We start from the raw sequence: 121,896 nt of genomic DNA on the forward strand, positions 1-121,896 counted from the left end.
ATATATGCTGTTGGAAATATGGCTATTAAAGAAAAAACCTACAATATTTGCTACATTTGTTTGCAATGGTAGCACACAAAGTGCAGTTAAAACTGGCCACTTTTTCCAAAGGAGCCGATATTCAGAAAACTCGGCCGCTCTCCTTGGGAGCTGATAGTTGATGAACAGTTATGAAATCCAACCATAATTTACTGTCAATGCTCAAATTAGTTAAAAGGTGGTATTATAAATGGCTCAATGTTTCACCAGTACTTTAGAAAGTGTCCTTATTTGACCCATGAAATGCCCATTGTGTGAAGACTTATATGTTCCAAGATATTGTAAAAAACCTTCCCTTTTGTTGTTGCCAGAATTTTCCTGCATTTGTATTTGCTGTCAGAAAGTATTACTATTTTCCCTTCCAAAAGAGGAAGAGAATGTGCAAAATCTGAAATGAGGCTAATTAGGTGTCAAAGCAAAAATTTTAAGTATCTGTTGAAATTCTAGGGGCTTTACTCAAATTCCCAACAACATTTTCTGAAAACATCAGAATTATTTTTGTATATAACTTCCTTAATTTGTAACTGCTACCTATGTGGCCCTGTATGCGGCTAAAGGAAATTTGCAAACAGTTGTGAGATCAACTACAGTTGTTGGATTTATCTCTCCTGAAGCTGCTTTAAGCACAAAAAGTAACAATACCAACAAAACAGAGTCAAATTTGTGACTTACAGTATCAGAAGTATCTGTTTTGCTAGCCTTTTCCCTTTAAGCATGATGAATTATTATATGTAATGTTTCTCGTTTCCAGTTTCCAACTTGCCAAAGAACATGTTGGCTTTTGGGACATAAACGACACATCCATCTTATGCAGAGGAAAATGCAACCTGCCACTGTGCTGCGGTATTTGGATAGCTGCACATTTTGTTTAAATTTTTAACCAAACTTCACATATTTTCCAGTAAGCAATCACACTAGCTAAAGAAATGCATTCTTTGTGCATCCAATTACTATTTAATTTGCAGGATTTTGCTGGATTGGGATTTGGTCTTTTGTGAGTGGCGTCCTGCCTAATGATTACTGGGTATTAACCATGTATCAGTGATCACTGACATGCCTGAAAGTAAGGCTCAAACACAGGGTTAGAATCATAAACAATTATCAACCTCCTGGGTTTTTGTGTACAGTTCATAATTTACAGTGTTCCTTCCCAAAAGAGAGGGGTGGTTTTGCCATCTGGCTGCAGAAGGGGAGGTGGGAAAAGGAGGACTCGCTAGCAAGGAGTGCCTGCCCAGCAGCACAAGGACAGGTTGTATCCCCAAAAAAGTCACGAATAGTCTCAGAGCAGACCTGAGCACAGTGCTGATGCCCCACCAAGGCTTCTAGGGATGCTCATCAAGGCCAGAAGTCTCTGTTCCCCACAGCCAAACTTTCCTCAAGGAGAGCAGCTCACATCACATTGCATGGCCAACGGGAGCCACGCGCCGTCTGTCTCCGCGGCATCAGGCTGAAGGCATTTGTGGAAATCATGTCCGAGACCCTGAGATCCAGCTCTGAGCTCAGAAACCTGTTATCACTAATGAGGAGGGGAGTCATTTTGCAGTAGCTGTAATAAACATTTGTTCAAACAAAAAGAAAAGTGAGATTAGAAAACACGCAATATGTCCCGGCATTAATGGAAAACCTATTTGTGCCATCTATTTTGGAAAAATTATTGAAGAACAGTTCATCCATGTGAAAATATTAGCACTGTAATTCTGTCAAGGTCAGTGAGACCTAGAGATTTGCTGAGAAATCACCTTCATTTCACCAGGTAAATAAAGAACTCGTTTTTCAAAGGAGCCTATTGAAGAAGGCACTCCATAGCAACAGTTAAATTATGAATACAGCACATATGTTCCATATCATATCATTTACAGCACACTTTAGCATAGACATAATGCTTGGTAACAAACTACAATACCATTCACAAAATGCATTTAAATAGCATAATTTAGTTCATTAAATTCAGTCATTTACAGTAAATCAAAATTATCACAGGAATTGAAGAGAGTACACAGTTGTTTGTTTGAATAGTTAAGCTAGGGAAGTCAATTCCTTTTTGAAGGTCAAGGACACAGTTGTTTCCATTTTCTGTTGTAAAAAAGATACAGCCTGTGTCATAAGATAATTTAGTATCATCTGAATGTGATCAACTCCTTTCCCCTGCTTGTTCTGTGTTATATAACTGGCACACCTAAAATATATCTCAGTCAAGAAAACGCTTTACATATAACGTTATCAAATTAGACTTCTTTTTCTTTTACGGACTGGATGGATGTGATTCTGGCTTTTTAAAAGGATTTAGTCTTGCAAATCTGCAGCCTATTACTTGGGAGCAAAGATGTATGTTTTCCCCTGCTCCAGCCATCAATTGCTTGGCCTGTGGAAATATTATTATAAAAGAAAAGTGGATTTTTTGGAGCCTTTCTAAGAGAGATATTCAGGCTTTTGCCTATGGAAGTGCAGTGTGTGTCTGTGGGTGGTGCAGAAATGGTTTTGCAGTGTAGACTGAGGGTCTGGCCCTGCTGCAGGGATGGAGCTGAGGGCAGGGCCAGCACTTGGCCCTCAAAGCCAGGGAGAGCTGCGAGCATCACACAGTCTCACATCACATGCACAGGCAATCTTGTTCAAACACCAGCACCGCTTTCAGAGAAATTCAAAAACTAATTTTAAAATGGCCAGAAAAAACTCAGGCCACTTATTGAGTTGTTCCCCACACTTAAAAACCATGGATTCTCACTCCACATTTGCCTGGCTGCTTCTTCTCACTGTCGTCTTGCCTGATGTGTACAGATTGAAAAGGCCATGGTGAAATTTCTGTTGTTCTTGATAAAACTTCTGGTTTATCATCAAGTTATCATCAAGAAGCTTGGCTTCTTTTCCCTGAGGATGATGTGCAGGCAGCACCAGTCCCTCTCCATGCCCGAGCTGCCCTCCTGGGCACAGGGCTCTAAGGGAGGCCTGGGGTTCACACCGTAGCAGCCTGCCAGCCCAGCCACCAGCTGTCTTGGAGGCAGGAACTTCTTCATTGCCCACAAGTTTTTGCTTGGAGAAACCAAGTGAGAAACTGGGTTAGCAGTGCAGCAGCTGTTCCCCATTTTATAGATGGGGAAATCGAGGCACGAGGAAAACCTTCGTCCTGGAGAGATGCAGCCCAGGGAGAATCCAGCTTCCACAAACTGGTCTGGAAATTGCACACAATCATTAACTCATCCTTGAAAAATTTTCATGATAGATTGCAACTATTCTGTCTGTCATCTCCAGAGCCTGCCCCTCACAGGAATTATAACTCCGTACCTGTGGGCTGCCACCACAGGACAGCAGGGGGATACATCACGCCTGCTGCCAGGCAAGCCCTGACACAGACATGTGTGATTGCTGGTACTGGGGCTTCTGCTCGTGCTTTAACACGACGACGTTAATTCACAACCAAAGCTGCATTTAAGGCTTACGGGAAAGCAATGAGCTCAAGAGGAAAATTCCAGCCTCGGTTCGAGGTAATTATAAATCTTTTCCATTCAGACACTATATTAAGGCTGCTGCATTGGCCCAGAGTTTTATCTCCGATTTCCCACTTCTCTCCCTTGCATGGGCTCCAGCCAGCCTCCGAGCAGAGGGGTCAGGCTGGGCGCTGACAAAGGACCACATTCACAACCAGCAGCAGCCCCTTTGCTGCATCCCCTGGCACCCCAGAAGCAGCAGGGCAGTGACAGGAGACTCCCGCACGTCAGACAAACTCCAGGCCTCCCCTGCAGCCACCGCTTCCTGAAAACATCACATCTGCACTGCCAGGCATTGTGCGGGCTTCTGCATGGACCTGCAATGCTTCTCTTGCTGTGCTTGGAGACTGCAGGCAAAAGACACCGTGAGCCATCTGCCCTTGCTGAGGTGTTAGGCTCTATGAATGAGGCTGTTCTTCCTTCCAGGGAAGCATCTCAGATGAAGCTAAAGGCGTCTGAGCTACCTCACCATTATTTCTTGGTCTGCACCGTCAGCTCAGGTGGGATGTTGATGTACTTGGGAGGTGAATACAAGAACTGCTTGTGCCTGGCACTCAGGAATATTACAGCACTCTTCAGCTCCTCCTTGGGGTTTCTCAGGTGAATGTCAGCGTGGGGGTGCCTCTGAGCACAGCACCTGACACCAAGGTCAGCAGCAGTACGAGCAGGCTGAGGGCTGGTGCCTGCTGCAAAGGCCGCAGAGTGGTTTATGTTGGAGGGACCATTAAACCACCTGGTCCAACCCTCCTGCCCTGGGCAGGGCATCTTTCACTAGCTTGGATTACCCAAAGCCCAATCCAAGTCAGCTTTGAGCACTTCCAGTGCTGGGGCACCCACAGCTTCTCTGAGCAACCAGTTCTGGCTTCTCTCCACCCTCACCATGAAAAATTTCTCCCTTATCTCCAGATGGTCAAAGCCAGCCCACCAAATTCGAGACACCAAAGTCAGGCTCCCAATACTGATTTCTTCCCGTTGGTGTTCCTCTTTCTCTCCACTGAGCAGACAGAAACCCCAGAGCAGCTGGAGAGGAGCCTGATGATGGGTACATGGGGAACAAGACCAACATTGTCAAGGAGCGTGGCCACCCATGGCAGTGTCCCCACCAAAATCTGGGGACGAGTGTGTCTGCCAGCTCCCCCGAGTCATACCCCATGGCATGGGCCAGCTCGAGACCCACGTGGCATGGCCAGCCCTGCTCTGCCGTCGGCCAGCCAGCCCCAGGGAAATGTTCCAGGTGGCAATAAACCTGTTGAAGGAATAAATTAGCTGCACGGCAAGGTTATGCTTGGGGAACGTCTCCGCTAAGGCATAGGTAGCCGCAGTACCTGGTGATTAGGTTTATATTGCAATGTGGCTTTTAAGGCTCACTGTGCTGAATAAAAATTTAGGCAATTAGCGATCTTATTTCTTAGGAAGAACTGCTTGCTATCGTATATTAATACAGATTTTGCTCAATTAAAATTGTTCGCAGTCAGCAAAAACAATTTCTGCACTGTAATGAAATAATGAAATAATTATATGCAAGGGAGGACTTCTGATCTTTTTAATTATTCTATTCTTCATTTTTAAAAGGGCTATTTGAAAACGCACTCTTATAATTGATTGCTATAAATCAGTCAGAAGCATTCTAAGGATCATAAATATTCTAACTTTTAAAAGACAAAGAAATGCTAAATATTCAATGAAATCCTTCAATATTCAGAAAATTTAATCTAGGGTAAAAGGATAGACTGCTCTTTTGAAAATAAAAAGTAAATTTGTTGTCCTGTGAAAAATGAAATATCTTGAATGTCAGTAACAGAAATGGAATTAACAAGAGATCTTTTTATTGTTTTTTAAGGTCATTAGGCTGTGAATTCTATAATTATGGAAATTGTCAGTCCAGTTCTGTGCAGTGTTTGCTCCCATCCATAAGGTATTGGAATGTTCAATCAGTCTCTCTCGTGGGAAAGTTAGGTCATAACTGTAAGTGTACCAGCAAAATTGAATTAAGCAAAGAGATTTCATTAGTATTTATAGCCAGAAGGCATCTGTAAAAGTACAGGGCAAAGAAGTTATGTGGAAGTCAAAGGAGAAAAAAAAATGGGTTTCTGGTGACAAAGGCGAATCTGAAAGAGATATAAGTGTATAATGAATAAGAGCTATTGAGCGCTGCTCCGAAGAGGGAGTTGCAAAGATGTCAAATATTGATTTTCTTGTGTATGCCTTTGGACTACATATGTAATTGTTTGGATTTGCTGTCTTCATGATACAACAATATTTGTTGTTGAAGGTTAAAAAGCAGAGTGTGAAACAACCCAAAAAGTCTGAAACGTGTTGGAGAATTATAATAATTCTGCAAGGAGGATTTCATGAGCAGCAGTCTGTACTTTCTAGCAAATAAACATTTTTATGACAGGCAAAAGCATTCGGCTATTGAGAGTATTGCTCCTGGTATTGCAGAAGCACACATCGTATGCAATGCCATTGAACCATACTGCATTTATTGACTGAAAATATACAATTTGCTTCTAATGAGTTTCTCCAACTTTTTATCCGTGAATATATTCTGTGATTGAGTATGTATGTGCAAAGTGCTGTGTATGTTGTTGTCTGTGCTCTTTGTATGTACACACTGATAGATAAATATATCCTCATATGTGAGTTATTTATATATGAATGACAGAGCCTCTCAGGGTATTAATGCAGAACAGAGAATATATTTCCTGATGCCAATTAATGTCTTAATGAAGTAAGTGTCTTGAAATATTTTAATTCCATAGAAGCAAGCACACAAACCACCTTAATAATTATTCTCGTCTTTAAGAGTTACATAACGCTGACATGGTAGTTCTTTATTTTTCTACACAAAACACTATGTGAGTCCAGAGTGACACAGCACACATGACATTTCACATGTGGCCCCCACGCTGGCGTGGAGGCAACAAGCCCTTTGCTGACACTGGTGGTGGCTTTGTCCCCGACTGCAGCGGGACGGAGACTTCAGGAGCTCCAGAAGCAAAGGGTGTCCTCGCAAAGCTGTAGATAACTCAGATGTCAGGGCCCGCTGAGGTTATTCAGTCCCTTTCTAGGCAGTCAGGCTGGGAGATGAGGTCTTCATTCTTGGAAGCACTGGACTTGGCAGATCCTAACAGAGCCTGACCATCAGTTCTTGAACGAAGAAATAGCAGCTGTTTGAAGGAAAGAAAAAAAAAAAAAAAAAAAGGAAAGAAAGAAAGAAAAAAAAAATGTAAATAAGAACACAAATGGGATCAAACTCCCCATGAACCCTGGTGCAGCTGAAGGCAGTGTCACAGCTCCTGTTGCGCCTTGCAGGTGTGCGTTCACCCAGCGCCTATGTGAGCTGGGAAGAAGCTTAACACTTGGGGAGCCCGAGAAAAGGCACTGTTACCATTCACTGGCCTCAATGGAAAGATCTCTTGGGGATGAAAAGCGCAGTCCTTATCTGTTCCTAATCCAGGGAGGCTGTTTGCTGGTCACTTCCTTGCTTCTGTCTTGTAAATGGCACCGCAGTGCTTCACCCCGCAGCCGCAGTGGTAGCAGCAGCAGCCACGCTGCGTGCTGGCAGTGCGGGAGGTCGGGCACCCAGCCTGCACGCCCTCCCGTGCAGCAAGGAAGCACTATTATTCCTGCTCAGCGGAGAAAAAGGAGGTGTTTTGCCCTGACTCCTCTCTGTCCAGAGCAGTTTTGCTCTGCCGTTCACACAGGTGCAGCTCTGTGCACACGTGGCTGTTGGTGAAATGGGATTAAAGCACCAGCAGATGAAATGATTTACCCAGGGCTGTAAGACAGGAAAGCCAAGGACTAGAAGTCAGTAACTAATATCCAAATCTATATAGTTTTTTTTTGTTGTTTGTTTGTTTGTTTGTTTTCTAGGTTAAGCTAAAGTACTTTTCCCTAAATTCAACGAATTCTTCATAAGAACACATCTTCACAACATTCATATCCTCCCTGGTATAACACCCATCACAAATGAAGTGTGCATTTGCTGATCTTCACTAAAAATACTTAGTAATAAGGCACGTTTAACACCAACGGCTGTGGAAATAGGGCTGCCAAGCCTGTTACACTGGAAAGCTGCCTGATTTTGCTCAGAGCCCCTGCAAGTGCCTGGCTGCGTTTCCCCAGCCCTGCAGCCCGCTGAAGGGGCTGGGAGTTTTTGGAGCCCTGCTGTCAGAGTACAATGTTGCCTAAGCAAGCATTAAGAGATTATGGTAATAATAGGCATGCTTACTCCAAATAAAAGGTTTCATTAATCAAGCCATATTGAGATAAACCTGTCAGTGGACAGAGGAAACTAGAAATCAAACGCTGTGAAAGTTCTGACAGATTGTTAAATAGAAACCCTTTAAAACTGAATTTAATTTACTGTGATATTACAGATATTTATGCATCAATAGGCAAGTGCAGATTGAGTTCGGAGGTCAGCTGTGGTGCTTGAAAAATAAACGCGCAGAATGAAACAAAAGGTGACAGTTACCTTTGTCGGAAATTATGGTTTATTAAACTAAATATGAAGCTCTCACCTGACTTGTGTTTAGCAGAGAGGCGTGGGGCTGGGGCATAATTTCATGCAGTAGATTGGGGAACAGCTAATTACAGAAGAGCTGCCCCTGTTTTTAAAGTTGTGTCTGTAAGATGTACCAGAAGAAGCCAGGAGCAAACGCAGCACCAGGTAAACCGGCACTACGTTAGCACTGGACAGTGAGTGCAGAGACCTTTCGGCAGGATTGGTTGCTAATTATGCCATTAAAGCCCTGCTCTCCATCGGACAGTGTGTGTTTGACTTCTATACCTCACATTTATTTATTTAATTTCTCCTCGGGAGTTTTTCTAAACCTCTCCATTTTCAAAGGAAACACAGACTGGTTGCTGAGGTGTCCTGGGTGGAAGACAAAACTTTGCTCCTCCTTCAGAGGCTTGTCTAGTCTTATGTTTTTCTTCCAAAGGAGTGGCTGCAATGCAAAGGGAAGATTTGGACCTAGTTGTGTTCCAGCTCTGCCAATGCCAAGGGTCCTGCTGGCTCCACCAGGCACAGAAGAAGTCCTTGAATACCAGCAGTCCTGAGTGAAAAATACGCCCGTGCTATATGATATGAGCATATTTATCTGCCAAACTTATATGAGATCATATCTAAATACATGACTCCAAAACATATAGTATATTACATTTCACACGCAGAAGAAACACGTAAAACATTCAGGACATGTTAGCTACAGCTATGCTGGACATATGTCCTTCCCAGAACGACAGCCCACAAAATCCTGCTGGACTCGAGCGGATGCGTGCGAAGAATGACTGCAATGGAAGCAAGCTCATGAGCAAAGCCCTTCAGGATCAGGCCCAGCTTTCTGAGAAAATTTCCCTTTTTTGAGCACACAGGGGATGCAGGAGTGGGCTATTAGTTAATGGTAGAAGCCAAAATGTCAGGATACTGTGACAAAGTCCCGGCCGTGTGCCTGCTCTGGCGAGCCACATGTTGACTGACACCAAGGGGCCCTGCAGAAACCTTCTCACTGCTGCTTAGGATACTCAGGAGCTGCCCTCACCGCAGCTTCAATGCAGGAATGACCATTGCTCTGGGCTGAGGCTCCCTGGGAAATGGAAATAAAACAGTAAAAACTGTCAAGAGAAAACTGGGGAGGAAGGACGATCGTGTTTCATCTACACAAAGATGAGAATTTACCTTACAAATTTTAACAAGGCTTAGCTTGGAAAATGAAGCTTTAGTTCAGGTTTAGAATACAGTTAACTCGGAGCATATATTTAAGTCCCATTAATTTACAAGGTTTAAATGCTAAGGTGAGTATTTCTGGAAGCACGGGCTCTGGGGCAGGGAGAGCATTGAGAAGGCCTCCTCATTTATCCCTGGGATTCCAGGAGGGCCCTGGCAGACCCCAGAGCTGCAGGCACATACGTGGAAATGGATCTCAATGGGTGACTCCTCTTGGGTTTCCAGGAGGAAGGATATTTAGCCATTATTCCAGAGAAGTAAAAGCCAGGGATGGATGAGGGGGACATGGCACAGCCCCCAGGAGGGTGAATCCTGCAGGATTCCTTTCTCACCTGGGCAAAGGCAGGAAACACAGCACAAAAACAATGTTGATGTGGTTTAAGGAGTGTTGCCCACGTGTGCTCTCATCATGCAAGCACTGGAAATGCTCAGCCAGGCCCCCCGCGCTATCTGCAACTCCTCAAAGATGCTTTGAAACCAGCGGGGATTAATGGCGTTCCTGGGAAGGCATTAAAATACTTTAATAAAATGTTTAATAAAGATTCTTCTAATAAGGTGAAGGATCTAAATTGAATTTAGTGAGTACTGTAATGGTCACACCGACGGGCTTTGTGGAGGGATGGCAGGAAGCAGTCCGACTGGAAATGGTCTGAGTGGTGCTCCTTCTGGCCCCTAAAAAGGAAAAAAAAAAAGAAAGAAAGAAAAGGAAAGGAAAGATTTGGGCTCCTCAAAGAGTTTTTTGGCCAAAAACTAGCAGAAATTTCAATTTCTGAAGCTGTCAGTTCTCTTTCCAAGACATTTGTGGAGGGCACCCACTATTTATACGAAGAATTGTGCTGTTTTCTCTCCTCAGGAGGTGGAGGAGGAAACTGCTGGGACAGGCTGTCCATTGGGACAGGCTCTTGGCAACACCACATCAGGACACAGAGGGATTTTGTAGCACGGCTTTTCTTCACCAAAATAAAAGAAAATAATCCCCTAAAATGCCATACAGCGCTCTCCAGATAAGGAGCTACCTGGTTCAGCAGGTGAAGAGCAGCTTGGGGAAGGTTTGGAAGAGATATTATGGACCTGACTGCATAAATACCTAGCATGGGTTTTAACCTGCATTTTGGGTAAAATTCACCGTTCTGCAGAAGGCCCATAAAAGGCCCGCGCACCACTTACGTCCCACCAAGGCACCATTTGCGTGGCGCACGTGGCGCTCCGGTGATGCATTGGCCCTGTGCTGGCCGCCCGCGGAAGGGGTTCAGCCGCCGCCGATCCATGATGCTCAACGTGTTGGGGAAAAATATTAGCAGAGTGGGTTTATTAACAACGGCGCTAATTCACCGCTTGTCTTTCTCTGCTTACTAAAGGGAATCGAGGGTGTTACGCGTGTGCCAGACGAGCGGCTTGCGGAACTATCCAGGAAAGAAAACAAACAAACGAAGCCTCCTCCCACCCGGGGAAGCACGAGAGTCCTGGCTGTGCTGGTTAATAAAAATAAATCCTGAGTAAGCTCAGGGATCCCAGGGGTCTCTCATGATACGCAAAATCTCAGAGGAGTATCTCGGAGTTTCGTAGGCATTGGCTTCGTGCTGGGAGAGGATGGGGCCAGCGCATGGAGGGCTCCCAGCGATGCTGCAGCAAGCAAAGGGATTTCCTCACAGCCCTGGGAATCCTCTTAGCTCCTTCTGCACAATTTGCATCTTGCTGGCAGGGGGAACAACTGAGCAAAACACAACTGTGCCTTCCTTGCACCTTCTCCCTACCTGCAGAGTCAGTACCAAATCACCAGGGGCTTAGACTGAGCTTCCCCAGCAGCCTCTTGCAGCCCCTCACTTTGGGTTGCATCCCCTCTTTTTGGGTTGCATCCCCATGTTTTCCACCAAATATTTGGTGCCCGCACCATCCCTTTGGGCTGCAGTTTCTGCATAGATGAATGGAAAAAGATTATGTCAGGTTGATTTACTCCCCTTCCTCTGACAAATAAAGGTGTCTTCAGATAAAATATAACTTCCTTCCCGAGCCCGTTGAGCCTCCCCACTCCCTCTGTGCACGGAGAAGCAAACCCCGGGTCTGGAAGGAGGAACGATGGCTGGAGCATGTCCCCAAGCCCAGCCTGTGGGTGAGGATGTCACACCTGGTCATGGCCCTGTATATGGGGCTTGGCCAGGAACCCCCCTTCCCAGCTGGTCCTTTCCTTTGCAAGGTTGGATAAAACGCGCTTCAAGGCATTTTTGAGACTTGCCTCTTTTTGTTCCTGTGTATTTATTATGCCTCGTGGTACAGGAGCCTCCTGCAGGGACGGTGATGTGACAGGGTGCTTAGAGGATGAGTTTCAGGTGTTTTGTTCAAGAGGGACATGAGCAGGAGACTTCCAAGAAATGCTGCCGGTGGATGCATGGGGCACCCACGGGCTGCAAGCTGGGGACACCTATTGATCTGCTTAGAGGGTGGGGCTGCAAGATGAAAATCTGAAGAATAAATGAATCTTGGCTGAACGTCTGCCAACTGTCTTTTTTTTTTTTTTTTTTTTTTTTTTTTCCCAACCAATTCACAGCTAACTTTGCAGCCATCTTCCACAAAAGGCAGCAGAGTTCCTCTGCTCACAAACACTAGTTTGCCCAGTAGCGCTTTGGTGCTTTGACTTATTCAACGATTTTTGCTCTGTCCTTGCTTGTGAAGCATCCAAATCTTTAAGCAGTATTTGGCTCCGCTCTTCCTTCTGATGATTTTGGCTTTATTTTGTGAATCCCTGGAGGCTGTCTCCTGGGAACCTGAGCCTACATCCTGGTGGGGACACCTGAGCACTGCCACCTGCTTGTGCCAGGTCATGGGGACGTCCCTGTCTGAGACCAACACCCAAGTTCTGGGTGCACGGACCAGCGGGGTGCCCCCTGTGAGCTCAGCAGGGCCAGCACCACCGGGACCCCCTGCCAGCACCCACCCACCTGTGGCATTCAGCTCCCAGGGCATGGGAAGGCAGAGAGGAGGCGAAGAGCCGATGGGACTAAGCACCCCAAGGAAAACGAGTGCTAGATTCATGATTTTACACATATACCACTGTTGGCTGACACTTAGATCCTGCCAGCACTTGCGGGGTGGGAGCAGGCAGAGGCTTGGTGTGAGAGCAGTGTTGTGGGAGGAGGGACACGGTGCCTGGCCCTGATGGGGGGCACATCCATACCCATCTGTACACATCCATGCCCATCCATACTCACCAATACCCATCTGTACCCACCTATAACCACCTACACCCATCCATAGCCACCTACACCCATCCATACCCCAAAATACCCATCCGTACCCACCCACACCCATCCATACCCACCCATACCCATCCATTCCCACCCGTACCCCCCTGTCCACTTGCCCACAAGCCCCACGCACCTCTCTCCATGTCCATGCCCACCATCCAAACCCCATCCCAGAGGCTGGGTCTCCCCCTCCCTGGGGACAGGGCTGCCCGCACCCACCGAGTCCCGCAGCGCCCCGGCTGGGGGCAGCCCCGCACAGTCCCGCGGGGCTCCGGCCTCCCCCCAGCTTGGGTTTCCCTGAAGGCGAACTGGGGCTAAATAATGAATCGATCTAAAATTAACCGGAGGAATGGAAATGCTCTAAAAATAAGCGAGCAGCTGCCGCGGCCGCAGCCCCCCGGTCCCGCGGGGCTGTGCGGGGCAGCTCCGCACCCGGGCACGGATGGGGCCCCCCCAGAACTTCGCCTCCTGCCTCGCCGCCGCCTGCTCCCACCCCGGCTTTTGGTGATGTTGCTGTTTTCCTTTTTTATTTATGTATTTATTATTATTTTTTTTTTGGCTTGGGGAGCCGCTGGGTCGCCTCCCCGGGGGGAGCTGCGGGGGCTGCGGTGCGGGGCCGGGAGCAGGGGCGCGCTCCTGGGCGCAGCGCCGGGCTCCGAGCGGCCCCGCACCGCACAGCCCCGCACCGCACCCGCACCCAGCCCCGCTCCCACCTCCTCCTCGTTCCCTCGCCGACCCCCGCAGCCCTCCGGCATCCTCCCTCCTCGTCCCTTTTTCTCCTTTTGTACTCAGGCGCCTTGCCCTGGCCGCCAGGGCGAGCGGGGGCTTTTGTAAAACGGGACGGATAAAAACGAGCGACATCATATTGTTTGACAGAGGGATCCGAAATGATAAAGTGCCTTCTCCGGAGGGGGGCGAAAATGGTGAATTCCTAAAAAACAAGCGAGCCGCTTCTCGCCTCTGCCTCCCTGCGCTGCTCGCCGTAGCCTAAAGGGATCCGCCGCCTGCACCAGCCCGCAGCACGTCCAGCCGCTCTTTTCAGGGGAAGTCCTCCTTTTAAAAGCCTCCATTTATTTATTTTTAAAGAAATGAAGAAGTGTCGGGAGGGGGGAGAGAGGGCGGCTTGGGCTCGGGACCCCCCGTTCTGCTGGCGGCGAATGCGAAGCACAATTTTCGAGAGAAAGGCTCGTTTTGATTAAATCTGACATGCCGCTGATAACTCCATGCTAATGTGAAATAATTAACATAATAGCCATAATTAAAAGCACGCTAACAATGCCATAAATTTATCACACAATTTTACTAGCTTTCTGCCCCTAACTGCTCTCTCATCGTTAATTAAACGTGTTGCCTTTCCCGGAATGGATGTTTGTACATTTCCAATCCAAATAAATCCGAAAGCGCTTTGGAAACGCGACCGATTTCGTTTTAACACCGAGCTCCGCCGCTTTTCCAGGCGATTTATTGCGATTAAAAAAAAAAAAAAAAAAAAAAGGAAAGCGAACACGTGCGGATAGAGGCCTTGAAGAAAAAAATTAAAAAAAATAAAAAAAAAAAAAAAAGGGAAAAAAAAGAAAAAGGGGTTGGGGGGGACATGGAAAAGGGTCACCAAACGCGCATCTTCGGCGAGACCCCCGTGCCGGGGTGCGCTTGCCCCAGCCGGCGGGGCCGGTGTGAGCCGGGTCAGGTCAACGATTTATAGAAGTCCTTAGTGAAAGTAAGAGGCTTAAGGAGCTGAAAGGGGACACCTTTGGTTTCTCCTTCCTTTAAAACGATTACAGAAGCAGAAATTGCCCCGGCGCTGCCGTTCCCCCTCGATCCCCCCCACCCTCCGGCTTTATTTTTAACTCGCCCCGCAGCCAGGCTCTCGCTTGGCCATATTAGAACCCAATTGAGCTGTAATTAATTTCTCCCTCTCTACCATAACTTATTCCATCCTCCCTCGCCCTGGCGCTTGCCGTGTCTCTATTTGACTCGCTATCGATCCGGACCATACAGTTTGTTTTTCTCCCGTCGCTAAATCTATCTGTCTATATGGGCGCCCACTTTCCAGCTCTGCCGTTGTCATTATCGGGGTCGCCACCTCCGCTCCCGCAGCCCGAATTATTTCTTTGCTTCGCAGGGCACTGGCCCTGCCGGTAATAAGCTCCGAAATGTGCCTGCTGGGGGGCTCCGAGCCCCCTCCCCGGGTTTATGTGAGGGATTTGCTCCTGGATGATGCCCGGCGTGACAGTTTCGCCCCTGCTCTGGGTGCGGGTTTGGCTGCCTGGGCTCCCAAAAACTTTTCCCCAAAACTTTTCCCCAAAACTTTTCCCCAAAACCTTTCCCCAAAACCTTTCCCAAAAACCTTTTCCCAAAACTTTTCCCCAAAACTTTTTTCCCAAACTTCTCGCCCCAAGCCCTGCAGGGCGCCGGGGAGGGGGGGGGTGTGGAGGGGGAGCGCCCCGTCGGGCCGGACTTGGCACAACGCAGCCCTAAGGGAGGAGAAGAGTTTCTCTTCGCCGTAATTAACGGCACCGATTAATTACTGAGACTTTTCTCGTGCCGAGGAAATGCTCAACAAATGAAGAGGGGCCCAGGGGTAGGGGTGTGGGGGGGCGGCACTCCCCTGCCCCCGAAGGGCCCCGGGGGCTGCGCCGCCAAACGCCTGAAAAGGGCACCGGGGAAGCCCCGAGGGGATCTGGGGGGGTCCCGGCCCCGCTGCCCCCCCCCGCCCCCCGCTGGGACCCCCCAACTCCTCCGGGCTGTGCTGCCGGGGGGGGCCGGGGCACGGCGGAGCCTTCCGTGCGCTTTCCTGGGGGGGGAGAGGGCTGCCTGGGGGGTGCCGGTGGTGCTTGGCTTGTCGGGGCTGTTCTTTTTTATTTTTCCTTGAAAATAAATAAATAAAAAAGATCGGAAAACGGTCTGTCCTGAAGCTCTGTGCTAAGTTCCTTGCATTTATTAGGATCCCCAAAGCCGTCCGGGAGAGACAAGGGGGGGAAAGGCCGGGCCGGGGGGGGGGCTGGGGGGGCTGTGCCGGGCGCCGCTCCCCGGGCCGGGGCTTACCTGGGGCCGCGGCACCGCGCTCCTCGCATTCACCCGCACTGCCTCATTTCCTACGTGTTCTTATGCTAACGCCCGCAACCGTTAAGTCGTTAACACCTCGGGAAAAGAGGAAAAAAAAAGAAAAAGAAAAAAAAAAAAAAAAGGAAAACAAAAAGAAAGAGAAAAGGAAAAAAAAAGAAAAAAAGAAAGAGAAAAGGAAAAAAAGAAAAAAAAGAAAAAGAAAAAAAAAAGGAAAAAGAAAAAAAAAAAGGAAAAAGAAAAAAAAAGAAAAGAAAAATAAAAAAGAAAAAAGGAAAAAAGAAAAGAAGGGGAAAAAAAGAAAGAAAAGACAGAAAAAAGGGGGAAAAAAGGAAAAAAAAGGTGGGGGAAAAAAAAGAAGAAGAAAAAGGAGCCGGCTAAAAACCTCTTTATTTATAGTTTCCCTTTTTTATTTTACGTCTTTTTTATTTCTCCCTGCACCTAATGGGATGGATCAATCAATAGCCGCGCTCTGATCTTCCGCTCCCAGCTGGTGCTGCCGGTGGGAAAAAAAAAATGGGAAAAAATAAAAAAAATAAAAAGGAAGGAAAAAGGGAAAGGAAAGCGCCCGGGGGGGGCTCCCGGAGCTCGGGCTCGCCGGGTCCCCGCGCTCCGGGCCGGGATCGGCGGCCGCGGAGGGCGAGGAGGAGCCGGGGGCTGCCGGGGGCTGCCGGGGCCCGACGGGGCGGGCGGCGGCGGTGTGAGCTCAGCGGGCTGCGGCGTGACGTCACGGCGGGGGAGCGTGACGTCACGCGGTCACGTGGCGCCGCCTCCGAGTATATCTTTAACGGGAAAGTAATCGATCAGGCAGTCCGGCCCGCCGCGCCGCCACGCTGCCCGGCGAGGGCCCCGCGACGCCCTCCGCGGCCTCCCTCCGGCCTCCCTGAGCTGCCTCCCGCCCCCCCGGTCCCCTCCCTCCCTCCCTCCGCCCTCCGAAAAAAAAAAAAAAAAAAAAAAAAGGAGAAAGGAAAAAAAAAAAAAAAAAAAAAACAAGAAGAAGAAGAGAGAAAGGGGGGAGAGGAAGGGCAAAAGCAGCCCCGCGGACGAGCGGTGCGGAGCGGGGAGAGGAGCGGTGGAGCGGAGGGCGCCCGGCGAGCCCCGGCGGCCCCCATGCCCGGCGGGCACCCGGCGCGGAGGGCGGCTGGGAGCAGCGGAGCCGCCTGAGCCCCGATGCCCGGCGGCGGGAGCAGCCGGAGGTGACCGGGCCGCAGCCGCCGGAGCCCCGAGGGCGGCCCCGAGCCGCCGCCGCCGCCGCCGCCGCCGGGAGAGGAGGAGCGGGCGCGGCCCCCCCATGCCCCGCGGGGGCGGCGCGGCGGGCGGCAGCCGGGCCGCTCGGGTGTAGCGGCGGGCGGCGGCGCTCGGAGGAGCCGCGGAGGGGAGGCGAGGGGGAGGCCCGCCGCCGGGGCCGCCCCGGGGCCGCCGCCGCCGCCGCCGGGAGCGGGCGGGGGGCCCCGTCGGAGGCGCGGGGATGACCCTGTCGGGAGGCGGCAGCGCCATGGCCGGGCAGAGCGCGCTGGCGGCGGAGGACGTGGACATCGACGTGGTGGGCGAGGGAGACGACGGGCTGGGCAAGGAGAGCGACGGCGAGGCCCGCAGCCCCGGGGCGCCGCCGCTGGACGGGGCGGCGGAGCCGGCGCTGCCCGCCGAGGTGGGAGCCGAGAGCGGCAGCAGCGGCAGCGGCAGCCCGGCCCCGGCGGGCCCCGGCGGAGCGGCCGAGGGCGGCAAGGGGGGCGGCGGCGGCGGCGGCGGCGGCGAGGACGGGGCGAGCGGCGCGGCGGCGGCGGCGGCGGGGCAGAGCAAGCCCAAGAGCAGCTTGGTGAAGCCGCCCTACTCGTACATCGCGCTGATCACCATGGCCATCCTGCAGAGCCCGCAGAAGAAGCTGACGCTGAGCGGCATCTGCGAGTTCATCAGCAACCGCTTCCCCTACTACCGGGAGAAGTTCCCCGCCTGGCAGAACAGCATCCGCCACAACCTCTCGCTCAACGACTGCTTCGTCAAAATCCCCCGGGAGCCCGGCAACCCGGGCAAGGGCAACTACTGGACGCTGGACCCGCAGTCCGAGGACATGTTCGACAACGGCAGCTTCCTCCGCCGGAGGAAGCGCTTCAAGCGGCACCAGCAGGAGCACCTGCGGGACCAGACGGCGCTCATGATGCAGGGTTTCGGTGCCTACGGCCTGGCCGGGCCCTACGGCCGCCCCTACGGGCTGCACCCCGGCGCCTACCCGCACCCTGCGGCCGCCGCCGCCGCGCTGCAGTACCCCTACATCCCCCCCGTCGGGCCCATGCTGCCGCCCGCCGTGCCGCTGCTGCCGTCCAGCGAGCTGAGCCGCAAAGCCTTCAACTCGCAGCTCGGCCCCAGCCTGCAGCTGCAGCTCGGCAGCCTGGGAGCCGCCGGCTCCATCGTCAAGTCGGAGCCCAGCAGCCGCCCGTCGTTCAGCATCGAGAACATCATCGGCGGCCCCGCCGCCAGCTCGGCGGCCGGAGCCCAGACTTTCCTGCGGCCGCCCGTCACCGTGCAGTCGGCCCTAGTGGCCCACCAGCCGCTGGCACTCGCCCGGACCACCGCGGCCATCGCCCCCATCCTCAGCGTGCCTACCAACATCATCGCCGGCCAGTTCCTGCAGCCCGCTGCCCCGGCCACCGCCGTGCAGGCCAAGTGGCCGGCGCAGTAGCCCAAGTGGCCGGCCCGGTAGCCAGGGTGGCCGGCCAGGTAGCCCAAGTGGCCGGCCCGGTAGCCCCCGGGTGGCCGGCTCGGTAGCCAGGGTGGCCGGCCCGGTAGCCCCAAGGTGGCCGGCCCAGTAGCCTAAGCGGCCGGCCCGGTAGCCCCGCCGTGCCCCTCGGATGGATGGATGGACGGACGGACAGACGGCCGGCCGGCCGGACAGACAGACAGACCGCTGCCGGCAGCGCCTGCCGCTGCTTTTCGGGCTTTTTATTTTTCTAAAGAGGCGAAAGGACGGTCGCGACCAGCAGCCGCGGGCTTTCACTTTTTTTGAAGGTTCCGGCGCTCCGAGCGGTTTTATCCGAAATAAGCGAGAGAACGAAAAAAAAAAAAAAAAAAAAAAAAAAAAAAGAACGGGAAAAAAAATGTATAAAGAAATAAGCGGGGGAAATTTTAAATATTAAACGAACGAACAGCAGCAACAGCGAGAAAAAAAAAATTGGAGACGAAAAGGAAAAAAAAAGGAGGAAAACGCTGTCATTCTATTATAGAAGTCTGTTTATATATGAATGAATATATGTATTCTAAATGTTATCCCTTCGTGTTGTACACAACTTTGTAAATAAATTTTTAAAACGCTCTGCCCGGCTTTGTCTGACAGGCGCGGCGACGGCGGCTGCGGGGCCGAGCGGAACCGAGCCGGGCTGAGCCGTTCCGAGCCGGGTTGAGCCGTGCCGGGTTGGGCTGAGCCGAGCTGTGCTGTACCGAGCCGGGTTGAGCCGAGCTGTGCCGTGCTAAGCCGGGCTGAGCTGTTCCGAGCCGTGCCGAGCCGAGCCGGCTCCGGGTCCCACCGCTCGCTGCGGGACCGGCATCGCCGCGGCTCCCCCGTGCTTTAACTCCCGGCCTCGCCGTGTTTTCCCCCAAAATTTCTTGAATTTTTTCGTGCCCGACCCGGCTCCGCGCGGCGGTGCGGCGGGATGCTGGCCGTTCCCGGCCGGCACAGGCACGCTTCGGGGAGGCTTTCGCGGCTGTTTGGGGGGGAATTGGTTTTAAATAAAACGCCGGGGCCATCCGAGAGCCAAATAAATCTAGGATTTATTTGGGGGAGAATAAAAAACGAAGAGCTGTGCCCGTGCGGGGTCCGAGCGCGGCTCTTTCGTTGGAGGGAGAAGTGCTGGGGAAGCGGCTCGGCGTGGCGGCGGCAGGGAACGGCCTTTCTCACCTAAATCCCGGCAACTAAGTTTGGAGGGCGGCTGCGAAAAATGTACATTTCTGGGCGTTTTCGTGGCTAAAATACAGCGACCGCCGAGAGGAGAAAATAACCGCAGCGTTGCAGGATTTAAAGCCCGGCTGCGGAGGGGCTCGGGCTGGCGAAGGGAAGGCGAGACCTCGGCGCTCGGCACTGCCCGGGCTCGCTGCTTTATTCTCTCCCTGGCGAAACGTTTGGGTTTCGTCGGTGCTGGAAGCCTCGGTGGATTTTGTTCGGGCCCTAGAAAGCGGCTGCGGCTGCGGGGAGAACGGGCGGCGGGCGCTGCGAGAGGAGCCGAGAGCGCAGCTTGGGGAAAAAGGGGGAAAAAAGGCAAAAAAACGGCAAAAAAAAAAAAAAAAAAAAAAAAGTCCTTGCTTTCCTGGTGAGGAGTAAATATTATTTTTTTCCTAAGTCAATATTTACACCTCCGCGTATATGCTCCCAGATAAAGGAGGGGCTGGAAGTTTGCAGGCAGGGAGCCGCCGGACCGGGCACGGAGCGGGCACCGGGGGGGGCCCCCCTGGTCCGGGAGAGCCCCGCGGGCCGTCGGCGTGCTGCGGCCATAAAAGTCGCGGGGAGTTTCACAGTTGTGTCTGGCTAATCGGTTTTACACAAACAGCAAATGGTACGTGATGTGGGCAACACGCGCGGGGGTTATTGCTATATTTAGCGGATCCCCCTGGGAAAAGAGGAAGGAGCCTCTGCTTGAATTCGCTTCTCGGCTCAAGAAGCTGCTGATCCAGGGCTTCCAAGTGACACTGGATAACAGGGGCTCATTCCATTCCCGAGCCTTTGTTGCTCAGAAAATCGCTCGCTCATATTTCCGCGCATAGCAGCAATACCTCGGGCTCGGCATCTGCGCTCCGGGCCCGGCGGTGGGAGCTGCTCGGCGCTGCCGGCGGCGGCAGAACCGGCACCTTGTGTGTCCCCCCCCTTCCCCGGCTGCCCTTCGTCCCCCGGCACCTCCGTCCCCTCTTCCTCGCCTTCCCGACAGCGGCCGGCAGCACCCCCGGTGCCGCAGCATCGCGGGGAAGGGGCGGCGGCGGCTGCCGGGGCCGGGGCCCCGCGGGCAGGTGAGGGCTCCCCGGGGGGGTGCAGTGCCGGCACGGGGCCTGCAGGGGGCGCGGGGACCGGGAGCCCCCCTCGTAACCTCCCCCGGGGGTCGGGACCCCCCCTCCGGGGAGCTGGGAGCATCCCCGCGGTGCGGGGCCGGGCTGGGCATCCCCCGGGCACAGAGCGGGCGGCGGGGCGCGGGGGGCAGCAGAAAGCCTTTTTCTTTCTTTTTTTTCTTTTTTTTATTATTTTTTATTTATTTATTTCTCTTCCTTTTCCTTTCCCAGCCCCGTGTGGCCAAACTGGACGCGGCCGCTGACCGCTGACGGATGCTCTGGGGCGCACGGGGGGGGAAAGGGGGGCCGCCCTCCGCACAGCTCAGCCCCGGCCCCGACCCCCGTGGCTTTTTGCTGGGGTGGCCGAGACCCCGCTCACACCTCCCGTGGGAGCTCGTGGGCCGGAGGGACCCGGTGCGACCCCCCCGAGCCGCCCCAGGAGGGCGCGGAAGATGCGCGGGAGATGCGCGGAAGATGCGCGCCCGCGGCTCCGGCCGCCGCAGCGTCCTCGGAGCCGGGAGGGAGCAGGGCGGCGTTCCGGGGGACTCGCGGTGAATTTACGTCGTGGCAGTCCTAAAACATAAAGCGTTATGTACTTAAAAGACACAGAGCATAGGTATTACACCCACCGAAAGTATTTTAAGTCAGTGAATGTTCAATGTAGCAGGTAGAGATGAACTTAGCACGTCTCCCCGACTGAGCTGGGAACAGACTCCTCAGCCATAAAATGCACTTAACAGTCTATTTAATAGTGGCGAGGTCCTTGAAAATGCAATATCCATGCTAATCTCGCTTTTTTTTTTTTTTTCCTAAATCAGAAATGAAAAATAGGTCAGCAAGGCAGAACCTTCCCCTCCCGTTTAAAACGTGACATTTCGTCTGTTGGAAGAGCTGAGCAAACTTCAGGAATTCGGGCTCGGGGAGCGGGCGCCGCGCAACTCGATTCGGATCGGGGAACGGGAGGGAGCTCTGCTCCGGCCGCAGATCCGGAGTGCCGGGGGGGGCTTTGCCTCGCCTCTACTCGGCTTTCCATCACCCCAGGAGCCGGGGGAAGGCAAAGAGGCGGCTGAGCTGCCTGCAAAGGGTTAAGGAAAGGCGTTTGTCCGCTCCTTATCGGCTTCTCTCTGCTGCCGGGAGCCGAACGGCAGCCGCTTGCCGGCTCTGCCCCGCTGCTCGATGCGCCCGCGCTGCCTTTCCCAGCCATTGATCCGCTCAAAGTCACCGCAGAAATGCTGGTGACAGGGACTCGATTCCAGGCGACGCGACCCGGTGCAAGTATTTCGGGGGCGTTCGATAAAAAAGCTTTTTTTTTTTTTTTTTTTTTTTTTTTTTTTTTTTTTCCCGGGAAGGGAACGATCGCACCTCGAGACCAGGCGGGCTGCGATAACTGGGAGGATGGGGGTGCGGGACGGGGACGGGACGGGGACAGGGATGGGGACAGGATGGGGACAGCTGAGGACAGTAACGGGGCATTTCTAACAGATTTGGGGCTCCCAGCATCTGGAGAGGGAGGTCAGCTCAGGGGGATTTGGGTTTGCTGCCCACACAACCCCCTGAACTCCCCGTCTCTTCATCCCTCCCTGCTGAGGTGACGCTGGAAGGAAATTTCCCCAAATGCTGAGGTGACTGCAGGTGCAGAGACACCGACATCTCCAAAAATTTGCTCTCAGTTGGCAAACAGCTGGGGTTATGGAAATCTGCGACCTCGTTGCGTTGGAAAAACCTGAAGGGACAAAAGCGATCTCCGGTGGCACACAGTACTCAACCCGATTTCATAATAATCCCACTGTCCGATGTTCGAATATTATAAAATAACCCGTAAATGTTAAAAAAATCTACGGAGAATTTTGTTTTCCTACAACCTCTTAATTTTAAACCCTAATATTTCAAGTGATCAGGTGCTTCTTGACCACACTTCCATTCTGCAGCGCTTGGTTTTAAACAGGTTGGGTTTACGCTTTATTTTTTGGTTAGCCCTGAACTGGTCGGGCAGTCGGACTCTCTGTGGGTGCCCTCCAACTGAACTAATAGTATTTTATTTATTTATTTATTTATTTATTTATTTACTCTAAATCCCTTAAAAGCTTCCGTCCTGGGATTCCAGCCCAAGGAGAGCACGGGCACCGGTTGTTGTGGAAAGTCACGAAAGTCTGAGTATGTGGTGTTGGTTTAAATATGTATATGTATGTATATATGTATATATATATATATATATATATATATAAGTTTTCTACTAAATTGGATATCCTGATCTCAGTTAGACGTGGAAACTGAGGAAAAACATCAATCTAAAGAACAGAGACCGCACTTTTTGGTGTCGGTACGGGCTGTGTGAGGCTGCTGTGGGCTCGTTCACTTTATTTTACGCACTTTGTCAGGACCTGAAGGGGCACCACAGAAATACAGCCGATAAAGGCCGTCAGGCAGCAGCCCCGGTGCCTCAAGTCCGGCTCCTGGACGTTGTCACCCACACTCAACGTCTGAGGAGCACCTCCCCAAGTCGCTGCTGAAGCACAGATCCTGCAGCAGCCGCTTCCCTCTTGTTAAAACAAACAAATAAAGCAGCGAGCCGGGCTCTCTCCTGAGGCGAGCACCGGCCCCCGCGCAGCGCTCCCCCCTCACGCTCTCCCCGCGCCCCGCCGCTGACAGGACGCGGGCCCCGCCCCCCTGCCCGGCTCCGGGCCCAGCTGCGCATGCGCGGGCCTGGGCGCATGCGCGCTGCGGCGCCCCTCTCCTTTTCCCCGCCTCGCGCGCCCGGCGGCCTCGTCGAACACGGAAGCGCGCGCGCGCGCGGTGCGGCCGTTGGGTCCTGTGAGGGGGCGCGCGCCGGGGAGGGGCGGGGCACGGTGTATGGGGGGTAGAGAGGCGCGGGCGCTGCCCGCTGCCTCAGGGCGGGCGGGGGGCGCTGAGGGGAGGGTGTCGCTGTGGTGTGCTCCGTGTGGTGTGCCCCTCGTGTGCCCGGTGTGCCCGGTGTGCCCGGTGTGCCCCGTGGGGTGTTCCTGGTGTGCCCCATGTGCCCCCTGGGTCCTGCCAGCGGTTACCTGAGGGAAATAAGGTCCCCCCCCGGTCCCCTCAGGCACAGGTGTAGCGCAGGGCGGTGCGCCCCTGCGCTCTGCTGCCGAGCCTGGAGCTGTTTCTTCGTCTTTTTCTTCTTTTCTAACCCAGAGCGAAATAGTTTTGGTGTTCTGGGTCGAGTTTTTGCGTTTTCTGTTCTTAGTGGCTTTGGCATGGGGTAACATCGGCGTTTTCCTGTTACTTTGTCCCACGGTTGCATGTGGCAGATGTAGCAACATTTATGTAACTTTTTGCATAACTTTAAACCAGAAGGGAATCCCATCTACGCTTTCCGTAACTCAGCTGTGCTGTGTTTAGTCCAAAAATTAAGTGATGTTGACCAAATACCAGGGCATTCATTCACTACTATAAACTGCATGCACCTCAACATTTCTTTGAAAACATTTTTCTTTCCAAATACTTTTTTTTTTTTTCCAAATACAAGTTCACGAGCTACTAAAGATACTTAACAACTTCATGTTGAAAAGTGCTGTTTGCGTAACAAATTTGGTGGCGCTCATTAGGATGAAGCCTATGTATGTTTCTAGAAACTTTGTCAGATGCTTGGTCAGTTTATAGCTCAGAACCGGGAGAAATCATTGCTACTGCCATTAAATGCCTAAGAAACAAACCCAGACAGTGTCATAGCAATGTTTCTGGTATTTTTTTTTTTTCAGGTACCTTTGGGCTTCTTACAAAGACCAGCAATGGAGAAGTGGAGCTTAATGACAGTTACTGTTTTACTGGCCCTTACCATACGCTGGACTGTATCACTTAGTTCTTACTCAGGTAATACTTGTTTGTGGCCTGTAAAATAACCACACAAAAGTGAACTGTGGAGCTTGTGTTAAATTAAAGTAAACTTGCATGTAAAATCATGCAAGTAGGAAGTGGTATGTTACTTCAAGTGTTGTTGTGCTTTAGGGCCTATTTCCCTAAGGTTTGTATAGTACCTTGTTCTTATTTTTCTTGAGCATTCAATGTTAAATTTCACAGCCATTTGGTACAAAATGCTGAAAAAAAATACGACTTAGGGGTGGAGGCAGGGTCAGTAATGTTTTAAGAGTAGCAAGAGAACAGCTGGCTGTAGCTGCAGTGTTACCACAGTCCTGTCATATATTTGTTTAATCTTATCCTTAAGTTCTGTAGCAGATTTAACCTTAAATTATTTTTAGATAAGACTGTACTGTTGGTAATGAAGATGGCACAACGGTGACATGGAGTGAGTGATTATGTTGTGCCCCGTAGCTGGACTTGCTTCAGATTGTTTACAGCACGAACGGGAGCTATATTCTTTTAATAGATGAGTATTTCTCCTCCCCATCTCCTAATACTTGCAAAGAACTACCAAATTTTTTTTCAAACCTCTCAGTGGTAGTGCTACACTTAGCACAGACTTGCACAAAGCTTGCTCTCTGTGGATTTTTTTTTTCTAATGCACTGTTACATTCAATCTCCATCAGCTAAAAGAATCATAAGCTCAGTCAAATTCAGCTTTTTTTTTTTTTTTTTTTTTTTTTTTAAAGGCAATTGGGATCTTCATCCCCTGTGCAGCTGGAGCAGTTCAGTACTGTTCTAAGGATTTTTAAAGTGGTAACTCCTGGGTTTTATTTACATGAAGTAGTTTGCTTGAAGATAAATTGCACGCGTACCTTCTTAAATAGTTATTTTTAGTTCGCTTCCTGAAAATGCCATCATAAAAGATCCGTTCTACCAATAGCTGAGGCTCTCTTCTACCCACCCACATACAGAAAAACAGCCTCTCTTTTGCCAAAAGAGAGTAAATTTTTGCGCTGCACGTATTTACATTTACATTGCGAACTATTTTTTTTAAGCTGATAAACTTCAAACCAGTCCAGATTCTGAAAGAGTCTTAAAATAAAGCCTGAACTAAAATGTTTTTTTTTTTTTTTTCGTGTGCACGCACACTTCTTTCACACGCTTGTTTCATACAGAACAACCATATAACTTCTTTTGGAACAGGGAGAACAAAGTCTGATCCAATTGAACAAATTATTAAGGCTTTCAGCTCTAGCTGTCTGGAGAAAAAAAAAAAAAAGACAAATCTGAATGTTAGAGTTGTCAAATGCAGAAGTACATCAGAACCTTCCCCCTGCCCGATTTGATTTCCTTCAGATGTAATAAATCTTTAATTACAGGGACAAGAAAAAAATTGGTCAGGCAGCGTTTAAACGGACACGGTCCCTTTTTGCTTTCACGGCTGTTCAGCGCAGTATAATTGAGCAAAGGATCAGAAGTAGTCATCGCTCTCCGACGCAGGCTCTGGTAGAAATGCTGATTCAGCATACTCTGAAACCATGTGTGGCATGGATGGCCAGATGTGAGGACGTTAATTCTGCCCTAATTTACTGTATAGGGTTGGATTCCTGTATCATTTCCCTTCTGTTGTTGCTTGCCATCTAGCATGTTTTAGGATCTGTCTCTAGAATTAACGTCACGACGGGGATAACCAAAAATTCTATGGTTCTATTCTATGATTCTAAAACAGAACACGAATACCTGGCTTTGCAAGGTTACTAATTGTGATGACCTTAGACTAGTTGGTCTTGCCTCATTATTGAGGAAAAACTAGGCTTCGTAGATCTGAGTTTTTTATTACGCGTTACAAAGCTCCTGCTAAATGAGTAGAAGCTAAATACCTGTGTTGAAAGGCAGCTTCAGACCTTTAAAAATTTGTTTCCTGTTAATACTGAAACTGATTGAGACAACTGTAAATTTAGAGCATTTGTGACACCTTTAAAAAAAATCAATTTTTTATTAATTCTGAATTATTTTGTCTACATACTTGATGCATGCTGCAGAAGGGAGCAAAATACCAGTTCTCAAACTAACTGAAGTGTGTCAATCTCTGTATTTGGCTTCTAGAAATGGAACTTTTGGATTAAGATTTCACTTTATCATTCAGAAGTCAATTTCTTTTGTTCTTCTATTTTATTTTATTTTTTTTTGAGAAGGGATAAAGCTGAAATAAAATCTCTGTGTGTGTATGGTACCCCTGGATAACGCCTTCTTGTATTTCAGCAGTGCTATGACAGGTTTCTTTGTTCCACTTGATTTTTAGCTATAGAATGGACCCTGATAAAACTCCTATTCTCCAGTGACCTCAGTTATTTGGGAAACTTTTAGTTAAATGTTGTATGCTGTGAAGATAATCCGTTCTTCCACCTAGCCAGGAATAAATTAGTGGAGGTAATCTACTCTCTCTACTACTCAGGAATAAATAGTAGATATTGGAGCTTGTGTGTCTCCCGCAAACATAGATCACAGGGAAAAAATTATAGATGGCTTCCCTGTATTTTAAGGAAACTCTTAAATCTCTGTCTCTTTAGCGTCAATATTTTACTGGAAGCACTATCAGTCCAGTTTCTGTTCTCAATAAGCACAGGTTAATAGAAGTAAATAAACTCTGTGATGAAGATGCTTAACAAACTGCCTCTATCGGAGTTCGGTTTATGTTAAGGAATTGTTTTTGAGTAGACATCCGAAGTATTTGTATTGATAAAGCTTTTTTCCATTGAGAAAAGAAAAAAAAAATTTAGTTTTCTGAGAGACTTGTGTATGCATGTGTGGAAAAGTGTCCTTTAAGATAATTCCCTTTGCAAACTGCTACATAACAATCACTCAGTTTAAAAAAAAAAAAAAAAAAGTGAGAGAGAATTCCTGTAAACTCAAATGGAGCAGTTATTATTTAGAAGGTTTTGTAGATCACAAGATTTTTTTTTCTTCTTCTGAACCTATTCTGTGTACCAGACAGCCTGTTTTAGGAAATGGCTTGTGCTAACTCTATTAAGAGTCACGGGGAGAGGGACAGAATATGCCGTGTTCTTGCTAGAGTGGCAGAGCAGGCAGCAGAGGAAAGGGAGAGGAGCTGGGGGCTTGTGGCAGGTGCTAGTTCTAAGCAAATTTAAAAATAAGCCTGGTTGTTAATTACAATAGCGAGGTACCACATGACACGGCTGCAGTGCAAGTGGAAATATTGTCAATTATTGTTTACTGAAAGAGCAGAGTTTGTTCAAAATCAGCGTGAGATGCCTATTATGTATGTTTTCTTATTTCAGAGAATGTGCCACATTTTTCATCTTTACTTGGTAATGATTTTTTTTTTTTTTGTCAGATGAGGAAGCCATTCTTCACAGTGGAATATCTTGATAAATGCTTATCACAGAAATATCCAGAAAGCCAAAAGAATGTCTAACACTTTTTAACTGTTAGACAGCATAGCAGATGAGGTCTCTGTTTCATTCCCAAACATAATAGAAGAATGGAGAATAAAATTAGTGTTATGTAATTATGCAAATAAATATCTTGAGGAAAAGCAACTTGTTTAAACAGAATACATTAATGAATATCGTAACCTCTTTTTTAGGTGCAGGAAAACCACCTATGTATGGGGACTATGAAGCCCAGAGACACTGGCAAGAAGTTACTTACAATTTACCCATCAGACAGTGGTAAGTAGTGCTGTTGTGGTTCAGGTTACAAAGGGGTAAATGTAATGAAACTTTGTGTCATGCCTTACTTAAATATACATTTGTCTGAGATCTCTGCAACATCTTTTACTGTTCCCAGAACTATTCTAAAAATCCTTTTGTGGTGATACAATATCATCCTGTACTTAGAGTGAAATACTTTTTTCTTCACAAAATAAACGTGCTAAAATTTGGAATTTGACTTGCTAGGTATTAGCTAGTACAATGGGACGTTCTGGCTGGTAGGTAACTGTGTTGTTGTGAAGTTCCAACTTTGTTTGGAATTGACTGGAAAGATCAAGAAGCAATTTTTAAGCAAGCTTATGTGAGAGAAGGTTTGTTACTCAGTTTCAGAAGAAATCAGTTTGTCTTCCCGAGTGTCAACCAGTTCTCTGCTGCACAGAAGCTCTCATGATTATCGGCACTGACGAAACCACAGCTCTGCTCATCTCACTGAAGCTGAAAGGCAGGGGCCTGCCAGTAAGCGTAGAGGCTTGAATTCTTGTGCTGGAGGCACAGTTTGTTTTTTACACCCATGAATTCTTTGTTCACACCTGTGTTCTTTATATAGATTTTAAACTGGGGGTGCTTGGAATATAGATGTAAGGATAATGAAAGTATTTCTACAGATCACTTAGAACAGTAGGAAAATTATTCCCAATATCTTTACTTTTATATTACTTGTAATGTTCCTTAGAACTTGCATGGAACAGTAAAATTTTAGTCGTATATATGCTACAATGCAACCCAGAACAAATTGAAACTCTGGCTAATCCTTCAGCAGGTATAGTTATGTTCTGTTTGTGGAGTCTTTTTTTTTTTTTTTTTTTCCCCTCAGTTCTCTGTAGGGGAACAGATGTACTTTAGAGTAGAAGAAAATATTAATTCAACTATTTCTGTAAATATGTGGGGCCAATCCTGAAAGTTTGGCACTGTGTGGAACTTTGCAGATGACTCTACGGGATGATCTGAAGTCACAATATAGTGTCTGTATTACCATTTTGTTTCACTCTTTCTGGGATGTCTAAACCTCTCGTTGTGCCAGAGGTGGGATAATGGAGAGCTGACGTAATAATAGAGTTGGCAGCTTCGATCCCCTCTGCTACGCAGAACTGTATGTACCTAAAATTAAGAGTTATAGCAGTCATTATTTCTAGGAATTCCCAGGGGTCAGATGAAACTGTACTGCAGGCTGTGCTTAGCCTATGGGCTGCCAGTTGGGCTTCTCGGTCTTGTTGTATTAGCTCTTCGTTTTATTTATAACAGGAGTTCTTCAGATTGGGTCTGCTTTGGGAATTGAATCTCCGCTGAGGTCGTACTTGGTTTGGGGAGTTTGGAAAGAAACATTTCAGCTGACATAGGAGGGATTACTTGGTAGAGTGCTGAGATCTCTTTCGCCTCCTGTGTTATACAGATTTGCAATATCAAAAGATGTTATACTCTGGTACTTAGAGACAGCGTTCAGGTCTGAAGCTGAGATTCTAACTGCTTCCAGTGTTATTTGTTTAGTGCTTAGAAAAGCTGCCTAGGCAGCAAGCACATGTTCTGTGGATTTGTCGAGGTAAATGTAGAGAGCAGTTTTCTTGTGAGGACGTAGTCCTGGAAGATCTCTGGATCTCCTGATCTTTTTCACAGACTTTTTGTTGTTAAACAGCTCTGTGTAGGTAATACAGCTGCACATCCCATGCATGGTTTCATTGACCTGAAAAAAAGACTTTTTTTTTTTTTTTTAAATGCTGGAGTAAACAACAATATGGTTGGTACTTAGTTTCTTTATGTGAGTTTTCTCTGAACTAGAGGCCAGAATTTAAGTAGTTCTAGTATATTTTTTTAGTCTTGTAGAGGATGTATCAAAAGACATCCTTTCTTCTTATACTGCTAATTAGAACTGTGAAGGCTTTTTTGTTAAGTATTACTGGTTTTCTTGGAGCTACAAGTATATGGAAGGTAAAATAAAATAATAAACACCCCACAACATAACTGGAAAGCTTTCTACGAAGTTGCAGACTATTAAAATCCATGTGAAAAATCTGAATTGCCTTGGCACGAGCAATGTTGAATGGTAGGATAAGACGCGGAGATGTAGCTCAAAGAACTGTGATTTATCATGAGTTCATAAGGTACTTCAGACAGCTCATAAGGAATTCAAGAAACATCATTTACAATAATAAATGTCAAAAATTCACCACATTTGAAGGGAGAAACTGGAAAAGCCAAGAGTGTGCCCCTTGGCGGTAGAATAGACTAGTCAGTCTTTTTCACTGTGGTGTAACGGATCTGACGCCTTCTTTTTGTAAGTTTTGTTTTCCTTGGATAAAGCCTTCTGTTCCTCCTTTGGAGGTGACTTAATTCTAACTGCTGCCAGCCTTCTGTAGAAATACACACACGATGGAATTACAAATGGGAAAATCCTTCTCCTTTGTCTCTCGCATCCTCCTGAGTTTTCTTCTGAGGTAGAAAAGGTAAAGGGGTTGTGGCTGACATAACTGGTGGAGATTCATGACTTGTGTTGGCAGTTCAGGAGGCATAACTCTGATAACTTGGAGCTTCTAAGAAACTTTTTTAGCCCCCTACATTGCTTTTTATTTGTCTGTGTAATACCTTTACATCACCTTTTTTTCGCTTCTGTTTAGTTGCTTTTCAGCAGCATAACTTCCATTGATATTTTTTCAAAACTTTTGTGTTAGGATCTTTTGAACAGCAGCAGTCCACAGCTTGGTAAACTACAGTGTAAAAGAGTGACAGGTAAATTTTAACTATACAGGAATCATTGTTGCTTATTAAATATACCTTCCAAGTCCAGAAAAAAAGGAGTCTAGGATGATTATAAGGAAAATAACTAGTGAATCCCCATTCTTTTGAAATTTCAATTTAACTACTTTATTTCTATTTCCTTATTGGCAAATTGAGTGCTGTCTTCTGGGGTAATTGACAGACATTAAAAATGTAGGTTTTGTTTGTAGATGGAGGTGAGGACTTCTGAAGCTTTCCGCATAAATATCTAGAGTTATTGTAGATACTGGTTTTGTGCAGGCTCTGTATTAATCTCTGGATTTTTATCAAATGTGGTTCTCATGAAGTATTTTTTCCCCTTTCAGGTAAGTTCTAACAGTTGTTGTTTTTTTTTTTTTTTTTTTAAATCATCTATTCTGCAAATACAAGTGAGTATATTCTGAATACCTTTTGCTTTTGTTATGTTGCTTGAGGTTTTTTTTTTGTGTGTGTGTGTAAAGTAAAATAAGGCAGGTAAAGAAGTCGCAAACTTCCTTTTGAATTTTGAGTACATTGGTAAAAATATTTGGTTTACTGTTCAGCCTTTTCCTTGGGCCAAAACAAAGCTGGAAAGGTAGATTCTTCAATATATTTATGCATGTATATGTATTTTTTTCTCAGGTACTTCAATACGAGTGATAACAACCTCCTGTACTGGGGCCTTGATTATCCACCTCTTACTGCCTACCACAGCTTTTTGTGTGCTTACATGTAAGTTCATTGTTTGAAGTATTTACTACTGGGAGGAACAGAAAACACCAAATTGACATATTTTTTTCCTGCCTGAGGAGAGAAACTAAGAGCTAAAAATCACTGATCTGATGAAATTGAAAGTATTGTTTGCTACTTTAAAGCTAGGGAAATAAATTTTGAGTATCCCTGTCACTTAAAACTAATACTACTATTTTTCTGCTTCATATTTACTGTAAGGGGGACTGAAGGGTTAAATTATTCTGCTAGGTCCTTAAATTTTAGCAGATTTATCTGTGACTTAGCTTTTAGTTTTTCACGTAAGTCACTGCTGGATCAGCGAAAAAAAAAAAAGTGTCGTAGGAATTGAGTGCGCTGCATGGGAAACTTCTCTTGTATTGGGAGCCTGAGTGACATTTGATGACTGGATATCATGTAAATAGAATTCTGTTATTGGAATACTTTTTCCACAAGAGCTTTACTGCTATTGGAATGAGACTTATGGAATAAGAATGTAGGTTAAAGTGCACAGGCACAGTTATGTGGGGCATCTATGTGAACTGTAAATGGTTTATATTTAATACTTAAGCATGAGAAGTATTTACAATTGTTTTTTTAAAAGTCAGTGGAACTGGACTGAAGGTAGTTATCTTGTCCCAATAAATGCTGTGTTCTGTTTTCTCAAACGTTTTTATTAATTGTGAATTAGCAGCTGAATTCTATAGTATAAGCAGGTCTAGAAGTGAGGAAAGCCTTTCATTGATCATTATTGCTCTTTGAAATATTTCTCCTCATTCATCTTAATTCTTGGAATATGCTCCTGTGCATGTCATCTTTATTGCTGAAAGGAGTGTAAAGGGAAATGAGAACTGTCTCACATTTTGATGTGCCTGTACTTTGTTTTACAGTGCAAAGTTAATAAATCCTGATTGGATTGCTCTCCACACTTCTCAGGGGTATGAGAGTCAGCTGCATAAGTTATTTATGCGTACAACAGGTAGGAAAAATATTTCTTAGGAAGATTACACAGATTTGTCTGGTTTACTAATCTAGTATGTTTCATTTCATGCATCTTCTCTGTCTTCACCAATTTCTGATCGGTTGGGTGGCTTGGCCAGGTCCATGTGTTACAGACCAACCTCCTCTGTTCTCTTGCTGTCACTTGTGAAGCTGATAGTGTTAAATGTGCAGAGAAGTTTTCAACCAAGCCAAATCAGTAAAAACTCTAAAACAAGGCTACTTTTTTGGTAGCCTACAACCATTTTTTAAAATTTTCTTTTCCCTTTCACTCCAATGGATATGTTTTTTACTTTCAATTTAGCTTTTTTATTTATGGTAAAAATATTTCACACATAGACTAGCCTTCACTGAAGGATCCTTACTGTGAGCTTTATACCTTACCTGAAAAAGGGACATATTCAATATTTTAAAGATGTCATTTTTTTTAATGGCTGCTACTTTCTGGAAATAAACCTGAGTTAACAAAAAGTAAAAATGTATTTTATTGCTTCTATACTAAGTCTCATTTTCTTGTGGTCACTCTTCCAGCCATTTGATTATTTTGAACTGCCTCTACAAAAGAAAAGGGTAAAAAACAAGTGCTAAAAACATGTAAATAACTTAATTCATTAGCTGTTAAAGTAGGACAACAAACAATGTATCCAGTGAAATTCTGCTCTCTGTGCAATGGCAGATGCCAAGTTATCTTGTTACTGTTTTCTTTCATTTTAAATCTCTCTTTTGCCTCATGTAACAGGATAGAGTTCCACAAATGCTTCCTGATAACAGTGGCAGGATTTGTTGTTCATCAGTAGCTTTTTTTCTATACTTCCCAAACCTCTCTGGTCTCTTATAATTGATTGAAATGAAACAAAAAAATCTCTAGAACTTAATTATCCTTGAAATGGTCTTTATTAATTTTGAAGTCAACTCACTTGACAAGCCACTGATGGATTTGGAGGAATGATAAACACTTTTTAAACAATAACCATTAAAATAACGCATTAAAATAATTCAGAATGTTCAGTGTCAGCTGTTGGTGTTACACCTTTATAAAGCATCAGTGTATTTGTTTTGCTAATGCCTAGGCCATATTTGTTTAATTGTGGCTTAAGCTTACAAAATGATCATTATACTGAATAACTGATTTCTTTAAACATTTTCTTCCAAAGTCCATGACCAAAAAAGCTATGGATATTTATCTTGTGATAACAGCACACTTTCTGAAATCTGTTTATAGAAATAATCTGAGACTTTCCACAAGCTATTAAGGCAATGCTCAAGAAGAATTCACCCGGTGGTTTAAGCGCAAGCAGGATCTGACATAGCTGTAGGCAGGTGAACCTGCTGGCTCTTGTTTTCTCACTGACCCTCTTACGTGTATGTGCTATGGACAGATGATCAAACCCAAATAATTTTAGTCTATTTAACCACATCACTGGTAATTCCCACAAAAATATGTTGGAAATTGATTATAACTTAGAACTTGCTAATTATTTGTGCCTTTGAACTATACATTCTGTTGAAAAGAAAAAAAAAAAATCAAAACCTTGCATGGATCTTCTCATAGCTGATTTCTTTTGAGAATTAAGAATGCCTCTCTCATTTTGGCATGTGAGGAACTAGTGTACGCTCTGTTATTGACTGAGGCTGTGCCAGAAGTCAAAACAGCTGAACACATGGAAGCAGCAGCTTTTGGACATCAGAAATGATAGCGTTAGAAACATTGACGAGATCAAATTCTGTAGACCTATTTCTTTTTGTCCTTTAAAGTGAAACTACCTAGTTTATTCTAACAAAGGACTTTCTGATATTTTTAATGTTTATTTGCCTTTATTTTTCCTTTGTCTGCCCCAGAATTAACTGGGGAAAAAATAGCTTCGTTGTAACTGCTAAACCTGAGCTATCTTTTAAAATAATGGTACCTACGGTAACATAACATAAGACAATGGAAAAGTGTATTCAGCTGAAACTGTGACCACCTGCCTTTTGAACTTTGGTTGCGGTGATTGACTAAAATGAAGATTTCATGTCAAGATACAGCTGCAAAGCCCACGTTCAACAGAGAGGCAAAAAGTTATCCAACACTGTAGTTATCTGAGTTTTTACACAAAGCACAACCAAGATGTGGAGTGTTAGGAGGCTAAAACTGTAAGCAAAAATTTTCAATTCAAATAAAAAAAAAATAATAAATATGCAGCACAAATTGCACTAAGAGGTGTGTGGGAGATTTCTAATATAAAGGTGGTCTTTGTTTTTCAGTGTTTGTTGCTGATTTGCTGATTTATATTCCGGCAGTTATTTTATATTGTTGTTCCTTAAAGGAAACATCTACTAAAAAGCAGGTGAGTATCTGATGTGTGTGCAATTAAAAAGCAAAAGCGATAAAACCCATACTGTTAAAACAGTAGAAATTTAACAGGATATGAGTTAATTAATGTATAGAACATCGTGATGGCTTCAGTTGACGTAAAACTGATGATGATCACTGTATGTTATATGAAAGACTTCTCAGGCAAAAAAAAAAAGCCATTAACTTATTTTACAGCAATTATTTTAATGTCTTCAATAACAGGATGCACTGAAGTTTAGTAGCCATGAACTCCTGAATTGTATTTCTTTCTGAATTTATTACTTGGGTAGTAAAAGCAAGATTTGTGATGTGACATGGGGGAATCTAGGAGCTGCTCTGTCTCATGCACTCCTTATGGTAGAACAAATACTCTTCTGGGGTACTAAGTCTTCTGATTTTTTTGGGGTGTTTTTGAAGTTTAAGATGGGTGTGGGTGATCTTTGAGCTGGTTGGTGAAGGGTAGGCTCATCTTCAGTATTTTCTTATCTATTTTTATTCCTTAAAATGTTACTGACGGAAGATTAATTGGAGAGGATGCATGATGGAGGGGCATTTTTTTCTGTTGGAGAAATAGTATAAGTTCCCATGTCTGATGTTTAATTTACAAATAATTATTTTTCCCTCTCTGTTTTGATCCTTCCAGGTTTCCAGCGCTCTCTGTATACTGCTTTACCCAGGTCTCATTCTGATTGACCATGGACACTTCCAGTATCCTTGTTTTGCTGTGCAATGAAAGGAATTTCCATTTATGAAGTAACACTCTTCCTTGTTACTTGCCTTTAGCTGGGGGAAGGTTACCTTTGTACATGAAGGCATCTGAGGGGCTTCTGCCTACCCCGAAGCAGAAGTGTTAGAGAAAACCGTAAAGTCTAGAATATATGGGAGATAAAGAGCTGCTATTGGGACAAATCAATCCAAACATGAATAGCATTCTTTCTGCGCCTCCAGCTCATATTTCTGTCAGTCACTTTATTGCAGAAGACGTCAACGGTAGTACAATAGTGAAAAGAGTAATGGCTTGTGCTCCTGTGATTTGTGTTTGGAGAAGGAGTCACCTGAGATCTTTTTGAGATGGCAGAGGAGTGTGTCAAGCAGAGTAGTGTAAAATGTTCATTTCTGTAGAATGTGCCGTTCTGTCTTGTCTGTGCAATTACTTGAGATTGGATTCACTTCACTTAATGCCTAGCCAGTTAAAAGTTAGGCATCTAATACAAGCTGTGTCGTTGGAGCTAACTGTAGTCAATGTTGGTGGTAGACACCTTCACAGGTGGGTCTTTTTTTTAATAAAATCTCTGTTCTTACATTTACTCTGCACATCAGCAAGTAAATGCTGTTAGTTGGCTATTCCAGGCAGTGCTGCTCGGTGCCACGTAGCAGGGGGACGTGATCTCGGAGCTGATAAACATGGACACTTAAATATTTCAAGGGGATATTAAATCTCAGCATCTACTAAATCAAGTTTTGATTACCCAATAACTTCCTAATTTGTGTTTTTCTTCCAAGAAAGTGCTTGGTGAACTTTGGAAGTCAACGTGTCTTAGAAAGCAGCTTTGGAAGGGGAAAAAAAAAATCATAATGCTATTGGATATTGGAGTTACAGTGCAGGAATTCTGAAATTCTATTTTTGGCCTCACCCTTTAAAGAGAGAGGTCGGCTGGAGCCATCATTTACAAGAAGAGGGCTGGGACTGAACGTAGTTCATCTTAGATGAGAGAAGCTGGTGAGACAGTAGAAGGCTGAGGGTCAGGCTTTTGATTTGTAAGAGAGATACAAAGAGGAGAGTGATAATCTGTTGGGTTTTTGTGTGTGTGTGTGCGTGTTATGGTGGATAGGACAATAAATGTTCCTAAAGTAACCTAGGGAATATTTGGTTTTCAAATACACAGAAAAATATTTTAAACCTTAATTGCAATGACGTGCTGGCATAGGTTGTCTGTGGAAGTTGTGGAATCTCCCGTGTCAAATTCGTTAAGGCAAGGTTCAGCAAACGTTGTGTAGGTACTGCCCAGGCGCAGCAGACCCTGTTGAAGGGCACAAACGTACTGTGCAGTCTCTGCCAGCCCGGTGACTCCTGTGTGAATAACTTTACTGTCTGTGACCAACTCCCAGAAGTCAAAAGATTTACTTTGCTGCTGCTGCACATCTCTTGAAGATCATAGCCTTGCGGTTTAACAACGCGTTGATGTGAAATTGATGCGATCTCAAGTGTATGTGGTGATCTTGCGTGGGAAATTTGAGTGGGTTGAAAACAACAGTCTGAATGTGTTGTCACAGCTACTTATATTGACAAAAGGAAAACAAAATATTTTGAAATTTCTGAGGATACAAGCGTTCTGTTGTTTCTCTCCTTGTGTAACAACAATAGCAAATGACAAAGCGAATCTTTTGTTGCATTTTAATAGTATCTTTGTCTTTTCAAACTTCACTGAACTAGGGAACCTGTTTTCAAAGTCTGAAGGAAATGATGTTGCTTTCAGTGGCTATTATTTGTTGTGTGTACAGTATTAGCAACTACGGGGTCTGGTCATGGATGTATTGCAAGTGGAATATAATCTCAAAAAAAAAAAAACACAACACAATCTTTGAACTAAAAAATACACAGTTCAAATACTGTCGTTTGAAAAACAAACAAAAAAGGGGTTACTCTGCACCTTACTAGGTTCTCTCACTAGTTTAGATCAAAGCTTGGTTGACTGACCATATGTTACATGTATAATTAACACAAATGCAGTATCTGTTCTCATTTTTTGTCTATGCAAGCTTTCAAGCCTGAAAAATCGGCTTTAAATAGAAGTAAAATTATTTATCCGAAGAAAATAGTCACAACTATCAATGTATTTTTAAAACAAACTTGGAAATACTTACTTTGCATGCTCCTTTACACTTGTACCTCAGGGCGTTTGTTACTAATTCCAGTACTAAGCTGTATCTCTTGTCCTTAACATTAAAAAAACATATACAACTCAGTGAGCCTCGGCTTTGCCTTGTGGGGTGTACTTTGGTTGTCTTATGACTGGGACCTTTTAGGGTCAGTGGCGTTTTGCTTGGCCTTAAATTATAAGCAAATGGAACTCTACCATTCTCTGCCCTTCTTTTGCTATTTACTTGGAAAATGCTTCAAGAAGGGACTGAAAGGAAAGGGGTAAGTGGCTTTAAATCATTTTATCTTGTTCAAGAACACACCCACACAGCCTGGCATTGAGTGTGATTCTCCTTATTTGCATGTTCTCATTTCTGAATTAATTTCTAGTGCAAGATACTTGCTTTGTCACAGTGCACTCCTCTCTTGTAGAAAGAGCATTTCTTGTTGAGATCTACATTAAGTGTTTCCACTGCAAAGATAGCAAAATCTATTACGGTGTCTTTTTCTCAGCACTATTCATTCTGTCCACTAAATTAAATGTGGGCTGTGACGGGCAGTTAGGTTAGATGGGCAGCAGTAGCTCTGTGTTGTTCTCACTAATCAGGGAATGATGAACTTTTTCTGTGGTACTGGTAGCCCTTTTCGTTCAGACTTCTTACCTTCAGTTCTTTTTTTTTTTTTAAAAAAAAAAAGATTTAGGTTCGCTGTGATTTGTTAAGAGTAGCTGGATTTATCTTCTCTGATGGAAGCTGTTCTCTTTATTGCAGGTTGGTATTGTTAACTAAAATAGCAGGGACAGTGGTGGCCTCCTTTGCTGTGTGCTGGCTCCCGTTCTGTACCGACATGGAACAAATGATGCAAGTACTCAGAAGACTCTTTCCCATTGACCGAGGCTTGTTTGAGGCATGCATGTTTTCTTCTCCCCCGCCCTGCTGTAAATGTTCTGTATTCTTAGATCCCTTGAGAAACCTTCATCATGACCTTTAGGGATTTCATGTGGGAGACACACCACAGAACCAGTAATTTGAGATGGCTTCTTCAGCAGTCATTTCTTGCCAGTTATTTAATCCAGTATTTAACCCCAGCTCAGCTGGCATCTTCCAGAATATTATCTGAGTAGACAACACTTATCCCATCATCAAACCCATACCTCAATCCATACATTTTTCCATTGACATAGATTCCATAGTAATTGACAGTGTCAGAAGATAAAACCTTAAAAGTTAATAGATTCGGTCTCTATCTCTGCTTGTGCTCAGCTTTTTTTGACATGTTTAATTATATAAAAAAGCATTTTGGGTGCAGACTAGTTCTTCCTTATCGACCTAGCTTGTATTTTCAGTGCAAGTTTCCTCAGTATGTTCCAAGTCTTAGGCAGTTCTGCTTTTACCTTTCCTCAGGCTGCTGACATTTGCATATTGCAAGGTGCTGAGTACTGCGGCCTAAGTACAGTAAAGCAATTACTCGCTTACCTCACTGATAAAACAAAGGGTGCTCATTTCCAAAGTAGCAGTGATTTGTAGGTGTTTTGCTTAGTCAGGCATGAATCTCAGTATCACACTTTTAAAGGCAAATTCTCGACTTCAAGTACAACCACTGAAATGTAACTTCAAATTTTCAATTATTGATGTCGCAGGGATTTAAGCAAATACATGTTTTGATTAATCTTAAATTTTTTTAATTTTTTTTTTTTTTAAGAACCAAATGCACAAAAAGCCTCCCCACCTCCCTGAAAACCAATGACCCTATTCACAGAATCACAGAATCACAGAATTTCTAGGTTGGAAGAGACCTCAAGATCATCAAGTCCAACCTCTGACCTAACGCTACAGTCCCCACTAAACCATATCCCTAAGCTCTACATCTAAACGTCTTTTGCTAGTATTATAATTTACTGATTTGGATCTTTTTTAAATTTTATAAATCAATAGTTTTGGTCACCACACTTTTCATCCAGTGCGAAGCTTAAAATCTGTAAGAAACAATAACCATCGAGTCTGACAAAGCTTAAGGGTTTTAGTCTAATATTAGCCCAAATATTTTCTAAGTTGATCAGGGGAGTGACTTGCTGGATGCTAATGTAGATAAAATGAGAAATTGTCCATGTAAGCAACGCGCAGTAAATTTATACTGGGGTGCGTGTAACAGGTTCTTTGAATTGGTTCCCATTTACAGAAGCAGTAACAAATGCTGATGGTTGTAAAATCATATTAGCTATTAAGTAGGCGTCTTGTGTGTTTGCTGGTGCTGCCAAACCCTCTGTTCACTTGTAATCCTCAGCAGATTTGAAGTGCATATTCTGTATTGCTAGTGAGCATGTGAGGAAGATGGCTCAGTTGCTGGTGCTAGTAGCTTTCTTGCTGTTATGTCTACACAGCTGTGATTCAAGCAGCTGTTTAGGGATGAGTTTCATGAGCATGATAGCTGTAGTTACAAATTTAATTTTGAAAGTGATCCTAGCACAACTGCTAATGTCTTTAGACTTCTTGATTTATTAGTGGTTAACTCTGTCATTGCTAGCAAGCAGTAAGCACAGCTAAATACTTTCAGGTATGTAATGAAATGTGACAGTATATAGAATGCCTTCACATTTGAACAAAGGCTCGTGTTTTGCCATTGTTTAATCAGAGATTTCGTGGGGACAAGTGGTTTCAGAGCCTTACTCTCTCAAAACGTGTGGTTTCATGAGTTAAGGCATAGTCTCTTACACTAAAGAGCTGTTTCTCATCAGGACTTGTAGCTGAGTCTCCTGGAACTTTCCATATTTGATTGAAGATGAGAATCATTTAAATTACATCTCAGAATATGACACATACTGGCGATAGTCTTTTTGCAGTACTAGAAGAACCCAACTATTCCCACAAACTTGCTGTCACTAACATAAGCTTAAATGATGCAATTAATGACTAATTATCTGTTTGTTTTTCTTCCCCAGGATAAAGTAGCCAATATTTGGTGCAGTCTAAGTGTCCTTATAAAGATAAAGAATGTAGTATCACCTCAGACTCAGCTCAAACTCAGGTAAGACATAGCTGAAGTGCTTTAGGTAGCTTTTTGTCTGCAGGGGTTTTCACATCAGTCACTTTTGTGGAAGAATTATGGGAAGGGGCATTTAAAATCTTCAACAAATGCTTTCTTTATACTGTATTTTTCTTCCAAGTGATAAGGGTTTCCCCAAATACTGTTAGGAATACTTATGACTACAAGATTTTCTGCTTGTTTATGTAGTGACTTAAACTATGTAGTTGGTTGAGACTGAATTAAAATTCACATGCTTTCCTCTTGGAGGAATAATCCCATTTTTTAATGCTCTTAAAAATGGGAGTTCATGTTTTTTTCAAATAAGCGAACCATTCAAGTTTAGGTTTACAGCATCTGAAATAGTAATGGAAGTGCTTTATTCTTTTTTCAAAAGCACATATGTTGGCAGAGACCATTCGGTGCTGTTCTTCTGTAATTGAGTCTCCTTGAGGGATTTTGTACTTCTGAAAATTACAATTAAATTTGTAACTTTCACAGAGATTTCAAAAGTGATTGTATGATCAACGAAGTATTCACACTGTTTTTCTTGCATGTTTTTTTAGTTTTGCTGTAACATTCCTGAGCCTGCTTCCTACTTGTATAAAACTAACTGTCCAGCCATCTCTACGAGGATTTAAATTAGCTTTGGTAAGTGTGTATTTTTAATTGTTCCCTATTTTACATCCACCCTGAGTGCTGGTGTGTGACTAACCATTCTACTTGGTTTCTACAATGTGCAGAGATGTGTGTAGCGTTAAATGCTGTGTTGCTTCTGCTGAAGAGATTGGTTTAAAACTGTTTTGCTGTCAGAGATATCCAGGAGGGTCTGACTGGCCTTTTAAATCCAGACTTCTTACCTTAACCTTTTTTTAAATTAATGTTGTATTTTTATTATTTTCCTCTGGAGAGTTCTTAGAAGATTTCCTACACAACAGAACTTAATATGGAGTTGATTTTTTTTTCCTGTTTTCCCCTCTTTTTGTTTAATTTCCAAAGTGCTATTTTTTGCTTAATGTGTTGGCTGCAAAATTCAATAAAAAGGCTCAGTGGTGGACTTTGTAAGCTCATTAGTGCCTCCAAAAGAAAATGATGCTATTTTCTCAAATGTTTACGTTTGCTTAGTCTCCTTATATCTTTGAATTAATTAACATTTACATCCACGTTACTTAAAAGCAAAATCATTTTGCTTTGAAATCAAAATTGTTTGGAGCCAGTGCTAAGGTCTCAAGAGTTATAACACAGTTTTCTATTTTTCATTTTACATAAGTGGTGCTTAAGAATTGATCACAACATTACCTAAAACTAACATTTAGCCTTTCTAAGAATTGGTGCATGTCTTCCAGTGTGTTTCTGTTTGGCAGGAAAAAAAAAAGTTTGTTTCCTTTGGGGTATTGGCTGTTCATGATGACAAACAGAATTTGTCAAAAAAAATGTGTTCTCTCTGTTACCAAAGTTTGCCAATGCTACTGGACGTGAATATTGGGCGTAGTTAGTGGGGATGCTCTTGACAGTAAAGCTAAGCAAGACTGGGGACTCTTTACAGAAAGTGTTTTATGAGTAATTCTGGGTAAACTTTCAAACAATGTGGTTTTCTTTGTGTGTATAGGTGGTTACAGAAGCAGCTCAGTGTATTTGCAAATTGCACTGGAGTAAATGTAGCAGTTAATTAGAAAAATCACATCATTTAGCTCATACATTCATGCAAAGACTGTGCCAGCAGAGAAACTAGACCAGTGCTTTGCATTGCAGTCACATATGTTAATACATCTCTGATTTCTTTTCTAAGGTTAGTTGTGCGTTGTCATTTTTCCTGTTCTCCTTTCAAGTACATGAAAAATCTATTCTTCTAGTGTCAGTGTAAGTAAATTATTTTTCTGTACATATATTCTGATCTTCCTTTCCTCATCTTGTTGCATGCTGCTTTCTCACTTACAAATATATCTGATGTTAAATACTCTACACGCTTTCTTTTCTGAATAACTTGTAAATGAAAATATATAAATACAGCCATGCTGGCCTTTCCTGCGCCATTCTAAAGACAAGGTGTGCTGCCATAATCAGCAGACACATAGTCTTGTGTGTGGTTGTCTCCCCTGAGCCTGGAAGGAGTATCTGATAACGGCAGATTTGGAGGGGCAGCCCTCTTAATACTTCCTGCTCACGCCTGAAAGGAAGCCTGAACCAGTAGTTAGAAAACTGCTGTTATCTCTGCAGGCAGTTGCGTAGATGTTGCAGTATAGGTGCTCCTCAAAGCCTGCACGAAGTCTTGTTGTTGAACGGGCACTAATCAGGCTCCCCACGCGTGCTGCTGGTGTGTGCTGCGAGGGTTTGGCACTGCATCTCCAGCTGCAGACCCTCACGCCGGGCAGGATGTCCCCAGCCTTCAGAGGGGAGCAGGGGGAAGCGGGGCGCCCAGGCAGTGTACACAACACTTCAGGTGCTGCCTGGCTGGGGCTTTCTCAGCTCTTGTTAATGGTGCACGTAGCATCCACGTGAAAGGCTGAGATGACAAAGTGCTGTCACTTCTGTGTTTGTGTATCAGTTTTTCTTCTTCTACCTTTTAGACCAGTCTGCTTAATCCTAAATGAAATCCCTTTTATGGCCACGTGGTTCTTACTTGTATCAACCTTCAGGTGAGTCAGACACCATAAATGTTGTTTTTATGTTCTTCCCCGATCCTAGTAAGTATAAATTCATTCTTTTGCTACTCTTTTATACACTTCAGAATGTAACTCAATGTGCACTCACTCACTTCTGGGTAATTCTGCTTTAACAGTATGTTGCCTCTTCTTCTGAAAGACGGCCTGATGTTGGCCTACACTGTGACCATGCTGGCATTCCTGTTGGCCTGCGTGGCTTCCTTCTCAATATTTGAAAAGACCTCAGTAGAGGACCTGCAGCTGAAACCATTCTCCCTTTTCCTGAAGAGATACGTTTCGTGGTTTAAGTCATTTCCCAGGATTGTCAGGAGTCTGGTAAGTAACTTTAATTCCTCTCTTACTTGCAGCTCTTTGTGTTACTGTAATGCTTGCATAAACCAGTTTGACATCCATAACTCTGAGTAAATCCTCATACAGGCAAAGCCATGCTGTGTCAGTACAGAGGTACGCTATAATTTTTTCCTGTGATGTCATCTGTATATAGTTTGAAGAATACAGAGCACACAAGTAACGAAAGTAGCAGCTTACTCATTTGAGGTGTTAAATCAATACTAGCTAATACATCATTCTGTGTCTTACAGTTCCTGCTTTCTGTAACCCTGATGGGCGTCCTGTCTCTGATGAGTGCTACAGTGCATCCTCCACAGAGGCTGCCGGATTTATTCCCCGTATTGGTGTCCAGTATCTCTTGCTTACACTTTTTATTCTTCTTGGCGTATTTTAATATTATTATACTATGGGACTCAAAGAATAGTAGGAGTCAGAAGAAAGTCAGTTAATCTGTGAAGATCAAGGACTAAACTGTGTCAGGACAGTATTTTCAGTGAACAGTGTCTGGCCTTGCAGGTGAACTTGTGATGTAATACAATTCCTGTGATCTAATGAAAATCAGAAAACACACTCATCGTTTTGTTTAAATATGTGTAAAGGCTGTTTTAAAGGTGAAGAACTTTGAAGAAGTATTTTTATTTGGAAATGTAAGTTGGTGTGTTTTCTTCAGAATTGTAATACTTGTTGCCATTTGTAAGCCTGAAATACCCAATAAAGGACCAAATTTTGAATTAACGCTAAAATCCCTGACACTTCTAGCAAAACAGCAAGCTGTTGTGTTAGTGTTAAGCTTCTACATTTCCCAGCATAAGAAACACAAACAATTCAAGGAAATACAGGTTAAGTGCTAAATATTAAGTGGCAACTTGGAGTTGTCTTGCTGAATTGTTTTATGGCACAAACTGTCTTGTGTAGTCTGTCTCTGTCCTGCAGCGTTCTGCCATCTACCACGCCGCAGATTATCCCAGCTGCTGCACGAGGCTGTGCATCGATGTGGGAAACCCTCTGGCTGCTACAATCTTCACAAAACAGTTGGTTCTTCAGGTAACATTGCAGGGAAAAAAATTCACTGTTCACTGCTAGGTGACCTGGGCACTCAGCCACGTGCTGGAGCACATCAGGACAGCGCTGTAGCAGTGGTAGTTCACCCACAGGTGGTTTTTTAGATACTATGACGTGTTATTTTCCACAATGCCAATGCTTTCAGAATGCTGAAGAGTAGCATAAGCTGCAAAGTTAATGTTGGGTGCAGAAGCAGAGGCTGCATCATTTGGAAAGGGGAAGGCTCCTGCTCCTGGGGGGAGCTGGAGTGCTTTTGTTTTAAATCAGCAGCTATGATTTGGTTTTAACACTGTGGTGTTACGTGTCTCTCAACAAGTGTTTCTAACAAAACTGAAAAGCCCATTTCAACAGCTACTCACCAAAAACAAACAGTGAAGCTTGTATTTTTAGCACGGTTAGGTTTCACTGTTAAATACGTCAAGAACTTTTTTTTTTTTGAGGTTAGCTGGGAGACAACCAAAAAAGTAACATCCAAAAGAATTTGGCTCTGTTGAAGTAAAAGCTGAGATACTACGATGTAGTTTGAAAACAACCAAAAAAAAACAAAACAAAAAAAAGCACACTACAAAGCGCCCAACCAAAAACCCTGCCACCTCTTACTGCACTGCAATTTGCAGATGTAAATTGAGTTAAACTGCATTTTTCCCTCAGCATATTGCAGCCAACGCTGCCAATAGTTCAGAGAACACAAATTGATTGAATAATTACATACATAAAAAAGCAATTTGTGGTAGTTTATTTAGGAGTCTGACTATTTTTATAATAACGTTAAGAAGTTTTTCCTAACTAAAAGAACATTCAGCTAAAAGCTAACAGTCAGTGATTGTTTCTGCACTCCGATAATACTGACCGCCATTCCTACAGGCTTCACCAGGAGCTGTGTCTCTGTATTGTCACACCATTTACTGCTTGAGCCCCTCCTGGAATTGGAGCAATTAACAAAGCCAGTAGCTTGCTTGCTAACTTTTTTTTTTACCAGTATATAAGTTGGTTCTCTGTAGTCGCTTAAGATGGAAGGAAGCAGAAGAGCTTCAGGTCCTAATTAGCCTGTTTTCCTGTACTCATCACCAGATCAGGGCAGAGTCCTTCCCACCCATATAAAAACATTAGTTTTGCGTGTATCTCTTTTCTTTGTCCTTGAGATGGCCTCCAGGGGTGATAAAGTGAGAGTCATACGATCCACCTTGTGTGGAACTGGAAATGGTTCTTAACAGACCCAGCTGTTTCTGAAAGGCAGAAGCCCAGTACACCAGGAGGTCAAAGAAACAGTAACTGCTTAAATAGCTAAGGCATGTGTAAGGAGTATTTGTAGCAGAAGCTTAGGGTAAAAACATTTCCCTCTCCCAAAAAATGATTAAATAGCAGCGTTCCTTATTCTGATAGTGACAATCCTGTAATTTGCTGCTGTAGCTGATTGTCCACCCTCATCCTTACTCTTATGCGCTATAAAGTATTTTCTTTTTTGTTCTAGGCTCTGTGCAGGACAGCTTGATGTAGGATGGCATACAGTTCATTTACAGGCTCTTTTCAGATCAATAATTATTTAATTTTCAGCTACAAAGGTTATTGTCAGGTTATATAAACTATTACCAGTTCATCCTAACTATTTATTTTTCCATTATCATGGAAGCAATCAGCTAGTGAACCCCATGTATATAATGGAAAAACAGCATAGAAACTTCTACACATGGTGTAGAAGCTGAGCAGAGTAACAGGCACAACTTTCTTCAAACAAATTTTTTGGAAAGTTTTATTTTTCTCTATCAAACCGCGCAGGTATACAAGTGTAAAAAAGCCGTTTATTAATAAAAATTCCCGAAGCTTGAGTACATACATGTTTAAGCATATACTGCAACACATTTAGCACTTTGATTCTCAGAATTTGAATTGTAAAAATCAGTTGATCTATTTTGGTAACAGTACTTTGCAGGGGTAGCAAGAAATGACATTCAATTTTGTGCATTTATACTGAATGTTCCTCTTTTTTTTCTTTTAAAATCACTTTTTCAACACAAGAGAGGCCACCCCTAACTCACCACTTTGAGCAGTGTGGTATTCACTATGCTGTAGGGGTGCTTTTGGGCATGATGAAGGAGAAGAAACAGTTCTGTAGCAACTTTCCCCATATATCATTAAATAACTAAACTAAAACATTGACCTAAAATGAAAACGTTTAAACTAGAAATGTTTAAATTAGAGTCCCGTGTTTTAACTGTGGGTTTGAATTCAATACCTTTATATAGCATGCCTCGGGTTAATGTTAGAGGAAATATCTTCACAGATGACATGTGTCCATAACAGGCAGCTATGGACAGTTAATTGCCTGTGGGTAAACAACTGAGATGTGTTCAGTAATCGGAATAATTCTTTGCGTTCCGTCCTTTATCTTTTGGTCACAATCAGCATTAGAAAAAGTTGTCATCTGTCTAACACTCCTAACTTTTTAGGAATCTTGTTGCAAATCCTGACACATAAATTTAGATAATATTTTGTAGGCTTATTGGCAGGGTGATGAATTGATTAAATAAGTACCACCTGCCCCAGCAGGAAGCACCCCTTTCCTGGAGCACCTTATGTCTGTGAAGTTCTACATTGCTCCTGGGAGGCGTGGGATTTAATATTCATCTTTTAACACAGCTTCTTCTCATCCAGTTCCTGGAGGGAGGGTTATAGTACTTTTTTTTTTTTTTTTTTAAAGTCAAGGCAGCGTAACTATTACATATGTGTAGTAAGAACATACAGAAAAAATAGCTTGTATTCCATGCACCAGTAAATCTAAATCAGCCTTCTGTACACAGTTGCATAAAACACCCATGAAGAAATGTATTATTTACATTGAGATTATCTTGTTGTGCACATTGTTAAGTTTAAATAGATGCCAGAAATTTTATCTAGATGTGCACCTGCCTAGCGCAATGAGCAATCCCGAACTGGTATTTGTAGGGGAGATTGGTTTACAGCCGTTTCTTCTCGCCTTTTAAGTACAATCAAGCAGATGTAGAAGTTTGGGTTGATGTGGAATGCATTTTTCACATAATATCTGTGGGGAGACAAGGAATGACTAAAATAAATAGCAATCAGAGAGCAGCAGCATCATTCATACGATCTGTTCACAATTATAGGTCTGTCCAATGTCCAGCAGTAGCCTCACTGCATAGAAAATAGACACGCACATCCTGAGGCAATGCAGAACAACAGATGGTCTCCCCTGAGCTGTAGTAACACTTGAAGTTGTTTGAGAGTTTAGCTATAGAAAAACTTCAATAATTATTTTAAATTGTTTAGCTATCACAGCTATAAACTTAACCAATAAGAAAGCAAAGGGCTCTGCAGTGTTGGTCATGTGGCAGAGGACAGAGAACCTGAAAAAGTAAGTGTGCAAACACAATGGTCAGTGAGTAAACAATCCTATCCAGTTATAGAGACAGGAACTAATAGTAGAGACCTAAGGGCTTCCTGAGCTAACTTCATGTTGAAGATGAGTTTGACTCAAGCTACTAAGCCAGTGTAATACTTAAACCTATTATTTTAGAATAAAAAGGCCACTCTGCATTTAGTAGTACTCAGAAATTACCTCAGTGGAGAAAATGAGCTGCTGAACAGGGTGCTAACTCTGCTTTCCTGCACTGCTTTCCATCCCTGATTGCTCTGCTCCCAGCCCATAAGGTGTAGGAGTGCCCTGCGCACTGCAGGGAGCGAGGCGCCATGGGGATGGCGTGTAGCTGGGTTGTAGGATAAATCTCTGGCATAAGAACTTGTCATCAAGCAGGTTTAATTTTTTTTTTCTCTTCTAGGTTACTTTTGATTACACAATAGAATTTAACTTTCACTGAGAGGCAAAATGCACGTGTCTGAGTTTACCCCTGCACTGACTCATTTATACAGCTTGTAAAAGCCATAGATCTGATTTTTCATATTCCTCAATTACAAGTACTTGAAATACTTCAACTTTCCAAAAGGAGTGATGTTCTCACACTATACAGGGAAACCACATAACCTGCAGATACTCTTCTTTAGAGACTTCTTTGGCTCACTGGAATTTATAAAACATAACAGCAGCCAGTTTTCCCATGCCCAGGTAATATATGATGATAGACAAGGTCAGTCTCTAACTGGGCTTTTGCTTACAGCAGTGGAACAGACAGCTAGCCAAAGGAGGAAGAATTTCAAATCCCATAAAACATGTCTCAAGGTGTCTGTTAGTGCATTGTTTTATGCTTTCTGCTGGGGGAATGCTAAGAAAGGAGATGCAGTGGATTGCAGAATGAGAGGAGTTTACAGCTAGTTTTGCAAAATATGTGTGTAAATTTGCATATTCAATTACACCAAAATTGTGATAACTGACCTCTAAAGGTGCCAGGTTCTCTGTACTCTTCCCTGTACCCCTCATTACCTGTGTGTTCTGTTCCTGACCCTTCAGAAACAGGACTTGAAACCTGCTCACCTCACTACTGCTGGGCAGCCCCTGCTCAAACCCCAGTGGGACTAATCAGCCAAATCACACTGAAGAGGGCGGTGTCCTTTCACTGATCAAAAGTCTTACTCTCTAACAGCAATTACCTTAATTTCCTCGTTAGACTACAGCTGTGTGTCAGTGGGTTTGCTCCATCCCAGCTCTGCTACAGCCCCGTGCAGATGCAGGATCCGAGCATTCCCAAGGCTGCCTCTTCTCGCAGATTCTGCATTTGCACCGTGGGCTGACTTAGTGCACATGCACTGGGGTGCGTGTGCAGGGATGGAACAGGAACATGAGCTGCTCCTGCGAAAGCTGCTGCTTGGAAGCGAGCTGCTGCAGCTGCCGCCTCAGCCAGGCCATCTGCCCTGCAGCCCACTGCGCTCTCTCGGAAAAAGAGAACTGCTTGGAGGCCCTCGGCGGCTGACTTGTTCTGGGTGGCTGCACCTGCCTGCCAGCAGGGAGCTGAGCCGTTTACTTGTGTGCTGCCAACACAGCGAGGGGTGCACACAGCAGCTTTGCAGGAAAGCAGAGGCCCCAAGCTCGGGCAGTGAGGTTCTCCTGCTGCTAACAGCACAGCAGGGCTGCCACAGGCACGCTCCTTGGTGCATTCTGAGGAACCTATCGTGGTATCTAAGGAGGTATAATCAGTACTCGTGCAGTACACAAGTTTTCTTACTTTGGTAACATGTTACAACTGGATTGCTGTTCTTGAAAAAAAACTACCTCAGTTGTTACGATTACACTACCTGTACCTGCAGCAGGTGGGCACGCAGCGGACAGAGAGGCTACTGGGAGTCGAGGAGCAACCTGAAGAACGTGGCGCTATCGGCAGCCCGAGCATACTCTGCAGGAAGAAAAGCAGTGTTCCATGAGCAGGACAATGGTGTTTGTACAGAACTTGGGAAAATCACCACACAAATACAAATTAAACTTCTGCAATGGTTAGCAGAACTCCTTTTGCTTCAGACAGTTACTATGCCCCAGACAAGCAACAGTAAGTTGAGAGTCTTAATTACTTGCAAGTGTATGCACATATGCCACATCTTTAGCAACATTGACAAAACAGAATAGGATGTATTACCAGTGTTAAAGCCTGGTCTTTTTTTTTTTCTTTCTATTAATAACAAAAGAAGAAATAACAAGCTATGAAGACCACAGTAGCAGACCTGTGTCAAGGATTGCAAGAGGGACAGCCATCCCGAGTCCTCTGCGAGGATGGCAAAGAGAGGCGACCGTACCTGAGCCCTGCTGACCGTTCCCCTTGCTCAGAGGGCCGGGCCGGGGTGAAAGGCTAAGCAGATGGCTGGAAGAAGCAGAGGAAAAGTGTGCAAGGGTAGAAAGGAACTCAGGGAATGAGAACATAAGGGGGAAGGGCCTGGAAGCAGATGCTTCTGAGTGCCAAGATTTCTGAATGGCCTCCTGCAGCAGATGATCAGCTCTGCTCTCAGGGCTTGTAGTGGCTGCTGATGCTTCACGCTGCGTTTTGATTCCACCACCACAAAAAGGGTGAAAGAATTCAGAATTACTTGCTATGTATTAAACATAGAGGAAAACAAGAGTATTTGCAGCACCTATAGCTAAAAAGACTCCTCCTGTGAGGAAAGGGACTGCACAGAAACCTACACAGAGACGCATCGAAGCCGCTAGAGACAGGGGTGATGGCGAGGAGACTCCCTCCAGCGTCCCCGTTGTGCCCTGGCGGGCTGAGGGGATGTGGAATCCCCGTCTGTGCCTCCCGGAGGTGCCAGGGACATTACCCGGAGCAGTCCCGGAGTAAGCCGGAAATTCTGCCCTGAAGTAGGGCTTCTGAGGTTACCCCACAAGAAAGCGTCCAACCCGGCTTTGCCTCAGGTCCAACTTTTCGGCATTATGCCTAATAAACACCCTTTGTTCATACAAATTATCATAAAAAAACTACCACTAACTGTCGCTTAAAATAGAAAACCGTCCAGCCTTGTATGACAAGCAGCAGAAAAAGACTCGGATTTAATTACAAGTTGCTATTCTTTGGCTTCTTTGTGCTGAATGCAACTAATTCAGAAGTCCTCATCAACCCTTTACTCGCTGATTGCAGCATTCAGACCACACGGTACTTAAAGAACCTGACACACTGAAGCACCCACGCCAAGGTCTGCCTTTCACTCTGAGAAGGTCTTAAAAATTGTAAGCTGCCCAGGCTCATATAATGAAGTTCATAACTTCATTAACTCAAGCTTTTTCCCATATATACCATAGGCTTCCAAATATATACCATGATATGTCATATTTATAGTAATATTTATAGAGATGGCATTAAGTTTTAAATATTCAGAGCCAAATAATACTATTTACCACCCAGATGCTCCAAAACAACACATTTGTCATAGCAACTTAAGTTTTTATTTTTTTTTTTGTGTGAGTTAATGAGGATAATGAGTTGCTCAAAAATGCCTCAACAAAACAAACGAAACAACCACCCCTCTCTCTTGGTATTTTACATGCAGAACTCATGTGTGAGCTCAAGTACATACAAGCAAAGACACCAAATACGAGGAAAACCTGCTGTGACCGCAGCAGCTAGGAAAGGAGAGGACCTACAGAGGGGACCTGAAAGACTCCTGGGGGTGTGGACAAGCCCTGGCTGGGTGCAGGGACCAGCCTGCCCTCGCCCTCCTCTCATCAGCTCAATGTTTTAGGGTTGCTCACCACAAGGCAGCAGCTGGACAGTCACCAGAAACCTCACCCCCCCCGTGTGAGTGGGTTGTTAAAAGCCTCGCTGCCCCTTGACAAGTCTCCTGTCCCCGGCCTGCAGCAGCGCCAAAAGGGCAGAATCCTCCTGAGTTTCTTCTCCCCTCCTACTTCCACCACCATTCTTCCCCAAGTTTGACTGCTCTAAAACATTTATGGATCTAAAAAGCAGAGAGAAAAAAAATGTTCACCTGTCAGGTGATATAAAACCAATCTTCTACTAAATGTGCCAGAATAATTTTTCTCCACCTCAACCACAGTTAAAACCTTCAGTCTATTCATTACTGTCTTTTTATAGTATTTTTATTTAATAAAACCTATTAAGACTACCATACAAATCTCTTTACTTATGCTTTTATCTTTTAACTGATCAATTTTTATATTGCTGACATCCCTTCTTCACCATTTGCTCATTTAAAAATTCATAGTATATGAGCTATGTCTCTGGAGAAAACGTCTATAAAATTTGTTACAGCTGGCAAATGTGTATGAGTCAGTGATAGCACATGACTAAATGCTTCACAGAAAATAAAATTTGTTTCTGTAGTAAGCAGAACTGTTTAAATGTTATTTATTTTTATGTTTCAAAGAAAATATATTGTGAAGTGCTGCATTGATTTAATACGCAACAATGTCTGTGTACACGCTGTACAAGGAAAATTTATGAAACCTTTGCACAACTCCTTTAATTGAATTTTCCAAATCTCTCACCACACACAAATAATCAATATCTTCTGCAGAGAAAACCAGTCAGAATTATTACAGTCTTTCTTTTCAATTTTGTTGTCATCAGCACATACAGAGCACCTGGATATTTGTAATGTCTGGATAGCAAGTTATTTACACCTCTTAAACATATAATTGCTACTAAGTGAGTCCAAACTAATGTTTCTTTTCTTTTTTGTTTAAAATAATTATATTCATGGGAGAAAGCAGCATTTATTCTCATGTAGGAGTTACTACATGTAGCTGTTGAAGGAACTATAATTCTTTAATTTTTCATTAAACTTAATACTCTGAAGTCTAGAGCCACTAGAATTAAAAATTAATAGTTATTGAGTCTGTAAAAAGGTACACAGGAAAATAGAGCATAAACACAAGTGTGAAACTCATGAATAAGTGTGGCTGACACCTAGATATAAAATGCAGGTTGACAGTTCTGTATGTATATACGTCCGAGGCCTATAGTCATACGTCTCATGTGCATTTCTGTATCTGCCACCGAAGTTAATAGCTTAATATTTCATCTACATAGCAGAAGATGTTAAATCATCGGAGAGCTTTGTAAATTGCCCCCTTCTATCCAAAAAGCTTATCATGCTCGCAACCTCAGACCCGGATACTTCTCAAATCTCAGGCTGTATTTTAAAATACATACTGGAAAGGTGCAGGCACATCCAACAGAACCAGGACCTGCTGGGGAAGGCTGTGGTGGTCGGGGATCCAACAGAGACCTGTCCAGCAGCTCCCTTACCTTGCTGTAGGGCTCCTTCAGTAGACAGCATTACTCACTTGTACTGGGCAAACCACAAGCACTGCAGATTTTGGGCACCAGGCGCAGTGGTTTCTGCTCTGTCTTCTAGATTGTAAAGGACTAGCATGGGTACAAACTAAAACAAGCCCTCTTGCACTGACTGAGGAGATGTGCTGTCGAATTAAGCCCAGGCAACAGGCTTTAAGCCACCAAATACAAATCAGCACACGACACTCACCTCCTTACAGTGCATTCTGGGGGGAATCTTACAATTAGCTTTGATTGTAAATACAGGAGGGCAGAATGATTTCTCTGGGTCTCTGCTCGGGGAAATTCAAAACAATTTATGAGGAAACAAAATGGGTGAGTTGCAGTAAGTCTTTGTGTGCACGTGCACACTCACACGTTCAGCACTGAACTAGTCCTAATTCAGTTTTGCTTAATGCACCCCCACTTAGGAGCATTCCCACTGGGGTATAATTTAAAAAGGAAACTCGGATTAACTTGCCTGCATGCCTACTTGCAGAAAAATCCTTCCTAGCAGAACCACAGATAGCTGTCCCACAAAGAAAAGATGAACAAGGCCAGGTCCCATCACACAACGTTATGATTTCTTGAAGCTGTCTGCCAGATTACACACCATATAATGCTCAGAAGGTCTGCCTGTTTCCATCAGCTGCTTTCAGTTCCAAGGCATCACCCACCAATTGTGGATGTATGCCGTGGGTCTGCACGTTCCTTTCCTTGACCTCTGCCATTTGCCTGCATCTAATTTTTTTGGTCAGTATTAGTAGCTTTTCCCAAACAGATTAAGAAGAACTGAAAATCCTCTCACAAATGCCTGTAAGTGAGACTGGCACAAAGAAAGCGCGTTGTTCGTTCTTACATTCAGCTCACGTACTGGTTCTCAATAAAGAAGACTGTAGGTTTGTTAAATAAAAAGATCTTTTCTAATACCTAGGTCCAACCACTGCATCCATCTCATTGCTTCCTTGAAAAGAGAGTATTGCAGACAATCACGGTATTTCATAGTCACAGAATGGCTTGGGTTGGAAGGGACCTTAAAGACCATCCAGTTCCAACCCCACTGCCAAAGAAAGGGACCATCCCACTAGATCAGGTTGCTCAGGGCCCCATCGAGCCTGGCCTTGAACACCTCCAGGGATGGGGCATCCACAGCCTCTCTGGGCAACCTGTTCCTGTGCCTCACCACCCTCTGAGTGAAGAATTTCCTCCTAACATCTCATCTCAATCTCCCCTCTCTTAGCTCCATTTGCTTTCAAGGAATGGAAATTCTGGAAAGAAACTCAGTTTCTGACTAAGTTAATTTGTGAATTAATTCAGTTCACTTAATAATTTCTGATTAGCCAGTTCATTGGACTTACTTTTCCCAATAAAGGTATAATTTCTTACCTGCAAGTGAATGCAAAGTTGGGCAGAGAGAAACACTGTTTTTTATGTTAGTTTTTACAGTCAGAAAAAAACTACAGATATGTTACCGAAAACACACAACTAAATTCTGATATCTTCCCGTTTTCCCCAGAAGATTCCACAGGAAGGGGAGGAGAAAGGATAGGTGGGAGACAAACACCCAAGTATCTCTAAAGCTCAACAAATTTGTTCTACTTCATTTAAGAATGAGTTACAAATATATTGTAAAATTGATTTACCTTCACTCACAGCAACCCAAAAGCAGTCCAAACCCAAGCTATTTAGTTGCTTATACACAAAGACACAATAAAAAGTCCAGACTCAAACTGACATAAATTGGGTTAAACTGTGGAATACTGTGTTCTTACCATTTTATCTGTTTTGAGAAGGTTTCTGTATTTTGCAGTGTCTCTGAAATGGGCTCTCATGCTTTGTGATATATACATAGTTGTTCTGGACACAGAAAATCACAGGTAAGAAGGCTAAACTAAACAAAAAGTAAAAAAGGAACCACTTATTTATGAACAAAGAGGTCAACGTTTTCACTGTCCGCTCTATAAAGTACAGCAAAACTGGATAGACGAATGGGAACTCAGTAGTACTTTGTCTCTAATTTCTCCACTTTGCTTTCATTCCTAATTTCACGTGGGGTTAGATGAAAACCCATCTAGTTAACCCTGACCTGGTCTCTTGGAAAGCAACCATTACTGTTACCAAGAGTACAAACTCAAATCACTTAATTGAAAATAATATGAAAGTTATTTAGTTCTAAATGTTCCTAAGGATGATCATATTTGGCCTTGGGCTTGTGAGATGAACAAAAAGACAAAATATCAAGTATTTTTAATTTCATTACAGGATACAGTCTGAAAATAGTTTCCCTAATGTTCCCTAATGCTCTATTTGATCTTCTACAACACTCTCTTACTGTTTCTTAATTGGGCAGCACAGTCATGGACATGATTTATGTCAGCGTTTATCTTTTGGGGAAACAGACATTATTAATATAGTTCGTAACAACCAGCTTAAGTAGTTTTCTTTTTTTAGAATATTGTCTTCACTCCTTCAAACACAGAAACGATTAAACTTTCCCTTAAAATATGCATATCACAACCTACACATTTATTTTCAACACACATAAAGCATGTTTTGGAGAGCAGCATACTGACTAGATTTCATCTCTTGGCAGCTGTTTTACAGTTTGCTTACATTCTATTCAAAAACATTTTGTTTACTGTAAATGCTAGTCATGGACAAACAATGATGCCATTTTTTATGCTGGTCACACAAGATGATATACAGAGTCCTGCATAATGCTGCCCATTGAGCAAGGAATGTTTTGTATTAAGTTGTTTTATGTAGAGATTGTTTATGTAAAGTAAATAAATTTCATGCCTGACCATGTGATGATAATGTGACATTCCATCTGTATCAAGCCACAGAATAGTCATAGGTTTTAAATTTTGAGCATAACTAATTAAAAATAATTACAGAAAACCACATCCAAAATTAAAAGGCGAAGTAAAACATTTCTAAATGCTTTCTTTTATCTTTCATCTCTCCTACATTTTCAAGTTTGCAAAAATGGAATCTGTTCTTTATCAAAGGAAAATTGACATCGAAAGTTCATCAAAATTGGTCAGCTTAAGCTCATCATTCTATTTCCCATCCCACTTTCACAAAATACACCATTTCTTATCAAACAAGACTGATCACTAGATATATGCTTAGTGTTATGGGCTAGTTTCTAGAGCAAAGATGGGACTATAAATGTGTATCCTGGTGATCATTAAAAAGCAGCGCACAAAGGAAGCAGCCTGTTTAAATCTGCAGTGGCCCACGGTGCTCACCATTATCGCTGCCTGATGGGGCTGTGATCATTTGAACAGAAGGACAGGGGGAATAGAAGCGGTAAATCAGAAAGAGCAGATTGCACAAATGAATCAGATTCCTCAAAGAAATAACGACACTCCTTTTCATTTCATGGTAATAAGGAAAACTTAAAGTTTGATCAGTGTTCTTCACTATAATGAAACAATTCCGCACAGCAGAAAGAATTTAGGCCCGTGGAACACTGGATAGAAACAAAACCAAGGGTTTCCTTGTGAAACACTAAGCAATAACACTTCTTGGGACTGCTGGCAGACAAAGCAGTACGTTGCCATTGCTGATTTTGAGTCTGGTTTCGCTCTATTTCAATATGGAACGTAAGAAACTAACAGCAAGTGAATGTGAGTTGATTTTAGTGAGAGTGAAAAAGAAAAAAAATCTTGTTTGTATCCCCTCCAGCCACCTTCCCAGCTAGACAAGGCACTAAAGTGGCTATGTGGGCCATGCTATATTAAAAGTCACCAACTTCAAATATTTTCACAGCACCAGTTATGAAGAAACCTAATAGTCAGGATTTCACAGTCCCCTGGAGTGTGCTAAATACCTCCCAATACATATAAGGTGATAAAGGTTCTGCTGCAGAGTGTATGTTTCTTGGCTTATACACTGAAAATGCAGGGGAAGGGAAGAGAATGAGGAAGAACAAGGATAACTGGTATATATAAAGGGTATGTAATGTCTCTGGGATCGGACTACACTTATTTCTGGACCATGCCTCAAGTGCAGGACTGTTAATGATTCACAATTTTATGGAAAAATACCCAAACACAATCAAATAGCTGAAAAGATTAAATTTACATTTGAACAGAGCAAGAGTTTAGGCTGGCTTGCATGCTCAGAAGAAATATATTTGATTATTACAATTTTCATATGCTAAAGGTTATCCAACTTATTTAAAGTGGAAAAAATTAAGAAGAAATCAACTAAAAGGAATCATCACAGTATCTATTACATAGGAGTTGTTATGTGTATATATATATACACACACACACATATATATGAATTTATATACCTTGGGCAGGAAGTTTTCCATGGTTTCTTTCCAACAGCTGTAGTTCTTCTGCTTGACCCACTAGTGAAGAAATAAAGAAGAAAAAAGATCAATAGATGTTTCCCCAGAGATTTCAAAGAAAAGAATACGTCTTCTTTTTCACTTTCAAAGCATTCGTATTTTTCAAGTGATAACAGAAAAAAAAAACAAACTTATCTATACGTTGTGCTCAAAAAAATTTAACAACAAATATTTCAATACGAACAAAATTTTGAAAAGTTATGCTTACAAGCCTCAGACTACATTTTGTTCCCATTTTTGTCTTCCAGTGCTGACATGGTGCTTTGTTCCAATTCAGAGGATTATTTCCCATTTTAAAGGCAACAGGAAGCTAACAGAAACAGTGGGCATAACAGAAAGTGGCAACAATAGGTCTGGCATCTCATTTGCAACCTTCTCCTGGATATGGTGGTCTTACTGCCCTATCCAGGGTGTAGGGTAGTAATGTAAACACAGACTGTTTTCGTTTTGTTTAAGAAAGCATCCGGTTATATGCATTACAGTGGGAACTCGTACAGTGTATACAAATGCAAAATGAAAACTGAATGAGCACTGGAATAAGTCAGGAAAGAAATGTTAATTTAAACAACAGGAACTGCTGGAATTGTGTGGTGCACGCATTCCACTGCTGGGGTGCATTCACCTAATGCATTAAAGGAGTCACAGTGCTCTTCGGTCAGAAACATCCTCTAGTACCTGGGGCTTTACTGTCCACCTGTTTCCAGCTGCAAACATACATAGCAGCCTCGGCCAGCGGATGTTCTGCTCTCCTACAGCTAATTTCAGTGTTAGTAAGCTCTGCAGAAAGCAGAGCAATCAGAAGGGTTGCAGAATAACACATACCAGTGAAAGATCACATTCGCTGCAGGATAAGAAACTTTGCATACTTACCTTATTTGAATGCTTGTCCATGGAGTGGACACAGTGACTACGTGTTATGTAGATATTATTTATACTTCTTGGTCAGCTGGGAACTGGATTATAAGGGGGTGGTAAAAAAAATAAATCTGAAGGAACAATGGCATATATGCAAACTTCTGAGGAGAAGTAGTTGTCTGGTATGTATGATCTTAGACACACAGCTGTACTACAAACATGCCATGTGGGTATGGATGCTGTTACGCTGCTGCAGTGAAAACAAATGAACAAACTGTTCTGAGGCATAAAGATCAGGGCCTGAACACCAACAGAACCTTTTGCTGCCTACAGCTGCTTTTGTCTCTACAGAATGACCTGGTAAGGAAGATCTTTATTTTTTTCCCAAGAACTTCTGACTTGGAGTAAGGATCTGTGTGTCCATTTTAGGAAGTTTTAAAAAGAAAATCTTTATCTTTCTGTTTTTCTTTGGAAAAGTATTACAGATGTGCCATTTGTAAAGTGCTCTTATCCCAACAAAATAAGCATCTGGTATGTCCATCATTTACAGACACATGAATAGCAATTTTTAAAGCCTGGAAACCTATATTCAGCCTAATCCTCCTAACAGGCAAACAAACAAAACAACTTCCTTGCAAAAAGAGAAGAAAGGCAATGCAATCAAAGTGCAAACGTTTAGCCTAATCACTAGCTAACTGCCCACTAAGTATCTAATCATTTACATAAGAAAAGGTGTTGCTCTTGCAAGTTTTTCCTCTCCATCTGTGACTGAGTTAGAAGAGTGAGCTGTTGGGGTTGCCTTTCTTTTATGTCCCTAGTTGGATGCACAAGGACATTTAAGGTGTATTTGTTGTGAGCAGAAGAATTCACATGCTAGAGGCCTGGAGTACAACACTCCGCCATAACACAGAGCGGTGTATAAATCTAGGAAAAAATTGGAGTTGTCATAGTTAAATTTTTATAAAGGGGATAAATATTATCGAAAATCCTCCTTACTTAGCACTTGGGTTTTCTGCACTTCAGCACTCAAGATGCAAGACAAGTCTGAGACGCCAATAATATTTTCAAGCTCTCTACTGCCCTCTAAAGCCTGGAAAAAATACAAAACAAAAACCACAGTTAAAAGACACTGTAAAGTTTCATTCTCAACCTACCTACTTATATGGAAACAACTTACTAACTACACCTGAAAGACAGAATTTGGGGGATTTTTTCATCAACTCTCAACGATGCATGAGACTTCACCTCACAGAATCAAAGGGATTAAAGAGTTTAAGGGTGTAAGAACGTATGTCATTTTTGAAGACGGCATTCAGGTACCTTTAAAAGTATTACCTAAAAATTTCCTGTTATTTACGCTTCATTCGTAAGTCTTCAGCTGTTTAAACAGATTAGCACTTGATCCCCAGAAAAGCAATCTTGGTGCATGTACAAGCTTGCTGTAATATGTAAGTAAAATGGAAATCTACAAGCATCTAACACTACTGAATACACTCCCCAGCATTTCATGGTAGATCTGAAAACTTACGGTATCAATCTTAGGAGAAATACAAAGGATTTTTCAATAGGATTCTAAATAAACATTTAAATTAAAAGATTTTAAATTAGTAGCAGCTTTTTTTTCTTTTCGTAAATAATACATTGTCAGACTGCACATGCAAGTAAAATAAATTAATAAAATACTTTGAGTACACTGAACTATTTCAAGGATATTGATACACAGCAAGCAACCTTGTGCTAAATTTATTCAGGAAACAAAATTTGAATAAACCAAAAGAATGGTTTGCATTTTAGTATGTATTAAATAGACTCTATTAAATGCTGATACATTAGAGGTAAATTAAATAGTACAATCACTTCAACACAAAGGGATATTTAATTTTCAAGGACATAAAAATCTATGCAGTAATAATTCATACTTCAACTAATAAATAATAGCTGGTAACTACTTCATATGCTTTTATTCCTGTACAAAATGAGGAGAGAGAGACAAATTTAAAATGGTGTTCTTGGAAAATCAACTTCTCTAAGAGGAAAAAAAAAAAAGCTACTAAGTTCTGTTTTTTGGAGAGCGTGTTTTCTGTATTTCCAGGTCAAGTCTTCCTGGTTTCTAGAATTTTGTTTGCTTCCCTATTCCTTTAAACTCAAATGTTATATATAAGATTTCATTTTTATTTCAATTCCTATATTAAATGTAGATTAAAAATAAATAAAGTGGTGTAAACCAGACCTGTAGGTTTGTCAGACTTGCTCTCGTTTTCAGAAATCTAACCAATGAACTTTTCACTTTGGACTGCAATTCTGCAAACCTGCATAAAAAAATAAAATAAAACAATTTCAATTAGTCACATCACAATTTACTGAAAAATCAGTGTTTACAATGTTTCCCAGAATTTCTTAACATCGTACCCAGGATGGATGGAGATAAACTGTGAACAGATGGACTATGCAACCTGGTTGTGTCATATAAACACCAAATACAGCTTGCCTTTTGTAAGGACTTACATAGGAAATACCAAAAGGATGTATCCTAAATTTAAGGACAGAAACTCAAGTTCAGCTATCAGGATTTTCTTATGATCACACAGGACAGGTAAAACAGGATTTTAACTCATTTATTCCCAAGAACAGAAATTTTATCAACAGCTCAAGCTCCCCAGGCCTATGGGCTCCAAGATTGTACACCACTGCTTGTAACCATACGAAACACAAAAAGTTAATAGTGAGCTCCACGGGGACAAAATAGCACAAGGTCATTTTTCCAGCTTTGTTGTGCTATCTCCTCTTTCACACCACAAATATATTTTACTACCAGTCTAAAGATGGCCAGCTTTCAGAGATGAATGATACTTATAATAAAAATTAAAATAAAATAGCAGCAGATTAGATCTAAAAGGCAGACTTTAATGCATGGCTAAGGATTTGCACTGAATATGTATTGAGAAAAGTCCTCTAATATAGGTTTAGGCTCGTTTCTCTTGGAAGCATGCAAACTTGTAAATCAGACACAACAGAAATTATCCCTCTGCTGATTCTTCCCACAGAAGGGAGAATCAAGCTCATAAGAAATCCCAAAGACAGTACTTCGGTACTTAGAAAGACAACTACAGTATGAGCAAATAAAAGTATCATCGTTGCATTTCAACATGACAACAAAAGGCTTTGCTATGCAGAGAAGAAAACACCAGTGTCTGTGTATTGTACAATGTATTCTCCACCTGCAAAAATAAAGTGAAGTTCACATAAATATTACCGTGTAGGTGTTAGTTTATAAATGTGTTTTTTTTCTGACATGTCACTAACTACTAATCTTCCAAAAATCTTGTATTAAAAAAAAAAAAAAACACACTGAGTTATTGAATGCAAACATTTACACGTCAAGGGAGACTCTGATTACTCAAATTGTTCTGCAGGTTCAAGGTTCCTATCACTATGAAGTGCGTCTGTAAATACTGATCAAGGGATTTGCCATAACACAAAAAAAAAAAAAAAAAAAAGACAAAAAAAAAAGACAGAAAACAACCCACAACCAAACCAAACCAAAAAACCCTTTTCATCAGAGTTTACAGCTTTCCACTGATGTTACTGTAAGATGTAATTTTTTACTACCTAGCATACCATCCAGACAATTCTACTGTCTGTCAAGCTCCATCCCTAAGAAGGTACCATTCGACAATGAGGGAATTTCTACCTAATGGTGGGGAAGTGTCCATTATACACACACACACACACACAAAAAAAGAGAGGGAGACACACACACATCAAAAGTTCATCTGGAATAATCAAAAGGAAGAGCCACAACTTCAAGTATAAGAAACATAATAATTAGTTGACTGAATGTCACAAATATTATTTGTTAGTAAAAACATACATATGAATTAGAGTATCGAGCCACAATGGAATTTTCATCTGGGACACCATGTACAACTTCAGTGTCCCATGGTTACCGGCCCTTTAGCTTTGGCAGTTAATACTTCCAAAAATAAGGTAAAGAATGTATACTTTCAGAAGAGTCTGGAAAGACAAAGCATATCTTCATTTAGGTACCTTAATTATGCTACCTCACGATGTAGTACTACGGGTGTATAACTGGTAGAGTGCCATATGCCCCACGCTACCAGTGAGAGCCAGAAGTGGCTGGACAGCTGCATTGCAAACCCTGCATTAATTTGTACCTGTAACTAAGCCTGCCAGGCAGTGCCTTCACATATCCAATCCTGAGCAACTGCAATTATTAAAGAATAATCGCTATTAATTTAATTCTATATGAAATATCAGTTTCTCCTAAACAAAAATCACGGCACTGCTTCCACAAAGCACGAAACACGCTTACGCATCCTTCTCTGCTTGACACTGCCCTCTTCTGGATAATCTGCTTTCCAACTCGTTCTGCTCATTTCCATCTCCTGGGAGGTCTACAAGGAAAGAAACAATGATAAAAACAAAACACTGAGTATTTGAAGCACGTGAAGAAGGTGTTAATATGAACCTTGACTGATAAATGATCTTTTAGATCGAGAAAAACACTCACTTATGAAGCAGGGCAGATTCCCTTGTAATGAAACACCCTAACTGGACTATTATTTATTCTTTCATAATTTGACCTCTCATCAATTCCCATGACATTTATATTTGTGAAAAGCTCGGCATTATCATATTAATAACTGGAATTTTGTATAATTTTGACAATGTCTGCATTCTACATTTTTTTTTTAATCCTATTAGCTGCCTAAATACAACATATTAGCACAGAGCTTTACCATGAAAACACCTCAATGACTGAGCAATGAAACCTCCATTCCCTTTAATAAGTGCTTGGCCCCTAGTTCTGTCTTGTAAACAACTACAAGGAGACAGTGCAAATTATTTCCAAAGGCTCTGACATACCATACTGACAATATAATACTCTAACTTGTCATACGATGGGGCATGATAAATCATATGCCAGCTGCCATTATTCTGCATGTCGAGCCATATTTCTATATTTCAGCGCACCAATACCTTGAGCAGTTGCACGCTTTGTGAGGGAACAGGAATAGGTTATTACCATAAAAAGTCCATTCCCGTGGATTTGTTAGCAAAATCTTGACTCACTAGTGATGTCAGGGAAACAAACTGTCCTCCTGTCATTGTAGGCTGGGCATTCTCAAATGATCAGGTTCTAGTGTGTCTATCACAGGCTGCTCTCCCACAGCAGGTGGACAGGGAGGATGCTCTCAGTGAAGCAGATGAGATGAGGAAAAGTAGAGCAGGAACAAAATAACACCTTTAGCTTGTTGGCTGCTGGCTGAAGTGGCTCAATAACCTCATTATGTATAACACACAAGATACGCAATGTATCTCTGATCACAACAGGCTTTCTGAACTTCCATCTGTTTACACAACTTATCACTACTTATACAATTCAGACAAATCACAGGAGAACAAAACAGACTAAATATTGTTTATATTGTCCATTACCATTGCTTTTAAAGTCAGTACATTAGCTTGTCAGTTCTGCTTGCCTTCCAGTTAGCACATCAGGAGGGTGATATTCTTGCAGAAAGAGCACTGCATCCCTTTCAACTAATTCTCAAAAAATAGCGTATACTGTCACACTTCATCTCACAGCACAAAAGTCCTTGGTGAGTCTACTGAAACTAGCGAGGCCATAACTGTTCACAGTCCCGTGCTTCACACGGCCTATATGGTCACCTTTCAACACCTCAGGTGTTGTATCTATCTATGCTCCACCTAAAAAGAGGTCACATCCAAAGAGACTATTTTTGATTGTGGCTGAAGTCAAAAACATCATATAACGTGAGTTTTTAGTAATTCCCACCTTAAGAATTCCCCCCAGAAACACTCTCATTTTCTCGTGACAGTATCACTCTTGTTTTCTGTTGCAATGTACAATTTCACTTCTTTGAGCACAGTTCTATCCTGCTTTGCAACAGATTTCATTTGGATCTGACAGTCATTAAGGAGAGAATGGTGGAGGTGTATGCATGCCTATGAGGGGGCAGAGGCATAATTGATGCATTCTTTTTTTTTTTTTTTTCTTCTGGTACCAGTATTCCCCTTAAAAAATTAAATCATTAGCACATTTAGTAATTAGCAACTTTGAACTGCATAACACTCAGCTTTAGTTCACTGTACTTGTAGCCAAACAGTGCCAAAGAAGTTCACAGCAAGGTATTTTCAGACAGTTTACATCCATCCCTACAACAGATATGTAAGGTCTTTACCGTGGCCTTACCAAATGCATTCATCCCAGAACAGACCCTCCAGAATGAGATACTTTCCCTATTTTACTTCAATCTCTCTCCTTTCTGACATTAGACAGAGAAAGAGGCCACACTAAGAACTACACATTTTGATTTCTTCTACCTAGATCTGAATTATCACACAGAAGTATCAGCACACAGGGATAGATTAAGTTTTAATTTTAATATTTTGTAAAACATTTAGAAATACCTCAGAATGACAAGCTGCTATCGAAGTTCAAGCTGTTCCACCACAGTAGCTAAAGGTTAAGACCCCAAAAGATTTCATTTTAAATCTAGAGTACTTTCATTTCAATCAGTCATCAGTTATCAAAGAGAGAGCACTTTTAGGCCAGTGCTATGGAATGACAGAATCTTGGATTGATTTAAACATAAGTAAATTGATTGGGGTGGTTCCTGTCTTCTCATAAAATAAATGTTACTTTTGAACAGTCTGAGCATTTTGTAGGGATTTAGTCTTCTTTGAGGCACTCCTCCACACTGTTATTCAAAAATTAGACAAGTAATTTCCTTCTGCCTCCAGCGAGATGGATTCAGAGAACTTTTTATACTTTATAAAACACAAATTAAGTTTTGTTTGTCTGTTGGTTTTGTTTGTTTGTTTTATAGCTAGTGGCATTATTTTGTAATAAAAATTCATTCCTACAGAAAAACAGAATACAGATTATACAGTAACACCTCACCTACAGGTAATATCCATAATCTGATAAAACACTGCAACACTTAAAATGAAAGTGTCTTTTCAGAAGAAGAGAAATGGTGGACTTAAAAGGACAACTTGAAGCTGGGATATAAGAAGTCTGTTCCACCAGCTTGTAGCTATATGAACATGGGGGCAAAGATGGCTCGTACTCCATTACTGAATAATTACCCATCTAAATGTCAGCTCTGATCACGTGATCTGTCTTTTTATAGGCAAAATGAATGTTCCCTTATGTCCATATTTAATAATAGTATGGAAATGCAGTACATGTTCACCTTTCCCATCGACATCGTAGTAGATACGCATTTTAGTACAAGATGTTTTGCTCCCTTTTTTGATTTTACCTAAGAGATAAGGCATGTAATGCAAATGCTGAGCTGCTGAAGGAAAGTTTTAAAACACTACCATGTGTTGTGTCACAGAAGGACACCCGGCTAAAATAAAGGAAAGAGTCATTAAAGCAGAAAAATACAAATACACAGGAATATTCAAGAGATAATATTTAATGATCCACAGTATTTTTAATTTTGTATCTCACTGCTACCATCATAAAAAAAAATTAAAAACTTTTTGCAAAGCTGAGTGTTAAAAAGGATAACATAGAAAGGGGACATAGATTATTCTAATCTGATTCTTCCCTCAGGATACAAGCAGTCCTAATTCAATGATCAACAGCTACTAGGTTTAACGTGCAGTCACTTTGCTGGAATCCGATTACTTGCTGTTCCATTCTGGGTAAGAATGTAGGATGCCATGTCAAGACAAAACAATTAACTTAAGTGTGGAAAAATAACTGACCCTTCTGTGACATGGAAGATGCCAGTATGGGCACATCAACTGATTGCACTAAAAGATCTCTGATCGGATGGAGAATACCTCTTGGAAACTCTCCTCACTGACAGGTTTCTTTGTACAGGATACAGAAAGTTATATTTGCCACAAAGGAAAAAAGGACACACAGACTCTTCACATAATCCAGGAAGTATCAGTTCACAGCTTGTGAGGACAAGGGTATTCTAAAATATAGGTACCATCTTAAGACACCCAGCTTATACAACTAATTGAGAGATGCTATCATTCATCATGAGAGCAGAGAGAAATTAGTCTAATTATTCCTCCAAAGGCTTCTTGGAATGTCGATGGCTGAAAGTCATTTTTGTACTAGTTCTGGGGGTAAATGCCCAATTTAAAAGCTGACAGAGAAGAACCTCTACTCTGGGGAGCACAGAAATCAGCAGTCAACCTGGTAGGAAAGTTGTGAAGCTTCCAATTGGCAGTGAATGCTCAAGAAAAACTCAACTGACATTAAAACTGTCTGACAAACAGGTAAGGAAGATGTAAAGACAGGTCATAAGGAATAATCACAGCAAAATAAAGAATTCGTATATAGCTATTTCTGTTTAGTTTTCTAGCATGACTACTACTTAGGAGAAAAAAATAAATTAATGAAAAAACACCACACAAAAGCCTGTAACTCTGCATAGCTATACTACTACCAAAACACTTGTATGCTTTGGTACTCTGCTATTTTTATTAAGGAAAAGGGATGTAATGATCACAGACTATAGTACCTTCCACTTGCAGGATATTTTAGTAATTTTCGTTTTTAGTTTGGCCTGTTTTGACAGAATTCCAACATTCCTTTCCAAAAAAATAAAAATCTATTATTTGTGTGCGTGTGTGAAGAAATTCACTTTTGCTGATCCTCATGAGAGCATAATGGTGCAATAGCTAGTACAAAAATCTGCAGACAACTAGATAAATTTCAAACAGTGGTTATTCTATCCTGCTCAGAATGTTTCTACTCATCATAATTCATGAATGTTAGTGAGGCCTCAATTACTGCACATAAATTCCAAAATATATGGGGCATAAAAAGCTCTTTAACCCAACAAAAAGGCATAACAAGAACTGATGGCTGAAAATTAAAGCCAGACAAATTCAAGATTTTTTATTTTTTTTATTTTTAAGATAGTGACTGAATTTAACAAGGTATATGCTAATAAGGGAATCGACAGATTATTATTATTGTTTTTGTTGTTATTATTGTTGTTTTTTAAATCATTTGAAGTTTTCACATTGAGACAACCACCTTTATAGGAGTTATACTACAGGGAAAAAAAAAACCTCTTGGGCTTTATCTGGGAAAGATGGCAAGTCTCTTTGTATTATTTTTTTAATACAGTAAGTCACACTAGCTGAGTTAGTGATTCTTCTACACTTAAAATCCACAACGTATATAAGCAGGTTAGTCTACTGAAAATATACTTCTTGAGCAGTCATACTTTGTCTGCATGAAAAAACTGACTGTGTGAGTGGACATATGTCCTAAACTGAATGGGAAATAACTTCACAGTAAAGGTATATTTTCTGAGAGCTAGTGACAGCGTTACGTCAACTTAATTAAACACTGCCTTACTCCGAAAAACAATGGTACAAAAATTACATAAAAGAAGGCAAAGAAGAATAGTTAGTCTAATTCAGCTTCTTTTTTAGCTTTGATCTGATAACATCTACGTAACTTTCAATATTCGTAGAGGAAGACTCAGAACTGAGAAATGCAGTCTGTGTGCATGGATGCATGCGTTTATTTTCCTGGCATGAACAGCTAAGCCTGCCCCTCCACACCAAACTGGGAAGTACATAAGCTTTAAGACAAAAAAGAACTCAAACATGAGACATAAATTACTAAATCAGGCCAATAACCAGAAAAACGTTGCAATAAGAAAGACAAAATGTTCAACTAACCATTTGATAGGCCATTTCTGAGATCTCGTGCGTTATGACTTGTGGGAGATGAAAATGGACTTATCTGGCGCGTTCCTGTTGTAGGTGAGTACAAGTTTATATTCTTCTTTTTGGTCAAAGGTGTTGCTTCAGATGGCTGTGATGTAATAAGAGACAGAGAATCTGGATCAACATTGGCTGAAGATATAGGGGCATCTACGCACATCTGAACCCACAACAAACTTTCCTTTTGCAAAGCAAATACATTTCAGCCTCTACCCTTCCTATCAGCAGAGTTGCATACTGCATCCCAAATCAGCCAAAGCCTTTCTGAAAATTTACTATCAGGTAAAAGATTTTTTTTCTAAGTAATTCCAAACTTTACTCCCATTTATGGGAAGCACATAATACATGTGCAAACATTGGTTTTACTCAAAGCTCTACAATCCAGGAAGAATCCAAGCCCAGGGAAAAAACTGTAGTACACTGCTGAGTAATTCAATAAAAGAAAATATTAATGTTTATAGATTTAAATTGTTACAGTGTTATAACAAGGAAACTCCATTTAAAAAGTCTATGCTTACAGGTGAAATAAATAGTAAACCAGGAACATGAGTTGTAGCTATAAGCATAACAGGCAACTATGTAACCCTCAGAAGTTTTCTTCTCAGTTCCAGCCAGCTGTTAATTTAACTGTCCTAAAGCACAATACTCAATTTTTCACACCTACATAAACCTGCATTCTATGGTTATCTGTATGAATGAGTGTTTTTATCACAACTTCTACTGTGTTCTAGGCTTCACCAAAATTCCAGCATGAGCTCCAGAAGTCTATGCACCGAACTCGTATTAAAGCTTCCTGATCTTTTCATCTCTCATTTGAAAGCATTTCCTGTGCCACTTGTACCGCCACCTATGTTCACACTCATTTTATTTCACGGAATGATATAGGTTCCAAGTATAATTTCTGCAATTATACTTTAAAACAGTGACAATACATTTAATTCTAATTCAAGTGAAGATGTAATACTGATACATGGAACAGCATTATATCTCCAGCGCTGCAAGCTATGCTATTTCTATTTCTTTTACAAAAAGCTGCAGTTCTGATGCCTTTCTTCCCTTACTCTCCCTTGAGCGGTTATCCTTAATTTAGAACCTAACAGTGTTAGTATTGGTCATCAGGATTATGACTTACACTGTATTTCAAAGGATATAATTTGCTGCCCACTTACCTAGCTTTCTTATCCCACCTGGAAATCAGTCTGTCTTGTTTTAGTCTTGAATACCCTAAATCATTCTGCATCAGCTGTTCATACTCTCTTTGCAGACTACTGGTATTTTAAACAGTACCTGATAGAAACCATCAGTCTGTCAGCACTAATACTATGCCACGTTCACCCAGGTTGAAGAAATGTGTGCGTATTTTTTTTTTTAATGAAATATTAATTACTGTAAAGTATTGATACCACTTTAGGCATTTAATTGACATAAATTTTCTTTTGAAACAGGGACAATCTGCAATCTGCTTACACTTTCAGAACATTTTTCCTGCTTAACACTGACCAGCAGTCACCTCAGCCACCATGTTTCTGGATATAAGTCAAGACTCCTTTGAGCAGCTACCTGGAAAAAAAAGTTACTGTAGTACTTAGAAGGACAGTATTTATTTGACAATAAGAACTTCTGTTCTAGATTGAAGGGTCCTAGTCCAGTTATACGCACACATTTATATATAAATAAATGGTAGCATACCAAAATTAAAAAGATTAAAAATACTCGATTCTGATCTGGTTAGTTTGAGCATACTTTGGGTAGTCTGACCAGCAGGTGGAATGAGGTCCTCCAGAATAACAGGAGAGGATCTGAAGAAATGGCAATGGAAGGGGCAGAACTAAGAGAGATACTTCACATAAACCTTGTGTGTTTATTACCTTACATTCCTTTCTACCTTCAATACTGTTATTTAATCACAGCACACTTTAAATCATCATTACGTACCTGTTAGAGGCATTGTATGAATTAAAAATCATAGTGTAAGCCCACATTATTACTGAGATTCCAATAAAAGTTTTCATCATTCAGATGGGCTTTTGTTAAGCTTTATGCTGAAGAAGGTTTCCTGAACGCAGGTAACCACCAAGCAACTCTTCCTTTTTATCTTGCGGGGAGGGAGGCAGGGAAGGAATAGCTTTAAGGCATAAAAAGAATTGTGTGTAATTTCAGCTGGACCACTCATCTACAAAAACGTTACTACAACCCAAGAAACAGATGCAAAATTACAGTCACAGCTGCATTCTGAGCAGAACAAGTTGGGTAATGGTACACTAAGCTGCTAATTAAATTGCTAATGATTTTTTTTAGTGCCATTGCAGTATTTTGCCATCTTTCTTTAAAGAAAGAAAAAATCTAGCAAATTTTTAGAATTGCACATTTCTATTTTGCAAACTACCAGCGAGACTTCCAAGTACGTGCTGCATATAAACGAAGCTCTTCAAAAGGACACAGACGTGGAGATTTATTGGGAGCTCATTTACTGACCAGCTATTTCCTCTTTATACACTTTTCCAAAATTTTCCTTCCTTTAAATACTGCTATCCTCACAAGCTTCTCTGCATTGGTGTCTGCAGCAACACCCACTGTTGGTAGAAGCAGATAATAAACTGACATATGTCATGACATGCTGGTACTGGGAGTATACTATAGCTGCATTTACAAAAAATAATAGCAACAGTACAATTTTATTTTTATTGTGATAACTGTGGTGAAATTTATTGCAGTGTTAGTACTTTATTGTTTCATTATGCCAGATTTGCTGAGGGAGGTAATTATATCCTTGTCATGAAAATGCCTTTAATGTTTTCATTTCAATTTTGCAGTTTATAATATGCAGATTACAGCATTATCATAATTCCATATTGTTACATGTACAATTACATGGCAGAACATTTGCTTCCAGGATAACGGAGCTAATTTCTAATAAATGATTTCACCAAGGATCTTAACTCGTTCAGCTCTTGAGTAAATAGGGAAGGCAATAAAAATATGCATATTTCACCCATTATTTTCAAATGATTCATTCAGTTATACATTACTTAAAGCCAGGCAGTTCTGTGACAAATAGAACACAACAGATTTTATACTAATATTTCCATCAGTAATTTTGTGCCTTCCTGAGATTTTTTTCTGGACAGCAACCAATCTGTAACATAAGCATAACTAATGAAATGCCATGTTTATATACAGATATATGTGCATGTAAACACACACGTATCCTAAATCATTCCAGAAACCAAAAATACTTACATTATATTTTTTAACACCATCCAACTTCAGTGATCTCTTAGCTCTGCAAGATAAAAATACGGACAAATTTTATGGTCATCTAAACACAAAGATTTCTAGTAGTAAGGTTTATAATCTGTAATTGTAAAGACATTTTTCTTTTTCATATGTTTTGCTTTTTTTTTTTTTTATACCGCACAAGAAAAACTAATCTCATCTAAAACAAATACATTAACTGATTAAAATACTGTGCAACAAAAACACGGCTTGTTTAGAAGGATAAAGTGTTTGCGCAGAAAAATCCAATTCTCCATTTTATACCAGAGATAAAAATTAAGACACTTAAGTGAAATTGCTCAGAACACAAAATGTTCATTTGTCTCTTTCTAAAGGACTATAAACAATGAAAAAATGCAAAAGCATTATTATTTACCTACCTTCCGAGCAAGGGTTGAAATTATTTTTCCATTAGTAGAAATAACGCATCAGGCACTTAAAGCACAGGTACAGCCAAGGTGAAAAAAGTAGTTCTTCCCATCATTTTAGCTCTTAACATGATTCAGTGCTACCAGACTATGACTTAACTGGGGAACAGATGCTCTATGTCTTTACAGGTCCCCAAACCATAAGAAACTATTTTCTAGTCTTCTTCACTATACTGATTCAGGAACATGCCAAGCTCTCTCTGCAAAATCTGCTCTGCTGAACTGGATGCCCAGCTGTTAATGGCAACGCTAGAAGAGGAAAGCTGAATATTTATAATACTTTATATCGTACAGCTGTCTTCTAAAGAGCAGTCATCAAAATTTTATTGAATGCAGACTAAAAGCTCAAAGGAAAGAAAGGTCAACATAAATTAAGACTATTTTTCCCAGAGACAACTGAAACTTTTAAAGTACATTCTTAAATCTTAACAACAGTTTAAAGCATTATATAAAACAATGAAGAAAAAAAACCTAAAATCTTTATATGAACAATCCCCAAGAAACATATATACTGTATCAAATTAAACAAGATTTGGAAAATACATCATATTTCAAGAATTTAGCGCAATTTTCATCTCAGAAAAGAATGTTTTGTCTTGTAAGGAATTAAGATGACCTTATTCCAAACACATCCTCTTCTAATTTACGGTACTGCTCCAAACCTGCATTAAAAGAGTTGTAAAAATTGGAACATGGAAAACACATCTTTGAAATGTAACTCTGGTAAAGGTTTTTAGCGAATACTGGTTTACAATCATCTCCATTACACAAAAAAAAAAAAAAGAAAAAAAAGAAAGAAAGAAGTATTCTATCTCAAAAAAAAAAAAAAGCCAAGTAAACATGTAACATTTAAATTAAAAAAAAAGTGACTGAAATTCTTGCCAAAGGGCAGTCAAAGCTGTACTGGTTTGATGGAATTCTTTACAATGTATTTCCTTTTTAAATAACAATCCATATTGCTTAAGGAATGCAGACTCCATTACATCTTCCACCCCAGTGGCAGCAGGGAAACATTATATTTATTAATATATCTACTCCGAAAGGGTGCTCTAGGGGCCAATGCATTTGCATGTTATACTAAGGCCTGTGATGATGGAAGTTTTTATGATGGACTTCAAAAGATGCTGTGAGCCAAAGTAAAGGAGAATCTGGACTGAACATAGCTGTAGGATAAAGATAAATGAGAAACTGCATGAAAAATGCACTAAATTATAAACATTTAGAAAATTTCGTACAGAAAAAGTTGTGGATTGGTCAAGACCATGTTATTTAAAGTCTGTCAAATATTGTGTATGGCAATAGAGTTGTAGACAGCCCGAATTGCCCTCTGCTGGCCTGCAAAACCCCAGCAAACACCCTGAGCCCTGGTGCTGAAGAAGCAGCCTCACTCCAGACAAGCACTTTTACACTAGAAGAAGCTGTATGGGTACACGTTTGGCTTCAGGAGGTCAGCTTAGCCTTGCTCGTCCCAGTCAGATTCTGTCCTACCCAGCAGCCTTTTTTGCTTGTCGTCTTCTTTTTAGCAATTGTCTTTCTGATTCTATAACAAGAGAATGCAAAAATCTCTGGGCATTTGCTGTTCAGCCCAAACAAGTTAACATCTCTGCTCTTAGTCTAAACGCACTCCTTGGCTAGGACCACTGAAACACGTTAGATGTCTGGGTGAGTTTTGGAGACCCAGTCAGCCAAAGCCTTTGTTCTCAGATTTTTCAAAAGATGAACATCTTTTGATGTTCACATCTAAGTGCAAACAAAATTCCCCAAAATTCCCATTTTAGGAAACACCATGGAGGAAGAGCACCAACTTTAGTTTGGTTTACCTTTTTTTTAGCCAGTGTGAAGAAGAGGCAGAAAGGTCATGCAGATGTGATTACAGTTTACAACAACTTATTTATCTGAGTTTCCTACTCTTGAATTGGCTCAAAATTCCCTAACAAGGCTTATTGTATTTTCTGAACTACGCAGAGTATGACAACACATTTATAGCTAGTTGTACACCCTGCAAGGATTACTTGCAGGGTGTACAACTATCTATCATGTACAACGATCTATCAGGTGTAAGAACTGCATATTACTGCTATAGCGTATTGCTAACCTACCATTCTAGGCCATGGTGTCAGTTCCTCACTAATATTCAGAGATTTTTGCTCACTCACATATTGTTTTGGTGAAACCACTAATCTGACGTTAACTGTGAGTCTAGGTATGCAGTTTAATTTTCTGTAAAGAAATGGATTTCTTATTTTCTTTTTAACTCCACATATCCTTCTCTTTCTTTCCATCATAATCTGTTTATGAATGAATGTAATGATAGCAGTCACAGACAGATTAGGATACAAAAAACTATATTATGACTATATTCTTTCATTAAAAATACTCTGGGGATTATTGTAGCCCACTTTGAGGCCATTTCATTTAGCTTGCTCGTAAGTTTCTGCTTTGACTGTGGGAAAAAATAAAGCACCTCTATGCTATTTCTGTATTGCTCCATCTTTAAAACCTGCCAACAAAACTGTACTGTTAATTGGAAAAGCAGAAGAAAAGCACAATCATTATCCATGTTGGTAGTTAAACAGACTTAAACACCAGAAATCAAAGCTTGTGTACTGATCAATTTCTCTGTGTGACCATTCTACGATTACTTTAACTTCCAGCAGTCCACAGAAAAGGTGGCAGAAGCTGGAGCCTGTGCTAGATTTAACAAAAGTTAACTTTGAAGCTGTAAGGAGCTGTGAAGCGGGACAGCACCCCAAACCCACACGCAGGCGGCGTGCTGGCGCCTCACGGCCTCACCTTACCGGGGTGGAAATCAGCAACACCCTGCACTTTTTCTCCCCCCTAGTTGTTCTTCAGAAGGCCAAAACTCCACAAAACAGGGCCAGAATCACGAAACGGACAGGATTTATTCCTGACAGAGCCAACTCGAAGAGACACAGCCCCGCGGAAAGACAGCCCAGCCAGCCCCGCGCCCTCCCCACAGCAAGCAGGAGCTCCCCCAGCAGCACACAGCCCGGCTGCTGGATCCAGCACGACCCCATAACCCCACCACAGGGCTCCTGCCACCCCTCCAACCCCACACGAGGAGAACCAAGCTCCCCTGCCCGAGTTGCCCCGTCAGGAGGAGGAGAAAACCGAGCCCCCCCCCCCTCCCCTTAAGGCTCCCGCTACCTACGACATGAGGGCGCCTCCAGCCGCCGCCTCACGCAGCTCTCCCGCCCGAGCCTCGCCGTGCAGCGGCCAAACGCCGCCGGCTGGAAACGGAGCCGGGAGGGCGGTGGGCGGCCCTGGGGGGCGGGACGGGGGCGGTGGTCGGGGCGGGGAGCCCCCGGTCCCTCAAGCGGCCGGGAGGTGCTCGGGGCCCGGGGACGAGCGCGGAGCTTCGCCCCGCTGGGGGTCTCGGGGAGGGCGGGCGCTACCCGGCCCCTCAGCGGGCTGAGCGGCTTGGGGCTGAGCAGAGCCCTCTGAGGCCACCGGGACGGAGCTCGTGTGGTGAGGGGAGCCCCGGGAGCTGCCCCCGCAGCCAGCCCAGGAGGTCGGTAGGTGCCTCGCCGAGGAGGGGACTCCGAGGTCCTGCCACGGGTTTTTGTGTCTTGGGACCTGAGGGGTGCGATCCCGCAGCGCTGTTTTGCCGCCGAGCAGCGCCTCGCTCTGGTTTTTGTCCAAAACTTCTTTTTTTTTTCCGCTCTGGGCCGTGTCCTGCCGGCCCCAAACCTCTCTCCTGGAGCTCCGAGCAGTTTGTGGCGCCTCTTCCCGTCAGAGCTGCAGCCACAGACCCTTGGCTTGTAGCGGGGAGCCCGAGGGGTGCACGCGAGGGCGCACATTTTATAAACAAGTTGCTGGAAAATTAACATTTCTTCTTCTTTTCCTCCTTGACTTTAACCTACTTGCGTGGTGTGTGTGCGTGTGTACCGCTGGTGCTTAATTATAGTGACACCCGTTTGCAGGAACCAGACTGTATCGCGGCGTCCCTGTGGGGTCCTTCTAATGCCGGTGTAATATTAAAGTGTCAGGCAGGCGGTCTGTGTATTATAAATAGGGTACTTCATCCATGATAAGTGATTATTATCTTTCTTTCCCAAGTGTAAAAGACCTATATAACTCAAGGAGGTGAGAGTGATTTAGGCCTCCCAAGTAAGGATCCAATGAGTCCTGAAGGGGACCCCGCGATGCTGTTGTCTTGTTGCTGAACTTGAGATATTCAATTTATTATACCAGAATATATTTTCTGAAGTCAACATCGGGTAAAATAATATGAGAGGCTGTTAGACCAACAGTACAGCACAATTTAGTGTCCCTCTGTGGTGGTCTAAAAACCCTGATCACCTTTGGTGGAAGCAGAAAGCTGCTCTTAAAGTTTACCGGCCATTAGTGAGCAAACGATGCTGGTTACTGCTTTGAATCACTTAAAATAATGATTTGTCAAAAATTATTCTACAATTATATTGGTAGCGTTCTTATACTTAAAAGTCCTAAGGCAGTTTTGTACGTGCTTAACTTCAGACTTACATAAGGAACAGAAATAAATAAGTCTTAAAAGTAGGATTAAGCATTTAACTTCATGCTTGATGGGTTAAAATTTTGACCAGTTCTACTATTGGCCATTCTTTTTAAGGATTTATAACTGTAAAAACAGAAAACAAAAGCCCCTTCTGATATGGGGTGGCACAAGAAAAAAAGCATGTAATCAATTTAATAATTGTGTCACTTTTTAAACACTGAATGTTTTATGGTGTTTATGACGTTACATGGTGTCTCTGCTGAAGCTGTATAAAACTATCCAGTTTTTCAGCTAGTTCAGAAGAGGAAAGTCAACTTTTAGGTGATAGAGGGAATGCTGACGAATACAGTCCAACATAAACACGCTCACCTGCTGTTTTCTCTGGAGGGCAAAGGGGAGTTTTATTCTGCTGCTAACACCAACAAGTGTAATTAGGAGTCCCCCATGACCAAGTCAGTAGTGATCATGCAGCCACAGAGCTCTTGAATACTATCAAGAATGGATATGGTACTTACTTTGTTATTGCTATTTGGTAAAAAAGCTTTTTAAATTAGTCTGTTCCTCCCACAACATGTTGCCATGCTTAAATTGGCATTTTTTTCCCCCAAACCACTCAATTTTTGCTGCTGCTGGTGACCAGTAAGCAACAGCAAGAGTGGTGCTGGGAGCAAAACAATCGTAGGTATGCTATATAGTATTTTTGTTCATTTTCCCATGGTGACAAATCATGCAAAATAGCGGTGAGTTCATCAGAGCCAACAAGTGCACTTCTGTACAATTTTTTCCATTGTTTCTGTCATTAGGAGAATGTAGCTAGCATGGCAAGAGTGGAAGTTCTATTGGAAATACGTTATAAGGACAAGTCCTACTGATTTGTTTCTAAACACGGATAGAAATGGTTTGCATCAGATATGATAACTTGAAAATTTGCTATTATGCTTTCAAATAACATTAACTTGTAATCACTGTGGTGTCAAATGTCTGAAATGAAAATAAAATGCCATAAAAGAAAACCTTTTACTGTCAATAACGAATAAATTGTGCATAATGAGTAGCTCAATAACTCAAGCTATTTTTGTTTGCAGATCTCATGGCATTTACCTACAAATGTAGATAAGTATCTCATTTAGAAAATGGGAAGCATTGAGTCTAGATGTTAGGATAATTTGTGCTAATCCATGCAACCGAGGACAAAGAAGACTTATCAAACAGGCAAAAGAGTAACAAATTCTAACTGTGATTGTGTTCTTTACAGAATGGCCAGCAGTCCTGAGAATAATGCGTCCCTCTGTGATCAGAAAGTCACACACTCAGAAAGTCCTCAAGCAAAGAAGTCCCAGCAAGCAGAGGAAGCAATCTTCTACAAGAACTGCCGAGCAGCTTATCTAACTGTTTTAAAAAGCAGTTTAGAAAATATTAAATCAAAAGAACAACTCCGTTTAGGTAATGATTTGATTTTTTTTTTTCCCCCCATAACTGTTGTGTGTGGTGATTGCCATGGGTAGTTTACTAACAGCAGCCAGTAATTCAGCACTGAGAGTGTCCCAGTGCATAAACTCGGTACTTACTTTAAGGGATTTACAGTAGTTTGAGCTAGGGTTCAGATTTCAAGCTTTGGTTTCTGTATCTTTGAAGACATGTCCATCACTTACCTGTTGTAAAACGTGTCACGCACTGATTTTTCAAAGTTTATAGAAACTACCATTCCTCAATGCTTTTCATTTTCCTCAAATCCTTAATCTTTGTTGCTAGGTGTTGGATGGCTCATGGAACTGGGAATAGTATACAGAGCTTCTCAGCTCTAAATCACCACTGTGAAGGGGCAAAAGTCAATACCAGCTGACAGCTTACAGGGGACCTAAGTGAGTTGTTTAACACCGCCAAATTCAATAGCAGCATTGTTGCTTACATGAGGTGGGCACAGGTTCTGCTGTTGGACTGTGACATTTCTGCAATAGTTGCCTTTCCCTGACACATGATGAAGTGAGTTGACCTCAGTTCAGTTTCTAGTGGACAATTACCCCCATCATCACAGAAAATCACAATGGTAACTGGCATTGAGTGACACAAAGCTTTGCAGACTCATAGGAGAGGTTTTGTCAGAGGTGTGGATATGATAATTTACCATCCCTAAAGGTAGTCTCACAGATCAGTTTTAAGCTACTTTGAGTACTATGTGAAAATGCTGCCTTTACTATGCCAAATTTTTGTGACCAAATGGATTATTTCAGACATTGGCATTTCCTAAGGATTCTTACTCTTATTAAAATTGCCCATGAGTTAAAATGTTTCCATAGATCAAATGATTTTTTTTTTCTCATCTGTATTATATCTTTGTCCTTTCATGAAAAGGATTATTTGTGTTGTATGTAGTGGCATGGGATTGTGTTAGAGAACCCATGAAGTGTCTTTCAGTCCTATTTTCTACCTGGAGTTTTGCAGTTATGTGAAAATCATAGCTTACTTTATTGAAAAGAAATGTTTCTAGCCCACAGAGTTGACAAAGAAAGTATGAGACATAAACCTTCAGTTAGATGAAAAGACCCCAAATGTGTCATTTAAAAAGTCATCGTTTTTATTTTGATCTTACGGGTTTCGAGGTACAGCTCATAATATGCTTGGGATTGTTGATACTGCAGGTTGCTTTCTAAAGTCCTCCTCGTTGATTATGATGCCAGTAAGAGGTATGTGTATTGTGGCATTGCAATACTTTGTAAGGAAAAACAAGCAATGACTGAAGACAAAACCATGCTGTGTTATCAAATCATTTAGTTGGATCATAATTCTAGTGACCATGTTTTTTTTTTTTTTTCTGCATATGTGAGGAAACATTTCTCACTAACTGCTGCATCATCTGTGCCTAAAGTACATGAGGCCTCCACATAAGCCACCTTATGACTTATGACTTAGTGTTGTCCAGGCTTTCTGGGCTGCAATAAAAGTGCTTTTATAACATCCTAATGATAGTTTTGGATAATCTGGATTTTAAAATAGGAGTGGTGTGAACACGTGTCATCTCTTTCTTATATGGTTTGCTTTCATCTCTATCCGTATGGCACTTTGACGTACCAGGTGTTTGGGCATTTTGGTTTCAAGGTCAACTCAGAAAGAGCAAGTAGTAACTCAGGCTCCCAGTCTTTTCAGAGATATAAAAGAATCTGCTTCTTTTAAAACGTGTAACTACTGACAGTTGTTATAAACTTATGTTGCAACTAAAATTCTGGCAATTATCATGAGTGGTTCTACTTTTGAAGCAGCTGTTTGGCTAGTAATCTAAGCTGTGCATCATCCACTTAGAGATCGGCCCTGCAGAATTTTACTTGTAGGAGTTTTGCTTTACAGGTAGTAGTTTCATTTCCTGTGTTGTAATGTTACTTAGGGTATTTACCAGAATCAGTCTGTAAAGAAGTATAAATAAAAAGCTCAGTCTAACTGAACTTTCAAAACTACAAACTCGGGAGGCATAGTGTGTAGCAAGTGCTGATCTCTCAGGTTATATAAAAATACAGCAAATTTGAAGGGTACTCTGTTAAATGTAAGTGAACAGTGTGCTACAATTGCTGTGTGCCCAAGGTTAACATGGGTAAAGATGTAAGCTTTAAGCAAAATAATGATTCTTGTGATGTTTTTTTGTTATTAGAAGACTGCTGTCTGGTTTATTCCTTTTTCTGTAGAAGAAAGTAGTTCTCAACAGCATGGATGTGTCATCTCTGTGCTGGATCATACGTTGTGAGGGATTATGTAGAATGCAGGCCTAGAAACAGGCACTGCCTGCAGCCAATGTGCTCAGCTGCCCCTCAGGCTGCTCTGAGCTGCCTGGTACTAACCACAGAACTGAAGGCCAGGGAAGGTCTCCGTCGGTCTGTATCAGTAGAACGCAGGATTGAGATTATAAACAAAACTGTCTTTTAGAGCCAGTTTTCCCTTGGATTGATGGTGCTTAAAAAATAATAAAAAAAAAAATCTGAACATGGGAAGTGATTAAAGGATGTTTTGAGGTAACTTCTCTACTGACAGCTGGAGTATATACTTAATATTGTGTTTTATTGTTCAGTACTTCAACAGGCTGGAAGAAATCCATCTCAGAAGACAGTTAATAAATACTGGACTTCACAAACAACTACACTGAATTTTGATGATTTTTGTAGTATTTTAAAAGAAGAAACACCAGCCACAAAAACTGAATTGCTTGAGGCATTTAGGAAAATAGACACAGATAACACTGGATATATTTTACACGATGAACTTTATAAAATTCTTACAACAGTAAGTATCAGTTGAAACTTAATTATCTATTTGTAGCCCTTAGTAGAGATTTTGGAAATCGGATAGTAAAACTATTCCTGATCAAAAGGATCAATAACTGAAGTGTTTAGTTCTGTTTTCTCTTCAGTTTTGGGTCTTATTTTCTGTGGCCATCTATGATCTTTCTTCCATTCCATATAGTCTTTCAGTTGATAACCTGTCTGTCCATTTCAGCAGTTGCTCCTTGATGATGGAAACTGGCAGAAGGATGTTTATAATACTTTCTCATACTTTGCTGAAGCCCTATCTGTACAGCAAAGGAGCAGCAGAAGGGGAAGCACATGTATGTGTCTCTCCCTTGGTTCAGATAGTGCAAATCACCTACCTGATTGATCAATAGATCACCTACAGCATTCACTAGAATCCAAACCTGAGGTTTTTTTGTTTTTAATTGCAGAAAGGTGAAAAAATGACTTTGGATGAAGTGAGTGCTATAACTAACCTAGCCGATTTTAACTGCAGTGGCAAACTCGACTACAAGAAGGTATGGCAAACAGTGATGTCATGTGTTCTTGATGTTATGGGAAGTAATGGTATTATCAAATGCAGTACATGTGTTGGTCCAGTGATGACCTTACCCCAGCCCACCATCTCCCTATGTTCTGGAACATGGTTATGTCTTCTGGTATGTATTTCTATTTCCCTTGTTTTTTCTGGCAGGGTAGTGCCCTGGCCATTTTCCTTGCTGCAAGTGAACCTCATGCATTATGCAGAGGCTAAAAGTGCAAAGCCTAACAGCATGGCTGAAAATACAGGTTAAAGGAATGGAAGAATAAAGATGAGAATTGAAAGCAAACTTAGCTAATTTATGAGGATTGTTGTGTGTGTGTAATATTTCACAATTCTTTGTACAGGGGGACAATATGTACAACATGTATATGTTGAGCATCTAATTTTCAAGATGCAGCATCTTATCGATTACTCTGACAGCATCTCTATGCAATGACTGACATTTGGTTACTAATGTTACATCTTAATTCTTAAAACTGAGAAAGAATGTTTTGCTTACCAGATTACCTTTCTTTGTCCCAAGTTCTGTGACTTATATATGGCAACCAGTGAGCAGTGCTGCAAGACTGCACTAGAGAAACTGGAAATTGATGGTCGATTGAAGCGTCAGCAGTTTGGAAGTGAAGGTGAAACTTCCACTGATGGGATCACGCTGCCAGTATTGAAACCATCACCAAAAATCTCCAGGAAGACTGATCACAAACTAGCACCAATAAAAGGTATTTATTTTTCGTAACAGGAGCTTTCATTGTTTTAGAGATCGTTTTCTGGGTCAATGAGCAGTTGAGTATTTGCTCTAATTTTTCTCAGATTAGTGAGGCTGTTGTCAACTAACATTCATTTCTACTGTGGCTAAATGTCCACAGTTACTTTTTATATGGAGTCTATACTGTTTAAGTTACTTCAATTCTAAGAAATACTAAGGAACAGCACAGATGACAAAACAGCAGTGCGAACTGAATGTACGTAGCTAAATCAACAACTGTACTAGCAAAGTTGCTCGAACATAAGGAACCAGAAAGTAAAGGCCTGGAAGTAATTGCTTTGGGCAACTGTGCATTTGAAGCAGGTTAAACTTATCCACTTAGGATAGATTTACCTTGATTCCAAGGTAAATGGAATCCCGTGGTAACAATTTCTTGTCCTTCAGGCAGATTTGGATTCCAAGGTTCTCCATTTGTATGCCCATTCACCTGGGATGCACAGTCAGGGAAGTAAACACGTTTGGTTAATGAATGATTGTGTTAAATTATTGTAAGGGAAGTCAGTTTATCAGATTGAAGTTCTTGTTACCCAGTTTTTTTTCTGTCTGTGTAAGGTTTTATGACAAATAGCAGTAGAGGTGGGATACAATCATGCAATAATAACTAAATATCTGTTTATAGGTGACAGCAGAACTCCTTCAAGACCCTTATCAGCTCAAGGTTGCAAAGCATCCGTTTCTTCCACTATCAGCATGGATGCCAGTAGCAACAGAAACACAAAGCTAATTGAGCCACACACAATAAAGGTATCATGTAAGCTAGTCCTATTGAGATTATTCTGTTTTCCTCTAGGCACATATGTTACTGCATTTTAAATAAGAAACTGTTTTTCTCTGATTTTTAGCTTATGTTTTATTAACAGTTTGTCAAGGGCAGCTATAAACTATCAAGAGGTTTCCTGATATGTGTTATTACTAACATTTTTATATACTGTTGGTTTTGCTGACACCTAATTATTGAAAATAATTTTTCAGGTGTGAAGGTTTAATAGAACAAAGTGTGTTTTTTATAAATGAAACCACTGTTGGATAAAACGTTTAATGACTTTTTGAGAAATTTAAAATTGAATAATTTATTAGGTTGGTGAGAACTTTAAATGCTTAAGTAGTCTGAAAGATTGTGTATCATAAACCTTTATATGAAAGGTAATTGGAAATAAATAACAGATCTCTGAGCATATTCAGTTTGCTGGGCATTAATTTGTAAATATATGCTGTAGCTTGAAAATACTGATTTTTAGTTAGACTAATATGTTCTATCAGTATTTTCTTTTAAATAAATCACTCATTCAATATAATTCCTGTGGGAGAAAGACAACAAAGTCACTTTGCTAAGTCAATATTTGTAGAGTGTTAATATTGATCTTTTTCCTTTGTTTTCCCTTTCTCGACTGAACCTTTACTAGTTTTCTTTCAACAGAAAATAATAGCTGTAGAAATATAAAACATTAACTGGAAACTGCTAGGATACATTAAAAATGTGCACCTTGAGACCTCTGTATAAAAGGAAAAAAATGGTTATGACCACATAGTATAACTGCTGCTAGAAAACTGAACTGATTGTTCTCATGAGTTACATTTTTGTTTCAAATAACAACTCTGTATTTGTTATTGAACTCTGAAGTCCTTTATATCTTCGGCATTGCCATACAGTGACATTTGTTCTATATTAAAATTTAAAAACATAATCTCAAAGGAATTTTTTGCAGTCTGTTTAGGTATCTGGACCTCCATGCAATTTAACCTGCAATTTCACCTTGTTCAAACATGATATGTAGTATATAAAACCATTGCACAGTTTCCCAATATTGGATCCCTCTTGCTTTGTACAAGCCAGTAAGAACTGCCTTGAAAAAAAGCAGCTGCGGATATTGAATACTATTGACAAGCATCATATAAAAATTAAATCAATCAATAAACATGAATAAGTTTAAATTGAACTGCTAAATATGTTCACCCTAACTATTAAGGATCCAACACAAGCTCTGTCAAAATCAATGAACTTATTATACACAATAAGTCATTTGAGCTACAGATTGGAACCTAGAGCCCCCAGATTCTTCTTTTTTATCTTATATGTAGAAAATATATTTATTCTGCAAGTTAAGTAAGAACAGCTGTAGAAATTTAAAACATTAACAGGAAACTTCTAAGATGTGTTAAAAATGTGCACCTTGAGACCACAGTATAAAAGTATGTAGAAAAAGTAATTTTTTTTCTGCAGTTCATGTGTCTTTTGGGGACAAGAAGTAAACATTGTGTGGATGCCCCATCCCTGGAAGTGTTTAAGGCTAGGCTGGATGGTGCTTTGAGCAACCTGGACTAATGGAAGGTGTCAATGCCCATGGCAGCAGGGTTAGAATTAGATGATCTTTAAGGTTTCTTCCAACCCAAACCATTTCATGATTGCCATTGTGAAGTTGGACTGATTCCAATTTCATTTCTCTGGCAGAAGATTACAGTGAAAGTCAAAACATGGTGAACATCTACACTTAAACACTTCAAAACCCATGAATATGTTCATAGCTCTCCTCTTCTCTCACACCATTTCGTACGTCCCTTATATATATATATTTTTTTCCCTGAAAGAAAATAGGTTAGAATAATTCAGGTTGAAGAGAACTTCAAAGATCATCCAGTCCAACACACAATCATCCAGTCCAACACACAATCATCATTTAGCTCCCTACATTTACATCCCTGTTACTAGTTTGACATGGATAATTTAGAGAATATAGCACCACCTTATGCTCTCTGCAAGGATAACAGTTTAATGTTTGGTTTCTAACACATTGTCAAACTCTTACTTAACTGTTTCGACAGAATTTCTGTAGAATTTGGTGGCAAAACTCTGGGCCAGGGCTGAAGGTTCTTAAATTTATGAGTAATTAATTTAAGTAATGAGTAATTTATATTCTTAAGAAATGTGTGTGTATATAAGAATATATAAATATTCTTAAGAAATGTAGAGTTCGGAGTGGAGAAATATAATGTGCCTGCAAAGTACCACCAGCTGTGAATGCCTTGCAGTGAGGACTAACTTTTAGAGCTGTGAAATGAGACATGGCACTCTGAAGACCGTTTGGCCTTAAATTGAGTTAGGTAGGAGTCAGTCTCCTTACGGGGAGTTGCGTGCAGACTTTCTGCAGACCCCCACTTTTTACAAGCTCACTTCTGAAATCTGGGTTAATTTGTCTCTTCTACTGAACACTGCATAGATAAGTACAGCCACCTGGACAGAGCTCTCTGCTGAGATTACACCATGTTCTTCTGCTAGGCTGTGCTCAGAAACTTGATCTCTCATTGCTAGGAAAATAACTAGAAATAACAGACTTAGTCAAGGCCAGGGAAGTAAAATCAAGGATGTCTTCCTTTCTTTGAGGCATACAACATGTCTATAAGGACTTTATTTTTCTTTTGCTAAATGATATATGAATTTGAAAATAGTGACTTACTGTTTTTTTTTGTTGTTGTTTTTTTTTTTTTTTTTTTAAAGTTTTGAAGCTTGTAGCTGTTTTAACATTTTAGCAAAATGATGGCTTCTCTAGGAACTGTACTATTCACAAACGCTGCTATCTTCTGCACGTGGCTGTCCAATGGCTTTAACAGAAGTCAAGAAGAATCACTTCTTTTTACGAGTACTTCTGTTTGGCACTCATCTGAGCAATAAGTCCTCATTGTTCGGCTAATCAGCTTTTTTTTTTTGCTTGCTTGTTTGTTGGTTTTTGTTTTGTTTTGTTTTTTGCTTGATTGGTCTGATGGAAGTAAAGTAACAAAATTGCAGTGTTTCAGTGATAAACCACACAACTAGACGATTTCATGAATACAGTTTGGTTCTTCATGGCAATTCAAATTTAATTTCAACCATTAGGGCTTTGGGGTAATCTGTACATTTTTTTTTTTTTTTTTAAGCATTTTCATAAGCAAAGCAATGTTACTAACTGATACACAAAACCTGACTATGAAAAGGACTATGCGAGAAAATTCATTTTAAAAAAGAGCAGAAGAACAGTGCTACACCTTGTGGTGAATTTTATGCAGCATTCATTAAATTATCAAATCAATATGTTTCAGAAAAGGAGTCTTTATTTTGATAAAAGATCAAGGCAACCCTTGTGTTTGTTTGATTTCCAGGAATGGCAATGTGCACAATCCAGAGGATGCTTCTACTTAGAAGAAGATGGTGAAATCATTAGTCACAAATACAGGTTGCACATACCTCATAGGTCTACGGTGTGTATTACTATCAAGCCTTTAAACCTTCGTCAGGTAGAAGGTAAATGTATTTGTATCTCTTCAGAGCAATTTCCTCTCTAAAAAAATATTTTCTTTCCTCCTGCTGATACAACTTTCCTTCTATCTCTCACAGTATTTTGTGATATATTGCAATTATTGCAAAATTTATGAAAATTTTGCAATATTTTTAAAATAAAAAAAAATATTTTATAGAACTTCAGAAGAGAATATGATGTAAGTTTCCTAAAATCCTTAATTGCAAATATCTGGGATCAAGAAACCTTAGTATAAAAAGACCTAATAAGTAGTAATGTTCTACTAATTGTAGAAAACATTGAACTATATAATAGATTTTTTATATTATTACATTAACAGGGATCAATGCTGTAAATACAATAGAAATATTAATTTTGGAATTCCAATACAAAACAAAGCAAAACTTTTTTTTTTTTTTTTTTTTTTTTTTAATGTAAAGCATTTGTTTTGGGGATGTTTTTCTTTTAGGAAAATCTTGTCATTGGTTATCAGTGGATACAGCTTTGTATGTTCTGAAGGAAAATGAAACCCAAGAAAATCTACAGCTTGTGAGCTTTACTGAGCAACAAAACAAAGAGGTTAGGTGTTTCTGTTATATTCCTATTTTATTTTTTATATCTTCAATGTATCTGTTTTTGCTGCATGGGAGTGCTCATATGTTGGCAAGGAATTCAAAACTATACTTAATCAGGCTAAAAAAGAGAGAAGAAATGTTGTTCTGTGCTTGTTCATTTTCAAAATGGACAGAATTTACACAAGGTATTATGTAATACCGTCTAAGTTATTACCTTTGGATGGGGTGAATTGAAAGCCACGTGTTTGGAATTTTAATGAAGTTCATGTAGGGGAAGTAGTGTGTTGGCAAGTGTGGCCAAATTACTGGTTATCCGTATAACTGTGGAAGCTCAGTTGTGTTCATATAAATGCAAAACCAAAGGTAATATTTGTTACAATTCCCTTTTAAGTTCTTTCTGCTTGAAATATATAAGATCTTAAACTTCACGGTGCATAGAACATTCTTACACTATAGCAGGAAGAAGGGAGGAGAAGCAACTGGTACTCAGAAAGTATTCAACTTGCTTCTTAAACCCCAAGTTGCTTGTGAATTTTTACATAGTGAGTTGCTAGTTTGAACAAACCTGATAAATCAGGGAGGAAATGAAAAACTCAGTGGGTTTTGTCAGCCTGTTTCTGACTGCTTTTGTTTTGAAGTTTAAGATTTGTAAAGAGTTACAGATCTGAAAAATGATAGGACTGCTATTAGACATTTATGGTAACAGTTGCTCTCCTCTCCTTTCTCGTCCCAAAAATCTCCTAACTTTTATTGCAACTAGGAGATTCACTAGTTTTGGGTCTTCAAAATGACATCACACGGCATCTTACTGTAGACATTTTTTTTAGGAAAGAATCCAGCATTACCAGTGCTTTCAAGTAATTAATCACTTTTGTTTGACTATCACTTGTAATAAAGGAAGGTATCATTTGAGAAGTAACTTAGATTTCTTTTTAAGAGCAGATGTCTGGATGGAAAGGGGAGCTTGCATCAGGATTTTACTGGCTACTCCCATTCACAACGGGCTGTAGGCTGAAGAAGGTGAAAACACAGATTACTGGAGAAGCAAAACTGGTATATAGAGGTGAAGACAGTGAACTAGCTCTTACCAAAGAGTGCCGGTGAGTCATTTTCTCAAATAGGCATAGTAACTGCTACAGAAGTATGCACTGTAAATAACATCTAGCTTTTTAGTAGCTGTACGTTACTAAAATACTGTTGTAAACTGAATAGCTATCAACAATATTATGAAACAGTAGAAAAAAATTAAGTATTTGGAAATAGTTCTGCCTTTTTCGTCTTTCAGAGCAGCTTTATTGGATATATTTGAAACAATTGATTTGGATGGAAACGGCCTCCTGAGTTTGGAGGAATACAATTTCTTTGAGCTGAGAACTAGTGGTGAGAAATGTGATGAGGAAGCGTGGGCTGTATGTAAAGGTAAGTTTGTTGCTGCACTTGATACAACTAATTAGGGCTATAAATCTACTTGCAACCTGTCTGTAGCACCCTACTATGTGTAAAGTGGTATATAGTGTGGAAGGACTAAGTATTTTGTAGCCTATATTAAGAACAGGAGAGGGAGTCTCTGTCTGGGAGTGTAGTGATAGGACAAGGAGTAATGGTTTTACACTAAAAAAGGGTAGCTTTAGGTTAGATATTAGGAAGAAATTCTTTACCATTTTATGATACTGTTCTCTTCCCCCCCCCCCCCCCCCATCCTTTTTTTTTTCTTCCTTTTCCAATCTCCTGTCCTTTGTTCTGCTTTGTTCTGGTTTGTGTGCCACTGACCTATTAAGAAAATTCTTCCCATTGCTAATTGCAAAGTTCTGTAAGTTAAAGATGTTGTGACTGCCAAAAAGCACAGGTTTTCTAATCACAGATCATATAGAGAATTGGGCTGTAACAGGTATTTATTGATTCAATTTCCTTTCTGTAGTTTAAGCTGATATTGCTTTCATATCTCACAAGGTGTTGAGAGGGACATTTAATCATGTAAGATGCTTACAAAGGCATCTAGAGCTTATTATGGTTGCTTAGAAAATTAGACATTAGAAAACACCTATTTCAACTATACTTTTTTTCAGATATAAGCAGTTTTTTCATTGGAAATCTGTCTTTCAAAGGTTCATATATGGTGTGTCAGTTTGTCCATGGTGTGCTATATGAGTGCTGGGAGATTTCTGAGGCTTCCATGAGTGAGATGGGGAAGCTGACAGATAGCTGAGCTTCTTCCAGCTGTACTTTGTTTTCTGTCTGCAGATACATCTCGTCGATGTTACTGGACATCCTGCCAGCTTGCAGGAGCAGCACTGGGCCACAAATGTCAATTTTGAGAAAAAAGGAATTCTGTGGCATCGCAAAGGCCTTAGAATTGACATATTCACCTCATAACAGGGCTAGGAAAATATAACCACCAGTGACCGTAGGCTGCCCTGGTAACACAGTGTGTGGAAGCAGTGGTTTCAAAGCATTGACAGTTTAGCTGAAGTGACTGGACAAACTGGAAATTTCTAAGGCATTGTACGAAATCTAGAAGTTTCTGTGTAAAATACACTTTTTCTGCAACCTATGTCTGAAATGCCAGTGTGGCACATCACATACCTGCCCATAGCATCTGTTAGAGACAACTGCTTTGTAGCCTATGACACATGGATTAATTTGGGCCAAAATACCTGAGATCTGGCAAGTTCTGCCAACTGTTTCTCCCCAAATCACTCAAAGATATTGGAGTTTTTTCCCAAATTATGGAAAGATCATACAAAAATACTTTTCTATAAATCAGTTTCTCTTTCATCCCTTTCCATGTTATTCCCCACTTGGTTGCTTTGTCAGTGTTACGCATTTGTGAACTAGTCTTAATGTGAGTAGGAGGGGGGTGTGGGTGTGTGAAGAGTGAAAGAGGGGAAAGAAGAGAATATGGTGAATGCATTACCAGGTCATTAATCAGTTGAAGGGTTCAGACGAATATCATAAATCTTGACACCAAAGTTCAAGCCATTTATTACAGCATCTGTACCCTTAGATAGATTTATTAAATTGGTAATCCCTTTTTAATAATATATAGTAAAGATTTAGCATTGTTATGAAGATGAGAAAACCATTTTTAAAAATCCTTGACACAAGGACATTTCAATTATGTGTTTGCTGACATTAGAGTGGTCAATCTACCATATTCTATCAAGAGAGGGCTGTTAGGATTACTGGCATTTTATTGCTTTTTAAGAACTAAGTAAATCATTTCTATATCAAGGACCTCAAGCGCTAAGGGTGCTGGCCCCACCAGACTTTCATTTTCCATTCCTGATATACCCTATTCTGCAAATCTCAGCCACAACAGGTACTGCTGGCAAATAAATAAATAAAACGATAAGAATTATTTCTGTTTCAAAACCTCACCCTCTCTTAGGTAATACAAGGGGCCAGCTGTTTCTTGTCGTTATCTAAAACCCGCAGCGAAGCTCTACAAAAACCATGCGTCTTATCTAGGGCATTCTTTCCCAAATCATGTTTGGACAGCCTGAGGCTGCAAGATGGCTCCCTCTTGGAGACCTCATTAACATTAAGTAGGAGTTTGGCTTTGGAAAGACAAAGGGTGTTTGCAGAGAGATCAGACATTGAAGTGTTACCTTCTGTTTCTTTTTGAACAGAGAATTTTGATATGAAGAAGAATGAACTAACAAGACAAGGATTTTTGGATCTGAATCTCATGGAAGCCAATGACCGTGAAGGGGATCCGAGTGACCTTTGGGTCACTTTATTGTCGCTGGGCTACAATAAAGCATTAGAAATGACAGAGGTATGATAGCTGTATAGCAAAAGTAATTGCTTCACATACAACCTGCTGCACGTGTTTAATTGCAGGATTGTTTATTTCCATCATAAATTGATTTCAGTAGTTCAGTGATTCAGTGCAAGCACTGCTAATACAGGGTTTACGCTAAGACTTTCAGTAAATATTCATTCTGTTTCTTAGGATAACCCTAGTATTGTTGAAATAGAGAATTCACCTTCTGTCTTAGAGAAAGTCAGCATTTTGTGGATTGTACAGGAAGGAATCTTCAACAGGTTATACCTGTTGAAAGAATCCACGTACCTTGTTGGTGAGCAGTAATAAGAAGACAGTGACCTGGCAGAACTGTGACCTGTCAGCAAACCTACAAAATGCAGGACTTGCTCTATGTAAAATAGTTCTGTTATGGCTTGGGCCAGCAAAATAAGCAAACAGTCATAGGATCATAGAATATCTGAGTTGGAAGGGACCCACAATGATCAAGTCCAACTCCCACCCTCTCAGTGAAGAACCTTTTCCTGATATCCAGCCTGAATATTCTGTCACAATATAACAGAAATGTTACTGTAATGCAAACAACTTGTTACTGCTTATAGTAACTTGGAAATTAATACAGAAACATCAGATGGAGAACAAGGTGACTAGAATGGATTTAGAAAGTATTGGAGTGTGTTGTGTTGAAGAGGATAAGTTTGTTTTTAACATGATTAAGTTAAAAATTTTCAGACGTGGCTCACTGTTGCCTTTCACAACAGTGTCTGAACATGTTTAACATAAAATTTTAATGAAAGGGCTTTGGGTTGCAAACCATTTACTTAATGAACCAGGTATTATTTCTTTATTTTTTCTGTGTGCTTATCAGTGTTTTTTTTTTTAAGCACTATCAGTGTTGGCATTAATAGTTCTTACTAAAGAAATAAGATGTTTTGAATGAAGAGGGAAAAAAAATATGAAAAATTCATTAAAAACATTAAATATGTAGATAATTTCATAATTCATTTTTCCCTCCAAGAAAAGCTGGCTTCAGTGAAAATCCAGACATCATGGTGAATGATTATGTAACAGGTAGCACTTTCTCTTTTTCCTGCAAGTATGATCAACATTGCAAGTACAAAACTGTCTTTCTGCATTTAACCCATAAGAGGGAGCTATCCTCTAAGAAAGAAGATTTTTTGAGGAGGTTTTTATCAAGTTAGATATATCTTGTAGATATATTGTCCTTATTATTAACTGTGGTTTATGGCTATAGTTTTTGCTTTCTAAAGGAATACATAGCTTTCTGAATGCTTTAGTTTTTCATTTAAAAATGTGTATCTACTTAACTTCTGTCTGTAATTTAACCTCTTAATTCCTGGATTTTTGAAGACTTAGTATCTGTTATTTCAGGAACATAGAGCCTAACAAGTCCAAGACAGTACTGAAAAATCCTAGTGGGTTCAACAGCTTTTTGAAAGAAACCAAGCTGCTATTACTTAGTCTAGGAAAATTCAAACTCCTGTTTGTTACGCATACTGTTCTTAGCCAAGATATGGTAAGAGCAGAGTGCTTAATGCAGCATTGCAGATATTTTAAATCTGTGTGAAATGGCACAAATAGCAACAGTGTGACAGGTAAAGCAGACAGTTGTATTTTGGACACTGACGTTCATATGTCATCTTAATTCCTATATATTTTGCTAATTGAGGAAGGGTTGGTTATGTTAGAGTGGAAGGCACCAAACTGCGTGTTTATTAACTGTACTGTAACTGGCATGAAGAACATTCATCTGTCTTTACCTTATGATCCATTTAAAAGATCACCACAGCTTCAGGTTTTGAAATTTTACTATTCAGTGACACACTTATGTTTGGATAATTTCTCTTCAGAGCATATATGCAAATACTTACGAGCTATGGATGAAAATCTGAAGGGAAAAACTGAGAGTAAATTAATGATAAAACTCTTTTTTACTCCACTGCAGGCATGCCCCTTTGTCATTGACATCTATGCAGAAAAATGCAAACCCAGAGTTAAAGCCATATATCTAGAGGCAGGCAGCTGGCAACTCAACAGGGCTATTTGCAAGTCTGTTGTTAATAAAGGAGATGCCAAAGTAATGGATGGCTGTGAAAACATAATTGTCTATACCTACAGAATGGGCACACGAATCACTTCTGTCATTGAAAATAAGGTATGGCATGATACTTCTGTAAGGTACTTTGTGTTAATTTCCATGATTGTTGCTCTTCTTCCCTCTGTGCTTCATTTCTGAAAATTACATTTTCCGATAGCAAGTTACTATATCTAGTTCATTTAAAAAATAACTATGTGCTTGATACAAATTTCTTTTTGAGATATGACTCAGTTCAAAAGTCTTAAAAGTTCCAATGTTTTTGGAAAGGACAGTTTATGGTAATGAAGCTCTAGTAGCAGTGCAGAGTATTTGTCTTCAAATTTCAGTTTTTCAATATTTTGATGATTATTGGAGACGGATTTATAATAGAACACAAATACTACTAAGAACAGGGAATAGAATTATAGAAAGAGCAAAGACTACAGCATTTATATTTTCAGTGTTTATGGGAAAGTGATTTGCACTGATTGTGTTTCAGAGGCATATTGTGAAAGAATTTTTAATTTTCTAGTCTTACAGGTCTACTTCACTATTAATCTGTGCTAACAAATATAAATCCAGGCAAAAGTGGCTGGTGAGATGCAGAGATTTTAAACCTTTTTGCATAGATCCTAGTGGATGTTCCATTCATTCTTAATTTCATTAGAACAGGAACCTTGAGTAAATAAATGCCATTTTTATTTGAGTAAATAAATGCCAGTAAGATGCTAAATTTGCAATGCTTTAAGCCTTAAAAGTTCACAGAAAGAAGTGTATTTTTAATTGGGCAGACACGCAAAAGGGTGTGGTTTGGTGGACTAATATTAGGACTGAATGCTGAGGCTCTCTGGAACCACAGGTTTAGATGTGCACTTCGCCCTTTAGGGTAGATATACTGGAGTTATTTATATGTTTGGGGATATGTCAGAGAAGGAGACAAGCTCTCTGCTGAGGAAACTGGATGCTGTCTGGTTAAAATCACTGACCGTTACCATTTACACCATTTCATAAATAGCTCTGCTCTGCATTGAAGCAAATCTCATCAGAGAATTTGCTGGCTGGAGACTTTTTGTATTGTAAACATCTGGAAATAAATAATAAAAATGAAGTTTCATGCATCTGCCTTCTTCTAAGTTTTCCACAGTGTAAGCAGTCTGATCATGCCCTCAGTTATTGTGCTGGTGATTTCCATGGAAATAATTGTGTCTTTGTTATTCTGTAATTAAATTAAGAAAATGTACTATACAGGGTGTAGTAGCATGTCCTTAGGCCATGAGTCTGCATATTGCCTGGGGTAAACTGGTGGTTAAAGAATTTTCCATCACCTCAGCTTTCAGTTTTATATATTGGATCCTTCCGGGAAGCATTTGCACACCTTTAGTAAGAGTGTCTGTTCTTTCAGTGGCTGTACTTTATTAATTAAGTCGAGATATTTTTTAAAAATCTCTGTTAAGGTTAGCTGCTTTTCTCAAGGAAGAGTTTGGAAAAAACCATGAGCAGCAGATTGTGATGGGTCACATCCTGACAAGAATCTCTTACAAATACCTGTGTCTGGTGTGTCTTTGATTTGGGGCAGTCCAAGTGGTCATTTATTTATGAAAGAAAGCGAAATAGGAAGGGTGCTCCTACTCCTTACGTTGAGCATTTAACGTCAGTTGTTAGGAGCCTCGTCTCCACTGAATGCCTACATGGTTGGTGAGAATTTAAGAACATATAATATGAGCTCCTGAGGAAGTGGTGTTTTGCTGGAGGGATAGGATTTTTGAAAAGCAGAATGGCTATACCATATCACATAAAGATTATTGTAAGTCAGTGCCCTGCCTCAAAAAATGTCCTGCAGGGGATATTGCAAGTACAAAATCTGGGCAAATCTAGCGACACTTCTCCAGATCACAGTCCTAGCCACTAGTGATGTGCAACTCAAGGACTACTTGAGACAGAAATGTGTTCTTTGTGCTTAAAAACCCTCCACATTTTTTTATTATTATTTTTTGTATTTATTTATTATTTTTGTAAGAATTTGTCCAGTCATCTTTTGAAACTATGTAAAGTTTTAGCATCTGTAACACCGTATGGCAAATCGTTGTCTCACTTAATTGTGTTCCCAAGTTGCACCTTCAAAAGTGCTGAAGTTAATTCAATCAGTCTTAAGTGGCTTTTGAGAATGGGTCTGGGCTCTGATGATGCTGAGGTACATTTGAAATTTTTACTCTTCAGAGAGAATAGCCGTCAGCATCCTGAAAGTCCTCCTATCCTGTAAAAATAGCATCATTGTGGAAGTAAGAGCAATGTGTGATTGTTACATAAAGAGCAGCCACTTAACCTTTAAGGCTAATGGGCTTCTTCATTTTTTTTTTTTTTTTCACTTGCAGTCTGAAAACAAAGTGATAATTCATGTCAACAATGAGCAGAGTAAGAACTGCCTAAGTAACAGGGGACTTACCGTTTTTGCTGTGGAAGTGGCACCAAAATCCATGACGGTAAGATTTTTCTAGTTTAGCCAATTCAAAATCTGAGCAAAAAGCAAAAAATCATGGGACATCCTTACAGTTTCCTTTTGCAAGTGGAGAAGTCTGTCTTCATCACCAGTACAGATCAGATACAGCTCTTGATATTGCAGAGCTGCACGCGTGTTTGATGTATCCATGTTTCCCAGTGCAGATTGCTCTATGTAGCTGTTCAGTTTTTCATACATGCATTGAACTGAAACAGGCACACGTGCCACTTACTGATACTTTTTTAATATTATTTTTCTGAGGCTGTATTTTTTTTTACTTAACCAATTTATATTTAGGTATATAGACGGCTTTGAGAAGCACACCAAGCATGTGCTAGTCAGAGGCAAAAATATGGTGAAATTTTTCTTTATTCATTTATGAAGAAAATATAGTTTTAATTATTCTAAAAGTACGCCCTCTCCCTTTCAAAGAAGAGGCATCCAAACAATTTTCTATTTCACAGCTTTCTAGTGTGGATGCATTCAGATCCACCTTAATCAGTCTCAAGACACTGGCAGGGTATGGGCCTATTTTAATATTGCTACTGACAATTTAGATATCTATAGCCTGCTCCTGTAAGTTGTTTTATTAATTTTAATTTCTGCTTCATTCAGCACAAATTGTAGGCTCAGCATCCCTTGTGGATTTTTTGCTGTCATTAAATTAAATACTAAGCTCTCTTTAGAGATGCTGAATGTTTGTCATTTAATGTTTGTGATATAAGTTCTGAAGCACTTAATTTTGCTTCTATAATATTTTAGGTATCATACACACAAATCTTCAATAAACATCCATTTCACCTATGTTTTCTCTCTTGTATACAGGTTTCTCAGCATGTGATGCCGCTGAACGAGCAGGAAGAATGGCTTTACAATTGTGTACATTCCCTTTTACGTTAAACATTCTGGTTAGAGAGCTGTTTCTTGGCAGTGTTCAAACTAAGCCACGATTTTTTTTTTTTGGCTCCTTCTGCTGGACCATTTCTAGTCTTGTCCTTCTCCAAAGCTGGCTGCTTCTCACAGCTTCATTTGTTAAAGCCAATGAATCACATAAGTACTTATTTCTGGTATCCCACTTTTGCTAATGGCTTTTAAGAAACATGAATAGCAATAGCATAGGGACAGAATAACTGTAAGTATGTAAAATCCTTTGACAGAGTAGGATATTGACATACTGCCTAATGAAATACATTGGCATGAAAACGTTGAGAGACAATAAAAGTGAGTACTGTTCAGTAATATAGCTGACAGTTGTAACATAATTGTGCTTTATAAGGGCTAGTTTCCCCAAGTATGCCCTTATTTTCTGTAATATGTAAGGTAGCTCCACATGCTGGAGCTGCTTCACTGAGAAGAAACTTTTGTTAAATCGGTCTGATGGATTCCTAATTCAACACTCCTGTGATTTTTATGTGAGAAATATAAAGGGGTGGGGTTCTTTAATCATCTGGTAAAGGATTTGATTTTTCCCTTTTTTATATTATTTTATTTTATTTTTGTAACCTAATAATACTTACCTTACTCTTGTTCTAAACGATTACCAACTGTTTTTATATTCTTTTATATAAAATAAAGTCTGGCTTTTCACATGTGATAAGGAAATAACATTCATTGAGGAGGGCAATTTTATTTTGTGCTCCTGACTGTTAACTGCAATTAATTATTTCAAAGGTAGCTGAAATAAGGAGGCTAAAGTCCACTAATATAGGCTGCAATAGAAATGAAAAACAACTTTGAGGTACTAAAAGTATCTGGGCTGTTATGTTTTTTTAGTTCCTTTAAATGTCTGTTAATGTAAAAAATGATGACCCTGGTCACTGGATGCTTAAAAAGTGCTTGAGTTTAAAATAGCCATTAAATGTATGTGACCTCATCTGCAAGGGCAGCAAGAAGTCCAGAAAAGCTATATTTATCTGCCAGTGACTCCTGCACTCTGGTGTTCCTCTGCTGTAATCGTACACTGGGAAAGTAAATGTCAGTTACAAAAAGAGAGCGCTGCTCGAGGCTGGCTGTGATTTATGCACTCCAGCAACTGGTACTCAAGGAGGTCTACTGGTGATCGTTCTTTTTTTTTCTTCTTTTTTTTTGTCCCCCCGTAGCAAGCACAGCAGATATCGTTTTCATTTCCAGAACTGTCTAGAAGTAGAAGTTGTATTAAGAGACTCCACACATTTTTGGTAACTTCCTGCCAGCAACACAGAGCTCTGTAAATGCTGCCTCAGGCAACGTGTGGATACATCACAAGTTCCTAGCTGCATCTCTGAGAAGGAACAGGGAAATTATGAGGTACAAAACGAGCTCTCCCTTATTTGCCCTTCGTCTGTTTATGACATTAGTCTCGGTAGACACAGCAGGAATCGATGTGCTGTTCTTCCTGCACTTCAGGACAGGAATGCTTAAAACTGAGAGAAGCTCTTGGCTGAGAACTCAGCGTTTGAGGCAGGACTTGGGTTTTGCTGCAGTTAATGTGGAGTGAAACATGATACAGCAGCAGGGCATAGAACCCCTTTGCTGTCCTGATCTTTTAAGAAGTTTCATGATCTGACTTTTTGAGGGGGAATATAGGCAAGTTCTCTGCCCCAAGGCAGTTTCCACCCTTCTTGCCCAGGAGGAGAGAAGAAGCGAGACCTCAGCCCTATCTGCTGGGTGTTCTCCCCTTTGCTCCAGGCTCCATAAAACCATTCTGGACTCACACAAGGAGTCAGCTACCGCCTGCCCTCCTCGGGGGGGGAGGAAATTGGGGCAAAAAGCGGCGATAACCGCGACACCGCGGAGCCGTGACAGGAGGATGAGGCGGCGGCCTGGCCGCCCGGGCCTCCCTCACCACCACCCCCGGGGGGCGGCCTCACAGCGGCGGGCTGAACGGGGCCGGGCAGTGCTGAAGGGGGCCGAAAGGGGCCGAATGGGGCCAGCCCGGCCCGGCTGTGCCTTTAAGGGGCGTGGATCGGGGCCGTGCCGATCCGAGCCTTGCCGAGCCCAGCCCGCTCCCCTTGAGGCCGGCCCGGAACTGCCAGCGGCTGCCGGCCATGGTGCGCATCGTGACGGTGAAGACCAAGGCGTACGGGGACCAAAAGCCCGGCACCAGCGGGCTTCGCAAGCGGGTCTCGGTCTTCCAGAGCAATGCCCACTACGCCGAGAACTTCATCCAGAGCGTGCTGGCCACCCTGCCGCCGGCAGAGCGCCAGGAGGCCACGCTGGTGGTGGGGGGGGACGGCCGCTACTACATGCGGGACGCCATCCGCCTCATCGTCCGCATCGCCGCCGCCAACGGGGTACGTGCGGCTCGGGGCCGGGCTCAGGGAGGACGAGGAGGAGGAAGGAGGAGGATGAGGAAGGCTTCCTCTGACAGAAAAGCGGAGCTGAGGATGCCGGGGGGCAGCGTCAGGCGCTGGGGGGAAGCTGCTGTGCTGCCCTGCTCAAATTGGATGTCTTGGTGTCTAATTAGGGGGGTAAAAGTGTGGTTAAACCACTCAGGGGCACAAATTTGAGCTTGCAGATTTGTTATGGAATAAGGAAGTGGGTGAGTGCCTCTGGAAACTGTGCAAAATTGGGCCTCCTGTGCCCTGGGGTGGGTGCCCAGCGCTCAGCCCGCGCCCCCTGACAGCACCCGCACGCACAGGCAATGTGGCCTTCCCCGGCAGAAAAGCAGCTGGCACTGCTTTATTTATCGGATTTGAGGTGAATTGGGGCTGAAATGTGTGCTGACAGCACCTCAGGTCCCAGTGACCGAGCAGGTTGTGGGACGTGGTGGCCCACCAGGGCCTGAGGGGCTCCCCTCCTGCACCTCGCTTCAGCCCCACAGTGGGTAAGGGGCTGAGGGCTGTGGTTGAGCTGGGGACCCCTCAGGAGGGGCTCGAGTCCTGTCCTTGTGGCCATGCAGCGTCCAGGGGTCTGCTCACCAGCGGGTATTTGCCCTGCGGTGGTTTGTCTGACTTGCTTCCAAGTGTTAGGGCAGAACCGGCTGTAAAAGAAAGAGAAATGTTCTGGAAAGGCAAGAGGAAACAGGAGGAGAAAGCAGGTGGGTGAATGCGTGGGGTAAGAGCCAAGGCACGGCTATACGAAGTGGGAAGTTTTACTCTAAAAGCTTTTCATTCTGAATCGTTAATTTATAAAGCAAGAAAACAGCCGTGGCCTGAGACAAAATGTTAGACTTCTTCAAGCAAAAATTAAGTGATACGACAGCACTGCCAGTCATCTGCTTGCGGGTTCTTTGTGCCCTTGTTGCAGCAGAGTAGAGACAGTGGTGTGGGTTTTCTGGGGTGCTGGAGGGAGCCATAAAATAAACTCTCCCCTCCCCAGCCACCCTCCAAAATTTGAGGAGGATTGGCAGGTCAGAATTGCTGCAAAATCATAGATTTAAATATCCTATGTAAAAAAGAAGGGGGAAAAGACCTCAAAGGGTCATTAAAGAAATGAGAAAACTGTCCCCCAAATTCTTTAATAACTGAAGAGCAGATGTAAATCTGAATAAGGAACCAGAAGGAGGCACAGTGAAGAGCTCTGCAGACTGCTGGGCCATTGAAAGCTTGATACAATTCTGTGACAATCCTGTGATACTGTGACAATTGCTGGCTAAGTTTGAATTGCACAGGCTTAACGTTTGGCAATGCAATACTCCAGTGTGGCAAAACCTTCAGGTCCCAAGAAATGAGGTGACTGAAGACAGAAAGTTTCTTTATTCAATACAAAATGCCTGTTTTTAATGAATTTCTAGCACTTGCTTTTGTGTTTTGGATTGCTTAGGGGATGCTTGCTTCATGTTTTTTCTCTGTAATCGCAAGTGCTAGTTCTCTGGTAGGCTCTTACTCAACTGTGCTGTGGTAGCTATGAAAATCCTGTTTCTTCATAATGGATGTGAAGTAACTGGGGGTCACCCACCCTTCAAAGGGAAGGGCGAGCTACTTTGGTTAATGTGTAAGAAAGCATGCTGCAAGCACGTGGCAGCGGGTTCCTGGAAACTGGTTTGGGCTGAGTGCTGGGGCCTGTGGGGGTCTCCTGATTCTGGGAGCCAGGTCTCAGAGGAAGGCTCAGTAATCTCGTGGTGAGAAATACTGAGTAATGTAGAGGAAGGCTGGACACCTGAAATAATCACTTCTGGAGGGAAGTGATTATTGCAGTGCATGCGAGGGGATCCACTGTATAGATCCACTGGATACTAAGAACATGGTAAAACTGAAAAGTAGTAAAGATATAATAAAGAAATAATAAAGATATAATAAAGTTTTGGCTACAGGCTTCTCTAACACAGCCTTTCTGCTTGTTTTGATCACCAAGGTATGTCATACCAGGATGTGTTCACCCGTCTAACAGCAGCCAGCCCGCCTCCTGTGCCAAAGCAGTGCTGGAGAGCCGTATTTCTGGTCCTAGGGAGTAAGAGGTGAAGGGGTCACTGCTTTAAAATCCTCGGCCTTTAAGATCTGGCTGAGTGGTCCTCTCAAAGCCGCAGGAGAAACAGGAGTACGGTTCATGATCGTTAGTTTTACAGAGTAAAAGGTGAGGATGCTGAAGTGAATTTTAGTTTTTTTCTTCACCTGGAATGGATAATATATACCTAAATGCTGGTATTTGAATAGCAACACCTCAATTTGTAGTTCTGTGATTAACAAGTGTTATTTACAAGTTTGCCTGTATAAAAGTAACCAAAAATAGTCGTTGGTTTCACCATTCTCAGCTGGCAGCCAGCAGAGCCTACCTGCTTTGTTTTGGTCTGTTGTGCCAAGTATCCTTTATTTTTTTCCCACACATAGTTTGCAAGTCTGACTCCTTAATTAACGAATAAAGCTTAAAAGCTCCAGCCATCTGGGGTAGAACTGGGGCTGTGCAATAGCTTTAAGTCAAAAACAGGCACAAATTGCAGAACTGAGATTAAACACCTAGGATCAGGCTGACTCACGAACGAATGTTGTCACCTGCTATTCAACAAGTGTACCGTGCCCCTGGTTCCTTCTCAAGTAAAGAGATTTCAAAGCGCTGCAAGGTATCTGCATTAAAGCAAATTGCTTGAAGGTGTTTTGAATGCCAGGCGCTGCTTTGCATGGTAAATGCTAGCCTGGTTTTGTTTTACTGCTGCAGGACAAAACGGTACTTCAGTTAGAAACACTGCTCTCTGCCCCAGAAAGTTTGGTTTCCTGGCTTGGCTGCTATTAAGCTTTTCCCCACCCAAATATCCCAGGGAAACCAAGTGTTTAAATTCAGTTGCATTGCTCAGCAGCTCGTTATTTGCCAGGGCTCTCTTGTAGCTTACTTGAGTAGCTCTGCTCCATTTTAATTTTGTGCTGATCCTGATTCTGCACAAGACCCTGAGGTCAGCCCCAGTCCTGTTGCTTTACAGCCCTTCATCCGCTTAGCAGCCAGCAGCGTTACCCTAAAGAACAGACTCTCAGTCCTCGGGTTCAGATCTTCCCATTTACTAAAAGCTCCTGGTACTAAAACATCAAATTAAATTGAGTGAGAAGAATTTTATTCCATAAAAGCAAACCCTATTAACCGGTCCTACGTGCAGTGATGCTAGACCCTACAGGCCGATAAGAAGTCTCAATTTCTGGTCTTTGTTACGTTGCTGTTTTTCTCAGAAGCAGAAGAGGAAAGTGAGGTGTGATATCTGAAGTAAGGAGATAGATCCCGAGTGTGCAGTCAGTGTTACCTGCAGGTATGTCCTGGCTCCAGGTTACGGTGGGGTTTAGAAGACAACCATACATGCACCAGCTCCCTACAGCTCGAAGACTGCTTTTGTACTACTTTAGTTTCTTTTTGCCTCTCAAATTCATCATTTTATATCAATTTACAGTTGAAGGTTATTAAGGCAGTGGTGAGGTTGCCCAGGTTTGGTGGCTTTTGGGAATTTTATCCTCTACAGTAACAAAACCCCATCTGGAGGGAAGAACTGGGGTGCTTTGTAGTTAATCTTTGCAAATCCAGCAGACAGAGTGTTGAAATCCACTCTAACAGGGGCTTAACCGTAATCTCCTGGAGCAGTGGCTCTAAGCAGACGCCTCAGCTCTGGCCGTGCTGGGAGGCAGCCGTGCAGGGCCTGGCGCCTTCTTTTTGTCACACCAAGCTCTGGGTTAGGTGAGCCGAGCCCGGCAGATGCTGCCTGCGTGCCTCACAGCCGGGCTGAGCTGGTGCAAGACCAGCTCCAGGAAAGGATTGTGGTGGCTCCTTCTCCTTGCCCTCCCATCTCGAAGCTAATCTGTAGTCATTAATGCTTCAAATGATGAACTCAAAAAAAAAAAAAAAAAAAAAAAATAGTAAAAGGAAATAAAACTGGAAATATTCTCACCAGGGAGGATGCGGAGTGCCTGGGGGAGATTCCAGCAGGCAGCAAAAGAGAGATCCTGAAGTTGGGCACATGTGGCCAGCCAGAAAGCACAGGGACACTCAGCTTAGCCCAGAGGTAGGAAAAACACTTGCAGTCTGCAGCGATGCTGCAGAGGAGAAGGTAAATTGCTCTCTGGTCGGCTGGGGACCAGGCAAGAATTAAAATTGCAGCAGGAGAGGCTTAGGCTAGACATTAGAAAGCATTTTTGGAAGCTTAATACTAATGGAAAGAGCGCCTTGCCTGGGGATGCTCATTAAATCTCTGCCTGGGAAAACCTCTAGCAAGAACGGTTTGGGCAGAGCTGGTTCTACCCGGTGCAGGGGCTGGGTGAGCTTTTTACAGCACTCCCAGCCCTTCCCTCCACACGTGCTTTACCTGCTTCTTGCCTGCAGGTGAAGCTTTGCCAGCACTTTGTAACTGTGTGAGAAAAGGTTGGTGTGCATCTCCCTCTCTCCTCTTCCATCCGCGCTGTTCCAGGCGAAGCCCCCACATCAGGATCCAGGCGCAGGGGCGATCTCCTGGCGGGTTAGGGCCAGGATCCCCAGCTCAGTGCTGGTTCTGCTGGAGCTGAACCAGCCGAGATCCCTCTCCCGTGCCAGGGAGGGCAGCAAACGCCAGGGCAGCCCGCGGTCACGGCCGTGCGCTGCGGAGCTGACCTTTGGACAGAAACCTTCACGGCCGTGCCTGCTGCTGTCTGCTCCTCTCCTGGCAAAGGGGGGACGAGCCCCTGCCAGCCCCGGAGCCCTTTGTGGGGTCTGCAGCAGCCCTGCAGATGGTAGCATCGCCCCTAGCCCTGCAGAGCTGTGTCAAGGATCTGCTTTCTGCCCCCTGAGCCTCTCCGGGGTGCACGGTCAGCACGGCTCAGTTCTGGAGTTACCAGCACGTACGTGGGTGCCTGTGTGTGCGCTCAGCCTCTCGAGGTGGTGCCAGACACTCTGCCTCTCTCCCTTTCAGCCTCAAAAACTGCATTTTAATTAATCCTTAGGGAAACAAAGAATCTTACAAGCAGAGCTCCTGCAATTGCGTAACCGACGGGCTCGCAGTTGGTTTATTTTACTCTGCCTCCATTTATCTTGGCAGTGCCAAGCGTCACGCCGGCAGCGGGCTGTAATCAGGCAGAAGGTGTGTGGTTTTGGCAGCCGTGGGGTTATCGGGGCTGCCGGCCCCCCCAGTGGGATTGCACAAGCAGCAGGGCACAGGTTTGCTGTGGGCAGGAGCAGGGGAATGTGATTTGTGCTTGAAAGGAAGGCTGGGAAACAACTGCAAAATACCTGGCTTTGATTCTGTGTAGTGTTCTCCCCCAGTTATTTTGAATCTCCCAATGTGGGGTGGGGTGAGGAGAGGTGGCAGAGCCACAGCAGGGAGAGGGGACGGGGCAGGGGCCAGCAATATCGAGCCGAGGGAGGGGCTGCGTGCTCTGCAGGGTTTTCCTGAAGTTTAAGGGCTCTCAAAATAGCCTTGTTTGACTTGGGTTAATGATAAAAGGACAGCAGTTCATGGCTTTGGCTCTGCTCTTGCATGTCTGAAGTGCAGGACTGTGAACGGGGAGCTGCGTGAGCAAACAGCCTGCCTGGGGCGGGCAGGGAGGGGAAAGGTGAGGAGTGAGGCACCTCAGCACTGTGGCCACGAGGGAAAGTTGAGGAAATTGGGGTTGTTTCCTGTAGAAAACAGAGGATGTTCAGGCTCTGTATGCTGAATTTTTTTTTTTTATTTGCAGTGAAAGAAGCTGTCAGGAAGAGGGTTGTGGTTCAATTTGTTCTCTGACAGCTCGGGAGGGCTTGAGCCACGGTGAGGAGGATGTAGGCCAGCTCGCAGGGACACGCTCCTGGCTGCAAGGTGATTTATGTGTGGGCACCGCTCACCTGGAGAGGAGGACTTAAAGAATGGGTTACAGGAGCTGTCTGAAGGGTGCCCTGAGTATAGGGCACCAGATTTGGGGAGGGAGCCGTGAGCCACTGCACTCCTTCCCACCCAAGCAGTGCCTCCCAGACCACAAATGGCCAGAACGTGCACACCTAATTACATGTCCCAGCTCCCAACCCAGTCAAGAGAAGAAGAAAAAGGGACAGAGCTTGTGCAGGCCTCTCCCTGCCAGGGCGGCTGCTCAGTGGGAGGCTCGTTCTGGGAGCTGGATTTTGTTCTCTGTGCCACTAGAGGGAAACCTGTGCCTTTGCGTGGAAATTTAGGGCGTCGCAGCTGCAGGATAGGGAATCGCAGATGCAGGACTAGCGTGGAGGTGTGAAATGTGCACTGATTGTTTCTGCCTGCCTACCCCAGGCATTCTCGCTGGTGGTATAAAATAAAGATGGCCATAACAGCGTCTCTTTGCCCCTTGGAGAAATCTGATGATTTTTGGAGCAATGACAGAGGCAGCACCTTAGGAAACGGTCTTGTGGAAGCCTTCGTAAGTTGTCACAATCCAGCTGTGTACACAACTCCTTTCTCCCTCCCCCTTTTTGATAATGGGATGAATGAGTCATTATGAAGTGCGCGGTCTCTAATTTTCCACTAATATCCATAAAACTCTGCCAGCAGCTTGGACAGGGGACTCTGAGCGTTACTAAAGAGGTTTGGAGGAGACTGTGGCTCCAGCCCAGTGCCTGAAGTTACCTTCCCCAAGCTCAGGGAGACGATGCCTCATAAAAGCTTGTTGGCATTTGGATCTCTTCTGTGTGTGAGTTGTTCCGAACCCGATAACTTTATCATGCTGTGCTCTAAAGGATTCGATACTTGTGGATTTTTTTCTTTTTTTTTAATAAATTTTGGCACCTATGCTGTCAACTTGTGGAGTATTCGGTTGAAACCATGCCTTTAGCAGCTCTGAGCCGTGCTGGGTTTTCCTGAGTTCAGCAAAGGCTGAGCCACTTTTCTTTGTGGACCACGTCCCCATGCCTGGGAGGGAGCCCCGGGGCAGTCAGGTTGTCGCAGCGGGGCTCGTGTGTAAGCGACCTGTGGGTAACAGATCTGCTGCCTTCCATTTTAAGAGTGACCTTTAGCTCGCCGGACTCCGCAAAACACCTCCGGCCGCGTGCTGCCCTGCCTGCTGGAGGCTTTTCCTCCGGGGCCTGCCGTGCCTGCAGAGATTTGCTGGGCTGGCAAAAACGCTGGGGCAGCGCCTCGGGGTGTCCGAGCGGGGCGCCGAGCTGCCCATGCGCTGACGGAGACCCGGGCAGACGGACGGGTGACAGCGCAGAGCGGCGAGGAGCCGTGCCTGCAGGGAGCAGGAGGTGGTGAGGGAGGCAAAAATCGCCTTTTCCTGCCCGTGGTGGAGCTGCGTGTTCGCCGTGACATTGATCCTCCTCGGCAAGTGCAAGGAAACAGCTTCAGTTACAGAACCCACGTTCAGTTCGATGTTCGAGGAGCTATTTTTGGGTGCTCGAGAACTTCACTCAGCTTCTGTCCAGTAGGTGTGCCATTGCTGGTGTCAAGATTGATCGATTTTTTTTTAATTACATATTTTTTCCTTTGTGTTTCATCGTAACTTACTTCTTAAATGCATTTATATGAAAAAAGGCCATGGAAGACGCTCCTCTGCCTCTGCTGACCATGCCCACGGCTCCTTACAACGATCAGAAGGCAGGAACGAGTGGACTACGGAAGAAGACCTTTTATTTTGAATCCAAGATGAACTATATGCAGAACTTTATCCAGAGTATATTTTTTTCCATAGATCTAAGAGATCGACAAGGAGCTTCTATGGTGGTTGGAGGCGATGGGAGGTACCTAAATAAGTCTGCGGTGGAGCTGATAGTCCAAATGGCTGCAGCCAACGGGGTTGGTAACGGTTAAATGACTAAATTCCTAGGGTTGCGTAGCTGATAAATGCAGAAAACCGTAATAAATTAGTCACTGGGAGTCACTAATTGCTAACGGTTAGCTTTTTAACAGAAAATCCAACTGGAAATGCTGAAATTACTGTTTGTTCACTTTTAAGTGGTACAGTTGGGTAGAAGCATGGGGAAACACACGGAGCAAAGAACAGAAAAGGTTCCCGTTTTCTGTGCCTTCCTAGTTCGTGGTTTGACGTGCCTCAAGCTGTTGGCACTTGTGGACTTGGTAGTGTCTCCATCAGGTCATAAAACCCTGATAACAGTAGGAGAAGTGGGTGGCAGAGCCACGGCTCTCCCTGCGGTGGCAGCTGGGCAAAAGCTCCTTCAGCCTTGCTCGGAGAAGGCAAAACGCAGGCTCTGCTGCTTCCCCTCAGCTACAAGCTGTGGCCGGGCAGTAAGCACTTGGGGAGCCTCCAAAAACTGAAATGAGATGAGAGCAGAAATGGGGGGAGCCTTTGAGATCTCTGGCTGTGCTGGAAGCAGGGCAGGAGACCGGGCTGTTTGTGGCACGGGGTTGTTCAGGTGCTGCAAGCCTCTGGGGTTGTGTCTTTGCTTCTTCTTGCTTTTTAAGAAGGAAAGACGCCGCCGTCTGTCCTGGATCTCCTAACGCAGAGCAAAACTTGATGCTAAGAGAAGTGGCATAGGAATTTTTGGCAGAAAAGCTTGTTCGATCACAACAGGGTAATTTGTAATGAGCAGGCAGATAAGAGGAGAGAGTTTTCTTTTTTTTTTTTTTTTTTTTTTTAATCATCAAGTTTTCCAGGCTGGAAAAATGAATCCTTTGGCATTGCAAATTAATGTGTTCCACTTAAGTCAGCGTACGGGCTGAGCAGGAGAGCTGGGGAATGTGCACAAAGTAGGAGCCAGGCCTGCTGCTCGGGCTTTCTGACACCAGGACAGATTTCCTGATGGTAAAGATGAGATTAAGCTGATCCTCACCAGATGAGGCTTCTCTCCTGCGTTTCTTTCCGGCGGCGTGGCCCGTGTCTGGCTAACATCTAGTTCCACTGCTGGGTTTGATGTTTTTTCACTGCTTGTTTTTATGTAGTCTGGCTGAATCCTGTGACTTTGTTAATCAACGTTGTGCTAACCTCGCTCTGCAGAGCTGAAGGGATGAGTCCAAGGATGTGTTAAAATGTAAGAAGGCACGAGGAGGGCATGCCTGGCGTGTTTTGGATGTGCAGAAGCGTCTCTGTCGGCATGTGCCAGGGACAGGTGCTGCCACCTCGGCAAACGCGGCATCAGCAGGATCTCTGAATGGCACCGAGCACTTTTGCTGTGCTGCTGCAGGGGGATTCACCTCGCCTGCTTCAAATGCTGGTGGTTTGGTCAAAGAAAGGGACCTGGGTTGTTTGCTCTGTGCTCGGGGGCTGTGACCAGTGCAGGGCATTGCTCTTGTGCTGCGTGCATCGTCCAGGAGGGCAGTGGAGCTGTGCACACCGGCTTCCTCGGCTAGAAAACGTGGGTTTGGTGGGAAAGCACTGAAAGCATCAGCCTGTGTTGCTGGAGGGGACCCGCAGGAGTCCTTCGCTGTCTGCGTGTGTGTTGGTGGGGTTTTTGGTGACTCCAGGTGGAAGCTCTGGGTTGCATCACGGGGCCGTAACCCAACATCGCTGCAGGAGGCAGGTTGGGTGAATGGGGCTGCCCGGAGCATCCTGGGGAAGGTGTTTCTGTTTTCTTTCTTAGCTTTGGCTCGTAAGAAACTCCAGAAAACTGAAAAAGATGCTGAGTGTTAGCAGCTCAGCACGGCGCTAGGCTGAGCAGCCTCTCCTGCGGTTACCCCAAAGGAGATAGCACCGGGCTGGTGGGAAATGACAGCCGAAAACCTCTGACAGCCAAGGAGGGCCCCGAAGCAGAGAGCAGCCTGTATGGATACGAGTCTCCTCGCTGCATTCGCTTTGGGTTTGTTGCCTTTCCAGATCTATGCCCGTGGTGCTGCGGGGCAGGAACCGCATCCCATTATCCCGTGCTGGTGCTGCTGGCTTAGCACCACGCAGGAACCTTCACTCCAGGCAGGCTGGCTTTTGTTTTCGGGTTTCTCTTGCCTTTTGAATGAAATTCCTCCTCTTTCCTCAGTCGTATACAGGGTCTAATCTCCTTGGCTGCTGGGGAGTAGTCTGGTATGTTCTTAAACCTCTGTCACCTCATCTGGGGGCTATGGTAAGGGGCATGCTCTTCCAGGAGAATATTTATCTTCTGTTTTACTACATGAACTGGATCCTGATTACCTTGTAGTGCTTAGCACATCGGTCTGGATTTAATCTCAGTGATATTACTGAATTTATGGAGGGAGGTGTGCTACCCGCTGCGAGGAAGAGAATTTGCATCTGGTCCCACGGGAGCAGCGATGAAGATCTATTTTGCTTTTGCTTTGGCTTCTCTCAACCCCATTGTGTCTTTTGAAAGCAAAGTTCAAGACCATAGCCAAGGGGTGTTGGTTTTTTTTTTTGTGTCGTTTTGTTTAGATGGCTCTGGAAAGCTCAGCTCTTCAGCGCAGGCTGCCATTTCCCGTTGAGCTGTGATGTTCGTGAGGGGAAAAAAAAAGGCACAGCAGAACGGGGTGGGCTGCTGACCTTCAAACTATGCAGCAGAGAGCTTCACGGCCTCCCAGGAACACGCTGCTTGCTTCAGCACCCCAGCCGTCAAGGTGCCTCCTTAGGAGGCTTTGCTTTGCCTGTAACCAGTGTTTGAGGGTCTGGTGCATTTGCTGTTAGCAATTGGGACTCGGTTGTTCATTTTGGCCTTTAATTTTCAGATCGGCCGCTTGGTCATAGGGCAGAACGGCATTTTGTCCACTCCGGCCGTGTCCTGCATCATCAGGAAAATCAAGGCCATTGGTGGCATCATTCTGACAGCCAGCCATAACCCTGGTGGGCCCAACGGAGATTTTGGTATTAAATTCAACACTGCCAATGGAGGTAAGGTTTACTTCTCTTTTATTTGCTTGCTTTCTACTTCCCAGTTCTTTATTGGTACCAAGGAACCTGATTAAACTGTCAGACATCACAGAGGTTCAGTGGCCCGAGCACTGGGTCCCCCCAAACACCAAATCACAGAATGGTTGAGGTCGGAAGGGACCTCTGGAGGTGATCTGGTCCAAAGCCCTGCTCAAGTAGGGCCACCTGGAGCAGGTTGCCTGGGACCATGCCCAAAGTGATTGATCTGCTCCCCTTGCTCCCCAGTATTCCTCTCCTAGTGAGGTATTCCCAGCCCCAGGTCTTCTGCTGTACCTCTGAAGGGCAGTTCTCCTCCAATCTGCCTCTAACTTCTTCCCTCTCGCACATTATATCTCGTAGGTCCTGCTCCTGAAGGTGTCACAGACAAAATTTTCCAGATTAGCAAGAAAATTGAAGAGTATGCGATCTGCCCGGATCTCCAGGTGGACCTGGGCACCATTGGGAAGCAGCAGTTTGATCTGGAGAACAAATTTAAGCCATTTACAGGTAAATGACTGTTCTTCTTGGAAAGTTTCCTTGCAGGTGAGGTTAGCGTGGACCTGCCATGAAAGGACGCATGGTGTTTTGGAAGGACAGATGTGGCCATTCTGACCTCTCCTTCTCAGCTGCTGGATAATCCAAGCAAAATTGTCTGTCCTGGTTGCTGTGGATTTTTATTTTTATTTTTTTTTACTTGCATCTCACCTTGTCTAGATACTTTAATTCTACTAATTGTCTGTAAGGCTCCCATTAACACGTACGTGGGAAACAAAGACAAATCTGCAGTTAAAGTTCATTTTCCAGATTAAATGTTATAGTGTTGGTGTTTAATCTTTCTGACTGGCTTTTTCCAGAGTTTCATGTATAAAAGAATCGTCTGAGAGCTGGAAAGCCGTGACATTTCACGCATGATTTTCGTCAGTTAGCAGTGAAAATAAAAATACATCTAAAAAATAGATTTTTTTCAAAAAAGTTACTGCAAGTTATTTTCACCACCTCCTGATGATCACTTATTGTAAACAAAATTAAATCAAAAGTGATAAAAATCCATATTTCTCTCGTTTTCCATTTCTGTGTACCAGGATTTTTGTGTAAATAGTTTTGTCTTCACCTTTTTTTTACGTGGCCCATGAGTTGCAAAGGTGCAACCTTTTCAGACTCTGAGGTGCACAGTTCGTGCTCATGTTGGTGGAAGTCTGTTTGTGTATGTTTTTTCCCTCTTAATCCCTCTCTACACATAATCTGAGTGGAACAGAGGCCTCTCAAAGGATGTCCGGGGGGCTGGGGCTCTGAATGGAGGCTGTGACCGGCGGAGAGCTGGGAACAATGTTTGTCTTCAGGATTCTGTCGCTCTGTTTGGTCTGTAATCCGATTAGCAGTGGCAGCCTGTAATTAAATGGCCCTTAATATAGGACCATTATCATTGTCTTTATGAAATGATTCTAGGGGGTGTTTAAAGGCTTTATGCCCAGCCCTGGCCCTTTGCACGCAGGGACCGTCAGCACAGCGCCACGTGGAGCAAACTTGCTTTTCTACGTCGAGTTCAGGCTGTCACAGTTAGTTTCTCTCTTCTTTTTCCAGTGGAAATTGTGGACTCGGTAGAGGCTTACGCAAACATGCTGAGGAACATCTTCGACTTCAGCGCGCTGAAGGAGCTGCTTTCGGGGAAGAACCACCTCAAGATTCGCATAGATGCAATGCACGGAGGTACGGGGGGGTGCGGGTCTGCGGGTGCCTCCTGCTGCCCAGGGAAAGCTTTCTCTCTTTTTTGTTTCTGGTGTTTGAGAGCAGAAAATGCTGTTGTACAGCTGGAGACCTGTCAGTCAGGCATCCCTTCTGTTCTGTTACACGGGGCTGTCATGCCAATACCTCGGTGCCTTTATCCCGTGCCTGACTCGCTCCCTTCCCACGTTCTGCCCTGACAGTTGTGGGCCCTTATGTGAAGAAGATCCTGTGTGAGGAGCTCGGAGCCCCGGCCAACTCTGCTGTGAACTGCACCCCGCTGGAGGACTTCGGTGGCCACCACCCCGACCCCAACCTGACCTACGCTGCCGACCTGGTGCAGACCATGAAGACGGGAGAGTACGACTTTGGAGCTGCCTTTGATGGAGACGGGGTAAATGGGTTGCTCTCTGATCATCTTCTTACCCTCTAGTTGGTCGTGGGGCATGACAGGACACCAGCAGAGGAGGATGGAGAGAGGCAAAGACCTTTTTTAGTCCTTTCCCTGCTGTAACTGCAGGCAGACATGAACCACTCACTGCAGTTCACCACCACGGCAGTAGTTGGCTACTGTGTAAATAATGAAGTCCAAACTGTTTTTGAATAGCTTTAAAGCTTATGAAAAATCAGCAGGAAGGTTGAAATACTGGAGAGGTGTTGCTGTTTAACTGCTTCCAAACGTCATATTCAGTTCAGTGCAGTCAAAAATCTCCGTGTCACGGGGTTTACGGGCTGCGCCTGCGAAGTAGAAGGATTTTGGATTGCAGCCTGCTTGCACAGAGCAGGGTCGTGAGCTGTTTTCTCTCTTGTCCTCGCCAGGACCGCAACATGATTCTCGGGAAGCACGGCTTCTTCGTGAACCCCTCCGACTCCGTTGCCGTCATCGCTGCCAATATCTTCAGCATCCCTTACTTCCAGCAGACCGGAGTCCGCGGCTTCGCCCGGAGCATGCCCACCAGCGGGGCTCTCGATAGGTAGCACCTGCCTCTGCGCGGGGTGGCGGAGGGGAGGGACTGTCCCTTTCCTGTGGTCAGACACACTCCTGTGGTGGGGAGCGAGTGCGTGGCCCTCCTGAAGGGCAATGCACTGCTGGGCTGCTGCATTAAATCCTCTTTGGGAACGTGGCAGGGTTGGGTTCTGCTCTTTCTTCTTTCTTCTCTACAAATAAGCCCAAATAAATGCCCTCCCCCCCCTTTTTTTATGAATTTAAATCTGTTAGTGATATTTTCTTTGTTAAATGCTTTGACATCTACGACTGCAAATTGGTGTAGAAGAGCTGTGTGTTTGTATTTATTCCTTAGTTGTGCTTCCCAACCATCTCCCACAAGGTAGCACCAGGATAAAACCGAGCACTGCTGCACAAAGAGCAGTTCTCCACTTAAAAAAAAAAAAAAAAAAAAAACAAAAAAAAAGGCAGAGGCGTGAGCTGCCTGCAGCGTTACCCCAAAAGAGATGCTGGTAACAACCGAGGCTCCTATTGCAGCATTTCACATGGGTGCACTAAGAGCCCAGCTGTGGTGTGACGCAGCCTTCTTGCCTTCGAAGGGTGGCCCACGCTACAAAGATTGCTTTGTATGAAACTCCAACTGGCTGGAAGTTCTTTGGAAACCTGATGGATGCAAACAAACTGTCTCTGTGTGGAGAGGAAAGTTTTGGTACTGGTAAGTGGGTGTTCCTGAGCTCGGTAACGAAGGCGCTGTTCCTCCTCTTAATTCTTTTTGCTGGGTAACTTGGGATTTATCTTCTGGGGGTAGCTGTTAATGCTTCTGAAATAAAACAAAAAAGCTTTCAAGAATCCCTGGTGGAAGCGTCCACAATGCTAAGAGTTCTGTCAGGCAAAAGCTAGGTCTCTTTCAGTTAGTAAGGAAGGCGTACGTCGATACGCAGGAAGTTTAAGGGCCTCTTTACTAGCCCGGTCATTGAGTCTATGGGGATTAAGTGCAGTGTTAAATGTATTTTTCAACTCTTGGTGGCCAGGAAAACCTTCTAAATGTTTTCATTTCTGGAAAGAAATATGGTTTGGAGCATGCAGTTTTATTAGGGGAGGTTTCAGGTCACTATTAAATCTCCGAGCTTAATAGGGCCCTCATTTTCCTGTTCTAAAAACAAGGTATGATTTATAAAGTTTAAATTAACACTTGCCTTTGAACAGTTGCAGCAAGTTATTGGGTTACTGAGAAACAAAGCGAACATCTTAAGGAATTTCCTAGGGGTGCGCACGTGACGCTCGGCAGTTCCTGGTGCAGGGAGGCTGAAGAGAGCGGGTTTTGCTCACAACCAAAATGTGCAGCGTTCCCGGGAGGCTGCGGGGAGCTTGAGATATCCCACAGCATCCACCACGTGGTGGTGGCGTCCCGATGGGGGAAACGGGGCTGGCCCTGCACGAGGGATTTCAGCACGTTGTGCCTGCACAGAGGCCGTGCTTTATCTGGTTGGGGTTCTCCTCGAGATCCTGTTTGTCCTTTGTCTGAGGACCACGGGGCAGCCAGGAGGATACGCGAGGCGCAGGGGCGTTTTGGTAAATACAGACAGCAAGCAGCACGTGATTCGGAGAGCTGCTGATAGGAGAGGGTCTCCAGCGAGCAGCTCTCTCAAATCATTTCCAGTTTCTGTTGCATGTGCAATGAGCTCATAGCTTCTCACCTCCCACAGCAGGTGACTCTGCCTTACAAAGAAATGGGGCTGGGAGGCAGGTTTGGGATTTGGGCTGTGCAATGTCACATCTGGGGCTGGGGATCGGAGCAGTTTTGTGAGGGACAGAGTGGGAAAGGGCTTGTGCTGGGCTCCCCGCACCACACGGGGCGTTTGTCCATCTGGCAAAGGCCCTTTAAAGAAGGAAAAAGGGACGAGGGAGGCTGATAGCAAGTTAATGAGGAGTTGTTTGGAGTCTGACGGAGCGTGAGCGCTGAAGGGGAGCGAGGTGAAGGAGCAGCCACGCAGACCCGGTAAAAATTGAACCAAACTGCGACCCGGCGGGACCGGAGTCCGGCAGCAATTAGAGTAATGCGACGTGACAGAATTCCTGCCCGCCTTCTTGGGGATTTTATTCCAGCACGAAGCTGATCCATCACATGGGACTCGTTGTTTATGTAGCATTCCTCTCCGTCACCTCCGTGCGGGACCGGGAGGGTAATTTACCGCCGCGGCCACAATGGTGGGATTTGTGTCGAGCACCGCGCGGCCCCAGCCCTTCTCCCCGGGCGATCGCCCACCCTGGCAATTCTGGGGAGGGTAAAAGGGCTGCTCGGGTGTGCTCACAGCCATACCCTGGCTCCTTGGGGTTTGGTAATGCCCGCTTGGAGGTTTTCCAAAACCCAAAGGGTGAAGCTCAGAAGTTGTGAATCAGCGGGGCACGGCACCGAGCGTGCCAGCCAGGAGCAGGGGGGCCGGCTTGGATGTGCTCTGGGCTGCTCTGTGATCCCCTGCTTGATTTAGGGTTTTGGGGCCGGTCTGAGCTGATTTCCCCATATGAACAACGTCTCCCCTCATGCTGCTGGCCCCGGTGCTGGGTGCACCCCGACAGGCGGCTGCGCCCTCCACGGCCGCATAATTTCGGAGTCGTTAGGGTTTGGCTTCCTCAGCGAGGGCTGACATTTTTCTTGGTGCTCGGCCAGCATCTCTGCCGGTCAGGGTGTGCTGATTTGGCAGACGGTACGTGACAGCTGCTCCAGGAGGTTGCTGTTACTCCTTCTTGAGCTTTGCGTTTGCCTCTTTTTGTTGTTTTTTTTTTTTTTTTTTTTGATGACCTTTTTAGCGTGCATTCCCCGTTGCTTCCTTGGGACCAGAATTAAGGATCTGTGAACAATGAGCGTGTGTGCGTGTGTTAAAAGGGGCCGAATGTTTTATTTGGGCCACGGCTGACAGCAGACGGTATCTTGAACCGCTTTACCAATGCAGCGGGGATCCAGCTCGCCAAATGCCTTCCATTTGTGAGGCCGTGCGGCTGCCAGGTCGATGGAGGAGAGGAGGCGAGGCAGGGCCGTAGCGCGGGCTCTCTCCTGGCAGGAGGTGGGAAACGTGTTTCTGCTGTGGGTCTCTGCAGGCTCCGACCACATCCGCGAGAAGGACGGGCTCTGGGCTGTCCTGGCCTGGCTCTCCATCCTGGCCACCCGCAAGCAGAGCGTGGAGGACATCATGAAGGATCACTGGCAGAAGTACGGCAGGAACTTCTTCACCAGGTGGGGGAAGCACGGCTGACACCAGTATGCAACGTACCCGGGCTGATTAAAGCTGGATATTCACCTAGGGTTTGTTATTCTGAATGCAATCTGTTCGGTATCAAACTCTGTAAAGGTTGTGCATTTTGGTGTCTGTAGGGTAGCTTTTTTCTCTTAGCGGAGGCTTTTTCTTGCGAGTGTTTCTTGCTGTTAGAGTAACATGTTCCTTTAGGCTACAAGTTGCTTTGTAGTATCTTCACTGGTGGCTCTATTATGGGATGGGCATCCAGCTCCTGGGCTGTTATTTACCTGGTTGGGTTTGTCCAGTTCCAAACTACTCCCGTTTAAGCTATAGCAGACACAGGAGAGGAAAAGGGAAGGGGAAGAGCTAAGCTGCACGTGAGCAGAAGGGGAGGCACTGCCTGGAGGGAGAGCGTTCGGCAGAAATCTTTCACTTCGGAAGACCTACGTGAAAATTTTGTCTCAAATTGCCAAGTGAAAGAACTTGCCTTTTCACTTTTTTCCCTTTTTTTTTTTTTCTTCACACCACAAAGCCAGCATACATCTAAGGCATTTAAACCTGTGGAAAAAATGCCAAAGTCTAGAATTAAAAAAAAAAGCAGCCTTTTAGCACCAGAGCTACGTCTGCATAGCAAGCGACGTGCAGCGGTAGGCAGGTTTGCAAGCCTGTGCGTGCTCCATCTAGCTGGCTGGGCAAATAAAAACCACACAAATCGCACTGGCAATCAGAGTGCAAAGTCTCAGGTCCTGATCTGCGCTTCAGCACATGCTGGAGCTGCTGCTCTCTGCTGCCTCTCTTAGCAGCAGTCGTTAGATCAAAGCTGGCAGCGCTGTGTTATCGTGTGCTGCCATCAGACCTTCGCTTTGCTGTGGGGACACAAGTTAGGATGCTCAGGCAAAGCTGATCGTGAGGAACCTGTCGAGATCCTATCGGTGGAATTAGAATAAATGCTTTGCAGTCAGCATTGCTGGGGTCTGGCTCTCTGTCTGTAATATTCCTAGCACAAGACAGCACAATTGGAGCTTTCAGCTCTCCTAATGCTCAGTGTGCTAGGTTGTGGTGTGTCCCACAGCTTTGTGTTGGACTCAAACTGCTGCACGGATCCTCCTCTCTTTTCTTCCCCTCCTTTTCTCTATTAAGAGTAGAAAATATACGTGGGGCTGACCACAGTGCTGTTAAACAAGGGCATCACAAAACATTGCTAACTAATTACAGACCTTCCTAATCTGTTTTCTGGTGACTGGTTGTAGATACGACTACGAAGAGGTGGATGCAGATGCAGCTAATAAAATGATGAAGGATTTGGAGACCATGATGTTCGACCGCTCCTTTGTGGGGAAGCAGTTGTCGTCTGGTGACAAAGTCTACACGGTCGAGAAAGCCGACAACTTCGAGTACAACGATCCCGTGGATGGGAGCGTCTCCAGAAACCAGGTGGGCACGGCCTCGCCTGGGCCAAACACGACCTCAGTGTTTTCTGTTGCATCTGCGTTTCCCTTGAAGCCAAGCAGTTTGTTTGACCCCTGGAAAAGCTTCTCCCTTGCGTCTGGCAGTGGGATCCTGGCTGAGGATGAGGGAACTTGCTGCGTGAGGCGCGGAGTGGGTCAGGAGGGAGACTTTTGCTCCTTCAGGAGTGTGCAGCAGAGGTGCCTTCTGCAGCTCCCCCGGGAGGACGGAGCTCAGGGGTGGTGTGGGTCACGCACGGCCACGCTGGGTGCCACGGGAAGCCCCCCGGGTACCCCAGAGGTGCGTGGCTGAGAGGTTTTTCTCTTCCCTTCTCTCCTACCAGGGCTTGCGGCTCATCTTCTCCGACGGCTCCCGCATTATCTTCAGGCTGAGCGGTACGGGCAGCGCTGGGGCCACCGTGCGGCTCTACATCGACAGCTACGAGAAAGACGCCCAGAAGATATACGAGGACCCCCAGGTGGGTGCTGCTCTGCGTCACGGCAGCGCTGCCTCCCAGCCTTCCTCGTGCACACAGATCGTGGCCCTAAGCACGGCAGCACTGTGGAGGCGCTGGGTGTTTTGGAAGCAAGGGTTTTGGTATCTTTAATCCCAGTGCAAACAGCTTTTAAAAAAGCTCTGTGTGGAACAAGCATTACTTATTCAGAACCCCTCACAGCTTCTTTTGCACTTGCACATTAGTTTTTCTGTTTGTTTATGTTACATCTGTGGCTGGTTCCAGGTGTGGAAGGACACTTGCAGACCTGAACTGACCTTTTAGGTGAAATGTTGCATCTCTAGGGATAAGATGAGCTCATTCCTCTACAAAATTCAGGAAATACTTGTTTAAATAAATAAATGTGGGTGAGAGGATGCTGCAGTCACATTTAAGGTGACACTGGCTCATTCTATACTAAGTTTGGTGCGTGTTCTTTACAGGATCATTTAAAAATGCTCTCTAGCAGATACTGGAAGAAAAGAATCCTCACTTTATATTCCACAGAAAAGAATCTTTGACCTCTTTCTGCATAACTTACAATGCCATTTTTCACAAAGAAGATTTAGGGGGGGGAAAGTTCTGGGAGGCAGCAACTAAACTGATTAGCTTGAGCCAGGGGCAGGGTGGGCACAACGTGTGTGGGGTGCGTGCGCTGCTCCGCTCCGCGGTTCTGAGCCATCTCTCCCCTCTCTGCAGGTCATGCTGGCGCCCCTCATTTCTATTGCACTGAAACTTTCACAGCTTCACGAGAGAACCGGCCGCACCGGCCCCACTGTCATAACATAAAGGCTCGGTCCTGGCACCGCGCTGGAGAGCTCGCCGCGTGAGGGAAGGCAGCCTGTCACCCCCGTCTTGTCCAATCTGTCACTATGAAAGGAAAATTAATTTTATCTCTGTATTTAAGTACAGTACTGAACCGCTACGGATAGACAATAAAAACCAGCCCCTGTGAACAATTTGTGCGCACGTTGCTGTGCTGCTTTCTTGCGTCACACCGCGCTGCTGGCAAGCTGTGTATGGTGCTCATTAGCACAGCCTTTTGGTTTAGCATATGCACTTTTTTTTTTTTCTTTGCTTAAACAAAAGGCTCTAGAAATAACAAAGAGACTAAATTCTTCAATAATTCAGGGGTTTTGGTTCTATCTTGGAAACCGTCCTGGAAAAGAAGCGCATTTTACCCTTGTTAATATATTGTATTTAAATTTGATGTCTCTAAATAAGCAACAGCTGTGTATTAAGGCTGAGTATTTTTTTACTCTTGTGGATTTTTTCCCCCTTTCAAAAGCCAATTATGTAAATTGGTCTCTTTGCCATGCTATCTGTATAAAAAAAATGTAACAAACCCTCCCCACTGAAATAAGCAATAACAAACATTGCAGGATATTAAAGTGATGTGGGCTACAATTACTGCTCAGTGCTCTTTTATTTCCTTGCATCACGACAGGCTCCCTCTTGAAGAGCAAAAGACTGTTTTGATGAGCTCTTGTTTGGTTGAACGTGCGTGGTGAGATTCTTGGAATAATCAGATTTGCAGGCATTAATGTGCAAAATCTTATCCCAGGGCACAGAGGGGTCACTTCGGAAGCAGTTGTTGCTGTCGGATGCTATCACAGCTCCCTGCCCCTTAGCTGGAGGCCATCCCCTTCGAGTGAGCTGTGTTCCAACGGGATGGGTGGAAGGGATGGGATGTGCTCCTGCTGCTGACTTGGAGCTCCTCAACCACGGAGGAGATGTTCTCCAGCAAGGGGGGCTCTGGCAGATGCCCTCAGGTAAATCCCCAAGACCCTGTTGGTTTATCGCCTCTTTCTTGAGGCTGCTATGGCTTAAACTGTGTCAATAAAAGGAGTTGCAGTGCTGGGAGTGACAGCAGGGGATTTCCCTCTTTGTCACCCAAGCCCTGCAGTGCCCTCTGCCCTCACTGGGCTCGGTGGCACGAGGCTGGCCGCGGCAGCGCTGCCCACACAGCCCAAATTTGGGCCAGGACCCTGGGCTGCCCTGAGGGAACAGCTCTGTTTCCCAGGAATGTGAAACATCCTTAACCACGCTGCCAGCAAAACTGCTGAGGTCGATGCAGATGTGCTGACAACAAGCTCTTTATCTCATCTTCTGTACGGAGATGAGGTGTCTCTTCTGACACAGACCTTCTGCTGAATCCACGCTAACAGCTCTGCCAGCAGAGCTGTTTTGGTGCAGGGGATGTTAAAAACCCATGTTGAAGAATCCTGAGAGAACCTGAATAAACCTCGTGCAATCTGTCTGACGAAGCAATGCTTGTGCTCGGGAGCTGGCCACGAATGGGCAGCAAAGATTGCTCTTACAATGAAAAATAGTGGTGGCGTATGGGCAAAAAGGGAAACAAGCCACCAACCTGTTTTCTGTGTGCATGGAGATGGACCAGAGTACCTGGTGTGTGGTAGGGGATAGAGGAGAGGAGCTTTGGTCATGGGCATCATTGAAAAACCTGCTGCCAAAGGTCAGCCTGAAACGTATCTGGTGTTGGGAGCACTGGGCAGCCCCCGGCTGTCCCCAGAAGTGCCCTGTGCAGGCACTGGGCTCTCTGTGGGGCTCTCCGATTCCTGCTGCTCACAGGCAGCACGGAAGCTCAAGCTGTGTTGTGTCACTTCATGAAATACAAGGAAGGAAACACAGAAGTCCAGCAAATGCTGCAGCTTCTGTGTTAACAGAAGAAAATGAAAAAACACTAAATCAAACCTGAGTTGTATCTGAATGGAAGTTAAATGTGGCCCAGCCCACGTTCATTGCTTACATCCTCAGATGGTGAAAGGTGTATCAAAGGGAACTGTGCAAGGCTGGCACCTCCAAGGGGTGAGCGGGGTGCTCTGCTTGGGACTTTGATCTCTGTCGGACAGGATGCCTGGCTGGGGCTGGAGTGTGGCGGTGAAACTTGGAGCCTCCCACTTGTAAATCCTCGCTTCCAGCCTTTCTCTGGGTGGCACCAGCTGCACGTTACCTCCTTGCAGAGTCTCGTGGGTCGCTTCAGGCCAGCTCCGTCTGGGATGGCAGAGAAGCATCAGTGGCACAGGACCAAAACCGGCTGCTTCTTGCCTCTCCTGGCAGATCTCTGCCCCTTCCCCTGGTTCAGCTCAAAAGGGTTAGCATGGGACTTGTCTGCCCCTCTTTTTATTCAAGCAAGTCACTTCTGTGAGAGCTCCTTTCCTTTCTAACACATGGACGGGCAAGGAGTGATTTCAGTCCTGTAATTAATTCCCTGAGATGTTTCCTGAGAGCACTTAGTGCTGGGCTGTGAGGAAAATGCCCCATTTCTGCTGCCCTGCAGCACGGGGCTGGCCCCTATCCCCTTCCTGATCTGCAGAGGAGGTTCCCCATTGTTTGAGCGAGGTGTTGGGGTGCTAACGAAGGGCTCCGTTTTGGCACCACACGTCAGGCATCGTTAGCACGGGCGCTGCTGGGACTTGTTGCCAAACAAATGGGTTTGCCAGCGCCAGCCGGGCGGCCAGGGAAGGGCAGCTGCAGTCAGCAAGGAAGCGTCCAAATTAACTCAGGGAGTCGCCTTGCATCTGAGAGCCTGAAGACCAAGCCTAAATCTGCTTGACAGCTTCTTCTGGAGGGACACACATGGCGTGGAAACATTTGATCTCTCGGCCAGCTAATAACAAGCTTGAAAACAATGTAAATCGGTGATTATAAAGTGCTCTGAGACACAAAAGAAGGATTCACGTTTACATCACAGAGCTTTAGCCTCTGCTTGTGCTGCCCTCGCCCCAGCCTGGTGGGGACACTTGGGCGGGTGAGGGCCAAGGGCTCAGAGCGGCCACAGCGGAGCTGAGCTGGCTCAGGGCACTGCAGAGTCAGTGCCACCACCCCTGGTGACACCCGTGTGGGTTTGTCCCCGCTGTGTTGCTGGGTGGGACGCAGCTCAAGTGCCAGCGAGTTTACTGGGAACACGCAGAAAGTGAGGCAAAAGCGGCCGATTGCCAAGGATAACTCCTATTGCTCTGACTAAGGGAGACTTCCTCTCTGAGCTACTAGGTTGGGTAATTCATAATTTTCTCAGGAAATTCACTTTTACCCTTGGGCTGGATTACAGCGTGCTCCTTCCAAGTCAACGACTATGTGCAGCACCAGAGAAACGTGGTCGGCCCGCCCGGCACCTAATGGGCCGCGTTGGACAAAGACGTGGCCATGGAGGTGTTCGCAGAGACTCAGCCCCTCTGAGCATACAGATATTTGCATGAAAAATTACTCCTGCTCTTTCTTTGCTTCTCTTCAGGCTGACGCTACAGACTCCTGTCCCCAAGGAGCCCAATTAGATCCAGATGTCTCACTATTCGTACGTGTTTTAATCTCTACCCCGACTTTACGTAATGCAATATCTGATTTCTGCACGCAGCTCCCACCGCCCAAAAAATGAAAATATATCACAAGGTCTCCCTGACAAAAGCAAGCAGAGAGAT

The 121,896-nt window shown here is 43.2% G+C and overlaps 5 protein-coding genes across 9 annotated transcripts; 4 read left to right on the forward strand and 1 right to left on the reverse strand.

The window, feature by feature from the left end:
* The first annotated feature begins 16,905 nt into the window (after positions 1-16,905).
* FOXD3 (forkhead box D3) lies at positions 16,906-18,868 on the forward strand. The gene has a single exon (XM_084527784.1). It carries the CDS (start codon positions 17,029-17,031, stop codon positions 18,235-18,237), a length of 1,209 nt encoding a protein of 402 aa, XP_084383910.1. The 5' UTR covers positions 16,906-17,028; the 3' UTR covers positions 18,238-18,868.
* Positions 18,869-23,333: 4,465 nt separating this feature from the next.
* On the forward strand, positions 23,334-44,560 carry ALG6 (ALG6 alpha-1,3-glucosyltransferase). Its single transcript, XM_084528550.1, has 15 exons — positions 23,334-23,396; positions 24,317-24,428; positions 28,027-28,111; positions 31,523-31,612; positions 32,500-32,588; positions 34,853-34,935; positions 35,587-35,659; positions 37,911-38,085; positions 38,574-38,709; positions 40,742-40,827; positions 41,391-41,475; positions 42,614-42,684; positions 43,392-43,460; positions 43,604-43,802; positions 44,069-44,560. The coding sequence occupies exons 2-15, from the start codon at positions 24,347-24,349 to the stop codon at positions 44,264-44,266; spliced, it is 1,521 nt and encodes a 506-aa protein (XP_084384676.1). The 5' UTR covers positions 23,334-23,396; positions 24,317-24,346; the 3' UTR covers positions 44,267-44,560.
* Positions 44,561-47,492: 2,932 nt separating this feature from the next.
* Positions 47,493-75,551, reverse strand: ITGB3BP (integrin subunit beta 3 binding protein). Of its 2 annotated transcripts, none has more exons than XM_084527664.1 (9): positions 75,423-75,551; positions 71,787-71,829; positions 68,502-68,637; positions 63,118-63,199; positions 61,015-61,093; positions 59,781-59,874; positions 57,870-57,929; positions 50,082-50,179; positions 47,493-47,919 (listed from the first exon to the last, which is right to left on the reverse strand). In XM_084527664.1, exons 1-8 carry the CDS (start codon positions 75,425-75,427, stop codon positions 50,121-50,123), a joined length of 558 nt encoding a protein of 185 aa, XP_084383790.1. In that variant the 5' UTR covers positions 75,428-75,551; the 3' UTR covers positions 47,493-47,919; positions 50,082-50,120. The 2 variants fall into 2 exon arrangements, with proteins under 2 accessions (XP_084383790.1, XP_084383789.1); XM_084527663.1 differs by lacking the exon at positions 75,423-75,551 and adding an exon at positions 72,867-72,970.
* Positions 75,552-75,562: 11 nt separating this feature from the next.
* EFCAB7 (EF-hand calcium binding domain 7) lies at positions 75,563-97,127 on the forward strand. Of its 3 annotated transcripts, none has more exons than XM_084527660.1 (14): positions 75,563-75,786; positions 78,004-78,191; positions 80,803-81,014; positions 81,451-81,537; positions 82,087-82,282; positions 82,949-83,073; positions 86,461-86,602; positions 87,067-87,176; positions 88,115-88,272; positions 88,458-88,591; positions 90,802-90,950; positions 92,905-93,114; positions 95,409-95,516; positions 96,359-97,127. In XM_084527660.1, the coding sequence occupies exons 2-14, from the start codon at positions 78,005-78,007 to the stop codon at positions 96,431-96,433; spliced, it is 1,893 nt and encodes a 630-aa protein (XP_084383786.1). In that variant the 5' UTR covers positions 75,563-75,786; position 78,004; the 3' UTR covers positions 96,434-97,127. The 3 variants fall into 3 exon arrangements, with proteins under 3 accessions (XP_084383786.1, XP_084383787.1, XP_084383788.1); XM_084527661.1 differs by having other exon boundaries at positions 75,563-75,782; XM_084527662.1 differs by lacking the exon at positions 75,563-75,786 and adding an exon at positions 77,358-77,430.
* A 1,281-nt stretch (positions 97,128-98,408) lies between these two features.
* On the forward strand, positions 98,409-118,864 carry PGM1 (phosphoglucomutase 1). Of its 2 annotated transcripts, none has more exons than XM_084527426.1 (11): positions 98,409-98,805; positions 109,437-109,599; positions 109,978-110,124; positions 111,199-111,324; positions 111,543-111,733; positions 112,159-112,313; positions 112,885-113,000; positions 115,382-115,517; positions 116,769-116,952; positions 117,308-117,442; positions 118,157-118,864. In XM_084527426.1, the coding sequence occupies exons 1-11, from the start codon at positions 98,560-98,562 to the stop codon at positions 118,244-118,246; spliced, it is 1,689 nt and encodes a 562-aa protein (XP_084383552.1). In that variant the 5' UTR covers positions 98,409-98,559; the 3' UTR covers positions 118,247-118,864. The 2 variants fall into 2 exon arrangements, with proteins under 2 accessions (XP_084383552.1, XP_084383551.1); XM_084527425.1 differs by lacking the exon at positions 98,409-98,805 and adding an exon at positions 106,234-106,625.
* The last annotated feature ends 3,032 nt before the right edge of the window (positions 118,865-121,896 follow it).

The sequence above is a fragment of the Aythya ferina genome, assembly GCF_964211825.1.
Source record: "Aythya ferina genome assembly, chromosome: 8".
Classification (NCBI taxonomy): Eukaryota; Metazoa; Chordata; class Aves; order Anseriformes; family Anatidae; genus Aythya; species Aythya ferina.

What these genes read in the sequence shown, in the direction of transcription:
- ITGB3BP (XM_084527663.1), bottom strand. Translation starts at nt 72,955, where the DNA reads ATGTGTTTTCCATGTTCCAATTTTTACAACTCTTTTAATGCAGGTTTG. An exon ending in CAGAAATGGCCTATCAAATG is followed by an intron (nt 63,200 to 68,501) that starts GTTAGTTGAACA and finishes CTTTCCTTGTAG; the next exon opens with ACCTCCCAGGAGATGGAAAT. An exon ending in GCAGAAAACCCAAGTGCTAA is followed by an intron (nt 57,930 to 59,780) that starts GTAAGGAGGATT and finishes TTTCTTCACTAG; the next exon opens with TGGGTCAAGCAGAAGAACTA.
- EFCAB7 (XM_084527660.1), top strand. Translation starts at nt 78,005, where the DNA reads ATGGCCAGCAGTCCTGAGAATAATGCGTCCCTCTGTGATCAGAAAGTC. An exon ending in TTTATAAAATTCTTACAACA is followed by an intron (nt 81,015 to 81,450) that starts GTAAGTATCAGT and finishes TTTTAATTGCAG; the next exon opens with AAAGGTGAAAAAATGACTTT. An exon ending in CAAACTAGCACCAATAAAAG is followed by an intron (nt 82,283 to 82,948) that starts GTATTTATTTTT and finishes ATCTGTTTATAG; the next exon opens with GTGACAGCAGAACTCCTTCA.
- FOXD3 (XM_084527784.1), top strand. Translation starts at nt 17,029, where the DNA reads ATGACCCTGTCGGGAGGCGGCAGCGCCATGGCCGGGCAGAGCGCGCTG.
- PGM1 (XM_084527425.1), top strand. Translation starts at nt 106,368, where the DNA reads ATGGAAGACGCTCCTCTGCCTCTGCTGACCATGCCCACGGCTCCTTAC. An exon ending in AAATGGCTGCAGCCAACGGG is followed by an intron (nt 106,626 to 109,436) that starts GTTGGTAACGGT and finishes TTTAATTTTCAG; the next exon opens with ATCGGCCGCTTGGTCATAGG. An exon ending in AGAGGAAAGTTTTGGTACTG is followed by an intron (nt 113,001 to 115,381) that starts GTAAGTGGGTGT and finishes GGGTCTCTGCAG; the next exon opens with GCTCCGACCACATCCGCGAG.
- ALG6 (XM_084528550.1), top strand. Translation starts at nt 24,347, where the DNA reads ATGGAGAAGTGGAGCTTAATGACAGTTACTGTTTTACTGGCCCTTACC. An exon ending in AGCTTTTTGTGTGCTTACAT is followed by an intron (nt 31,613 to 32,499) that starts GTAAGTTCATTG and finishes TTTGTTTTACAG; the next exon opens with TGCAAAGTTAATAAATCCTG. An exon ending in GTTATTTATGCGTACAACAG is followed by an intron (nt 32,589 to 34,852) that starts GTAGGAAAAATA and finishes TTTGTTTTTCAG; the next exon opens with TGTTTGTTGCTGATTTGCTG.